Genomic DNA, 144,179 nt, shown 5'->3' on the forward strand with positions numbered 1-144,179 from the left:
TGTTTCTGCAGGTATCATGTGTGCACAGACTTCAAGCTTCACATCATCTTGCATTCCTCCCCAATCAGGACCTGTTCTCTTTTGTCATGCTTGACTTAACAATGTGCTCCACAATGTACAATAACAGCTGAGAGGGAGATCTGGTTCAAGCCTACAGGGTTTCTGTTGTAAAAAATAAGGGCCATTTAATTTCCAACAAGGATTGAGTGAACATACGACTTCAAACCGATTTGCTATGTTTTACCTGACTGACAACTTTTTCAGTGCTTACAGATGTTACTTGCATTTAGGCAAAAATATTATTGTGATTCAAAAAGATAAATCTCTTTTTCACAGCAGCCCAGAGTTCCCTGAGGGCCATTGTATAATTCCAAGAGCACTGATACAGAGGGTTGGGATTCCAACACTGCAGTGGCACTGCATTTTATTGGCTGGAGCGGGGTATGCTTGAGTTTATGTCAACGCAGAGCACAGCAATACTGAGGCAAAACAAGAACAAAGCACTGTAAACGTTATATCGTGAAATGTCTGAAATGTTGTTTGGCTAAAACTAACCAAACATCGAGTGAGAACTAAAACATGAACCCATACTGTAAATGTAGAAATTTCAATATCACGCAGCACATCTGTTTTACATTGTTCAGAGTCCCCAAGAATTGGTGTTATTTAACGAGCATTCAGAGAACCAACCTCTGTCTAACTAGCGGACATGATTATAACAATATCAGAAGTTAAAGTCCACCAGTACACCATGATAATGTAAATTAATGTTGAGAGGCTGTGTAGAATCAACATCCATGAGGCCAAATGCAGCATAACTGGTGGTATGTGGAGGACATTGTTAGTGAGTGCAAACATACCATGGTGAACCTGTTATTAATTCCCAGAGTCAAGGATTAGGAAATGATATGCAACAAGGAGTCCTTAAAATAGGAAATTATATGCAACAAGGAGTCCTTAAAAGTGTGCTTTTATTATTCTGGGAAACATATAATCAACTGGGAAGTAACCAGCTGTACAAACCATTACTATTATTTGTGCAGTACTTTGTAATGGAAATAAACTGTATTGTTGTTATCGTACAAGACGGTTCATGGCGGCATCTTAATTCCATTCACTGATGTGTTGTTGTCACTCTATAACTTCATTTGTGTCCTAGTTTCTCAACACATGTATTATGTCTGTTTCAATGCCTATAGAGGAACCTCCATTCTCGTTATTCTGAAAGTCTAATATACATCATTATCTTTGTCTCATCAGTATTTAGGAAGGTCGACAACTTATCAGAAAATGAATCATTTTATCATAAGAAGATTACCAAGGTCCGGGAAAGTATACAAGGTGAGAGAGTATGATTAATCACATGTCAAAATGTGCTGTGCAAGCAGAGCCTCCCAATGTGGCTGCTGACAGAGAAGTCAAGGAGTAAACAATTACTAGTAGAGCATACTGGACATTTCTGCAGATTTCCAAAATGTATTTTGTCGAAAGAGTTGCCTCTGTTTAAAATAGGTCACCCATTGAGTGTAAATTTATGGGTGATTGAGTATGAAGTCTGGGCCTGTGAGGATCCGCTCTTCAAGCTTCATGGCCTGCCTCCTGTGGGGTGTCAACTCCCTGAAGAGGCATAATTTGCAGTCTACGACAACTGCCTCCATTGGCCCATTTATGGAAGCACTGCAGCTGTCAGTCGACTAGAATATACAAATAGGGAACTCTGATCTTGGTTAAATAATACATAAACAGATCATCATACTGTTGTTGTCTTTTCTTTCCCAGATCTGAGCACTGCCAGCAACTGCTCGGACTGCTTCAACGTGGCCCACGTCAGCGAGGAGATCAGTAGGCTGAAGGGGGAGTTTGAGGACCTCCAGAAGATGATCCTGGGTCAGGAGCAGGTCCTGGACCAGGCCTCCCAGACCCAGCAGACCCTGAAGGCAGCCAGCAGCAGGATGACCCGAGACATGCAGAACTACTCCCTGTCCATCAGGCTCATCAACCAATCCCTGGTGCGTTACGTAGACCAGGTGGATGGATGGAAGGCGGTCATCACCGAGACGGACGAGAGCATGAAGACTCTATCTCAGGATCAGTATGACCTCAAGGCCACGGTGAATCAGGTCAACAACACGGTGGCCCTCAGCTCCTTGTGGATGGACGCCCTGCAGAGGAAGACCGACGAGGAGACGCTGGTCCTGCAGAAGATGACCGCTGACTGGCAGAACTACAGCCGGGTATTGAGCGGTCTGAAGTCTAACTCCAGCACCACTACTCAGACGGTGAGGAGCATCCAGAGCGGCATCTCGGCCACGCACCAGAGGATCAGCATGAGCTCGGAGATGGTGCACGACCTCACCCTGCAGGTGATGAACCTGCAGATGCAGCTGGACAACGTCACCTCCTTCATGGACGAGCACGAGGAGAACATGCACGACCTCCACTACCACTCCAAGTACTATGAGAACCGGACGGGCGAGAGGTTCATCACCATGGACGCCCGCATGAACTCCATCGAGATGGAGATTGACACCATCTCATCCAGCATCAATGCCACAGTGAGCCACGTGCAGAGCATGTACAAGTACATCAACATCGAGAGCACGTCGTGCCAGACGCGGCTTGGCAGCCACACGGAGGACCTGCAGAACCTGAACACAACGGTGCTACTGCTGATGCACCTGGCTGACACCCTGAGGCAGCAGTACATGTTGCAGAGCGTCCGTCTAGATGTGGATGTCAGGAACCTGTCCATGGTCATGGAGGAGATGAAGCTAGTGGACACTCACCACACCCAAGTCATCCAGAACTTCACCATTCTGAAAGGTACAGCAGAGATGTTCTTGATGTTTTCGCCAAAGGCACTTTTGTTACGAGATCTTCATTTAGCTGTGTTGGTATTGGCTGGTTTCAGTAGTGCTCACTTGACTCTTCTCTTTCCCAAATGCACTTCTATTATTGTTTATACTTGCTAATATTGCTGCTATCCCCTGTGCTCACTCACACTACTCTTCTCCTCACAGGTGCACCTGGCCAACCAGGTCCAAAGGGCAACAGAGGGGAAGGAGGGGCCAAAGGTCCAGTTGGCCTGACAGGAAACAAAGGAGACAAAGGCCCAGCAGGGACCCGTGGCCCTCTGGGAGAGAAGGGCTTCGTCGGGCCAAAGGGAGCTCAGGGGGAGCCAGGACCAATAGGAGCCAAAGGCGGAGTGGGTGTCAAAGGGGTGAATGGTTCTGTGGGCCAGCCTGGCCCCCGTGGAGAAAGAGGAGAGAAGGGAGATATAGGTACTATTGGTAAGGATGGACTGCCAGGCCCCAAAGGGCCAATGGGAATACAGGGCCAAGCAGGGCTCCCAGGGGTACACGGGCTACCTGGTCCCAGAGGAAAGCCTGGGCCTGTTGGTCCACACGGGCCTCCCGGAACCCCTGGCCCACCAGGCCTACCAGCTTACCCAGCCACAGTGTCTTGAGGGGCCCATAGGGTCTGATTACAACAAGGACAGGATTAGATGAGGTGATGTACTGGCAGCCTGACAAAGGGGTGGAGTGTAATTGAAGAGGATGGAATTGATGGATGGGGCATGGAAAATATCACTCTCAAGCTTTCCCCTGTTTTCATTGGACACTCAATGGACAACCCATGCTTTTGAGCATATACTGTACAGTACACATAGCCCTAAATGCATGTTCAGGTATGAAGGGGTGTAGAGGAGACTGCAAAATTGAAGATAACATAAAGACTGCAAAAGTATGAGTTAAAAAATATGCATTGTAAGTTTTCAGTATCATATACAGCTGAATGTATGTTTGAAGGAACCACAAAACCCTCATGGGGGCTTCATAAAGATATAGGTTTACATTGCCATGCAGTTTCATGAGGGTACACATAAATAACAATTATTTTGTATACACATTTGTGAAACATTGACACGTGAAATTCTGTTTGATGGCACTTTACTGGTTTTATAAAGTGTAGAAACTACAGTCTGTTCTTATGGGTTTTCTTTTGCATCTTTTATGTTTCGGAGCAGGTTCTCTGAATACTGACTGAAGTTGAGATGATTAAACAGGTCATAGAGTGTAATGGTAAGGGAGTAATGAAATTGCTGAAGAACCAAAGGTATCTGCTTGGGTATGCAACTATGGATGTATTGTGTTTTAGTCAGCAATTGAACATTTCCTGAATTACTTAAAATGTATGGTTTTGAAATGAATATCTTTTTACAAGACGTATTTGGGGTTCTATGCCAATATTTTGCTATGTTACATTCAGAATGTTTTCAGATTTTAAAGTGTAGATAATATACATCATGTTTGTTGTGTGTTCTTTTTTTCCATTGTGACTATTCATATTAATCTCTGCACATAATCAGAGTTGTGTGATGATATGTGTATTTTAACAGCAAATTAACATGTTAAAAAAAGGTGAAATGATAAAAGACAGATGCTACCCACTGGGCACACACTGGTTGAATCGATGTTGTTTCCACGTCATTTCAGTGAAATTACGTTGAACCTACGTGGAATAGACATTGAATTGACGTCTGTGCCCAGTGGGTATTTTTGTAAAACTGTGTCATTCTTATAAACATTTGACTGGCTTGCGTAGATGTTCAATAAATGCTACCATTCTACTTCACCAAAGTGTATCTACATCATGCACTCACAAGTTCTGCTATTCTTCAACATATTTGAACCTATTTTGAACTCCCATTTGTGTCTGGTAGAATGCTTGGATGTAGCTGCGGGAGAGTCAATCAGAGTTCTACTCAGTCCAAAACCCTGAACGGAAAAAAGGAGTGTTTTTGCTGAATAATTAAGAACATGCAGTTTTCTCCCTCCCATAAAATATCTTAGGATTTAGTGACTCAAACAATCTTTAATTTCCTGTGTTACTCAATTGTTTTTTAATACAACTCATGCCTTAGATGTTTGAGCTATATTCCACATAGAATATTAGCTGTGGATATTATGGCTTCAAATTACGTGCTGATATCATGCATTCTTCATTCTGTCTGCTCTGAAACATGCAAGGTCTCGTGAGATCTGAGGGACACAAACTCTAACAAAAACGTAGACTAAAATCCACTAAAATCCCATATTTTTTTGGTCATATGGATTTGCAATGTGTGGAGGAATTCGACCACTTTAGACTTTCACCTAAGCAATATTACAGAGGAAAACAGATTGTAAAATGAAATAGCTTTAAGCCTGAAGATACACTATAAAATTCCTCTTCAAAAGAAGAAAAAGACTGCAGCGTTGAAATTTGAGAAGGTGTGTCTGATTTCAATGGCTGGCTGTGTAAAGATACTCTGTTAAAATGACCTGAGCTTCTCCTTCACATGTGGTGTGCAAGCCGCCGCAAGATATCTGACCTCCAGCAGCTTTTCAAAAAACCATTACCACATGTGCAACCATAAATCACTCACAGTTCGTGTGTATGGAGATATTTTGGCTTGATGCATCATTACAAATGGCACATTTCGGCAGAAACAGTATTATTGACAGTCAATGTGGAGCCAGCGTTATCGTTGTAGTTTTACAATAGCAAAAAATGACATTTTCCATTGTTAGTGTTGCAATAACTAACCGCTACTGTAAATTAAACACATTGCGCATTGAGCAAACATACACTCAAACATTTAATGACACTTGTTTATTAGATGGTTACTCTGAGTGTAGTGTATACTCCAATGACATATACTGTAGATCCATTTTAATGTGAAGCACAGTAAATTATGAAGTCTGCGGAGAATACCTGCTCCATATTATATCTATTGTATTGGCGCCAGGCGTATTGTTGGGGTCACAGATGCTGTCTGTTGCTGATGCACTCATATTTCATAGGCCCATCTGTAGCAAAGACACATCTATACCACTGAACCCCAGATGCACTCTGTTCTTCAAGAATACACCCTCATGAATACCCCAAAATATATGAGGGCAGATTAGTGGCTGGGGGTCAACATGTCTTTTGAGCCCAATTTCACTGGTTTCAGTTTCCCTTGTACTGTAAGAGTTGCACAAAACTGCTATTTGGCTCCATTGAATGTACATAACTCTAAACCCTCAGATTCAAATGATGAAAAAGGTGATGTCATCTCATTAAAGAGATCCTACACCTCTGTACTCGAGCCACCTCAATTACCATAATCTATTGCCTTATTTTTCACCAAAATGCAAGACTGCATTCACTAATGAGTAATGACTGAGTGAAACTTATGTTTGGTTTTCTGGGTCTCGTTATGCGGCTGCTGTTGGCTGGGAAAACAGGCGTGGGGATTGTTTGGCCTCTTTATGAGCTCATGGCTGTTGCTTTCCTTTACCTTCAGTGTCTGCTAACTGCATGGTGGAGAAAAGCCCCCTGGTCTGGGTGTCTACAGCTGGCAGACAGGCCTGTAGCCTGCAGCCTGCAGCAGGTCCACGCCATCACCACCACCACACCATGTCACACTGCTGGCCTGGCTGACAACTAGACCGTACTGCCCCCCCAAACCCAAACAGACAGACACATGACGCTCCATGGATACGACCACCAGCCATGCAAAACACTCTGGGCCCACATGGAGGTAAAAGTCCACTATGAAATGTGAGTGAGAAAAAGGACTAGTATGAGTGATGGAAGATTGCATAATGTGTACGTCTGTAAGTTTAAGCATGGAGCTTCTGTGACGCACCACAGTCAGACCATGTGTTGGTCTGAGCTGTCAGCTGCCAGGTGATTGTTAACCAAAAAAAAGCTGGATTTTAACCCTCATACCACCAACATATTTTACATGCATGGATTGATTACCAACTAGGGTAATTTTGACCCCAAGAATAAACTATTGGAAAGAGCAACAATCATAGCAAAATATCAACTTAATTATTGTCAAAACATCATGTAAATAATGTTATCTGAAATAAAAAATTACATAAGCAGACTGTTGTTTGAGCAAAATTACGAAAATATAAATGCTTCCCTTAAATAATGTGCAGCTTTTTTCCAAAGTACAATCCACATGAGTACTAAAAAGCTTTTTTACCATCATTTGATTGTAGTATGATGTAGTTTTTTTGAATTTTGGGGTAAATATTAATTTTGTCATATTTATGTGGAAATAACAACTGCCACTGAATTTACTTAATTTTATTGCCAAAAAGTGATTCATCCATTGATCCTTAGAGACAATAGCTAGGTTTCCATCCAATTGGCGGCAGATTTTCATGCGAATATTCTAAGATCTGCATAAAAACAATATGCACATTTTCTCACCAGAGATGTGTTTCCATCAAAATGACCTGTTGCGGATAAAAGGCTGTGCGTGATGAAGTAATGCATATAAAAATAGCTTTTGTGGTAAATTCCCATGTACCAAATAAAGAATACAAGTTAAATGGGTTTCCATCGCATTTTCAACTCTACTGATGGTTTTGTAAAAAATGATATTGCATTATATTGCGAATGTGCTCTAGCCAACAGCTCGCAGATACAGTGTGGGTAGGGTAGCCTAACTAATGAGATTATTATGGACAAAAAAGTGAGATTATTTTTATTTGTCAAAAGGAAGCCAAGCATCGATCATCATGTCTTAAGAATAAGACCCTCAATATTTATTGGAAAGAAGCATCAATCACCACATGCACTTTCACCACCCAGTGAAGTTCATCGTAACTTAATTAATCTGTAATAAATAGACAGATAAATATAGGTTATATTTACATGAGTGTTTCTAACCCACTGGTTGACCTTTTCTTGCGGCAGCAGGTCATACATATTTGCTGCTGGGATTGCACACTGCGGTATTTTGCCTACCAGATATGGGAGTTGGTCAAAATTTGATTTGTGTTCGAATTCTTTGTGGGTTTGTGTTATTTGAGGGAAATATGTCTCTTATGTGGTCATACATTTGGTAGGAGGTTAGAACGTGCAGCTCTGTGTCCACCTCATTTTGTGAGCAGTGGCCACATATCCTGTATTTTATTGAGAGCCAGGTCTCCTTGCAGGTTAGGACTTTGTGATGGAAGGTTTGAGCATCGCTTTCCTTTAGGTGGTTGTGGAATTTAACAACTATTTTCTGGATTTTGATCATTAGTGGGTATAGTCCTAATTCTGCTGGGGTTTTGTGTTGTACTATTTTTGCAGAATTCTGCATACAGTATCAATTGGGTGTTTGCCCCTTTTTCTGAATTCTTGGTTGGTGAGTGGACTCCAGACCTGACAATCTGATTGGAGTATTTTTTGCCAGATCCTAATTGGGATGTGAAATTGTATGTTCTTTTTGATGGCGTAGAAGGCCCTCAGATCATTCACAGCCTTGTGGAAGTTACCTGCGGAACTGATGTTTAGGCCGAGGTATGTGTAATTCTTTGTGTGCTCTAGGGCAACGGTGTCTAGATATAATTTATGTTCGTGGTCCTGGCATCTGGACCTTTTTTGTAACAGATCTAGGTGTTTAATAGGCCCTCCTTGGTTGGGGACAGAAGCACCAGATCATCTGCAAACAGTAGACATTTGATTTCAGAGTCTAGTAGGGTGAGGCAGGGTGCTGCAGACTGTTCTAGTACCCTCGCCAATTCATTGATTATAAATGTTGAAGAGGGGGGGGGGGCTCAAGCTGCATCCCTGTCTCACCCCCAGGCCCTGAGGGAAGAAATCTGTGTGTTTATTGCCATTCTTGGCCATTGGGGTTTTCCCCCCAACACCGCTTTCCAGCAGTTTATACAGCAGGCCCTCATGCCAAATTGAGTCAAAAGCTTTTTTTAAATCAACAAAGCATGAGAAGACTTGTTTTGTTTTGTTTTGTTTGTCAATTAGAGTGTGCAGGGTGTATACATGGTCTGTCATACTATATTTTGGTAAGAACCCAATTTGACATTTGCTCAGGACATTGTTTTCACTGAGGAAATGTTGGAGTCTGCTGTTGATGACACTGCAGAGGATTTTCCCAAGGTAACTGTTAACACAGATTCCGCAGTAATTATTGGGGTCAAATTTGTCTCCACTTTTGTGGATTGGGGTGATTAGACCTTGGTTCCAAACATTGAGGAAGATGCCAGAGCTGAGGATAATATTGAAAAGTTTGAGTGTAGCCTACTTTTGTGGTCTGTATATATTATAATTTCATTTAGGATACCATTAACACCACAGGCCTTTTGGGGTTGGAGGGTCTTTTATTTTGTCCTGTAGTTAATTCAATGTAATTGGAGAATCCAATGGGTTCTGGTAGTCTTTAATAGCTGATTCTAAGTTTTGTAAATTGTCATGTACTGTATATGTTTTTGCTGTTGGTTCTTTGTTTTATGGCCGAAAAGGTTGGAGAAGTGCTTTATCCATACATCTCCATCTTGGATAGCTAGCTCTTCGTGCTGTTGTTTGTTCAGTGTTTTCCAATTTTCCCTTCAGTCATATTGAGCTGTTTTCTGACATGCTTTTTCTGAGTGTATTTCTGTGCTGTTTTAGTGTTTCCCAATAGTGAAGGCATATGTTCTGGTTTTCTGGGTTTTGGCTGGATACGGTTCTACATTTCTTTCTTAGGTTTTTGCACTCTTCATCAAACCATTTCTCATTGCAGTTCATTTTCTTAGGTTTTCTGCTTGAATGTTTTTAATTTCATATGTTAGCTGATATGTCAAATATACTGTTCAGGCTTTCTACTGTGAAGTGTACACCTTCACTATTGCAGGGAAACATTTTGTCCAGGAAGTTGTCTAGGAGGGATTGTATTTGTTTTTGGCCAATTGTTCTTTGGTAGGTTTCTACACTATCTTCCTTCCATTGATAGCATTTCCTAATAGCATGAAGTTTTTTGGGCTTTGATGCCTCATGGTTGAGTATTGCTCTGTTCAAGTGTTCAAGTAGGCTGTGATTTTGCTGTGGTCTGATAGGGGTGTCAGTGGGCTGACTGTGAATGCTCTGAAAGACTCTAGGTTAATGTCTGTGATAAAGTAGTCAACAGTACTGCTGGCAAGGGATGAGCTGTAGGATCGATGATGTCGTCCCCACAGTGACCGTACATACCCCAACCAGAAGCCATGGATTACAGGCAACATCCGCACTGAGCTAAAGGGTAGAGCTGCCGCTTTCAAGGAGCGGGACTCTAACCCGGACGCTTATAAGAAATCCCGCTATGCTCTCCGACGAACCATCAAACAGGCAAAGAGTCAATACAGGACTAAGATTGAATCGTACTACACCGGCTCTGACGCTCGTCGGATGTGGCAGGGCTTGAAAACTATTACAGACTACAAAGGGAAGCACAGCCGCGAGCTGCCCAGTGACACAAGACTTCCAGACGAGCTAAACCACCTCTATGCTCGCTTCGAGGCAAGCAACACTGAAGCATGCATGAGAGCACCAGCTGTTCCGGACGACTATGTGATCACGCTCTCCGTAGCCAATGTGAGTAAGACTTTTAAGCAGGTCAACATTCACAAGGCTGCAGGGCCAGACGGATTATCAGGACGTGTACTCCGAGCATGTGCTGACCAACTGGCAAGTGTCTTCACTGACATTTTCAACATGTCCCTAACTGAGTCTGTAATACCAACATGTTTCAAGCAGACCACCATAGTCCCCATGCCCAAGGACACTAAGATAACCTGCCTAAATGACTACCGACCCGTAGCACTGACGTCTGTAGCCATGAAGTGCTTTGAAAGGCTGGTCATGGCTCACATCAACACCATTATCCCAGAAACCCTAGACCCACTCCAATTTGCATACCGCCTCAACAGATCCACAGATGATGCAATCTCTATTGCACTCCACACTGCCCTTTCCCACATGGACAAGAGGAACACCTACGTGAGAATGCTATTCATTGACTACAGCTCAGCATTCAACACCATAGTGCCCTCAAAGCTCATCACTAAGCTAAGGACCCTGGGACTAAACACCTCCCTCTGTAACTGGATCCTGGACTTCTTGACGGGCCGCCCCCAGGTGGTAAGGGTAGGTAACAACACATCTGCCACACTGATCCTCAACACAGGGGCCCCTCACGGGTGCGTGCTCAGTCCCCTCCTGTACTCCCTGTTCACCCATGACTGCATGGCCAGGCACGACTCCAACACCATCATTAAGTTTGCCGACGACACAACAGTGGTAGGCCTGATCACCGACAACGATGAGACAGCCTATAGGGAGGAGGTCAGAGACCTGGCCGTGTGGTGCCAGGATAACAACCTCTCCCTCAACGTGACCAAGACAAAGGAGATGATTGTGGACTGGTTGCATCACCGACTGGTATGGCAACTGCTCGGCCTCCGACCGCAAGGCACTACAGAGGGTAGTGCATACGGCCCAGTAAATCACTGGGGCCAAGCTTCCTGCCATCCAGGACCTCTATACCAGGCGGTGTCAGAGGAAGGCCCTCAAAATTGTAAAAGACTCCAGCCACCCTAGTCATAGACTGTTCTCTCTGCTACCGCACGGCAAGCGGTACCGGAGTGCCAAGTCTAGGTCCAAAAGACTTCTCAACAGCTTCTACCCCGAAGCCATCAGACTCTTGAACAGCTAATCATGGCTACCCGGACTATTTGCACTGCCCCCCCCACCCCCACCCCGCACCCCATCTTTTTACGCTGCTGCTACTCTGTTAATTATTTATACATAGTCACTTTAACTCTACCCACATGTACATATTACTTCAACTACCTCAACTAGCCGGTGCCCCCGCACATTGACTCTGCACCGGTACCCCCCTGTATATATAGCCTCCCTACTGTTATTTTATTTTACTTCTGCTCTTTTTTTCTCAACACTTTTTTGTTGTTGTTTTGTTTTTTTAAATTAAAAAATAAATGCACTGTTGGTTAAGGGCTGTAAGTAAGCATTTCACTGTAATGTCTGCACCTGTTGTATTCGGCGCATGTGGCCAATACATTTTGATTTGATTTGATTACCTACCTTAGGAGTCCCCTCAAAGCTTACCATTGACTATGTACAGACCCAGCGTGAGACAGAGCTGCAGGAGTTGTGACCCGTTTTTGCTGGTTATGTTGTCGTGGTTGGGTCCAGGGGGTATTTGGGGGAGGGAATGCTGTCACCTTCAGGTAGGTGTATGCCCCTCTGTGGGCTGAGAGTGTCAGGTTCTTGTCCAGTTCTGCCGTTTAGGTCACCACAGACTAGTACATGTCCCTGGGCCTGGAAATGGTTAAACTCCCCCTTTAGGATGGAGAAACTGTGTTCATTAAAGTATGGGGATTATATAGCGGGGATATACAGTGCCTTCAGAAAGTATTCACACCACTTGACTTTTTCCACATTTTGTTGCATTACAAAGTGTGATTAAAATGGATGTAATTGTCATTTTTTGCCAAAGATCTACACAAAATACTCTGTAATGTCAAAGTGGAAGACAAATTCTAACATTTGTAAAACAAATCATGAAAAATAAAACACTACTATATCTTGCTTAGATATGTGTTCAACCCCCTGAGTCAATATATGTTAGAAGCACCTTTGGCAGCGATTACAGCTGTGAGTCTTTCTGGGTAAGTCTCCAAGAGTTTTCCACACCTGGATTGTGCAACATTTGCCAATTATTATTTTTGAAATTCTTCAAGCTCTGTCAAATTGGTTGTTGATCATTGCTAGACAACCATTTTCAGGTTTTGCCTTAGATTTTCAAGCAGATTTAAGTCAAAACTGTAAATCGGCCACTCAGGAACATTCACTGTCTTCTTGGTAAGCAACTCCAGTGTAGATTTGGCCTTGTGTTTTAGGTTATTGTCCTGCTGAATGGTGAATTCATCTCCCAGTGTCAGATGGAAAGCAGACTAAACCAGGTTTTCCTCTAGGATTTTGCCTGTGCTTAGCTCCATTCTGTTTCTTTTTTATTCTGAAAAACTCCCCAGTCCTTAATGATTACAAGCATACCCACAACATGCCACCACTATGCTTGAAAATATGGAGAGTGGTACTCAGTAATGTGTTGTATTGGATTTGCCCCAAACAACACTTTGTATTCAGGACAAAAAGTTAATTGGTTTGCCAAATATTTTGCAGTATTACTTTAGTGCCTTAAACATTTGCTTAACAAGTCACATAATACGTTTAATGGACTCACTCTGTGTGCAATTATAGTGTTTAACATGATGTTTTCATGACTACCTCATCTCTGTACCCCACACATACAATTATCTGTAAGGTCCCTCAGTTGAGCAGTGAATTTCAAACACAGATTCAACCATAAAGACCAGGGAGGTTTTCCAACGCCTTACAAAGAAGGGCACCTATTCGTAGATGGGTAAAAAAAAGCAGACATTGAATATCCCCTTGAGCATGGTGAAGTTATTAATTATACTTTGGATGGTGTATCAATACACCCAGTCACTACAAAGACACGGGCGTCCTTCCTTAACTCAGTTGCTGGAGAGGAAGGAAACTGCTCAGGAATTTCACCATTAGGCCAATGGTGACTTTAAAACAGTTACAGAGTTTAATGGCTGTGATAGGAGAAAACTGAGAATGGATCAACAACATTTTAGTTACAATACCAACCTAATTGACAGAGTGAAAAGAAGGAAGCCTATACAGAATAAAAATATTCCAAAACATTAGGGGTGTAACGATCCATCTACTACATCGATGTATCGATTTATATTCCTATGATCCAACTACATCGATCTGTACTCGGCGAGTTGGCCTTTTGGACAACATATATCAATCTAACATCGTTTTAAAATGTAATAAATCGATTGTATCGATACTAGGAAATAACCCATTGGATTTAAGCACGTCAGACTTTATATGGATGTTTTTTCTTAGCACTTTTAATGATAAAGGCTTTAAACATTACTCGATTCAGTCTGCCTATCCGTGACGTCATCGCCCCGCGCCAGCAGCAGCGCAAAGGCGCAAAGACAACAAAACATAGCATGGCGGACGACAGAGGAGAAGCCGACGAGCGAGAAATTATCAAGCCACCATTGCGGTCCTTACAAGAAACAGGAATCTAGGAAACTTCACCTGCACTGTCCAGTATCCAGGTATTTATTTCAGTCACACTGGTTGAATTTTTGGCTAAAAGGTTACTGAATCGATTTCAAGTCACTGAATCGTTTCGGATCGTATCGTTCTAAATGAACCAATATCGTCCTTGAATCGTATCGACAACCACGAATCGTGATACAAATCGAATCGTTGTTAAAACGAATCGTTACACCCCTACAAAACATGCATCCTGTTTGCAAAAAGGCACTAAAGTAATACTGCAAAAAATGTAACAAAGCAATTAACTTTTTGTGTTATGTTAGGGGAAAATCCAATACAACACATTACTGAGTACCACTCTCCATATTTTCAAGCGTACTGGTGGCTGCATCATGTTATGGGTATGCTTGTAATCATTAAGGACTGCAGAGTTTTTCAGGATAACAAATAAACGGAATGGAGTTAAGCACAGGTAAAATCCCAAAATCCTAGTGGTTAACCTGGTTCAGACTGCTTTCCACCAGACACTATTTGCAAAACATTTTCAAAACATGTTTTCACTTTTTCCTTATGGGGTATTGTGTAGATGGTAAAAGTAAATGTTATCAATTTAGAATTAAGGCTGTAACACAACAAAATGTGGAATAAGTCAAGAGGTATGAATATTTCTGGTGTGGGCATGGTTGGCTTTGGGGGGGTATTGATTGGGGTGGGGATGTGGCTGGTGGTGCTGTGGTCTGGATGTAGGTCCTCTCAACGTGGGTCCTCTCAGCGTGGGTCCTCTAGGTGTAGGTCTGGGGGGGGTCACACAGGTCTGGGAGAGTGTCTCGCTGGTCTGAGCGGGGTGTCCGTTGCTCTGTTGCTCCTGTGTCAGGTGTTGGGGCTGCGGTTCCCAGTTTTGTAGCAGTCAGCAAAAGGTGTCTCTGGATGGTCCATTGGGAGCTTATTTTTGTACTCTATCCATGCCTTCTCCTCTCTCTCTCTCTCTCTCTCTCTCTCTCTCTCTCTCTCTCTCTCTCTCTCTCTCTCTCTCTCTCTCTCTCTCTCTCTCTCTCTCTCTCTCTCTCTCTCTCTCTCTCTCTCTCTCTCTCTCTCTCTCTCTCTCTCTCTCTCTCTGTATTTTTTCTGTCCTTTCTCTCTCTTACAGTAAATAACATTCACACCTGCTGCTATTATGAGTAGTGAGATACTTATGTTGATTGTTTTCACAGGTCTTGTGTCATTGAGACCCCACTGATTGATTCCCTCCATAATGACATATCCAGTCTGGCCATTGAGGTAGGTGACAGAGACATCAGGAGACATTACCTAACTTGGAATCTGACCACACCAATGGAAACCCATTACAGTTGCAGCTGTATAAATAGACCTTTCTGAGACCTGCCTTAAAGGTGACCAAATTATTATTATTGTATATTCAGCTATGTAAACAGTGGTTGCACTTGCACCTGCCTTTCTATGTAGAGTATAGTGAGTCAACACTTTTAGAAAGTCTGTGCATTGGCAGACAGTATGGTAAAGACATTACAGAGGTTGAGAACATCATTCTACTGTATGGAGGTGACTTTTTGTAAGTGCAATGGGACCACTATTGTAGTCTATAATATATGGTTTAGATGTTCTTATTGGAAGAAACTTAATGGGAGAGGGAAACAATCCCTCAAGAATTTTCACGAGGGTCGACCCTGATTGCAGTGTCCAATGCTATTTCTCCAAGCTGTAGAAAAAGCTACAGCTGCATAATGTCCACAGAGATTCCAAATATGCTCTTACAGTCTTGTTATTTCAATCTGTAATACTAAATTCAAGTATTATCTATTTATTTGCTTTTCATGACAGAGAGAACAATATAGGTCCCTAGTTATTAAAACAATATGTTTGGAGAGAGGTCTATAGGTCAAATATGATTGATCCATTTACAGTCTTTGGCATGCTGACATTTTTTTCCCCCCTGTGTCTTTTTGGGACATTGCTTCAATATTCCAATTTGGCACCAGGGATTTGCATAGTGTTTCAATTTCAATGCTTATTTTCTAAGTAAATTCTAATAAACAATGTGTCAAACATTATTAATTAGGATGTCATGGAGATTAATGCTCTGCACTTGAGATCAATGACACTGCAAAATAAATGTTGGATTTAATTAGCAAAATATAAGCCAGTTTTATTTTATTTAAATTTTTCCAAGCTGCAGGAGAATAGTCCTGTAATTTCATGCTTTGAAAGACTGTGTTTTATTTACGTCGTTATGATCTGTGAACTAAGGCACCCACTCATCCTCAACAAGAAACTCTAACGTTCAATTTTCCCAAATAGCTCAATTTAATAGTGAATTAACCTATTTTCATTGTAATTTTGCAGAGAACCTAAGGGTTCTCTAATTTTCCGCTTTGGTTTGGGCCCACATGGCTCACAGCTGCTCTGCAATCTGGGAGACATCTTGGAAGTGTCTTCCCTTGGTCAGGTCATATTGCTGACCATACTCCACAATTCAGCTTCAAAACATTGACTTTGGACCACTCTAACCTTACCCATTCTTAAATGCTATAGTTTCCAAGTTCCCTTCCTTTCAATAACAAATGTATAAAGTTATGCATGAAATGTCATGGTAAATTATTCCCAGTTCTTGATTGATATTATAAACAATAAATAAATAATGTTTTATTCATGTATAGAGAACATGCCACTAAAAGACACTCCAAGTCCTCCACTCCTGTCAGGAGAGGCATGCCCTGGTGTTTTCCACTGATTTCATTAATCATATCCTCACCGACTGGAAAGTGGACGCTGCATCCAGAGAATAGTTTTTGAAAGGTATGCAGACACCAAACTAAATCATATTCACCTAGGATGCACAGAATTCCACAATAGAATGGGGGCAATGGAGAGTGAGACATGGAACCATACTAAGCATTACTGTCCAACAATGTGGTATATTGTGAAACAATATAAAAGTATCATGTGAGGACAGTTAAAGTTAAACAAAGAATGATTCACATTTTCCCCCAGCTCTCAAAATGGTTCTGAATCCACCAAAACCAACCAGAGTTCGTGGGAGGAGTACTATAAATTGCTTTTTCATTTCCTTGTCTTAAGAATAACAATGTCTTTCCAGCAAACCTTACAAAGTCCAGCTCAGCTTCAGAGACAGACAACTCCCTGTTTTACAGTGAGGCAGTGGCACCTTGATTCAATATGGCAACTCAATCAAAGGGGGATGTTAGCAATTATATATGTAAACAACCCCTGCAGGTTACGTAACAAGAATCAGACAATTGGTGAACATAACACCACCACCACAAAGGAAGTGGTTATCTGATGTTAAATAGCAGTTAGTGCTTTGTGATATCCGCTTGTGATTGTGCCATTCCTGATCCTAGAGACTACAACTGTAGGAACCCTAATCGGAGAGGCCTCCTCCTCACAGCTATTTAGGAAGAATGGAAGTGTGGGATGGAGCACTGGGGTCTGGGCCTCGCCCCCCTCCTCCCAGGCATTTTCTGCTAAATTCATCATCTGTGGTTGCCTGTTTAGAGCCTTTCGGGGAGGGACATGACTGGCAAGGCAGGCTAACGCCATCCAGATGGAGCCCCAGCAGCGGGGAAGGGGGTCAGGAGCTGTTAAGACAGCTGCCTGTTTCTCTGGACTATTATGGGTGGTGGAAACCATATTATTATTATTGTAAAAGTTGAACATTGTGAATACACCCAAACCTCATAAGAGCCAGTCAGCAGAGACAAATGGGGAATGACTAGGCCAGAGGAGGCTGGTGGGAGGAGATAGGAGGACGGGCTCATTGTAATGGCTGGGATGGAATCAATGGAACAGAGTCAAACATTTTGTTTCCATGTGTTTGATGTGTTTGGTACCATACATTACTCTCAAACTCATGGGCTGTGTGAAACATCATCAATTTAATCCTCAGCTTTCCTCCTCAGCTTTCTGCACCATATACAGTATATTGTGACATTATTACAGCTCTTTGATGAGTGATGGGTCTCAAATAGTATTTGAGCTGGAGATTTCCAAGAGCTCATGCAGTAAACAGGGGAGCTCAGATGATGAGAGAGACATGACCAGCGGAGCAACAGATGCCAAAATACACTAAATGTGTGTTTTAGATGTGCTGCTCGTTCTGATGATAGGCCAATGTCTTGTAAGAATTGTAGAGTAACTCTGAACAAGAACCTAACTGTGTTACATTTTCCATCAACTTGTGGGGAACACACACACAGCCAGAGGATGGGAGAAGGAACATGTGGGAAGCAGACAATGGACACGACTACACACAAATTATCCTTCCTTTTTTAATAGTGTTGTTTGCTGATGTCCAGCCCAAATAAGGCCATGACCCTTTCTGTACTGGTCTCAGACAAGTCTTATCAACACTTTTAACTGTCAATGGAGCATGGTAATGCTGTATATAGTGGTTTCATTACAAGGCCATCTGTGCGAAAATCGTAAATACAGTGGGGGAAAAAAGTATTTAGTCAGCCACCAATTGTGCAAGTTCTCCCACTTAAAAAGATGAGAGAGGCCTGTAATTTTCATCGTAGGTACACGTCAACTATGACAGACAAAATGAGAAAAAAAAATCCAGAAAATCACATTGTAGGATTTTGAATGAATTTCTTTGCAAATTATGGTGGAAAATAAGTATTTGGTCAATAACAAGTTTCTCAATACTTTGTTATATACCCTTTGTTGGCAATGACACAGGTCAAACGTTTTCTGTAAGTCTTCTCAGGGTTTTCACACACTGTTGCTGGTATTTTGGCCCATTCCTCCATGCAGATCTCCTCTAGAGCAGTGATGTTTTAGGGCTGTCGCTGGGCAACACAGACATTCAACTCCCTCCAAAGATTTTCTATGGGGTTGAGATCTGGAGACTAGCTAGGCCATGAAATGCTTCTTACGAAGCCACTCCTTCATTGCCCGGGCGGTGTGTTTGGGATCATTGTCATGCTGAAAGTCCCAGCCACGTTTCATCTTCAATGCCCTTGCTGATGGAAGGAGGTTTTCACTCAAAATCTCACGATACATGGCCCCATTCATTCTTTCCTTTACACGGATCAGTCGTCCTGGTCCCTTTGCAGAAAAACAGCCCCAAAGCATGATGTTTCCACCCCCATGCTTTACAGTAGGTATGGTGTTCTTTGGATGCAACTCAGCATTCTTTGTCCTCCAAACACGACCAGTTGAGTTTTTACCAAAAAGTTATATTTTGGTTTCCATATGACATTCTCCCAATCCTCTTCTGGATCATCCAAATGCACTCTAGCAAACTTCAGACGGGCCTGTACATGTACTGGCTTAAACAGGGGGACACGTCTGGCACTGCAGGATTTGAGTCCCTGGCGGCATAGTGTGTTACTGATGGTAGGCTTTGTTACTTTGGTCCCAGCTCTCTGCAGGTCATTCACTAGGTCCCCCCGTGTGGTTCTGGGATTTTTTCTCACCGTTCTTGTGATCATTTTGACCCCACGGGGTGAGATCTTGCGTGGAGCCCCAGATCGAGGGAGATTATCAGTGGTCTTGTATGTCTTCCATTTCCTAATAATTGCTCCCACAGTTGATTTCTTCAAACCAAGCTGCTTACCGATTGCAGATTCAGTCTTCCCAGCCTGGTGCAGGTCTACAATTTTGTTTCTGGTGTCCTTTGACAGCTCTTTGGTCTTGGCCATAGTGGAGTTTGGAGTGTGACTGTTTGAGGTTGTGGACAGGTGTCTTTTATACTGATAACAAGTTCAAACAGGTGCCATTAATACAGGTAACGAGTGGAGGACAGAGGAGCCTCTTAAAGAAGAAGTTACAGGTCTGTGAGAGACAGAAATCTTGCTTGTTTGTAGGTGACCAAATACTTATTTTCCACCATAATTTGCAAATAAATTCATAAAAAATCCTACAATGTGATTTTCTGGATTTTTTTTCCTCAATTTGTCTGTCATAGTTGACGTGTACCTATGATGAAAATTACAGGCCTCTCTCATCTTTTTAAGTGGGAGAACTTGCACAATTGGTGGCTGACTAAATACTTTTTTCCCCCACTGTACATCATCAACGAGAAGTTGAATAACACAACACAGAGAAATAACTACAGTATATACTGTACCTTGCACCGCATTTTTAACACCGTAATAGTGAGGGAATAGGGGGAGGATCAAGAATGAGAACCATGACATTAACCCAAGAATGATGCCAGAACCCAAATCCCTAGACAATTTAGTGTTAAACTATTTCAACTTCAGGCCACCAAGAAAAGTTATGACATGACACAAATGATAATAGTTACAAATAAATCAAGTCTCTTCAACAAAGATAATTGTTTCCAGGGAGAGACGATTATAACGAAGCGCCTCTAAATATGACAGACAGTTTCACCACAATGATAGCTGTGCAGCTGTGACTTTGTGGGAGTCTAGGGTCCCCAGGTATTTCACTTAATTGTGATTTATTTATAATGTCATTGGGTAAAACATGCAAACACAGCCAGTTTAGAGTTTGCTTTCCTTTGGCATGTAGACATTCTTTAGTATGCAGTATGTGGGTCCCATCTCATTAACTTAAAGGCCCAATGCAGGTGTTTTTATCTCAACATCAAATCCTTTCTGGGTAAAGTACCTTACTGTAATTGTTTTTAATCAAAATGGTCTAAAATAAAGAAAAATAGCTTCTTATCAAGAAACATTTCTCAAGCAACAATTTTGCTAGGACTGTCTGGGAGTGGTCTGAGTGGGGAAGGGAGAACTGAAAACTAGCTGTTATTGGCAGAGAGATTTGGAACTCTCTTTCTTATTGGTCTATTTACTAATTTACCGCAGGCCAAAACTCCATCCCACCAAAACCGGCTGAAATTTAATGTGGTCTTTTTAAACAGCTCTTACACTACAAGGGCATTATCATCATTTTCACAATTTCACATGCTCCATGTGGTAAACGAGCATTCAGTTGTGCAAAAAACATGTTTTATAACTTGTGAAACAGTCCGGTTGTTTCCAACTATTCCCTCTGGCTCCACACCAATCCACAGACGCAGAGCAGCCCTGCCAAAAGGATGTCAGGGTGAAAGGCAGGAGATTGTGGATGAGCCAAGTGATCTTGGACAGAAGAGGGGCATCACATGGCTGGAATCTATTGTGGATTCCTGTGGCAGGGACTCACTCCTAACCCAGATGAGCACCTCCAACATCCAAACTAAACAGTCATTATTCCAATATGCACTCATGCATAATCAGAGAGGATCCTGGGGGTTGTTGCACAGCATCAGATCTCATTACTCTGGCCCGGTGGGAGAGCGATTGCTATTGTCCCAAAATGTGTGAATGTGTGAATGAATGCATCCACTTACGAACCATGCGTTGGCATGAGTTTATGAGCTCATTTGATCCAGAAAGGCGATGTTCCAGACAAAGTCTGAGTGATGACACTGACAGAGTGTCTCATAAGAAGCCAGGCAGATCCAGGTATTTATTGATGGAAAACATGAATGCCTTTGTCTCCAATGCCATAATTATGTTTAACTGAGGATAATTTCTGCATTAGCATATGTGCCAACGTGCATCTATAGTGCGGCCATATTTGAATGCATCAAAAAAAAATCTCAAAACCATTCAAGACTGATGTAATAAGTCTAAATACAAATTCTGGAGTAAATCTGATGTAGGGTTCATTAGAAGATGATTGTAGATTATTTTGAGCATTAGCGTTACATATGCATATACATATTTAATAGTTTCCTTTTCTCAAACTAAGTAAAGACAGGTACCATGGGCCTACATTCCAATTGTGGTGTCATTTGGTCTTATGGTTCATGAGAAGATTTTGGAAGTACTTTTAGCTAATTTTAGCATATTAGCGTATGTGCTGATATGTATCTACTGGTATAGTGTGGCCATCTTTGAATGTATCAATGCTATTTTCTCAAACTCTTTAGGGACTATTGTGATGAGTCCAAAGACCAAATTTGGAGGGAATCTGACTTTTAGTCCATGAGAAGAAGATTTATTTTAAGGATTAGCAATACATATCTCAACTGGCTTACCTGGTTAAATAAAGGTGAAATAAATAAAATAAACATAGTCAAAAAAATGAATTATTAATAGTTTATTTTTTAAGATGTCAATGTCAAACTTAACATGGTTCATCGTGGTAAGGTCTTTGATGACACTAACAAGTTTCAAGTTGTGGAGTGGATTTACAAAGGATTTAAATGGACACATAAAATCAGATTTCCTGATTTATCAATAACTGATTGATCACCAATCCCTTAGCTTTTCTCAAACTAAGTTAAGAGATGTACCATGTGCCCTATATACCGAATTTGGTGTTATTTCAAAGGTTTTCCAAAATGTCCAAGATGGAGGAAAATCTCTTCTAAATGGACCTTTTGGGTCCTTGACGAGAATTTGTTCAGCATTAGGAAAGACACCTAAATACAAACGTTCAAGTTTCTAGGTCAAATGGGGTAGATTTAAGGGGTTGGGGGGGGGGGGGGGGGGAATCTAAGAAACAGGTAATTAAGAGAAAAAAATGTATGCACTCACTAACTGTAAGTCGCTCTGGATAAGAGCGTCTGCTAAATGACTAAAATGTAAAATGTAAAATGTAATGAAAGCTCTTACAATATTCGATGATGACATTTCTCTAAAACAGGCTATAGGCTACATGTGCACCACCAAGTCAGAACAGTAGGCTAAGTTCTGAGGGGGAAAGGGACCAAATTATTAGGGTGAGGCACATGGGCTACTAACAGCTTACTACACAACATACACTTAGCATTACTTACTTAGCTACAGTATACATATCTCCCTGGCATATTACATAATTTATGCAACAGCATACAAGATATTTTTGGACTCACCATTGTTGTCGACAATCTACTGGCAATTAAAACCAAAATGGATGCTTCAGTAACAAAGACAACATAAATCAACAAGGAATTTGGTCGTTCTACGCAAACTTGTATACTTCTCAAGGTGAGCTCGACAAGCAAACGCTGGAACGCTTTTTGACAAATGTAAAACTACCTCAATTATCAGAAAAGGACAAATCAATTCTAGATCAACCCATTAAGCTACTGGAGATAGAGGATGTTTTTAAATCTATGCCCTCTAACAAAGCCCCAGGCTCCGACGGCCTACCCGTGGACTTCAATAAGACCTTCACCAACTCTCTAGGTCCTATCTTACTCAAAGTGTTCAAAGACTCCTACAGGTCTGTAACACTTCATCCTTCAGTGCACACGGCCATTATTACCGGTATAAAACCGGTAAAGATCCTCAGGCTCCAGGCAGCTATCGCTCTATTTCTCTCCTCCCCTCTGATGAAAAGGTGCTGGCTAAAGTACTTGCTAATAGATTGTCTAAGGTGGTTGGTACTATTATTAACTCGGACCAGTCTGGGTTCATACCACAAAGATATAGTACTGACAACCTTAGACGACTAGTCAACCTACAGTGGTCTACCCAGGATTCAACTTCTCCAAGTATTGCTCTGTCTCTTGATGCCGAAAAGGCGTTTGATTGTGTTGAATGGTAATATTTTATTCTGACACTAAACAGATTTGGTTTTAGTAATAATTTCATTTAATAATAATATAATATAATATAATAATAATATGCCATTTAGCAGACGCTTTTATCCAAAGCGACTTACAGTCGTGCGTGCATACATTTTTGTGTATGGGTGGTCCCGGGGATCGAACCCACTACCTTGGCGTTACAAGCGCCCTGCTCTACCAGCTGAGCTACAGAGGACCACGGATTTAATGGATTACGACTTTGTGTTAACTAACGGCCTCCTCTCAGACCCCTTTGTTCTTCAACGCAGTACAAGGAAAGGTTGCGCATTGATTCCAATATTATTCATTCCGGCGGAGGAACCACATGCTCAAAGGGTCAGAAAGGATGTTAATGTTCAAGGTATTATAGTGGGTGACAAGGAACAAAACGTATGTTATATGCTGATGACATGATTCTATTAATTTCTGACGCAGAGGTATCTATTCCTGCTGTGCTTAAAACCATTGAATAGTTTTCTGGGTACTCAGGGTACAGAATAAAATGGGATAAGTTATAAGCCCTCCCATTATCTAACTATTGCCCATCTTCCTACTTCTCCAAATGGAGGTTTAAGTGGTCCTCTAAGGCAGGGTTTCCCAAACTCGGTCCTGGGGTTGCCCCTGGGTGCACGTTTTGGTTTTTGCCAGCTGATTAAAATAACCAACTCATCATCCAGTGGCGAGCCCCAGCTGTTTTGAGCCCCACCTGTTTAGCTAAAATAAAATAAAAAAATAAAATATACACTCCCAGTCAAAAGGTTGGACACACCTACTCATTCAAGGGTTTTTCTTTATTTTTAACTATTTTTTACATTGTAGAATAATAGTGAAGACATCAAAACTATGAAATAACACATGGAATCATGTAGTAACCAAAAAAGTGTTAAACAAATCAAAATGTATTTTATATTTGAGATTCTTCAAAAAGCCACCCTTTGCCTTGATGACAGCTTTGCACACTCTTGGCATTCTCTCAACCAGCTTCATGAGGTAGTCACCTGGAATGCATTTCAATTAACAGGTGTGCCTTCTTAAAAGTTAATTTGTGGAATTTCTTTCCTTCTTAATGCGTTTGAGCCAATCAGTTGTGTTGTGACAAGGTAGGGGGGTATACAGAAGATAGCCCTATTTGGTAAAAGCACATATTATGGCAAGAACAGCTCAAATAAGCAAAGAGAAACGACAGTCCATCATTACTTTAAGACATGAAGGTCAGTCAATACGGACATTTTCAAGAACTTTTAAAGTTTCTTCAAGTGCAGTCGCAAGAAATTGCAGCTCAAATAAATGCTTCACAGACTTCAAGTCACAGACTCAACATCAACTGTTCAGAGGGGACTGTGTGAATCAGGCCTTCATGGTCGAATTGCTGCTAAGAAACCACTACTAAAGGATACCAATAAGAAGAAGAGACCTGCTTGGGCCAAGAAACACGAGCAATGGACATTAGACCGGTGGAAATTTGTCCTTTGGTCTGGAGTCCAAATTGGAAGTTTTTGATTCTAACCGCTGTGTCTTTGTGAGACGCAGTGTGGGTGAACGGATGATCTCCGTATGTGTAGTTCCCACCGTAAAGCATGGAGGAGGAGGTGTTATGGTGTGGGGGTGCTTTGATGGTGACACTGTCTGTGATTGATTTAGAATTCAAGGCACACTTAACCAGCATTGCTACCACAGCATTCTGCAGCGATACGCCATCCAATCTGGTTTGGGCTTAGTGGGACTATCATTTGTTTTTCAACAGGACAATGACCCAACACACCTCCATGCTGTGTAAGGGCTATTTGACCAAGAAGGAGAGTGATGGAGTGCTGCATCAGATGACCTGGCCTCCACAATCCCCCGACCTCAACCCAATTGAGATGGTTTGGGATGAGTCGGACGGCAGAGTGAAGAAAAAGCAGCCAACAAGTGCTCAGCATATGTGGGAACTCCTTCAAGACTTTTGTAAAAGCATTCCAGGTTAAGCTGGTTGAGAGAATGCCAACAATGTGCAAAGCTGCCATAAAGGCAAAGGGTGGCTATTTGAAGAATCTCAAATATAAAATATATTTTGATTTGTTTAACACTTTTTTGGTTACTACATGATTCCATATGTGTTATTTCATAGTTTTGATGTCTTCATTATTATTCTGCAATGTAGAAAATAGTAAACATAAAGAAAAACTCTTGAATGAGTAGGTGTCCAAACCTTTGACTGGTACTGTATATATATATTTTATTTTAGTTGTTGCCTGTTTTTCATGTTATTTTGACATTAATACGTGTCACATACCAGTTTGCAAACAATGTAAAAAAATAAATATATAATAATTGAGTTAATAAAGCCGCATACAAACATGGTCTCTTTTTTGCTTTCTTGAGTAAGTGTAGTGTAGTAAGCTGTTAGTAGCCTATGTGCCTCACCCTAATAATTTGGTCCCTTTCCCCCTCAGAACTTAGCCTACTGTTCTGACTTGGTGGTGCACATGTAGCCTATAGCCTGTTTTAGAGAAATGTCATTGTTGAATATTGTAAGAGCTTTCATTGTCTGCTTATATGCCTCCTTTATTTATCCTACGGTTCTGACTTGGTGTACAGGGAGAATACTGTATGTTCTGAATTCTGTCGCTCTACATTTCAAAAGTGCTGAACAAATAGTTATATTGACTACATCCGTCCTAGCTCGCTAATGTCTTAATCGAAATTACTAATTGCCTCTTATCTGCTCGTCGTTCCCTTATGCCATAGTTTGTACATCTCAATTGTCAGTAGAAACCACATTTGTTTAAGCAAGTCAGCCATATCAGCTATGTTTTAAAAAAAAGGCAGTAAATGAGGCTGAATGAACTGTTTCGCTGCCAGACAAGGCTCCGCTGATAGCCAGGTGTAGCGGTGGTAAGGATTCACTCCATGGTGCTGAAAAGAAAGCTCTGCTGTTGGGAAAGCTTTATGTAGGCCTTAACAGTTTGTGGGCACTGTTTGTCACCGTTATAGTGAAATTAATGTATTGTTTAGTGTTGTGTTGTGTAGTGGCTTTGCTGGCATGCATAAAAAATAAAAAATGAATATTTTGCCTACTTTACCCATATTTTATTTTCATTTTGCAAAACAAGTAGTGTGTAGTTTCAGTAGTTAGCTACACTATTACATGGCTAAAAAGTAATGAACTACTGAAAACACGGTAACACTATACTTGACACCCAGCGCCATAACGCGTTATAACACGGTCATAACTATGTGATAATATGTCATAGCAGCTGACATAACTTGTCAAAACCTGTCATAATATGGTCATAACACTGTCATGACACATATATTTAGACCTGTTGTGACATATATTGCATTATTTTATGTCTGGTTATGACACCTACATAAGAGTGTCAAAACTCACAAAACCTACCACACAAGGCAAAACATTCCATTACACCATAGCCTACTTGTCAACAGTATGTTTATGTTATATAACATTTTCTGAACTTGACCATATTAAATTATAATTGTAATTGCGCACAAATTGATGTCAGACATGCACCTACCCCAATGCTCTGTTGCTGATGACTGGGATGAATGCAGGAGCAGATTTCAGGAGCAGGACAAGACACCCTCTTTTTGACTGATGACTGACATAAGGGCATGTATGTGATAGGCATATCTGGCTTATATGATTATGATGGTCATAATGCTTCTTGACAGTGTCATAAAGTGCATTTTCTTAGTCCAAGTAAAGTGACACAGGATGGTCATAATGCTTCAAGATAGTGTCATAAAGTGTATTTTCTGCAAGTTATTTAATATATGATGGGGGAAAAAAACATGACTGTAAGCAGAATCCATTACAACAACAACAAAGGACTTAAGAAACAAACTTTCAAAAGAAAGGAAACTTCTTGCCAGGGAAAAAACACATTTGAATAAATGTGGGTATTGACACTCTTATGTAGGTGTCATAACCAGCCATAAAATAACGCAATATATGTCACAACAGGTGTAAATATATGGGTCATGACAGTGTTATGACCATATTATGACAGGTTATGACAAGTTCTGTCAGCTTTTATGACATATTATGACATGGTTTTGACCGTGTCATAACGTGTTATGACGCTGGGTGTCAAGTAAAGTGTTACCGAAAACACTACCAAGATTTGAATTTAGTTCAACTACCACCAATCTACAGCAAAATGTAATTAAATTACCAGTTGAACTACATGTAGTTCACTACTCCCTAACACTGACTATCCCTTATCTAATTTGCCAATGCTAATCCCAGAATCATACTCTAAAGAAATAGATAGGATTTTATATGGGGGAAATGAGGCCATCATTTTTGGGCTTGAAAAAACAACAGGCCCACCCCTCTAGAGGGGGCTATGGCCTTAAACAGCTAAGTGTATGAAGACCAGGATGGAATGGAGCTGTACAAACTGACTGGTATTACATGGAGAAGGAGATGGGGGAGGAAGTATCACCTTGGTGCTGGGCATTTCAGTCCCTATCCCCTAGACAACAGGGTCATTCAACAATGTCCCGTGAGGCTCTGATAAATGTTTTTAAAATAGGATAATGGGATCTCAAAAACACAGTTTTTGCACCAATCTGGAAAAACAAAACAATTGTAATAGGGGGGAAAACAGCAGACTGGGGAGTCTGGAGGAAGCTGGCATCGAGCTTCTAGGTGATCTCTTTGACGGCCCCACAATGTATAACTTTGACCATCTGTCTGTATTCTGTAACATATGATTTGCCTAAGACACAGTTTTGGAAATACCCACTGGGCACAGAGATCAGTTAAATGTCTAGTTTTGATTTACATTTTGTTGAGAAGTCAACTAAAGTGAATTTAACGTGAAATCAACAACAAATGTCACCATGTCATTGGATTTAGGTTAAAAGTTTGGTGAATAAAATACGAAATGCTCTTACGTTGATGACTTTTTGCGAATCCAATCAGTTTTCCACTTTGATTCAACGTCATCACAGATTTTTTGTTGTTGAAATGACGTGGAAACAACGTTGATTCAACCAGTTTTTACCCAGTGGGTACCTACAATTACAGAGCTGTCTGGCTAAAAACCTTGGTCAACCTCTGACTAGTTCAACTAAAAACTCAATTGAAAGGCTTTTGTTTAAACAAAACAATAGAAAAAGCTTGACCTCCTTTACAGTATATTCTTGCCTACTAGATGAAATGGCTGAACCATTGGCAAAAGTGACAAAAATACAACCTATAAAAGAAATGGTTAACAAATGTATACAAGCTAAAGTGATTCACAGGTGGCACTGGACTCCAGAGAAGCTGTGTAAAACCAAGCTATTGCCGAATGATAACAGTTGGAGATGCAAGAGAGACACAGGATCAATCACTCATATTTGATGGTCCTGTGCCTCTATTGCAGACTGGTGGAAGAGTATAATCTATGCTATTTGTGAAGTAGTGGGGACACTATAAATGTATAGTGTTGGGCTCTACATTAAATGACAGAGTTCACTCTCTTGCTGGCCTTTACTTCTGCCAAAAGAGTTCTTCTTAGACATTGGAAGCAGGAGCGACCCTCACTGACTGTAACCTAGTATGGGCTCCATTCCTGCAGTGGTCAGCAGGTGGCGCTAGTAACTCACTATTCATGTTCTTAGATACCCCAATATTTCTATATCATTAATGATATTCTCCCATCAATGTGTAACCATACCAGATTATGAACTGACGATTAATTAAATTGTCTCCCTTAATTGTATATATATTGTCCAATGTATAATTATGGTTATGTTATTATTATTTATTTACTTACTTGGGGCAGAGGACAATGCTTCATATGAATCTTATGACCATCTTCAAAAAAAAATTTTAAGAATGACATGTAAAAGTTCTAGGCGGATCTCCCATGCATTGTTTTTTCGATAGTTTTTTTTTGTTGTGTTGCTGATGTATGCACCTTCATCATTCAGTAGGCCTATTGGCCATTTCATAAAATACTTTAGGCCAGATTATGAACTGACGATTAATGAAATTGTCTCCCTTAATTGTAGGCCTGCCTACCTCTGGAGGGGATGGGGTGGGTTGGAATAGAGGTAGTCATGTTGATGTTAGGCTGCATATGTCTGTGTGTGTATCTTATTTGTTTATTTTTGTCTTGTCTGAATAAATAAAGAAACGATATATTCCAAAAAAGAGAAACACAGTCCATTTTGTTGTGGGGGGGTGCTCTCTATCACCCCCATGTGCAGGCCATATTTCCTTACATCAGAGGGAGGCCTTTCCAAGGACAGCACCCCCACTCTGCTTTTTACGGCCTTGTTTGCTTTTGTTGGAGGCTTCAGCTGGTCGGGCTGGACATGGGGACCACAGCAGAGCAGAGCTGGTGGATCTGTTGGTCGGTAGTACTGCTCAGTCTGCCCTCCAGAGCCAGACCCTCCATACGTGACGGTGTGTGGTCCTCCCGCCTCTGTCAGCCACAGGCAGATGTTATTATAACCAGCACAGGGGTAAAGCTTAGCTGATAGAAGCCACAGTTAGGGAAACTTTCCTCCTTAACAGGAAATTACAGGACTGCCTAGCTATAGATGACAATACATCCACAGAGCAGAACTGTTTAGGGTAGGAGTTACACAATGGGCCACCAGTTGGGGGCACCATTGTGAGACTAGGCCCCACTGTGGTAACGCAGTATCTGAGACATGTTTTACTGTAGGGAAAGGGGGACACCTAGTCGTAACTGCCTTGCTCAAATGGCAGATTTTTTCCACTGTGCCAGCTCAGGGAATCGAACCAGAGATCTTTCGGTTACTGGCCCAACGCTCTTAACCACTAGGCTACCTGCCGCCCTGTATGGGCAGGTTTCCTGGACCCAGAATAAGAGAATCCCCATTGAAAATGCTTTTTCTGTCCAGGAACAGGGTTAATCTGGGTCCGGGAAACCACCAGCCCTAAATCTCAGCCATAAATGTAAAGCACATAAGCATCTGGCTCAATAGTGTACTGCAGCGAAGCAAATGAACAACAATTTGCTCCCACGCACTCTCTAGTCATTATTAGCAAAGCCAGGTTTCCACTCTCCACCACACTGCTGCACTGTGCTTGGGTTCTGTGAGAATTGGGCTGGGATGAAGCTGAAGCTCTGGCAGGGTCATGTCATGGGCTCCTGGAGGGGATGACTGCATATTTCCAATAAACACAAAAACCTGCCTTCTCCACATGGAGAGAAGAAGACCATCAGAGGTGGCAGCATTAAGAGGTCATTCTTTCCACCCTGACCGTATGTCCTGCCAGTATGGCTGACGCCCTCCTCTGCAGAATAACTCCTTTCTCAGGCTTCCATTACAGTGTTTGCCATCTCTATATTGTGTAGGCTAGCTCTTCTGAAATGTACCGTCTTCAACCTACTGTGGGAGAAACAGTACATTCAGAGCTCTAAAAGCTTTGTAAGGGATTTAGCAGGGCTACCTTCAGGGTCCTGAAGAAACAATTCAGTTTAGGAAAAAAGTTCTAAGCACTGAGTCAAAGTTATGGGAAACATAGGGCTTTTGGCAGGATATTCGCTCGTAAATATGAAATTCAACTATTGTGACAGAGCTGGAAATGATCCCTGGTAGAGGTCTGTCCTTTTTTGTCCTGAGTTAGTGCTTTACTTTCAGAATGTCACTGCCAAACTATTATTTTGTGTGATTTGGCTAACTGTTGCCTCCCCCTGCAAATTACATTCGCCCCACCAAAAAGGTTTTATTTTCCACAAGACAGACTCCAGACACCAGCTAATTAGCCGCCAAATTCCTGGTTTTGTCAGTCACAAACAACATAAAAACAGACACTAATTTGCTTTCATCTTCCCATCCCAATTTACACAACCTACTAATTTATGAAAAAACAAGACAAAGCTCTAAAAATAGAGACGCTGACTTGCAGTCTGAGGAAAACATAGACCTATAGCGTTGTCTCTGTGAGATAATATTGAAGAGGCACTTCAACAACACAAATCTGTAGTCGACATCAAGATTGATTATTGATCAAATCAATCAGTGAATAACAAATTATACCATTTACCATGTCAGAGTGACCAACTCTAGTGTGATATTTAGTAAACGTGCACCTCTGGGGAAAAAAAGCAAGAATCTGCCATCTAGTGGTCCTAAAGAAAATGGAATCTCAAAATGTGAAATAAAGCAACAGTAAATATTCGTTTTCAGACTTAGTACAAAGTACATGTTGTTACAATGGGTGTAATGTGAGTTTTCTTGACTCTGCACTCATAGCTGTAAATCTCATTACAGAAAGAACTGGGACATCTTCTCATTTCTGGAACTGACTCATACAACAGAACTAATAAAACGAGACCAGAATATGTCATTCTGGCTGAACTCTTAATGACTCCCTTGCAAAGGAACAACTGAACTGCCACAATATTGTAGAGTATAGTGCTTTGGCTACTTTTACAGTAAAACAGCTCAAGTTGGTACCACACAAGCAGTATTGTGGCAGTAGAAAGATACAATGTAGGCTACTTCTAACCAGCACTGAAACATGACAGATTCCCCATGTATGCCTTTTGTGATAAGAGCCGTTTAAAACACACAACCAACTGTCAGGTCAGCTATAACTTCAATATCATGCCCTTGTTCAACAGTTCATGTCCTGAAAAAATCAAAACGCCTCAACCATGAAACAACTTTCATAAAAAATGTATTGGTGTACACAATGTTCCAGCCAGCTTGAAATCATACTTGCATGTGACAAATATGCATATTCAACAGTTAGTTGATAAACACAGACAGGGTCCTGTAGTTACATGTGACATCCTGTCACTGAGAATAACCCAGTCTTAACCATGTAGTGGGAATCAAATCACATGCAGATTGAATCAAAGGCATTTTCTTCTGCTTTTCGCAGTTGTTTCGAGTGAAATTGGAGAATAATTCATTTTTATGCGCTCTTCATGCCTTAACCTGCTCCACGCATTTCAGTCTGTGTGATGTGGACCTGAGGTCAGCCACAGCTGCTTTCCATTCATCCATACACAGCATTGAGTAATTAAGAGATGTCACGCTTTATACTGAAAATCCAGCATGTTCAATCCCAGCTCTGATCATGACCCAGGAAAGAGAAACCTGATCCGTTACCCTGACAAAAAGCACTTGGAATAGGTAGGGGAGAGAATGGTACCCATATTGCTAATAAAGGAACAAGTAACTCGAACCATTCAAACGTTTCACTCTTCATTAGCAAAGCTATGTCAACATATTTTCTAAATAATGAACTGGGCAATTCCCATACCTTCTGGGCAGTTCAATTTAAAACAAAAACTAAACTTTGCGTGGATAAACAAGGGGATTTTTATTAACGTCAGCACTCGTTCAGTTGCATGGCCTCATGAGGACACATTTACTAGGCTCCAGTCTCTGGACAGGACAAAGCCTGCACCATCGGCCAGGTAAATAATAATAGATGTCAAGTACATATTCATTTCACCCATAGCTAGACATACTGGTCAGAAGATCATATATGCATTCAAATCATTAGGTCAACATGCACCAATTCTTAATTAGATCATAGAGCATAGAGCATAGCAGTCCCAAGACTAAATCCTTGACAGCACTTGTCTGAGGAATCTGGGATTGTTGTTACCCTCTTGTCAGTCAAGCAGAGGATGTAAAGTACAAGATACCAATGATATTTGAATTTTTCCTTTGAAATTCAAGAAGCGTAGGGTAACCAAGCTGTTCACTATGGTCCTGAAATTGTGCATAATTGGCACGAGTACTGTTCCAAAAATACAGTAGCAAGTTTATCGATTTATATACACAATGTCAAAGCACTGTCCGGTATAACAGTGCGGGTGCAACCCAACAATGTTTACTTGCAGGTGATGGTGTCTCACCGATGTCCCATATTCTCCTTTTACATGAAGTCATCCGAATCGTTTCCGTCCTGAAAAAGACACCATTATATATTTCTGACATAATGAATGGTCCTATTCCAACAACACAGTCATATAACTGATTAACAAGCCAGTCTATTTCTGAAAGAAACAGATTATAACTGTTCGGAATTTGTTAATCAACTCACCTCATTTGTTGTCATATTGTCACTCGTCATCAGCGAAGAGTAACTTCTGTTTAGGAACAATTACTGTGTAAGTTCATATCATTCACATAAATGACTATTCACATGGTGTTTTGGGATGCCAGTTGAAGATAGATGATGTAGCTAGGGAGATAAGAGAACTTACTTGAGCTCTTCCAGCTCTCTTTTCTTTTTTATGTCATCTTTCTCTTTCTTTTTCAGATCTTGTATCTGGGCCTTCTTCTCGTTTCTCTCCTCCCTGTCTCGAGACTCTTTCTCTGCTGCTAGATCAGGGTATCGCTCCTCTTTTGTTTTCTCCACCCTGTTCACAATCTCATTGACCTTCTTCTCTACTGCCACGATCTTCACCTACAAAACAGTAGACAAACAGGTTTAAATGATCCTTTCATTTAAATGACCAAAATAGAAAACCAATAGGTCGTCATCAATAAAACGTCACAATACGATGCAGAGCGTTCGATTTGGCTGCTGGGGGCAAGAAGAACACCAGCTCTGCTAAAACCATTGACAGCTACGTTCCGTTTTCAAGGGATTGTTAAATAAAATGTTATAACTATTTGGTTTTAATATCATCACCTCTTGAAGAGCATAGTCAGAACTACACATTTAGATTATTCCACATTTTGCTCTATAAGAGTTATACAGCAAGTAACTTCATGATATTCATGATCAGTAAACATCAATTGATCATGTATTTTCAGATATTTGAGGGTAACCTATCTATTTAGCATGTAGCTAGCTAGCTAAGCAAACAACGTGTAATTTAGCTTGCTTCATCAGATTGGGCTTTTGGAAAGAGCTTGACATCGGCAAATCCTTGTGCTGGTAAAGTTGTCAGTCGGACTACTGTCATCACCACTGAAAGTTAGCTTGTTAACTAGCCATATTGACATGATCTGTTATTAGCTAGCTAGCCAATTTGACGTTGTCCATCAATCAATGTAGCCTATCATGTCTGTCAGCAGCAATTGTGATTAAACACTCTTAAAAACAATGTTGAGCCCACCTATTTTCCTAAACCACTCATACTTATCAGGTATAGTTCACTTTTATCCAATTAATGGAGGCCAATATTGAGAGATATCGTGAGTCTACCCTCAGGTATCTGAAATTACATGATCAATTGATGTTTACTGATCATGAAAATCATGCAGTTACTTGCTTTATAACGCAGATGATAGAACTACATGTGCGGAATTGTTTTGCATGGAATAATTGGAAATGTGTAGTTCTGACTATGCTCTTCAAGAGGTGATGATATTAAAACCAAATAGTTAACATTTGTTAACAATCCCTTGAAAACTACATGCAGTTGTCAATGGTTTTAGCGAAGCTGGGGTCTCCTTTCCCCCCAGCAGGCAAATTGAACGCTCTGCACCTTATTGTGATGTTTTATTGATAACAACCTATAGAAACGAAGAACATATTAACAACAAAAGATGAGACACATATAAAAGAGACAGATCTGAAAGTAACACAGATTCATTATGCCAACAGAGAGATCACTGACCTCCTTGTGTCGATGGAAACCTATTTGGCCTACATCCATGTCCCCTGTTTTCTTTAGGTTGGCCCATGGTGTGTAGACAACATTGATGTTGTTCATTTTACAACCTGTTAAGAGTAATTAAGAGTTAAAAGGCTATCACCAAGATTTATGCAGATGTTTGTGATATTGTATTAACTACTCTAGTATTCATATCAAACTCACCGGGAAACTCAATGTATTACCTTGGATGCTGTTGTTTTTCACAAGCTGTGCACAGTCAATCAAGACTTCCTTGGGAATATCCTCTATTGTCAGTCCCTTAGGCATTCGTAGGTACACATGGGCAGAAGAGAGTTTATCCACATGAAACCTGTGGACATAATTATTATAACAGCAATAAGGCACACATACTAAAAGAATCAATGACATACATATTACCACAGCACTATTAGCTGATAAAGGACTACAGTACCTTAGCCTAGCTCTAGGGCCACCTTGTGGATATTTTTCAACACTGCAGAGTAATGTATCAGACGAATGTTCAGACTCATCAATGGTCAAATCCCAATAAGAGGCTCATGGTTTCAGTTATAAGTATAGAGAGATATGTTTCTCACCAAATGTCTTCAGGCCATCCATATTTGATGAGATCTTCATCTAATAGTGAGAAATAAGCAGACAGTTAGCTGGGTAGTCATCTTTAATGCTGCTAACAACATGAATCATGGTTTGTTAGAAAACAAGACTTTAAATGACCAGCCACCTACTTTCATATTTGTCTTTCCCCATGTAGATACTGTAGGGAGGTGTAACAACTGTAAAATTAAAAACAAAGCAAAGGTTAATAGTTATAGTTAGCTATATCAACAAGGCTATGTGGCTAATTAAACACGAATAATATGATCATTTGCCTAGCTACACAGTAGGGTCTGGATAACATAACTATCCATTCTCAGAATAGGACAATTACTCTGCCATCCGCCACTCCACATGATTATTATTCCTAATTAAATGCCTTGCTAGCTAAGCTAACGTTAGCTGACTAGCTTCATCTGCTGGCTGAATATGTCAACAAACATCCATGATGACTGACAACTCATGGTTATGTGTCAAGAAAGCTTTCTAGCTAGAAATCAAACGTAGCTAGCTAACAAAATGATTCAATAATATTCTCTAGGCTAGCTGGTTCAGCTAACTATGGGCGGGATAGCCAGCTAAAGACAAGCTCAGTTACTCACCGGCACTCGTGAAGTAAAACACCATCTTGCATGAATCGAAGCAACTGTTTTAAACCTTAGAAACAAAATATGAATGGAGTACTTCACACACTTGCCAATTAACTAAATGTGGTTCATAACGAGATGATAATTGTGCTGACAGTCAATTTCGCATGGAAAGTTGACCCGGAAGACGTCGGTGGTCACAAACCAACTGTTTCCGCTTAGGTCATGTTGCCCAAAAAAATTTTGAGACGCGCTCATTTAGTCATTGGGCGCGCTGTTCAAAAACAGTCTTCACAAGAACCGCGGGGAAAACAAGCCACAGTTCCACAACTTTGCTACATAGTGGATAACTTCGGATTTGGTATGTATTTGTGAAGAACAATTTTTTTGATAAAAGTTAAGTAGCTAACTGTTTAGATGGCATTTTACGTTTTGTTTTGCCTGTCAGTTGTTTGTTTGCACCAAAACGCTGCAAGCTAAAGTAACGTTAGTTAACTAACAAGCCAATAATAATTTCAACCACAACAGTAACAGCTTAGCTAAAATTAGTTTATATTAGCAACTTTTTAGTGAAAAGTTGCTGGCAAGTTTTATCACACAAAGGACATTCCCACAAACGTTTCGTTAGCTTTGTCTGCCACAGTGTAGTTAGTGTATTTGTGTCAGATTCATCCCGCCAATAATTATTCACTCAGCCACTGAACTAGCCAGCTGGCAAACAAAGACTGCTCTGTCTTAACATAATACAGTATTTATTTTCAAGATATTAACCTTTTAATGTTTAAATATTGCCATTACGTTTACATTGCAATGATCTATTATTGTAGCTAGATATGCTAGCTAACTGATTTATGCATGGTTAATTTAGCTAACTAGCTACTGTAGCTACCTGTTGATTCTCCAATGCGGGTCACTAGCTAGCTAACGTTAATACTTCTACTTATTCTTCCAGTGAAGTTAAAAACATGATGCCCAATACTACAAGGAAGAGGAAGCACTCTTCAATTGATTCTGACAGGTGAGTGACAAGATGTGTATTAGTAAGTCATGTGTTAAATCAGTTACTAATCAATCATGCATATAACATTGAGTAGGGCCTAACATCCTTATTATTCTCCAACATTTTTAGTAACTCAGCCAAAAGGCCTGTTACAGATGGAAGTCACAAAAGAATGTCACCTCGGTTGCCCCAGTCTCCACTAAAGATGTCGGTCAAACACCAGGAGAAAGAGAACTGCCCATCTCCGCAGAGATCCCCAGCGCCATCTCCCCTAAAGATTGCTCTGAAGAGAGGCTCTCCATTCGAGCCTGCTGTGGTAACAGCGTCCTTCTATGGTAAACGCAAACCTTTGTATCTGACACCCCTGGAGAGGAAGATGCTGAATGAGACCAAATCACCTCCAAGGCTGACCACTGTGGATCCTTATGGAATGCCAACCGCTGCTGAAAAGAAGAGGAAGAAAATTAAAAGTACCAAGGCCAAAAAGGTGGCCACTGTACACGGAATGAAGACTGGCATAAAGGGAAACACCAACTCCAAATCAAGCCTGATCAATTCCTCAAAGCCTAGAGCACCCACCAGCACAGAGCAAGTGGAGCTGAAAAAAGGCATCACCTTGACCTTCGGCGGTTTAAAGCCTAAGCCTAAAATCTTCATTGGGGCTGCCTTTTTCATCACAGGAAAAAAAAACACCTCAATGTACAAAAAGTCTGCCCCGAAATCTACCAAGCCAGCTTTGAGTTTTGAGAAAACAAAGGCCATGGTTCCTGCGTCAGAGGGAAAGCAAGAAAAAGTGCAAAAAGCCCCCTCTCCACAGCGATGTGCTGTTGTAGTGAACAAACTGCAGGAAGAGCCAGATTCTCCACCCTGTGTCCAGGATGTGCCAAAGAGTCCAGAGTCACCCGAGGCCCTGTCACCCAGAGCTATAGCAGAGAAATACGGCATGACCAAGGAAGTCAGGATTGTGTTAAACAGATCTCCGTCTCCCACACGTCCAGCATCCCCAGAAATAAACACTCAGGTGAGCTGTATATCACTGTGGAATAGTGTTTAGCCTAAATCTCACTGTCTGTAAGCATCGTGTATCCATACTACATTTAGGATATTGTTCTTTCTCTGTTCGTAGGAGGACTTTATCACAGATGCAGGCTCTGATGCAGTGTTTGATCTCGGTGATATTAGCCCATTAAAAGGCATCAGCAGTCCAGTCAAAGGTTGGTTGTTTATCGTTGGTCAATTAACATTAATGTTTTTACTTAAAATGTCTTCATTTTCATTAATGGTTTCTCTCTCCCCTTTTATAGAATCCTCAGCCGATACTGTAGAATCCTCAGCTGTGTATCCGATCTTTGGATCTGCATCAAAGAGGTAGGCAAAAACAGTTCCATTTATTTTTAGCTAGAATGGTTCACTGCCCTCCAGGGATGGTATTATTTTCAGTCTTGCACATGGACAAATAGTAGTAACTCCACACACTGTATACAGGTGTGTATCTATGTGTATATGCATTTATCACTTCATGTCTCCGGTCTGCCTTTAGGCCCCAGAGGAAGGCAGATCTGGCCTCTCCAGTGAACTGCAGCACCCCCTCTGCCCTTGGTCACCCCCTTCCCTCTGCTGCCAAGGAGAGGAGTGCCAGGAAGAAGAGGGAGACTAACAAACAGGCTGAGGCTGATGATCAACTCATCATTGTAAGTAAATCCTCTGATGGAAACGTTGATGCTGAATGGAAACGTTGATGATGACCGTTGGCGATCTCTCTCACCCTGTCATCTGTGAGCTTTGCTAATGCTCTTAGCTCTGTTCTGTGTTTACCTCAGGATGCTGGCCAGAAGCAGTTTGGTGCCACCGTGTGTGGGTCCTGTGGCATGATCTACAGCGCAGACAGCCTGGAAGACAACTTCCAGCACACACAGTTCCACCAGCGCTTTCTGGACAGCATTAAGTTTGTGGTACGTACGCCCAGGCGTTTCCTCCCCCTCACCGATGTGTACAAGTTGCTCTAATTATGTTGCTTTTAGAGTGGCTCATTATTTTTTCCACAAAGCTTTGCCAAAACCGCTGACGTGGTTTAGCGAAAAAAGTGTGACTGACCACTCTCCCTCTTGATTTCCGACGGTTGCTTAATCAATGTTTTCTTCTCATCCCCAGGGCTGGAAGAAAGAGCGGGTGGTAGCAGAGTTCTGGGATGGAAAAATCATTCTGGTTCTACCTGATGATCCAAAATACGCTGTCAAAAAGGTTTATATCAATCATATCAGTGTCTGCGTCTGAAATGGCACCCTATTCCCTTCATAGTGCACTACTTTTCATCTAGGCCCATAGGGTGTGTGTTTATGCATTTGGTGTGAATGGAATTGTGAACGCACTTGCTCATGCTTAATTATGATGTTTTATCAGGCAGAAGATGTGAGGCGACTTGCTGACAACGAGTTGGGCTTCCAACAAGTGTCCCTCAGCTGCCCCAGCCAGGCTAAAACCTACCTGTATGTGAACAGTGATAGGATGGTGGTTGGCTGCCTCATTGCCGAGCACATACGACAGGTAACTACTCTCTTCTCCTGTGCTGCTAAACTTTCGCGCTCTGCTCCGATGTGTCACGCTCCAAACAAATGGTGAGTTTTTCAGGAATGGATCAGGAGTCTTTTACCCCAATATGCTGATGTAAAGGCCTGTGATAATGTTAATTTATGGTGGCGTGCACGCGAAAGATGAAGTCTGGTTGATCAAGAAATGAAAAATATATATGCTCAGAGTCAAATATGAAACTTTGATGAATCAGACGTGAGCTTTTGCGCATGGTCATTTCTGTGGCCTGTGAAGGGATGGTCATCGGCTGCCTCATTGCAGAGCGTGTACGACAGGGAACTACCACTGGTCTCCTTCTTGAGGGGTAAAAAGGTCAGATCTTTGTAAACACTGAGTGAATATTCTCACTATCAAACTAGGTGTAGTTGGTGAGTGAATTGCTATCTTACAGGGGTATTTAGCAGAGTGACTGATGAGTGATTGGTCTATCCTGTCCTTTGTTTCCAGGGCTTCAGAGTACTGGAGCAGCCAGAGCAGACAAAGGACATGACCAGGGGGGACTTCATGGAGCACCACAGGGCCTGGTGCTGCTCTACCACCCCAGAGAAGGCAATCTGTGGGGTCAGCCGCATCTGGGTGTTCAGCCTGGCCCGGAGGAAGGGCATTGCCACACGCATGCTCGACACAGTCAGGTTAGGGAATTATTACAGGTTAGGTAGTGCAAACATACTTTTGATTTGTTAAACCGAGACGTGAGGAGAACAATGAAAATCAGCAAAATGGGTATACTGGTTTGAGGGCTAATTTCAGTGATATATAGCTAAATGGAAGATGTCAGGTTCCTGATCAGCAAAAGTAATATCTTTGAATATATGGCAATTTTTTTAATCTGAATGTATTTCTGTCCTTTTCAGAAACTCCTTCATGTATGGGGGTCACCTGACCAAGGAGGAAATAGCCTTCTCCGACCCTACCCCAGACGGCAAACTGTTCGCCACAAAGTACTGCGAGAAGCCTGCGTTTATGGTCTACAATTTCATTGGTTAACTTAAAGGACAAGTTTGGACACAATTGTGTTTTTATGCTGTGAGAAGATTATTTTTGATCAATGTTTGCCCCTTTTTGAGAAGTTTAATTTAAATCAGAGAGATAAAGGTACTCTTGAAGGTTTGTTGAACATGCAAGTTATGGCTGTTGCAGTCAAATTCCATTAGTGTTGAACTCAGAAGTATATGTTCTCTTCTACAGCTTGTATATAGTTTGAATAAAAATTTTACTCATCACACTTCAGAAGCCCAACTTCTTGACAAAATACATCATGCTCCATCTACACTGAATTATGGAATCTTCTAGTGAAATGGGTATATTGTGGGGAGAGTAGTTTGTCAGCGATACAACCAACGGTTAGATGTGTGCCACTGTTTAATAGCATGATCTACATTCATGATGCATTGGGAAATATCCCAAAATTACAGCCTGAATTGTCCAGCATAGAATTAATCTATTTTGACATCACACATTCCGTTTCAGATTGTGCAGTATAAACAATGTATACCCACATCAATACACAGGACATGACTAAAATGCTCAAGTATTAATCAATTCTAGTTTAAACAACCGGAGGAAAAAGCTGCTCCTTTGAATTATTTGTTTCATAGCAGTATACTGAAATACACATCATTTTAATTACAACATTTCACCTGACAAAGGGGTACAGGCCTAGAGAAGAGTACAGGACAGAATAATACAAGGATATTACATAAGTCAAGACAAACAGGAAAGGAAAGGTTTCTGGACACAGGTCCAGTCAACATTACAGTATGGCTTGAGATGAAACTGGTCAGTCTATGACAATGACCTCACTATTTTTGTCCGCCTGCATGTTGGACTCCAGAACCTGAACTATTTGGGCAGCAGAGGGGCGTTTCTGTGGGTTCTCCTCCGTGCAGAGCCAGAAGAGCTCCACCATTCTCTGGTAGGCTTCCCCAAGACTGTCAGAGTCCAGCGCCGGTCGGGTGCCCAACTTCTCATAGTAGGCATCCTCATCAAAGTCGTCCTCATCCATTGAATCATCTGAGAATTATACAATGATTTAAAAACTATTACTGAGCAAGTTATCTTGTATGGGACAGAAGTCTTACATAAATCCAAAACAAGGGAAATTGCCTTTTAAAAAGAGTTCTAGACTCTCATACAGAACTCTCCTTACCCTCCTCCTCGCTGTCCAGCATCTCCAGGTGAGGCATGGCCAGAGTCATCATCTCCCACAGGGTCAGTCCGTAGGCAAATATATCTGCCTTGTCTGTGATCACTCCTCCCTCCTCCAGAGCCTCCTTGGGCTTCCACGGCTCAGTGCCAACATACTCTGCTTTGGGGTTACTCGCTGAAGAGGTTTGAACACTTTATACAGTGATTAAAACCTTGGTTTTTAGGCTTACTGGGCATTGTTACATTTGACCAACAGTTTGTGAGTATTGGTGGTTCTCAGCTAATCCAAAAATAGAATTTAAATTTCCGAAAGTTGGGAACATATGTGTAAGATAAACACGTTGGAAGAATAAAGATGAGGAATTTATTTGCTTAAGAGCCCAATTATAAAATACATTTTATGTTCCTGCCAATGTTAATGTCTCTATAACTGTAATTAAATCACACACACATTGCTCAAAACATTCACAAGCAAACCGCATTAAAGTTACCATGATAGGATTGAAACTATTAGCAATTTTACTCTAAATACAAGTATCGATGTGTGTCAAACACAAAGCTCTTCTGTATTTGGTTTGAGGTTAACAACACTTATTGCATTTCACTTGACACTTCGAATTATTCACTATTGTGTGTTCACATATGTATAGGTCTACAGCCTATTTCTGAAATACAAGAATATATAGACTTGTATTGTCATGCCTTGTTCTTTGAGAGGTTCTATGACCTCATGAAGAAAATCCATTGTTTACATAAGCAAACCACCTGCACATTGTCTGTTACTCTATACCCCTCCCTACAACATCACTACTATGAATTCAAAGGCTGTGTTTCTGAGAAAGCATGAGCATGATGTAACCCCTGGGCATGTGTTCCATTAGGCTCATGACATGAGCGCGCACAACATTGTGAAAATCATCAATCAGATTTTCTTCATGAGGTCATAGAACCTCTCAAAGAACAAGGCAGGACAATACAAGTCTATATATTCTTGTATTTCAGAAATAGGCGGCAGGTAGCTTAGTGGTTAAGAGCGTTGTGCCAGTAACCGAAAGGTCGCTGGTTCTAATCCCCGAGCCGACTAGGTGAAAAATCTGTCGATGTGCCCTTGAGCAAGGCACTTAACCCTAATTGCTCATGTAAGTCGCTCTGGATAAGAGCGTCTGCTAAATGACAAAAATGTAATTAACAGGCTATGTTGCAGGAACAACAGATGTTTGGCATTACACCCCAAGACCAAAACTAAAGAGGGCTAGGAATGCATTTTGTTCAGGTCCTAATCAGTGTTTACATCCAGCTAATTTCTCAGGTTCACACTTTCTAAACAGAGACAAAGACAGGTTGTCTAACAACAGCAATAGATGGAGAAAAAACACCAAGTTCTGCCTATTTGACCAGTGTTTGAGTGCATGGATTCAGCTCAGATGGTGATATCTACCTTTCATATTCTCATCCAACTGCAAGGAGACTCCCACATCACAGATTTTGACAGTCTCAAAGTTGCCCTTGATGACAACATTGCAAGACTTCATGTCGCCATGTAGTAGCTTCTTCTCGTTGTGAAGGTACTGGAGGTGAAACAAATATACATTTCAGCATTTCCTTCATATATTTTCTGTAACAATTGTACACAGTCATATGTGTTTGATTCACATTGAAAGATGGAATAACATTAAGCATCTGGGAACAATGAGAGTGAAAGAGAAAACAGGAAAATAATTTCCATTGAAGAGGGGCTTTTTTCATGGTGTTTTTTCAGTTGATTTGGTCATAACTAGGCCATGAATCAAAGATCTCTACACTCAGCAATGATGCTGTTTAAAAACTGCAGCATAGAGCAACACCCCCTCAGGGGATTACAGAACATTTGAAATCCTAAACCTGAAATAGTTCATGTAATGACACCAATGGAGGAGAAACTCAAATACCCCTTATTCACATCAGAGGATGATTGAGTGGGGAAAATGTATAATAGCAATCTTGAATTATATTTGCTTACATGACCTCTCTGCCCCAAATCATGAGAATAAATCCCATCCATATCGATGAGCTGGATGACATCACATCCAGTCTACACTACAGTACTCCTGGTATTACAGCTTTATGTTACAAGCAATATCTCCATTCCTCCCATTGTAACCCATTCCAGATCAATACCAGGTGAAAACTGGGTTCAACAGATGAGTAGGATGTTACCTGTAGGCCACGCGCCACATGTAAGGCCACTTTGTTAATGGTGGTGGCTGGAAAAGCCTTCAGGCCCTCCTCTCTCCTCCTCTCTATCAGATCGTTCAGGGACTGCTCCCCACCATACTCCATGGCCAGGCACTTGGAGCCATCCTTGGCAGTGGTGAAGGCACGGAATCCAACAACGTTTGGGTGGTCCAGGCCTTTCAGGATCTTTGCCTCGTCACAGAGTCGTCTCTGGTATACACCCACTTGCTTTGAGGCACATTTGCTGTTGATCTTTTTAACAGCCCAAGGAGACTGGTTCAATTTACCAACTCTGGAAAAGAGCACATAGGAACATGACTCATGACATACCAACACCATAGGTGATATTGAGAAGCTAAATGACAGAATATACTGTAAAGAGATGTATAGGAAAGATACACCAATGTGTATTTGACATATGGAAATATGTCTATAGCTAGCTAGGATTAAGGATCAACTACATAAAGGTCATAACACAAAACAAACCTGTTCATGAGATAAACATTCACCCCAGTTCCACATCCCAGTTTCTTCATGAAAGGGGAGGCAGGGATGGTTATGGGGGTTCTAGGACTGGGTGCGCCATCAGAGAGAAGGCTTTTCATCTTGTCTGGTTTGCAGGGCGTCTTAAATGCATTCACATCACTGGCAAAAGAAGAGTCCATTCTTTCCTCGATCTGTGAACACATAAGACTGAGTCAAAGTACCTCAACGCTAGCAAAACTGGCTAGCTAGGCTAACTTCAACAACAGTCAGTAATCTATCGCAAGGACCAAAAGTTAGCGATCAACGACCTAACTTACTCAAGTGCTATTATGATATTTTCACGTAACTACAGCATAATGTGATAAAGGTTTATGAATAAATTCAGTGATTGTTCTTACCAATAGTTCTGTCTTGTATGCAGTAGAAAACGCGCCCAGTTTTTAAAAACCCAAAATTGTTTTCGTACGTCAAATACAGGCGCCCTAGAAGGACAAACTGGAAATCTGCCAAAATGACAGGAAAACGCGTTTTAAAAATATGTAGCCTACCAACTATCTGAAATACAGGTCAGGGGCATTAACACATTGTTTTGTGTATAATATAAAGTACTGATGTAGCTAATGGTGTTTCTGGTTTGATTTTAAAACTGTTTATGCTTGTAGAAAATATTTGTCATGTAAAATATATTGATTACCACAGCAGTGGGCAGACTTAGGAGCTAAATATAGAGGAAAGTTGTATGTGGACTGTGGACACGTCTATACTGAGTGTACAAAACAGTAAGAACAACTTCCTAATATTGAGTTTTTCTTACATTTGTATCTTTGGGGTCCAGTAGTGGAACAGATATCCATACTTTCAGATTTTCTGCAGATCCAGGGACAAATTCTGTGTTTCATTTGTTATTTATCCAGCCACATTTGAGCAGATGTCTGCTGCATGTGTGTCTGAAATCATCCCAAGCACAGTTGGGGCACATTGATTGTCTCTCGCCCCATTTCTCCACATGTGCATTGCTACACCACATCACCATAGCAATTTGCGAACCATGCCCAAGCCATTTTGCACTTCCAGGTGGCACTGCATGCTGTTTAATCCCTAGTAAAAATGATTTCAATACCCAATACCTAGTAGTTTCCTCTCTTTCCTTCAGTGCTATATTGTAGAAACATAGTTTAATATGAAGAAGACAGTGTCTGGTTAGAAAACAAATGTTCAAATAAACCTCAGAGGGAAATTAGCTAATTTTTGTGGGCTTGCTACATGTTGTGGTTGTTTTTATAGAAGAGTAGAGTGTGTTCCTTGGTCAGACCTCAGCATGGGCTCTGGATGGGGAGAAGGAGCTGTCCCTGGCTTTGCACAAATTGGGTAGATTTGGGGAAATCCACAATTTAATCATTTCATGCATGTTTTCAATGTCAAACGTCGTTCTGTGGACATGGTTTATTTGTCCATTGATTTACTTGAATAATCAACTGCATTTTGACCATTTATGGCTTATTGTTTAGCTTTACAGTATTTTGGATAATATCCAGTGTACATATGTTAATCAATTCTTTAGCTATATGGACATGTTGACAGAATGTGTGTTCCAACACAGCTCTCAGCTGCATCTTCAGCTGAACATTCAATCATTTATCCTCCCAGACACAGGAGACGGAACATTGTTCAGGAAATCCAGGCCAACGGCCACCGATAACTCTCTCTAGTTTACAATAGTAAACGGCCTCTGTCAAATCTCAAGGGAGGACTCTTTCTTATACAACTTATCCTGTACAGAATACACATGGGCACATGGGGGCGTTCTGGAGGGCTCTGGGGAATCTTACACTTCTAGCAGTGCTGATTGCTGGAACTGCTCTTTCTCTCTCTGTGTTCTGTGACGTGACCCTAAACTGCTCTGAACAATGTCGTTTCTTTCTATAAATGGACTGAAGAGGTATAGTTATTGAGCCCACTACCCCTTGCACAAAATCTCTATAAATGGTTGCACTGATTGTTATTTCAAACCCTCTTACAGAGCTGACTCAATGTGACAGTCATGGATGTTGATGCCAGAGAGAGGCCCTCTGGGAACTATAGAGGATAATGGAGTCCAACGGTTCCTGTGTCCATCTGTAAATTCCCCTGAATTATAGCTTCATAAATATTGTCCTCTGTCATACCTTGTTTTTCTGCGTTTGACATAAAACTGAGGGTAGAAAATAATTTGAGACAGTTCCAGATGCTAAGGACTTTTCACAATGGGAGTGTATGAAGCGGATTAACCCAAACATTTCACATGACAAAATTAAATATGTTCTATTACCTTCCAAAGAAATGTTTCCTCCAATAAAAGTTCAAACATGTTGATTAGAAGCATCTTTCCCTCAGCCGTGATTCAGGGTCTTTGTTCTCCCTAGGCTCACCATATGCTGAGGTGATCAGGTGATTCTCCAGCAATCATTTCTATATTCGTCCTTCATGTGGAACCACTTTTAAGGTAATTGCTTCTCAGTTGTCAATCCAGAGATGCCATACCCAACCTCTGTCCCTCGTCACCTGTTCTCTTGATGTATCTAGAGTATGGGCTAGGATTACTTAGCTTTCTACTGAACTACCTGAACCATTTTCATCTTAATCAGAAAATAATCAAGTCCACATGTATAAACAAATGTATATTTTATTATTTCAACGGTATATGAACAATTACAAAAGTGGGAACCTGGGTTTGTGGTCCCTATTATACAAAGCAAATGTGTGCAGTCTGCTCCCTTAAATGTATGTGAAACAGCATTGCATGACAGTGATTCATTTCCAGCACAGTTGAAGATCCATGCAAGAAAAACCTCTGTTATGTTCACAGACTAACTGCACCCTGGTTGAATATTTGAGACAGGATTATAATAGCGATGATCACATACTGTAGGAATATCTATTTCTACAAAACCAGAATAAATGTTTAGTATGAAAATATTTTTAGTAGAAAATATTTTTTCTCCTTTCTTTTCTGTTGAAGGACCTTTCCCAAGATGGAAGCATGATCAATCTGAGTGAATATATATAGAGATTGTAAGGTGTTATCCTTGGCTGTTGGCTTAGAAAACGAGTGCATTGCAACACCTCTATAGCACTTGTCTGAGCATGAACCTCAGTGGATAAAGTTGAGGACCATTTCTGAGGGGAGCTGCTACAATGCTCCAGCTGAAATACTGAGATAGTCCAGATTCATGTGTCTGAGAGTGGATCAAACCTAGCCCTCAGGACCTCAGCACATTGTATTGCTTATCACAAATCAATATTTGGCAAGGGATCATCTACAGAAATATTTTTCTTACAGACATCATATCATGTCAACACGTGATTTACATGTGAAAGTATCTTACATCAGGGGTTGGTTTTGTTTATTTCACACAATAATACATATTTCCCTGTTTCATTTCCTGTGAGAAACCTCAATTCATTGTCCATGTTTGACCATTTCACTTTATTTTCCCCAAACTGTAACTAGCCCTCTTAGGCTGTAATTAGTCTTACTCATCGTTAGAGTCATGGTTTCCATACATAAACCAAGCGTCAATCTTTAAACCGCCCCTGCAATTATCGATGAAGAGGGTGGCATTTTTGGCTACGCTCTAACGTAAAAAAAATAAAATAAAGCCAGTTGAAGGGAGAAGCAAAAAACGAGAGTGATAGAGAGAGAGAGAGAGAGAGAGAGAGAGAGAGAGAGAGAGAGAGAGGCTCTCATTCATGATGATAAAAACCAATGCTTGGCTCCACAGGCAGAAATAGTAAAATTGTCAGACACAAACCAATAAATCGTTCTAGGGCCAAGTCATACATCCATTTAAAATGGCATTTGTTCCCCTTTCTGTTCTTTGTAATCACTTTATCTATCAAAACATTTGACAAACATCTGTGACTGACCATTATTTAAGTTGGTCCATTTTTGGCACTGAATCTAGTTCAGCTAAGAAGTATCAGCTATTGATAAACCTACTTTACATGGACAATAGCCATCAAAGAGGCCCTAAGGGGTCTGAATCAAAGCATGTTTGCACATAACTGTCAAATCAGCTGCCCACAGCGGTCGGTGGGTAAAGGACAGCAGGACACAGCCCTTCTGCTCTACCTCACGCTGCCTGTCAACTGCAATTCATCTCAGCAGTTTCTAACTGAACTCGGTGGGGGTTAAAATGGTGGGTGTTAGGTGTTGCATGTCACCCCCGCATCCTCCACGTGCCCACAGTTTGTCTTACCCCAGCCTGAGAACTTGCACTGGTGAATGGTGTCCTCATTCCCAACACAGGCCACATCATCCATCCAAATGAGCCCAGTACCTGTAGAGATAGATGGATAGATAGATAGATAGATAGATAGATAGATAGATAGATAGATAGATAGATAGATAGATAGATAGATAGATAGATAGATAGATAGATAGATAGATAGATAGATAGATAGATAGATAGATAGATAGATAGATAGATAGATAGATAGATAGATAGATAGATAGATAGATAGATAGATAGATAGATAGATAGATAGATAGATAGATAGATAGATAGATAGATAGATAGATAGATAGATAGATAGATAGATAGATAGATAGATAGATAGATAGATAGATAGATAGATAGATAGATAGATAGATAGATAGATAGATAGATAGATAGAAAGAAAGAAAGAAAGAAAGAAAGAAAGAAAGAAAGAAAGAAAGAAAGAAAGAAAGAAAGAAAGAAAGAAAGAAAGAAAGAAAGAAAGAAAGAAAGAAAGAAAGAAAGAAAGAAAGAAAAAGAGAGAGAGAGAGAGAGCGAGAGCGAGAGAAAGAGAGTTCAGAAACACTTTAGTCAAGATTAACCTAACAGTGCACATCTGTCCTCTCAGCCAGATCGACTCCAGTATTCAGGACTTACAGAAAAGTATGGTTTTCAGATGAGATGATAAGGGAGGGAATATAGGGGCAGCCAAGTATCAGGCTCTGCTGTTCTATTGTTTTTATTCTCAAATCACAGCCTTTATCTGAATGAAATAGAGTGTGATAGCAGTCTGGTCTGGTCATACTCAGGCTCCTCTTATTCATCACACCACTCTCCTTTGAGAGCCCTTGGAAGCATTAATGTGAGGCAGATATCTGGCAGAGGGATGAGAGCATGTCATGGCTCCACAAACACAGATGTTCTGGAGACTGGAGCAAGCCTCTTCTCTCCGCTGTCCACAGGCACCAGGCAGGGTAGCCAAGCGCCACCAGAGGGGACCTCTGGCATGGAGTCTCCGTCTGAAATTGGGTTTATTGTGGTATCAATTACATTGAAGACAGAGCTGAGAGGCCGACAAACACATGAGACACCACCCTCCAGAGATAGATGGGAGGGGGTAAGGGTAGCTGAAGGATGGGATTAAAAACAAACAAAAGATAACTATTGTAAAATGTATATAGTATGTATAAGCTGGAAGTAGAAGCCTAAGTGTTGTTGCCCATTAGTTTACTCCAATTAGGGGAGGGGTGGTAGGGTTAGGGGAAAATAATTAAGGAAAATATATTTTACAAATATATATAAATATATTTATTTAAACAAATATATTGGGGATTGGAAATGATGCAGACAATTACATTGATGGAAGCTACAATCTATCTACAAAATTAAAGATGATCTACACCCAAAAGAAAATGCTTTTAGGTGCTTGAAGTCCAGATGGTATTCCACTCCCTCTATTGTTCTACCACTGTGCTCTATTTGGGATCTAATTTACCTACTTGCCAAATAAGCAGGTTTGAGAAAGACATTAGATATATGCCTAACATAACTCCAACTTGGTTTGATTTATAACAACAAGGGATAATATACATGCAGGAAAATCACACAGATACTGTACACTGAGTATACAAAACATTAAGAACACCTGCTCTTTCCATGACATAGACTGACCAGGTGAATCCATTTGATATATTTTTTACATTTTTTAGCAGACGCTCTTATCCAGGGCGACTTACAGTTAGTGAGTGCATACATTTTCATACTGGTTGCCCGTGGGAATCGAACCCACAACCCTGGCGTTGCAAGCGCCATGCTCTACCAACTGAGCTACACGGGACTATCCAGGTGAAAGCTATGATCCCTTATTGATGTCACTTGTTAAATCCACTTCAATCAGTGTAGATGAAGGGGAGGAGACAGGTTAAAGAAGGATTTTTAAGCCTTGAGACATGGATTGTGTATGTGTGCCATTCTGAGGGTGAATGGCCAAGACAAAAAATGTAAGTGCCTTTGAACAGGGTATGGTAGTAGGTGCCAAGCACATCGTTTTGTGTCAAGAACTGCAACGCTGCTGGGGTTTTCTCACTCAACAGTTTCCCATGTGTATCAAGAATGGTCCACCACCCAAAGGACATCCAGCCAACTTTACATAACTGTGGGAATCATTTGAGTCAACATGGGCCAGCAACCCTGTGAAACGCTTTTGACACCTTGTAGAGTCCATGCCCCGACGAACTGAGGCTGTTCTGAGGGCAAAAGGGGGGAGTGCAACTCAATATTAGGAAGGTGTTCTTAATGTTTTTTATACTGAGTGTATATATTATATCAAACCAATCCACATAATATTCGTTTTTAAATGCAATGTCATAAGGATGTCACTCTCCCCACAAAAGGTTCCCACAAAGTACATTAGCATAAGCATGTCTGTCTTATTCCACATTTGAATCAGATTTCACGTTTTAATTCCTGGTCTTCGTTTGGGTTATATTTGAATGCTGTCAACATAACGAGCACAAAAAGCACAATATGCTTTTTATAAACCTGAATCAGACGTTAAATTCTTTCACTCTACGATGAGAGTTTACAGATGTGCATGTGGGCCTCCTCCCCATAGGCCTACCAGGGGCTGTGTACTGGTGACGGGATTCATAGACAGACTTGATGAAAGATCATAAGAGGCCAAATATCTTCTGCTTTGGCTGGAGCCAGCAGACTAGACCATCAAATCTTTTAATACCAGGGTTTGTCTGATATATCATATAAATATGCATCTATAATGAGAATTATGTGTGTAGTTAGGAAATAATGTCTCAATTTCAGCTATTTTATGTATCTGTGTGTCTTACCTCCAAAGAAGTAGTATCGCTAATGCTCAAAGGAGGCCCTTCCTTTCACGTTTAAGAACAGGATGTGTTTGTACATATTGTTACATACTGTTTTCCATATACTTTATGACCAACAGTATTGTTGAGAATGGACCAGGACCTAGTCTATCTACTCTATCTGTTTGTTCACAGAAACATTCTGAACTTTGAGTGTGAGCAATATTTTCCCTCAGAATGTTGGCGAAAACACTCTGTATGATCAGAGTTTCTGTTTTAAGGTCATTCTACCACATTTAGCACCATGAGAGAAGACTCCAAGTTTGAGCACCACCAACTACATAACATTGAATAACTGAAACATCTTGAGTGCAACATGAACATGAAGCACACTTGAAAAGGAAACTTGGCCAGGACCAGTATAGCATAGTATACATTCACCACAGATGTTTGGAGCTGGGCCTAATACATCACTGTTGGGTTTATTTTTAACTAGACATGCCTCCTAAACTGGTTTACCCAGCATCTCAACACTAATTTTGAGAATTATTTATTGGATTGACCATGCACAATGTCGTCTCTAACATAATTATAGATACAAATATGGGTCAGGATGAGGTCAAGAATAAAAAAAACTAAATTTAGCTTCACAAATGGGGTCTATGAAAGACACATTTACAACTGTTTAATTAATCCTCAAAAGTACATGTGAATTATTGTTAATTTTAAAGAATGGTTCTTGGAATTTTCCAGATTAATTTGAACTAAATAATATTAATACACCATAATATTTTGATTGGACCAAACAGAGATGTGTGTTTATGCATGATATAATGATGGTTGTTGAAAATAGGTCATAAGAGAGGAAACAGATGGATATTACCACTGGCACATTTTTGATGGCATCTGGCTCCTATGATTTTCCCTATAAACGTATATGGATCTCAGTAGTATTCGAATGCTGTGTGCTCTAATACCCACCATAAAAAAGTACAATTACAAAAACAAATGGTAAAAATCATAATCACCCTCCACAAGTTTATCACAGTCTGCACTGTAGTTAGTTCACAACTCGATAGAGATTAAAACGGCCAAAAGGCTTACCTTGTCCAAACCGGCCTGTTTTATGAATCTCGAAGGCTCCTCTGTAGCCAAGCATCCTGCAGACCACGTCGCCATCCTTCTTGTCCCAGACATCATCACACACTGTTCCCCAGCGCCTCTCGTGGAACACCTCCACTCGCCCCTCGTGAGGGCCTGATCCATTCACCAGCCTCACCAGTGTCTCATCCACTGAATCACAAACACACAGCAGGAGAGAGAGACATGTATGGTGGTTAGACAGGGGAAGCTGGTCATGGGCCAAAAACCCTGAGGGTTTCCTAGACCACAGATCACAGATAAGGTTGAGGTGGCTTAACTCAGTATATTAACCCAAAAGTGGGATCAAAGAGTGCATTGCTGTAAAGTAAATTGAATTACAGTAATATTCAGAGGACACTGGCAAGTTGATTTGCTGTTGATTTCCCAAACAGCTTGGTTTACCAGCATGTCTTGGATTAGTGAAGTCATACTTTTTTGATTAGTTTGTTCAAAGCACTGTTTGTACATTTCATTTAGACAAATAAATCCATCAGATATGGAGCAACAAGCCAAACATCTTTCTAACTTTATTTAATGTAAATTATTTTTCCATAAGCGGGGAAATAAAACAAAACACTTGAACACAACTTTAGGAAATGCTTTCAATGAAGCTTGTTTGATCAAAGGGGTTTCCTATTAGGGGTGATTATCGCCTCCAAGCTTGGTGACCTCCATAACTTAAATTATAAAGAGTTTGGAGTGAAAATTGCCTTGTGGTCATGCCGGGGCAGTAGAAGGTGTTGAAAACGATTAGTACCTCTCATTGGAAGATTACCTCTGACTCAACTAGGCTTTATTGACCTTTTTAGGAGATGAATTACCTGATGCTCTATTGGCTGAACATGAATCTGGAGGATAGACTCGAGAAGAGCACAGGAACAAGGTCAGGAATAAGGTCAGAGAATGTTGTCACAAGAAATAGAGATGCAGGGACAGGATATTAGCCATATCATAAAGTGGCATTATTACAGTTTGTCAAGATAAACTTTCATTGACTAAATGTGTGTTGTCAGTTCTTTGGTTAGCCAAACACAATCTGTGTTCTACCCTGGACTGTATGTGTCTCTGCTCACGGTCCCTAATGGAATTTCATATGCAAGACCTCACCTTCAAGATATGGCCATCACAGGGACCAGTCTATGTGCTATCGTAACTGTGCTGAGGCCATCTCCTCCATCTCAGGTCACCTCCGCTGTGTTTGTTGGTGCTAGACTATGTTCTGCCTTGTTTAAAGAGGGTTCTGGTTGGGTAATGTCTTTATCCTTGTGTGTGTGTGTGTGTGTGTGTGTGTGTGTGTGTGTGTGTGTGTGTGTGTGTGTGTGTGTGTGTGTGTGTGTGTGTGTGTGTGTGTGTGCGGGCGCCACACAAGACAGCAGGCGTCTCTTTCCCACAGCACACAAAGTGGGAGGCTGATCTGATCTGTTCGGCCCTTTGCAACAACATTTCTGGACAAATGGACTAAGACAATGCTGTGCATTTTGGGGTGTTTGTGTGTGCAGGTCTGCACGTGTGAGTGTGTATATGTTCACAACTTTAGGTTGTTCATGTGTAAATGCACCTCACATTGGAAGATTAACTCTGACTCAACTATCAACTAGCCTTTATTTACCTTTATAGGAGATGAATAACCTGGGGCCCCAATGGCTGAACATGAATCTGGAGGATAGACTCGAAAAGAGCACAGGAACATGTTGTTAATGTGTTGCAGATGCTGGACCCTGAGCTACGCTCTACTCTTAGCCTGAGACATGCAGCCAATCTGGCAGACTGAAACCATGTGTCTGCTACAGACATGTAGGCAGAACTTTCATTTTGTCATTAGGGATTATTCTGGTAATGGCTCAGGAAACTTTAATCTGTCCAGTGAGAAGCAGACCCAGGTTATCTCTGATAGGGCTAGACCAGAGCCAGGGTGGTATTAGCAGGGTAACTAACAGGGCACAGTGGATGAGGATCTGTGTGCAGTAGGTAGCAGTACCGACATGGAGAAGCCCAAGGTCTTATAAATGCCTATTTCAGCACAATGATGCATAGGTCTACTTGACTGGCACTATGAGGTCAGATTGATTTAGCCTACAGAGCTAAATCAGAGATACACATACTTACTGTAGTATCACTAAAACGTAACAATCGTACAGCTGTAAGTGATTCATGAAATACTGCTTTTAGGGAAATAGGAAACGAGAAATAGAATTGAGTGCACTTTAGAGGACTATGTTACACTGTTACATAGAGACATTTATGACTAAGTGATGTAGTAGAGTAGAGTCTCCCCTATCCTTCTGTGGAATAAGGTCAGAGAATGTTGTCACAAGAAATAGAGATGCAGGGACAGGATATTAGCCATATCATAAAGTGAAATTATTACCGTTTGTCAAGATAAACTGTCTAGCTGTAGCCTACTGCAGAACAAGGGCAATATAACAAACAATCTCACATGTTGAGTTTGCCTACTTGTACAAGCATTTACTCTATAATTTATCTCTGCTTGATATCTGTACGTCTGAATACAAACACTACTACATCTCTCGGGCTTTCACTGACTAAATGTGTGTTGTCAGTTCTTTGGTTAGCCAAACACAATCTGTGTTCTACCCTGGACTGTATGTGTCTCTGCTCACGGTCCCTAATGGAATTTCATATGCAAGACCTCACCTCCCAGATATGGCCATCACAGGGACCAGTCTATGTGCTATCGTAACTGTGCTGAGGCCATCTCCTCCCTCTCAGGTCAACTCCGCTGTGTTTGTTGGTGCTAGACTATGTTCTGCCTTGTTTAAAGAGGGTTCTGGTTGGGTAATGTCATTATCCTCGTGTGTGTGTGTGTGTGTGTGTGTGTGCCACACTAGACAGCAGGCGTCTCTTTCCCACAGCACACACAGTGGGAGGCTGATCCAAGGGGCCTCCCATCCACCATCATGTTTGGGAAGATTTAGGAAGAATAGGAAGGAGGGGAAATGGTAGTTCTAGCCAGGATGTCATATTACAGCTCCCCTGCAAATTATGCCTAGTCCTGTAATCCTGGAACAAAATACCTAATGAAAAATATGTTGCAGCCAGGTATAGACCTCCCTTGAGGCCAGCATGAGGCTTGGTTTGGTCAAATCATTTTAGAAATTCAGCCAGAAACTTAAGTTAATCACACATCCAACAGAAAACCTCTTAGCAGACTTCTCCTGAGAGAGACTCATGCACAGTATAATACAGGGCCTATTAAAGTCCAGCTAATTGATCACATGACGGCGTAATGAAAACCAGTACTTCCCATTTCTACCGCCACACTCATGACATCTCTCTGTAGTTTCACAACTGAGAATCCAAAGTGGCGCAGTGGTCTAAGGCACTGCATCGCAGTGCTAGCTGTGCCACTAGAGATCCTGGTTCGAGTCCAGGCTCTGTCGCAGCCGGCCGTGACCGGGAGATCGGCGCACAATTGGGCCAGCGTCGTCCAAAGTAGGGGAGGGTTTGGCCGGCAGGGATGTGGGTTCGTTTCCCATGGGGGGCCAGTATAAAATAATTTTTAAAAATAATAACAACATGTATGCATTCACTAACTGTAAGTCGCTCTGGATAAGAGCGTCTGCTAAATGAAATGAAAAAGTAGTTGTTCTAGAAACAGAGCTGTTTAGTCTTGTGGGAGAAAACACTATAAACAGTGCTGTCAATACCTTATAAAAGCAGGCATGTTTCCAAATGTGCATTTGGCGATTGGAGCACTGGCCCACTTTGCTATACTTTACGTCATCTAAACTACAATTTTAACTAGGTATTTTCATTATTAAAATATACTGGGAAAAAATGATATCTGACTTGAATTTGGCATGTATGAGCACATAATCAGGGTATAAACAATAACCGATTAAATAACTAAAATGGCTATACTGACCTATAAAACTGGCAGTCAACCAAATGTTCTACCTTCCTCTCTACTCTTAGGGGAGAGGAAGGGAGTGAATCTTAATCTTAGCGCAACAGCTTACAACATCTGGCAGGGAACCGATGTTCGGCCCTTTGCAACAACATTTCTGGACTAATGGTCTAAGACAATGCTGTGCATTTTGGTGCGTGTGTGTGTGTGTGTGTGCAGGTCTGAGTGCACGTGTGAGTGTGTATATGTTCACAACTTCAGGCTGTTCATATGTAAATGTGACTGCTCATGCATGTGTATATGAGTAAAGTCGCAGTCAATAACTTAGCACCAGGTTGACACTTCAAATGTGGAGAATGGAGCTTGTGTCTGTCCTGTAAAAATAATCTTTCAAATCCAAGCTTACTTCAGTTTCTGTTGGACTCTTGGGATATCATATCAAAGTTTGGTACCCCCATCCTGAGAGGTGTGTGGGTGTGAGGGTGAAAAGCAACGCTATGGCAACAATTACCAAGTAAGCTTTAAAGTACCTGACATTTTACTGCTTGTCACGCTAGTTACAGTATATGGGGCTTTAGGTCCAACTGCACCCCCAACTCTCAGCCCCAGCTCTCAGCCCTAACCCTCAGCCTGAGGTAAACCCCAGCTCTCAGCCTTCTAGGAGAAGCATGGTTGTCAGTTGTGACGTTCTAAAAGTAAAGCGGCGTAAAGAAGATAAATGAACAAGGGGACTGGGGGAGAGCGATCCCCAACTCAAAAAGCCCCACGGTGTCTGAGCTGTGACAGACCTTCCTCTCACTACGAGGACCTATACTTTGTGTGACACCACTGCTTTCCATCAACCACTAGCATGAGCGCTTGACAAATATGGAAACAATTCCAGACCAAGTACCAGAAGAAAAAAAGAAATCGCCCTCAATCCTCTTAAATCACATGGCTTTGAATGTAGAGTGCTGATCTTTTCCTCCTTGTAGCTAACAGAGAGAAATATATTTCAGATGTTTGTAGCTGTCACTTTAAGAAGAACACCGTTCCAGCTCTCATCACACCAAAATGGGTTTAATGATGTCATACAGAAAGAATAATATTTCCTGTGTGAGGGAAGACATTGAGGTTTGTGGGTTTGTTTTCTTTCCCTGCTTGAAAATACATTGTGGTTTTATTGAAATTACCTGTCAGTGGTGGTGTGCGGGCATATACTGTACAACGATACGACAGGCCCACTCCGTACAGCTAGGCCTACTAACCAGTTTGCCCATGCTTCAAACATTGTGAATAAATGTTTTGATACTTATTATTTGGTGAGGTAAGCCATATTGAGTGGTTTGGATACAGGAAGAAACCTGTAAAACGTCATGCTAATACCTACTTCAACATATGAGGTGACCTTTCCATGTAGAAGTAGAGCAGAGATTTATGCCTGTTGTGACTCGGCCCATAAAAATACTTTATTTTTCTGTTTGATCCACTGGCATCCCTGTTTACAGGTGGGGTCTGCCAGATGAGAGCCTCCAGCTACTGATGTAAATGAGTAATGAACTCACTAGACTGAGACCAGCATGTGACTTCAGCTCTGGTGCTGAGTTTTGGAATGTGTTGTGATGGAGCAAACGACATTCCAAAGCCAAACAGAGAGGGAACAGGCCTCAAAAGACCCTCTGCACTCCTTCAACCCCTCCTATAGCCTACCTGGGTTTTATTACAACCTATTACAATAACTCGTTTTACGATGCAGCAGTGTTAGAGATATGTATGCAGATAACGATTGACAACATCATGGACGAAGATCATTTGGAGGATAAGAAGGAATCAGCAATCCCATAACTCTTCACTGCGCTCACTGGTCTCACCTGTTTTTTCACCATGGTCACCTCGGTCTCCCTTCTCGCCCTTCAGTCCTCTGTCTCCTCTGTCACCTTGGAAATGACAGACAGACAACAAAACATTGTGTTACGCTCAGTGGCATAACAAGAAGTAGCACAGATTAATATATAACATCATGTAAGTACAAAATTAAACTATACATAAGTGAAACTGATGATCCACTTGAACAAGAACAGTATTACATGTACACTACCGGTCAAAAGTTTTAGAACACCTACTCATTCAAGGGTTTTTCTTTATTTTTACAATTTTCTACATTGTAATATTGAAGACATCAAAACTATGAAATAACACATATGGAATCATGTAGTAACCAAAAAAGTGTTAAACAAATCAAAATATATTTTATATTTGAGATTCTTCAAATAGCCACCCTTTGCCTTGATGACAGCTTTGCACACTCTTGGCATTCTCTCAACCAGCTTCATGAGATAGTCACCTGGAATGCATTTCAATTAACAGGTGTACCTTGTTAAAAGTTAATTTGTGGAATTTATTTCCTTCTTAATTTGAGCCAATCAGTTGTGTTGTGACAAGGTAGGGGGGCGGGGTATACAGAAGATAGCCCTATTTGGTAAAAGACCAAGTCCATATTACGGCAAGAACAGCTCAAATAAGCAAAGAGAAACGTCAGTCCATCATTGCTTTAAGACATGAAGGTCAGTCAACACGGAACATTTCAAGAACTCGAAAAACCATCAATGGACGTCAGAGTTACCTCTGCTGCAGAGGATAAGTTCATTAGAGTTACCAGCCTCAGAAATTGAAGCCCAAATAAATGCTTCACAGAGTTCAAGTAACAGACACATCTCAACATCAACTGTTCAGAGGAGACTGTGTGAATCAGGCCTTCATGGTCGTATTGCTGCAAAGAAACCAGTACTAAAGGACACCAATAAGAAGAAGAGACTTGCTTGGGCCAAGAAACACGAACAATGGACATTAGACCGGTGGAAATGTGTCCTTTGGTCTGGAGTCCAAATTGGAGATTTTTGGTTCAAACCGCAGTGTCTTTGTGAGACGCGGTGTGGGTGAACGGATGATCTCCGCATGTGTGGTTCCCACCATAAAGCATGGAGGAGGAGGTGTTATGGTGTGGGGGTGCTTTGCTGGTGACACTGTCTGTGATTTATTTAGAATTCAAGGCACACTTAACCAGCATGGCTACCACAGCATTCTGCAGCGATCCGCCATCCCATCTGGTTTGGGCTTAGTGGGACTATCATTTGTTTTTCAACAGGACAATGGCCCAACACACCTCCAGGCTATGTAAGGGCTATTTTACCAAGAAGGAGAGTGATGGAGTGCTGCATCAGATGACCTGGCCTCCACAATCCCACGACCTCAACCAAATTGAGATGGTTTGGGATGAGTCGGACCGCAGAGTGAAGGAAAAGCAGCCAACAAGTGCTCAGCATAAGTGGGAACTCCTTCAAGACTGTTGGAAAAGCATTCCAGGTGAAGCTGGTTGAGAGAATGCCAAGAGTGTGCAAAGATGTCATCAAGGCAAAGGGTGGCTATTTGAAGAATCTCAAATATAAAATATATATGTTGATTTGTTTAACACTTTTTTGGTTACTACATTATTCCATATGTGTTATTTCATAGTTTTGATGTCTTCACTATTATTCTACAATGTAGAAAATAGTAAAAAATTAAATAAAAAATGGAATGAGTAGGTGTTCTAAAACGTTTGACCGGTAGTGAATGTACAGTTGAAGTCAGAAGTTTACATACATTTAGGTTGGAGTCATTAAAACTCGTTTTTCAACCACTCCACACATTTCTTGTTAACAAACTATAGTTTTGGCAGGTCGGTTAGGACATCTACATGACACAAGTCATGTTTCCAACAATTGTTTACAGACAGATTATTTCACTTATAATTCACTGTATCACAATTCCAGTGGGTCAGAAGTTTACATACACTAAGTTGACTGTGCCTTTAAACAGCTTGGAAAATTCCAGAAAATGATGTCATGGCTTTAGAAGCTTCTGATAGGCTAATTGACATCATTTGAGTCAAGTGGAGGTGTACCTGTGGATATATTTCAAGGCCTACCTTCAAACTCAGTGCCTCTTTGCTTGACATCATGGGAAAATCAAAAGAAATCAGCCAAGACCTCAGAAAAAAAATTGTAGACCTCCACAAGTCTGGTTCATCCTTGGGAGCAATTTCCAAATGCCTGAAGGTACCACGTTCATCTGTACAAACAATAGTACACAAGTATAAACACCATGGGACCACGCAGCCGTCATACCGCTCAGGAAGGAGACGCGTTCTGTCTCTTAAAGATTAACGTACTTTGGTGCGAAAAGTGCAAATCAATCGCAGAACAACAGCAAAGGACCTTGTGAAGAAGCTGGAGGAAACAGGTACAAAAGTATCTATATCCACAGTAAAACGAGTCCTACATCGACATAACCTGAAAGGCTGCTCAGCAAGGAAGAAGCCACTGCTCCAAAACCGCCATAAAAAAGCCAGACGACGGTTTGCAACAGCACATGGGGACAAAGATTGTACTTTTTGGAGAAATATCCTCTGGTCTGATTAAACAAAAATAGAACTGTTTGGCCATAATGACCATCGTTATGTTTGGAGGAAAAGGGGGTGCTTGCAAGCCGAAGAACACCATCCCAACCGTGAAGCACAGGGGTGGCAGCATCATGCTGTGGGGGTGCTTTGCTGCAGGAGGGGCTGGTGCACTTCACAAAATACATGGCCTCATGAGGAAGGAAAATTATGTGGATATATTGAAGCAACATCTCAAGATATCAGTCAGGAAGTTAAAGCTTGGTCGCAAATGGGTCTTCCAAATGGACAATGACCCCAAGCATACTTCCAAAGTTGTGGCAAAATGGCTTAAGGACAACAAAGTCAAGGTATTGGAGTGGCCATCACAAAGCCCTGACCTCAATCCTATAGAAAATGTGTGGGTAGAACTGAAAAAGCGTTTGCGAGCAAGGAGGCCTACAAACCTGACTCAGTTATACCAGCTCTGTCAGGAGGAATGGGCCAAAATTCACCCAACTTATTGTGGGAAGCTTGTGGAAGGCTACCCGAAACGTTTGACCCAAGTTAAACAATTTAAAGGCAATGCTACCAAATACTAATTGAGTGTATGTAAACTTCTGACCCACTGGGAATGTGATGAAATAAATAAAAGCTGAAATAAATCATTCTCTCTACTATTATTCTGACATTTCACATTCTTAAAATAAAATGGTGATCCTACCTGACCTAAGACAGGGAATATTTACTAGGATGAAATGTCAGGAATTGTGAAAAACTGAGTTTAAATGTATTTGGCTAAGGTGTATGTAAACTTCCGACTTCAACTGTACCTAGAGAACCTTCCAACAAGCTACTTCTCCTCTAAGAGGTGCCCTCTCCCTCTGTCATGGTTGACTTTGTCATTGTTTACTTTATGTGGGTGGGCAGGGATTAGACCTATGGTTTGAGGTTTCCAAATTGCCTTACTGGAATACTTGGGAGACATGGATGAGAGGGTATTTTTGCTCATGGTTGGGGGAACATAAAGTAGCTCAAAAATAGCCCCCCTCACCCCGAGAAGAAAGCCAGATGAACCAACCTCAGGTCTGATATTAGACATTATCCCTCAGCTCAATTTCCCTTTGGATACCTTATAATCTTGTTAACCTGAATTGAAGCCCCACAAACTAAATGTAATCACCTTGTCATTAGACTTTCAAATTATAGGACAACCCCCTTGTGAACTATAATCTCTTCGGCTTTGTTTTTCCTAGCCAATGCAGTGGACTAGAAAAACAGTACAAATAGCAAATATTTTTAGGGTGTATGTTTCCCCAAAAGTCAACATGAACACATATGTCCTTGATTCTCTGTGATCTGACGTCCATTGTTGTGGGCTATTGTTTTCTTTGTTGCTCCGCTCTCTTCATCTGAGGCAACTCAGCTGTCTGTGGATTGTATTCCACTTTTATAAGACAAAAAGGGGTCAGGGCAAAAGACAACATCAATTTAACGATTAAAGGATTTAATTTAAAAGATCATTGGGATTGAGAGGCTGAAAGCACAGTCATCCTGCATCTCCTCTTTAAGAGTGAGCGGAGAGAAATGTTATGGCATCTTTCTGGCTTGTCCGATGATGTCATATGCTTTATAGACATGGAAAGGCCTCACTATTTGAAGTCAGTTAACAGTCTTATACAGTGTCAGTCAAACGTTTGGACACACCTACTCAAGGGTTATTCTTTGTTTTGACTATTTTATACATTGTAGAATAATAGTGAAGACATCAAAACTATGAAATAACACATATGGAATCATGTAGTAACCGAAAAAGTGTTAAACAAATCAACATATATATTTTATATTTGAGATTCTTCAAAGTGGCCACCTTTTGCCTTGATGACAGCTTTGCACACTCTTTGCATTCTCTCAACCAGCTTCACCTGGAATGCTTTTCCAACAGTCTTGAAGGAGTTCCCACATATGCTGAGCACTTGTTGGCTGCTTTTCCTTCACTCTGCGGTCCAGCTCATCCCAAACCATCTCAATTAGGTTGAGGTCGGGGGATTGTGGAGGCCAGATCATCTGATGCAGCACTCCACCACTCTCCTTCTTGGTCAAATAGCCCTTACACAGCCTGGAGGTGTGTTGGGTCATTGTCCTGTTGAAAAACAACTGATAGTCCCACTAAGCCCAAACCAGATGGGATGGTGTATCGCTGCAGAATGCTGTGGTAGCCATGCTGGTTAAGTGTGCCTTGAATTCTAAATAAATCACAGACAGTGTCACCAGCAAAGCACCCCTACACCATCACACCTCCTCCTCCATGCTTCACGGTGGGAACCAAACATACGGAGATCATCCGTTCACCTACTCTGCGTCTCACAAAGACATGGCGGTTGGAACCAAAAATCTCAAATTTGGACTGATCAGACCAAAGGACAGATTTCCACTGGTCTAATGTCCATTGGTCGTGTTTCTTGGCCCATGCAAGTCTCTTCTTATTATTAGTGTCCTTTATTAGTGGTTTCTTTGCAGCAATTCGACCATGAAGGCCTGATTCACGCAGTCTCCTCTAAACAGTTGATGTTGAGATGTGTCTGTTACTTGAACTCTGTGAAGCATTTTTTGGGCTGCAATCTGAGGTGCAGTTAACTCTAATGAACGTATCCTCTGCAACAGAGGTAACTCTGGGTCTTCCTTTCCTGTGGTGGTCGTCATGAGAGCTAGTTTCATCATAGCGCTTGATGGATTTTGCGACTGCACTTTAAGAAACTTTCAAAGTTCTTGAAATGTTCTGAATTGACTGTCTTAAAGTAATGATGGACTGTCGTTTCCCTTTGCTTATTTGAGCTGTTCTTGCCATAATATGGACTTGGTCTTTTACCAAATAGGGCTATCTTCTGTATACCAACCTTATCTTGTCACAACACAACTGATTGGCTCAAACACATTAAGAAGGAAATAAATTCTACAAATTAACTTTTAACAAGGCATTCCAGGTGACTACCTCATGAAGCTGGTTGAGAGAATGCCAAGAGTGTGCAAAGCTGTTATCAAGGCAAAGGGTGGCTACTTTGAAGAATCTCAAATATAACATATATTTTGATTTGTTTAACACTTTTTTTGGTTACTACATGATTACATATGTGTTATTTCATAGTTTTGATGTATTCACTATTATTCTACAATAGTAAAAATAAAGAAAAACCTTTGAATGAGTAGGTGTGTCCAAACGTTTGTCTGGTACTGTAAATGTGACTGAAAGTAGATCCTCCTTGAAGACATTTGTGTCCTGAAAGAGGGCATTTGATGTTGATCTGATGAGGGTCTGAGTGTGGATGCAGGGACATTCTGGAGTCTTGCAGTTTCATCTGAAATTCTTGATTGCTACAAGTGTGCCAGCACCATAAATGCAATTTACTGTCTGGACTTGAGAGAGGCTGTGGAAAATGAAGTAATCATTCCATTTCAATCTTTATTTCCACTCAATAAAATCTTCAGATTTGTTGTATTTTAATTTGTAATACCAGAAGTATGTCCATGATAATAGAAAACACCACACAATAAGGCAAAAAGGAACATTATTGTACTATTTTGTAGAATATTCATAAAAATAACAAACTAAAGATATGCCTTTGATGGAATATTCAAAGTCCTACCACTCAGTTCTGTGGGAACATCTCTCTGTAATTACAAGTCTAAAACCCCAAGGTGTGGTTATGAGCTGTTACTGTAATAAAGTAACATAACACAATGATTATAAAGTGACCATTATCCCACGTTTAATTCCTGTATTTTCATATTCAAAATCACAGGACGGGGCCAATTGCAGTGGCGCCCAAACAGAACCACCAAGTGTCGGATAGTGCTCTGAGCTGACCACATCCTCATCGTAGGTTGGGAAATTTTAGACACTCACTCTGGTTCAAACACCTATTGCCAAACACCACTCTACCTCACAGAAAAACGGACATAATGAAACTGCCTGTCTATTCATAGGCCTCCTTTAAAAAGCTATACAACACCTCTGCCTCTTCCACAAGGGTGATTTTGCAAGCATCACTGAAAGGCGAAACACCTTTGTTGTTTGAATTCGTATTTATCTAACCCTGTTTAATGCGTGTTGTAGTCTCAGTCAGTCTAACAGAGCTGGACCTGTGAGACCAGGGCAGATATACAGCACAGGGCATCCACATCCCATCTTAATGTTATTGGCTCACAGGGGTTTGAGCCTCCAGCACCGGACAGTTCAGCAAACTAAACTGATCCACAACAGCTGTTTGGTTAGCATGGAGAAATAGAATAGGCCCATTGTGGAGTCAAATCTATGACCAATACGATAAGGCGCTGCATCTCAAATCATATGTGTGAGAGGAGTATCTCTCAAAACAAATGCTGCTTTTCAACACACAAGGTGACGAAAGAGGAAAAGGTTTTCTAGAAACAAGGTTGGACAGGCTTTGAGACATGGCTGTAGACACCTATGGTGTCTAGGCACCATAGGCGTCTACAGCCAGTTCTCAGGGCTAAGGTTGGACCAGTTGGCTTTCCTCTATTAGTATGGTAAGATGGAGACATACACTATATATACAAATGTATGTGGACACCCCTTCAAATTAGTGGATTCGGCTATTTCAGCCACACCCGTTGCTGACAGGTTTATAAAATCGAGCACACAGCCATGCAATCTCCATAGTCAAACTTTGGCAGTAGAATGGCCTTACTGAAGATCTCAGTGACTTTCAACGTGGAACCGTCATAGGATGCCACCTTTCCAACAAGTCAGTTCGTTAAATTTCTGCCCTGCTAGAGCTGCCCCGGTCAACTGTAAGTGCTGTTATTGTGAAGTGGAAACGTCTAGGGGCAACAACAGCTCAGCCACGAAGTGGTAGGCCACACAAGCTCACAAAACGGGACCGCAGAGTGCTGAAGCGCGTATTGCGTAAAAATCGGCCTGTCCTCGGTAGCAACCCTCACTACCGAGTTCCAAACTGCCTCTGGAAGCAACGTCAACATGAGAACTGTTCGTCGGGAGCTTCATGAAATGGGTTTCCATGTCTGAGCAGCCGCACACAAGCCTAAGATCACCATGCGCAATGCTAAGCATTGGCTGGAGTGGTGTAAAGCTCGCTGCCATTGGACTCTGGAGCAGTGGAAACATGTTCTCTGGCGTGATGAATCACGCTTCACCATCTGGCAGTCCGACGGACTAATCTGGGTTTGGCGGATGCCAGGAGAACGCTACCTGCCCGAATGCATAGTGCCAATTGTAAAGTTTAGTGGAGGAGGAATAATGGTCTGGGACTGTTTTTCATGGTTCGGCCTAGACCCCTTAGTTCCAGTGAAGGGAAATCTTAACGATACAGCATACAATGACATTCTAGATGATTCTGTGCTTCCAACTTTGTGGCAACAGTTTGAGGAAGGCCCTTTCCTGTTTCAGCATGACAATGCCCCCCGTGCACAAAGCGAGGTCCATACAGAAATCGTTTGTCGAGATCGGTGTGGAAGAACTTGACTGGCCTTCACAGAACCCTGACCTCAACCCCATCGAACAACTTTGTGATGAATTGGAACGCTGACTGCAAGCCAGGCCTAATCACCCAACATCAGTGCCCAACCTCACTAATGCTCTTGTGGCTGAAGGAAAACAAGTCCCCGCAGCAATGTTCCAACAGCGAGTGGAAAGCCTATGCAGAAGAGTGGAGGCTGTTATAGCAGCAAAGGGGGGACCAACTCCATATTTTTGCCCATGATTTTGAAATGAGATGTTCGACGAGCAGATGTCCACATACTTTTGGTCATGTATTTCTATCTGCAAGGTTGGCTCAGCAAATCAGCAGTTCAGCTGATTAGGAAGGTCTGCTTTGGGTTAGGATGGGGAGGCAGAGGGCCTGCAGATATAGTTGTCAATGAGACACAACAAATCAGACGGAATTGACCCTGAGCCTCCATCCATCTGCCTTGGATTACCTTCTCTGGAGCCTGAGCCTAAGAGAGAGCACGGTGGCACAGTAGGATGCGGGAGATAGATGTAATCGGTGAGAGCACCCCTGTAAGGTTCAAAGAGGCAGCTAGGTACAGATGATAGTTTAACTAATGACTCTACAGCTGTCAGACAGTAATAATATCAGACATACCTTTGGGCCCTTCGGGTCCCATATCCCCTTTCTCCCCCTGTAGGCCATCGGCGCCGCTAGGGCCCTTTAGTCCCCTTGGTCCCTGGATGCCTTTTTCTCCTGTAAAACCTGCCGGGAGGACATAGACAAAGCATTGGATTTATTTTCCCAATTCTTTTCAAACAGGATATCTGGCATGCATTTCAAAGAATGAAAACAAACCTATCTTATCGGGATATTTAAGTAAGATGGGTCGATTGCATGCCTTAATAACATTTTCCAATTCATCATATCATTATGTCATGAAAGACTATCTAAGGGAATGCCCTTACTCCCTTTCCCAGGTTGCTTTGAGCCCAGTTGGGGGGATGTTATTAGGTTGTTAGCAGACAGAGTGGATTTATGGGTTTGGAACCACAGGTGGTCCTGTTCACTAGGTAACCCCTGATAAATCAGTGATTTGAAGATATTGTCACTGCATTACTCACAAGGTAATGTACTGGAGTACCCGACCCGTTAATAAGTAGGATAGTGGAATGACTGAGATTCTGAATGTGGTGGGAAGAGTGTTTTGGATGGCTATGACAAATAACCATGTCCCATGTCCCATGTTCCTGAAGGGAGGCTTGCTTTCAGCATTCTTCTTGGAAATATGTCTTTGAGGGTCTATGAGGGTTTACATATTTCACAACTGTGACCAGGGCCAATTACAGTAAGATACGTTTCGAAGAAATGGTTGAAAAATGGTTGAATAAAGTAATGTATGTTGAAAGCTATAATAGGACAAATGACAGTACCGTACAGTGTACGAACCTCTCATCCCTGTGAGGCCTGCCACACCAGGAGCCCCAAGTGGCCCCACATCGCCCTTCTCACCCTTTGGTCCTGGAGGCCCTGTTGAAAACAACATAATTAAAACATTGAGTTGATCCTGAGATAACATAAACTGATGAATATACTGTAATATAAAGACAATATGATTATTGAAGTTGTGTAATCCCATAAATAACTGGTTTCCTTTTGGTATGTCATTCTTGTTTCACCACACCCTCTAATCTGAGTCTGAAACATGGTTAAGGGACATCGTTCAATGGTTTGTTGTACTTGGATCCAGTTGACTGACTTCAGACTTGTTTGTAGAATTAGCTTGGCCACGATGGAAAGCACATGTTACACAAGGTACACCACAATGGAATAGTTAGACATTAGTCTTGTTTTGTCCAACTGACATGTTCCAAAGTAGCCTTTCACATAATGGTGTGATCTGATCCTTACAGATGTCGGATCTTAATTTGAGCCAGTTTGCTACAGCAGGAAGATAATCCTGCAGCAACAGGAAATGTGAATTATTATGTGGATTACAATTAATTGACATTTTTGTAGGAGTTGACATATTTTTCGTAAGGGAAAATCAAGTCTGACATTTCAAAGTGGAAATTAAACCTCAAATACACTACAAGTTTAAAATGTCCTGCATTGCAGGAAAGTTCTCTTGCAACAGGATGATCAAATTAAGATCCTACATCTGTAGAGCCTAAGATACTGTCCTGGCCATGCTTTGAGCCACTCCACATCCCCTGGCCTGGCCTGAAACTTTACTGGGAAAATCTTAATCTATCAGAGTGAAATAGTGGCTAGTGAGAAGTCAGGTTGACTTAGAAGTCATATCACCCTGGGGGGCCTGAAGGAGAAACCACTGAATTGAATTGGGTGGTGACTGGTTTGTTTTAGTGGGATCAATGGTATCACTCCTCACTTCTTATTTAGAGTCTTCTATTAATGAAATTGAGAATGTTCAACAAAAACAAACATCCTACATGAGGGTCAACCCGTGTAAATTTTACATTAAGAGCTGTCTGTGAAGCAACAATATGTGGTGCTGTATAATGGATCAGCAAATCTGAGTTGGCTGAACAGAAACCATATGTTAGTAATGGGCTATTTGCATGTCAATCCGTTTTGACACGTTTGGTATCAAGCTGATAGATAGATTATTTAAAAACATTAGCTTTCTAAGGAAGAGTGCGGCCCCAAAACTTTTTGGGGGGCTTTTTAAGGTGACTGATATTGTTTTACACCAGGATGTCCATTTATCAAATTATCTAAAAGAACATAACATTTTCCTTGTTTTGTTTCACCACTGGTGAATAACGAAAATAGCGCTAGATCAATGTTCATATAATGAAAATCACATTTCCATGAGAATTAAGTCAATGGACACACTGCTCCTCCCAGCCAGAAGACATTTCACTAAAACAGCAAACAGGTCACTCCTGAGGTCATTACTGTTAATCAAGTGGCTGTGTGATGATTATAAATGTTTCCATGCTAACACTCTCCTCAGACCAACACATCACAGTTTCTTAATCCGCCTCTCAACTTTGCTAAAATGTGTGTTTTTGTAATATGTTTTTTTCCCTTCTCATTTGTACACCGCTGCCAAATTGGAAGGTAGGCATGAAACATAAGCAAAAGGCATTGGGATGGAGGGATGGAGGGAGGGAGGGAGGGAGGGAGAGGAGGCATCAGGCCAGAAACACCAAGTACTATGGCGAGGTGTGCAGCTTTCCTGGCTAAACCCACGCTTAATGACAAACAAATGTGATGTGAGGTGGAACTAATGACAGGGCTGAGTTCCTTGGTTTTGGAGGCTTCTAAATTTAACCCACAATGGTTTCCAGCCTAGATATACCACTGTTTATCTAGGCATCTTAGCACTGGGGGGTGCTAAGATGACATAAGGAATTGTTTTTAAATGGTCATACTATGGATCATTTAGCTATTTTATTTGGAATTTTAGGACCCCTTTAGGTCCCAAAAATATATACAGTATCCAAAAATTATTTGATCAAATATTGAATTTGGCCTTTACAACTAAAGACCATAGAAAAGCATTGAATAGCAAATTCATTAATGGCAAAAAGGACAGTCAAAACATACTCAGGAACACTCAGGAAATATATATATATATATTTGTACACATATTTAACCCCTTTTTTTGGGTAGGCACAAAACAACCTTCAGACTTACATTCGTTTTTTAAAACCAGTACCGGTTACTGTGGGGTCGTAGAGCAAAACGGATAACATTTGTGAGAGTCTCCCCTTTCCATAGAGTGGTCATAATAGTTTCTAGGTCAAACCGTTTGGATTCCACAGACGTTTTTGTGAGAAGACAGATTTCCGGGATGTGTCATGGTCTGACAAACACCGCTCTAGCTCTGCCACCTTTCACCGCGAAAGTGCGAGATATACAGTAACACATATCTCTAGCTTAAACTGACAGATTTTGATGGGGATTTTTTTGCTATGTAACTTAGATTGACACACCGGTGCGTCAATCAACTCTAGGGGGTTAGTCATGACATAAACTTAATTCTAGCCAGTGATTAGTGATGGGGCCGTTATTACCTTCTAGGAAGGTGATGTTCTTGAGGATATTGGAGTGCTCCCAGTCCTTGAGCCTCAGGTCCTCTGTGATGGTGCTGAGGATCTCCACCTCGTTCTTCAGCGTCTCCTCCATCTGCACCTGTGTCTCCCTCATGTACCGTGTGTCCTGGCTCACGTTGCTGATCTGCACCTGCAGGTCCTGGATCTTCAGGTGATGGATGCTGATGTCACTTGTGAATGTGTGGTTGACCGCGCCCACCGTCCATCCCACCTCCTCGAGCCTCTCCTTGAGCTGGTCCACCTGATCCGCTGCGCTCCTCAGCAGTAGGTCGTGGTCGTGCAGCGAGACAGAGGCCTGGGCCAGCTGGTTGCTCAGCCCACTCATGTTCCTCTGGGACGATCGGTTCAGGGCAGAGACACGGTCCCCCAGCTGCTCCACTGTGCTGTCTGTCGACTGGGAGTGGCCCTGCAGATCCCTGATGTCCCTCTCCAGGCCGTGCAATGCCCGGCCCAGCTGCTGTAAGGACTCATTGTGGTTCTGGAACAGGCTCTCCAGCTTCCAGATTTTCTCCAGGAGGTCTGCCTGAGAGGAGATGTCGCCCAGGGACTGCTGGAGCTCCCGGGAGTGGTCCCCCATACGGGTCATGTTCTCCATCAGTGCCTCCTGCTTCTCTGAGGACATCTGGGACCTGGACACTGAGGAGGACACATGGAGAGAGGAGAAAGAGGGGATGTTAGATTTTACAATGCTTACATCTCCATAGCAGATAGAAAACGCTAAAGATGAAGAATGCTTACTACAGTATATGGCTCCTGAACATTTATCACTTAACATGAATCACTTAACTGTCACTGGAATGATGATTAATGACACTTGGAGTTGTATACTACAGTATTACCATTAAAACTGTGTCACGGATTCTGCCGAGGCTGCCCCTCCTCCTTGCTCGGGCAGGCTTCGGCGTTTGTCGTCACCGGAATACTAGCTGCTGCCGATCTATGTTCTATGTTTCTATGTTGCACCTGTTGTCTATAGTCACACACCTGTTGCCCATTATTGTAATCACGCCTTCCCTATTTAACCCAGTGGCTCCCAATGTGTTTTGTGCGTGGTTGTTTTTCGTTTTGTGTGTCGTTGGTGAGCGGGTTAGTTCCTCTCTGTGTGGATGTATTCTGAGCTGTATTCTTTACTTACTTCAGTAAAGTACGTTTCTAGGAGTTCTGTGCCCTGCGCCTGACTTCGATCCACCGCATTACACTGACACTCGTGACAGAACCACGCACCATTTATACGGGGGGGGGCCAGTATAAAAAAAATATGTATTCACTAACTGTAAGTCGCTCTGGATAAGAGCGTCTGCTAAATGACGAAAATGTAAATGATGATGTAAATGAGTCAGCAGGTACAGCCAGTCAGTCCGAATCGATGGAGGAACGACTATCATCCAGGCTCTCGGCACCGCCATGGAGAGGGTGATGAATACTATGGACCGTTGGGAGAGAGGTGGCCTTCCTACACCTCCTCCAACCACTCTCCCACCCATACCACAGTCCACCTCTTCTCCACCTGGACCCAGTGGGATTCGGCTCTCGCTCCCGAGGGCATATGACGGTACACCAGCCGGGTGTCAGGGTTTCCTTCTCCAGGTAGAGCTCTACCTGGCAACCATTCACCCGGCGCCCTCGGGATACGAGAGCGTGTCCGCCCTCATCTCCTGTCTGTCGGGTAAGGCGCACGAGTGGGCCAACGCTGAGTGGGGAGGAATTAACGCTACATTGGTCCGCTACGAGGATTTCACCCGCCGCTTCCGGGCGGTGTTCAATCATCCACCGGAGGGGAGAGCGGCGGCGAGCGTCTGTTCCACCTAAGACAGGAGAGCGCCCAGGATTTTGCACTGGAGTTCAGGACTTTGGCAGCCAGCGCCGGATGGAATGAGAGGGCCCTGATCGACCACTATCAGTGCTGCCTAAGGGAGGACGTTTGGCGGGAACTGGCCGGCAGGGATACTAATCTCAACCTGGACCAACTGGTGGAGATGTCCATCAGGCTGGATAACCTGTTGGAGACCCGCGGACGTTCTGATCAGGGCTCATTCATTCCATCCCCCAGCACCTCCGACTCTACCCCCATGGAGCTCGGAGGTGCTGCACTTAGGGAGACCAGGAGAGGGGCCGTCCCCTGCACCAACTGTGGCCGCAGAGGACACACTGCGGGTCGGTGCTGGGGAGGGTCCCCAGAGAGTCGAGGCAGTAAGCAGAGCACTTGTCGACCATCTCAGGTGAGTAAGCACCCGACTCACCCAGAGCTCCCTGTTGGTCAGTTGTGTATAGAGGTTGTGTTTCCGGAGTTTTCTCCTCATTCCCAGCATAAGGCGCTAGTAGATTCAGGCGCAGCTGGGAATTTTATTGATCGTCAATATTCTCATAGTTTAGGGATTCCTACTGTTCGTGTTGATGTGCCCTTCCCTGTCCACGCATTAGATAGTCGCCCGCTAGGGTCAGGTCTAATCAGGGAGGTTACCGCACCACTCTTAATGAGGATGCAGGACTATCATGAGGAGAGGATTAGTCTCTATCTGATTGATTCTCCTGCATATCCTGTGGTGTTGGGACTTCCCTGGTTAACCACTCATGATCTCACTATTTCCTGGCAACAGAGGGCTCTCAAGGGATGGTCCAGTCAGTGCTCAGGGAGGTGTGTAGGGGTTTCCTTGGGGGTACTACGGTGGAGAGTCCAAACCAGGTCTCCACAGTGCACATACCTTCCGAGTAAGCCGATTTGGCTCTCGCCTTCAGTAAAAAGAGGGCGACTAAATTACCACCCCATCGTCCGGGGGATGTGCGATAAACCTTCAGGTAGGCGCTGCACTTCCCGGAGTCACGTGTATCCTCTGTCACAGGCGGAGAAGGCAGCTATGGAAACATATGTCTCCGAATCTCTGAGACAGGGATACATTTGGCCCTCCACTTCACCTGTTTCCTCAAGTTTCTTTTTCGTGAAGAAGAAGGATGGTGGGTTACGCCCGTGCATTGATTACCGTGGGCTTAATCAGATCACTGTCAAGTACAGCTATCCCTTACCTCTGATAGCATGTATGACGGAATCACTGAAAATCACTGAAAATTGGATCTCAGGAGCGCGTACAATCTGGTGCGTATTCGGGAGGGAGATGAGTGGAAGATGGCTTTCAGCACCACCTCAGGACACTATGAGTACCTCGTCATGCCATACGGGTTGATGAATGCTCCATCAGTCTTCCAAGCCTTTGTTGATGAGATTTTCAGGGATCTGCACGGACAGGGTGTAGTGGTTTATATTGATGACATTCTCATATACTCCGCTACACGGGCCGAGCATGTGTCCCTGGTGCGTAAAGTACTTGGACGACTGTTGAAGCATGACCTGTATGCCAAGGCGGAGAAATGCCTGTTCTTTCAGGAGTCCATCTCCTTCCTAGGGTACCACATGTCCGCGTCTGGGGTGAAGATGGAGAGTGACCGCATTTTGGCCGTGCGTAATTGGCCGACTCCAACCACGGTGAAGGAGGTGCAGCAGTTTTGGGGATTTGCCAATTAATACCGGAGGTTTATCCGGGGCTTTGGTCAGGTAGCGGCTCCCATTACCTCATTGCTGAAGGGGGGACCGGTGCGTCTGCGGTGGTAAGCTGAGGCGGACAGGGCGTTCAATCATCTGAAGAACCTGTTTACCTCGGCTCCAGTGCTGGCTCATCCAGATCCCTCCTTGGCTTTCACGGTTGAGGTGGACGCGTCGGAGGCTGGGATAGGTGCTGTACTTTCCCAGTGCTCGGGCACACCACCCAAGCTCTGCCCCTGTGCATTATTTTCTAAGAAGCTCAGTCTGGCGGAGCGCAACTATGATGTGGGGGACCGGGAGCTGTTGGCTGTGGTCCAAGCCCTGAAAGCATGGAGACATTGGCTTGAGGGGGCTAACCACCCTTTTCTCATTTTGACTGACCACCGCAATCTGGAGTACATCCGGGCGGCGAAGAGATTAAACCCTCGCCAGGCAAGGTGGTCAATGTTTCTCACCCGTTTTTGTTTCACCCTTTCGTACAGGCCAGGCTCCCAGAATGCTAAGGCAGATGCTCTGTCCCGACTGTATGACATGGAGGAGAGTTCCGTGGAGCCCACTCCCATACTTCCGGCGTCGTGTCTGGTGGCACCGGTGGTGTGGGAGGTGGACGCCGACATCAAGCGGGCGTTGCGTAACAAGCGTGTCCAGAGGGTCGTGTGTACGTCCCGCTGGAGGTCCGCGATCGTTTGATCTATTGGGCTCACACGTCACCCTCCTCTGGTCATCCTGGTATCGGTCGGACAGTGCATTGTCTTAGTGGGAAGTACTGGTGGCCCACCTTAGCTAAGGACGTGAGGGTTTATGTTTCCTCCTGATCGGTGTGCGCCCAGTGTAAGGCTCCTAGACACCTGCCCAGAGGGAAATTGCAACCCCTACCCGTTCCACAACGACCGTGGTCCCACCTATCGGTGGATTTCGTGACAGATCTTCCCCCCTCACAAGGAAATACCACGATCCTGGTCGTTGTGGATCGGTTTTCTAAGTCCTGCTGCCTCATTCCTCTGCCCGGTCTCCCTACGGCCCTACAGACTGCTAAGGCCCTATTTACACACGTCTTCCGGCACTATGGGATACCTGAGGATATAGTATCTGATCAGGGTTCCCAGTTCACCTCGAGGGTTTGGAGGGCGTTCATGGAACGTCTGGGAGTCTCGGTCAGCCTAACCTCAGGGGTTCACCCCGAAAGTAACGGGCAGGTGGAGAAAGTCAACCAGGAGGTGGGTAAGTTTCTGAGGTCGTATTGCCAGGACCGGCGGGGGGAGTGGTCGGTTTTTCCTCCCCTGGGCAGAGATGGCCCAAAACTCACTCCGCCACTCCTCCACTAACCTTACTCCATTCCAGTGTGTTTTAGGTTATCAGCCGGTTCTGGCACCTTGGCATCAGAGCCAGATCGAGGCATCTGCGGTGGATGAATGGTTTCGGCGCTCGCAGGAGACCTGGAACGCTGCCCATGTGCGCCTGCAGCGGGCCATTGGGTGGCAGAAGGTGCGCGCCGACTGCCACCGCAGTGAGGCTCCGGTGTATGCACCGGGGGACCGGGTCTGGCTCTCAACCCGAAACCTGCCCCTTCGCCTGCCCTGCCGGAAGCTGGGTCGGCGGTTTGTGGGGCCATTCAAAGTCCTGAGGAGATTGAACAAGGTATGTTATAGGTTACAGCTTCCTCCTGAGTATCGTATTAACCCCTCGTTCCATGTGTCTCTCCTCAGGCCGGTGGTAGCTGGTCCACTCCAGGAGTCTGAGATACGGGAGGTTCCTCCGTCCCCACTGGACATCGAGGGGGCACCGGCGTACTCGGTCCGTTCCATCTTAGATTCGAGGCGTCGGGTGGGAGGCCTGCAGTATCTCGTGGAGTGGGAGGGGTACGGTCCGGAGGAGCGGTGCTGGGTCCCTAGGAGGGACATCCTCGATCCCTCCATGTTGAGGGATTTCCACCGTAGTCATCCGACTCGCCCCGCACCGCGTCCTCCTGGCCATCCCCGAGGCTGGTGTCAACGCACGGCTGGAGCCGCGCGACGGGGGGGGGGGGGTGCTGTCACGGTTTCTGCCGAGGCTGCCCCTCCTCCTTGCTCGGGCAGGCTTCGGCGTTCGTCGTCACCGGAATATTAGCTGCTGCCGATCTATGTTCTATGTTGCACCTGTTGTCTATTGTCACCTACCTGTTGCCCATTATTGTAATCACGCCTTCCCTATTTAACCCAGTGGCTCCCAATGTGTTTTGTGCGTGGTTGTTTTTCGTTTCGTGTGTCGTTGGTGAGCAGGTTAGTTCCTCCCTGTGTGGAGGTATTCTGTGTTGTATTCTTTACTTACTTCAGTAAAGTACGTTTCTGAGAGTTCTGTGTCCTGCGCCTGACTTCGATCCACCGCATTACACTGACACTCGTGACAAACTGTGAGATAGTAGTAACCTCTTTTTTTAACCATTACAGTATGGTTCTTAATTGTTACCCAGAAATGATTTGATATTGATATAAAAACAGCTGCATTTGTCCTTTAAGGTTTAGGTTCTGTTGGAGTGAAGTTTAGTGCAGTCAGCCAGAGAGATACAGTATGTTGAAAGCAAATCCTCTCAGCTCTGCAATGATGACATCCTCTCTTATACTTTCGAGACCGTTATATAAAGAAATGTAATGTTGCTCAATGAGAGAAAAAGAGAATGTTGGGGAAATAAAAGGAAATGGCTAATTCCCAGCACAGATGCTCGGAACCCCTCTCATCCCTGTCCACAGCTAGTATACCATTGTTGCCTATGTGTGTGTTGTGGGACAGAACTAAATGAATTATTTCAATATGAGGGACATGTTACCTACATGGCTGCACAAAAGGGACTTTATATTCCTTCTCATTTTACGCTGTGCACATTTCCAAAATGACAGTCTATCTTACATTATGTTATTTCCACACGAAGATAAGCTTAATTGTTATTAATCAGGAATTCACTGACTTCGGCTCTAACGTGCCAAAAACTACAAAACCAAAACAGATGGATTTGTTTCCCAGCAGGATAAATGAAGATGTGGGTTCCTGAACTAGAATAGGGCGAATATAGAGTAGGTGAAGGACTGCACTAATTTAGCATTCAATCACTCATCCTTGGAGACACCGAAGTTTCTGGTAACGCACTGCGGCTGTTGGCGTGACCTGCTCTACCGAAGGCCAGTAGCAAGAACTCACACAAGAAAACAGACACATTCCTTGAAATGCTCCAAAATGCACAAAGACTCCCATTTTTCTATTCCTCCTATTAATGCATTTCTGTTTCCAGGAATCTGGGAGCCCAATTAAGTTTCAAGCAATGCTCTGGAGAAGATCTAATGTATGAATTTCAACATCGCCCATGCAACATTTACCCGTGCACTAGAGCCAAACAAAATTGCAAACAGGGGTGTGGCGACCAGTACACTGGACTGCCCATGGAAACAGCCAGCAGGTGAGGTCAACAACCCCAACCCTTCACTAGACTACTTACCACGAGGACTGCGAAATCTGTAAAAGATATGGAGAGTCAATGTGTAAAACATCCCTGTGAGAGTGTGGTGGCGGACCTGTTATTCCCAGAGGCCTCACTGTCTTGGTGCATCGTGGAGTTTTACAGGATGTCACTGTGCAAGACCATCTCTAGGACCAGGTGCTAGTCAGCTGTTTAATCTCAAACTTGTTCCTGATTATCCACTGTAGCTTTAGCCTCTTAACAAGCCTTTGAAAAAAAGCATAGCCTCATACATGTTCTGTGTCTGTCCCAGGAGTTCAGTATGCATGGGACTTTTGACCTAGTGGAAGTGTGTTATTGTCAATAAGAACTGACATCCTCTTGTAAAATAATAATATCAATACCTCAATAAACAACCATATGGTTTTTCAGCTACACACCTCCTATACCAGTGGATGTACAGTGCCTTGCAAACGTATTCATCCCCCTCGGCATTTTTCCTATTTTGTTGCATTACAAACTGTAATTTAAATAGATTTTTATTTGGATTTCATGTAATGGACATACACAAAATAGTCCAAAATGGTGAAGTTAAATCAAAAAAATTACTTGTTTCAAAAAATTCTAAAAAATAAATAACGGAAAAGTGGTGCGTGCATATGTATTCACCCCCTTTGCTATGAAGCCCCTAAATAAGATCTGGTGCAACCAATTACCTTCAGAAGTCACATAATTAGTTAAATAAAGTCCACCTGTGTGCAATCTAAGTGTCACATGATCTGTCACATGATCTCAGTATATATACATCTGTTCTGAAAGGCCCCAGAGTCTGCAACACCACTAAGCAAGGGGCACCACCAAGCAAGCGGCACCATGAAGACCAAGGAGCTTTCCAAACAGGTCAGGGACAAAGTTGTGGAGAAGTACAGATCAGGGTTGGGTTCTAAAAAAATATCTGAAACTTTTAACATCCCACGGAGCACCATTAAATCCATTATAAAAAAATTGAAAGAATATGGCACCACAACAAACCTGCCAAGAGAGGGCTACCCACCAAAACTCACAGACCAGGCAAGGAGGGCATTAATCAGAGAGGCAACAAAGAGACCAAAGATAACCCTGAAGGAGCTGCAAAGCTCCACAACGGAGATTGGAGTATCTGTCCATAGGACCACTTTAAGCTGTACACTCCACAGAGCTGGGCTTTATGGAAGAGTGGCCAGAAAAAAGCCATTGCTTAAAGGAAAAAATAAGCAAACATTTGGTGTTCGCCAAAAGGCATGTGGGAGACTCCCCAAACATATGGAAGAAGGTACTCTGGTCATATTAGACTAAAATTGAGCTTTTTGGCCGTCAAGGAAAACGCTATGTCTGGCGCAAACCCAACACCTCTCATCACCCCGAGAACACCATCCCCACAGTGAAGCATGGTGGTGGCAGCATCATGCTGTGGGGATGTTTTTCATCGGCAGGGACTGGGAAACTGGTTAGAATTGAAGGAATGATGGATGGCGCTAAATACAGGGAAATTCTTGAGGGAAACCTATTTCAGTCTTCCAGAGATTTGAGCCTGGGATGGAGGTTCACCTTTCAGCAGGACAATGACCCTAAGCATACTGCTAAAGCAACACTCAAGTGGTTTAAGGGGAAACATTTAAATGTCTTGGAATGGCCTAGTCAAAGCCCAGACCTCAATCCAATTGAGAATCTGTGGTATGACTTAAAAATTGCTGTACACCAGCAGAACCCATCCACATTGAAGGAGCTGGAGTAGTTTTGCCTTGAAGAATGGGCAAAAATCCCAGTGGCTAGATGTGCCAAGCGTACTTGCATTGCTAATTATCCATGGACAACCTGCTTTAAGCATGGTCCTCATTCCTGTGTCTCTGAGAAAAGTCCAAACAATAAACAGGTTTTCGAAAAGGAGTAGTGGCAGTTTGACAGTTTGCCGGGCTCATAGCACCTATGTGACCTCAGAGGCTCATATGATCAAAGGGGGCTGAGTTTGGGGCTGATGAGGTTTGGTGCCCCACACCCAGAGCTGGTCTGGGACCGGCCTAATGGACTACACATACCAGGTGTGGGGAAAGCGAACACCACAGCCCGCTGAGCGAGAGCAGCCTCTACGGAGTGGCCTGGCTGACTGGTCTCTCCATCTAGCTCTCAGAGGATCACTGAATCTCTCCCTGAATAGACTCTATGGGCCTTAGTTGAGGGGATCGAATACAACAGTACCTGAAACTCTAAACATGTTATGGCACAATATTCTAATATTACTGTCTGATGTGGCTCGTGTCTGTTTTGCATAGATTTTTATTTTAAAAACTTTTGGACTTGGGTGTTCAAGTGAAAATCAAAAGTTGAACAAAACTTGTCACTGATATTCAGTATTTTAAGTGTTAAAATATGTCAAACATCCAATTCACAGAGTGTACCAGTTACTGTTAGACCACACTCTATCAATGATACATCAACATCATAACACACTTATCTAAAGTTACAATTATACGTTCAAGCTATATCCTACAAAACCTTGATACACAAAATGTGATTTGATTGTGTTATCAAATCAAATCACATTTTATTTGTCGCGTACACATATTTAGCAGATGTTATTGTGGGTGTAGCGAAATGCTTATGTTTCTAGCTCCAACAGTGCAGTAATACCTAACTATACAAAATAATACACACAAATCCAAAACATTAAGAATTATATAAATATTAGAATGAGCAATGTCAGAGTCCGGAATATAAATATATATGTATATGATGGGGTGTGTAGACATTATGGACAGTACAGTGGGGAAAAAAAGTATTTAGTCAGCCACCAATTGTGCAAGTTCTCCCACTTAAAAAGATGAGAGAGGCCTGTAATTTTCATCATAGGTACACGTCAACTATGACAGACAAAATGAGAATTTTTTTTCTCCAGAAAATCACATTGTAGGATTTTTTATGAATTTATTTGCAAATTATGGTGGAAAATAAGTATTTGGTCACCTACAAACATGCAAGATTTCTGGCTCTCACAGACCTGTAACTTCTTCTTTAAGAGGCTCCTCTGTCCTCCACTCGTTACCTGTATTAATGGCACCTGTTTGAACTTGTTATCAGTATAAAAGACACCTGTCCACAACCTCAAACAGTCACACTCCAAACTCCACTATGGCCAAGACCAAAGAGCTGTCAAAGGACACCAGAAACAAAATTGTAGACCTGCACCAGGCTGGGAAGACTGAATCTGCAATAGGTAAGCAGCTTGGTTTGAAGAAATCAAATGTGGGAGCAATTATTAGGAAATGGAAGACATACAAGACCACTGATAATCTCCCTCGATCTGGGGCTCCACGCAAGATCTCACCCCGTGGGGTCAAAATGATCACAAGAACGGTGAGCAAAAATCCCAGAACCACACGGGGGGACCTAGTGAATGACCTGCAGAGAGCTGGGACCAAAGTAACAAAGCCTACCATCAGTAACACACTACGCCGCCAGGGACTCAAATCCTGCAGTGCCAGACGTGTCCCCCTGCTTAAACCAGTACATATCCAGGCCCGTCTGAAGTTTGCTAGAGTGCATTTGGATGATCCAGAAGAGGATTGGGAGAATATCATATGGTCAGATGAAACCAAAATATAACTTTTTGGTAAAAACTCAACTCGTCGTGTTTGGAGGACAAAGAATGCTGAGTTGCATCCAAAGAACACCATACCTACTGTGAAGCATGGGGGTGGAAACATCATACTTTGGGGCTGTTTTTCTGCAAAGGGACCAGGACGACTGATCCGTGTAAAGGAAAGAATGAATGGGGCCATTTATCGTGAGATTTTGAGTGAAAACCTCCTTCCATCAGCAAGGGCATTGAAGATGAAACGTGGCTGGTTCTTTCAGCATGACAATGATCCCAAACACACCGCCCGGGCAACGAAGGAGTGGCTTCGTAAGAAGCATTTCAAGGTCCTGGAGTGGCCTAGCCAGTCTCCAGATCTCAACTCCCTAGAAAATCTTTGGAGGGAGTTGAAAGTCCGTGTTGCCCAGCGACAGCCCCAAAACATCACTGCTCTAGAGGAGATCTGCATGGAGGAATGGGCCAAAATACCAGCAACAGTGTGTGAAAACCTTGTGAAGACATACAGAAAACGTTTGACCTGTGTCATTGCCAACAAAGGGTATATAACAAAGTATTGAGAAACTTTTGTTATTGACCAAATACTTATTTTCCACCATAATTTGCAAATAAATTCAATAAAAAATCCTACAATGTGATTTTCTGGATTTTTTTTCCTCATTTTGTCTGTCATAGTTGACGTGTACCTATGATGAAAATTACAGGCCTCTCTCATCTTTTTAAGTGGGAGAACTTGCACAATTGGTGGCTGACTAAATACTTTTTCCCCCCACTGTATATGAATAGAACAGGTGTGTACAGCAGTAGTTATATAGGATGAGCCTTGACTAGAATACAGTATATATATATATATGAAGTGGGTAAAACAGTATGTAAACATTATTAAAGTGACCAGTGTTCAATGACTATGTACATAGGGCAGCAGTGTTGAAGGTGCAGGGTTGAGTACCGGCTGGTAGTGTGATGTTGAGTTCTGTGTGTGCTGCTGCTGCTTGTCAGTGGAGAACAAGCTGTTTGAGTGATTGCTGTGGCTTGCCAAGGGAGCTCTGTGCCACTGGACAACTGTTTACATTCCTGCAGCTGGAATCTTTTCATGGATTAAGTAAATCTCAATGAATCATTAAACTGCCAATATTTTCATTTGCAATGCATTCCTCTACTGTCTCTGTCAATCAGCTTTTTATAAGAAATACCCTGAGGATGTGTGATATTAATTGATAGTCTTTCTCAGAAGGTCACACATACACACATGCATGACAACCATTACAAAATACACTGAGTATACAAAACATTAAGAACACCTGCTCTGACATAGACTGATCAGGTGAATCCAAGTAAAAGCTATGATCCCTTATTGATGTCACTTGTTAAATCCACTTCAATCTGTTTAGATGAATGGGAGGAGACAGGTTAAAGAAGGATTTTTAAGTCTTGAGACATGGATTGTGTATGTGTGCCATCAGAGGGTGATTGGGCAAGACAAAAGATTTAAGCCGCGCTTCTTAACACCCGCTCGCTTAACCCAGAAGCCAGCTGCACCAATGTGTCGGAGGATACACCGTTCAACTGACGACCGAAGTCAGCCTGCAGGTGCCCAGCCCGCCACAAGGAGTCGCTAGAGCACGATGAGCCAAGTAAAGCCCCCCCAGCCAAACCCTCCCCTAACCCGGACAACACTGGCCCAATTGTGCGCTGCCCTATGGGACTCCTGGTCACGGTAATGACACAGCCTGGGATCGAACCCCCGGTTGTAGTGACGCCACAACACTGCGATGCAGTGCCTTAGACCGCTGCGCCACTCAGGAGGCCCGATTTAAGTGCCTTTGAACAGGGTATGGTAGTAGGTGCAATGGTTTGTGTCAAGATCTGCAACGCTGCTGGGTTTTTCAACCTCAACAGTTTCCCGTGTGTATCAAGAATGGGCCACCACCCAAAGGACATCCAGACAACTTAACTAAACTATGGGAAGCATTGGAGTCAACATGGGCCAGCATCCCTGTGGAATGCTTTCTTGTAGAGTCCATGCCCCGATGAATTGAGGCTGTTCTGATTGCAAAAGGTGTTCCTAATGTTTGGTATACTCAGTGTACAAGTAGTAATGCAGCCAAGGAGGTAAATCAGTTTCTCTCATCTCTATCTGAACGTGCCTAGAGGAAGGACACACATATTTGCAGGTATCCATCACAGAATATGTAATTGAATAAGTTAAAGGCGCTTCTGAGCCTGTCTGCCTGATTTATATAGCAAGCCATGGCCACATGACTCAATGTCTGTAGGAGTTAACCATTTTCGTAAACAGACGGTGTACTTAATAAGCTGGCCGGTGAGTGTATGTTCCACTGTACATCCATATGTAGAGTCTTTATCAATAAACATTCAATTACACACATCAAAGCATGTGAACCCCCTCAGCTGTTTCTCAGTCTTATCTGTTTACATTCTCCTCCTCTGACCCAAGGTCAAGGGCCATTCAGAAGAAGGGTTAGGGCTTAGAGGCATGCATTTAAGTGAATCACCCTGATAGAGACAGACACTGTGCAGGGCAGGACAGGGTAGGCGCTGACAATGTTCGTGCTCCAGACAGACAGACAGTGCATCTGGACAGAGCAGGTTAACCTGAATCTGGGGAAGTTTAAAGGCCCATCTATCAGCCCTGACAGTTATGGCTCCCTGTCCTCACATTTGTCTGTTATGTCTCTGACTGGTTCTGGGTTCTGCATAGGCTCTGTCATTAATGAAACAAATTATATATCACATTCAGATAGAGTCAACATCATTTATCCTATACGAGTCCTTTACTGAAAGAACTGGAATATGAGTATGCTTCTGACAGTGTCTAGCACTCAAGAAGCAGATTTACAGCAGATTTACAAACACTTTCTCCATCATAGTCTCGTTCCTGCATATGAGAATGTACTCTCTCCCAGTGACAGGCAACCATGCAGATTAGTTACAATCCCATACACAGGACATCACTAGAGGGTCCTCTGGGGAGAATCAAAAACTTTGTCCACCCAGAAATGCTCTGGAGCTCTGGTCTGGCCATGCCTTGGCAGGGACACAGTAGGCCTACAACAGTGGTCTTGTTTTCTGAGGAGGACACAGTGTCACAGAATGTTTGAGTAGACACCAGGCCAGAGCCCAGTAGAATCCTGTACCACTACGTTATCACCCAGGCCTGCACTCCCACGCTGGGTCCATTGCGGCACACCCACCCCACAATAGGACCATTGTCTCTGGGAGAGGAGGGCAGAGAGACGTCCATCCTGGATCCTGCTCAGACCAGCTCAGCTCTTTCATCCACAGTGTCACAGACTGGCCAAGAAGCAGCCCACGCACAAATCAAAGGGATCTCAGATTGTTATAGGGCTCTGAGCGACAGCCGAGGAAAACATACAGGTACACCCAGGCTCTCAGTTCTAACAACTTAATGTGAGCCATGGGACGTACATACTGACATGACATTTACAGGGTGGCTCGCTGGGCTGGCTCTGTCTGCATCCACTCCACAGTGCCACTGTCAAGAAGACACACGGAGAGGACTATTAGAGCTGCATTCCTCCGAGAGCCAATTTAGAAAGCAGTGAGTCAGTGCCATCATGTCTTTCTGTTGATGCGTGTCAGGGCCTCACCAGTGTTATTGAGTGCTCCTCCCGGCTCTGAGAGGAGAGAGCAACACTGAGGGCTGTCACAGGGTGCCAAGTCACTGTTGTTTTCAGCAAATCAGAGGGTGTAGGCTGTGACATGCCTGTCATCTGGAACACATTACAGTTTGTGTTCCGCTCTCGGAGTCACGCGCACATTAAACAGGGCATTAACTTGTACTCAGGCTGCAGTAAAAGTGGTGGGGAAGTGAGGAAAATAGTCTCATCTGATTTACTCTGTATACTGCACAGTGCATGTACGGACCTGACCCTGTAGCCATAGATGCTAAGCTGGCTGTTTAGGCCTCTCAGGGTTTGCAATAAGGTTATTAAAAGGGCCTGCTGAATTTGCTGAGGTGGCCATGGAAATGTATACAGACTTAATTTATTTTGGACTGTCCTGTCACAACAAACAGTGATATTGGACGCCTGAGTCAAGATTAATATCCCACTGGAGAGATCCTTTTTGGGTCAACCATTATCATATTGACCTTTGACTATGCATTCCTGTTGAAATTAGCAACCTCCCCAGGACAAAAATCCTTCTGTTGTCATCCAACTTTAATATCTAGTAATAAACATTCTCTTACTGCAGTGTTCCATCCAATTAAAGCCTTAAACCCTTTCCCACCCTGGAGCTTTAATTAATTATAAATGTTCCTCAGTTTGTGTGCCCAAGTGATCTTCAGAGTCTAAAAACATGGCCCATGCTTGGTTTACATTTACCTTTACCAACCATGTTAAAAGCCAGTGTATCACTTGAATGCTGAGTCAGATCCTGGCCGCTAGCTATTTGTTATGTCCACCAGCCAAATTGATGTGAATTTCAGCTAGTTGTGGGGGAGGATGAGTGAGCAGTTGACCTGAGGACAGATCAAAAGCAGCTGCCTGATGTCACCTGTACTTCCAGTTTGCCATCTATCCCCACGTTGTGAGTTCTGTTTGTGGTGGATACACATCAAGTAGTTCCATGTTGTGATGGCAACCTAAGAATGTAATACCCCAAACAGAGAGTCAGGTACGCCAGTGGACATCTGCTTCAGTTGCCCTGAAGGGAGAAATCTCATCTGCGCACGCTACTGAACCAGAGCCGTTTGAGAACTATAGAGACACCTTGACATTTTCCAGGTGGAATAAGAATACAATTATGGGAGGTTAAATCTGTTTTGTTTTACATCAGTGAAAAGCGGCCATTATTCATACCGTCTGGACAAGACAAAGGCTCGACTTAAAAGTACTGTTCCCAGAACAACCTTTCTTCACAGTAGCCTATTATGGGATTGAATGCGTAATTGAGGAGTGTAGGTTCGTTTGGACGGTCTGTGCGGTAAGCTGCTGTGGATTGTATAGATCCGTCAGTGTCCCAGACAGGGAGTTGCCAACTCTATCTGGACCATGTGATCCAGGAGTGGCTATGGAGGGACTGTCTGCTAGACAATGAGAAGATCAGACCAGCAGGTTGTAGCTAGCTCGGGATGTGTGGAATGGAAACCTAGCTGGTGGAATGTAGAACCCAGGCTTTTGTTTGATTCTGCTTCACTTTCTCTGGGGGATCAAAGCCAACTCCTGCTGAAATGGGGGTTGGCTGGTTGAAGTGATGCATTCTGGGACCACAGGGGGAGCTTTTCGCTGAAGCCCCTGAGGTAGAAAGCACCTGTTCTCGCTCTCTCCTCCCCGAGGACTTTCACTATGGTAATTGTAAATGTCTTGTGCCTAGCAAAACTTAAATTAGAGTATTCTCTCTCAATTAATCTGAGTTTATCTCTGCATCTATTCACTAATAATTCTGAGGTTCAGGGAGTGAGGGCATTATGTAGCTCATTGCCTTTAGGTTTGTCAACACTAGAGTTTTATGAGATACTGTACCTTGAAGAAGCATTGAGGCAAACAACTTGAACCACTAGTAAACCAAGTAATAAGACAGAGGAAATTTCCCTCATCGAACAATTGTTTTTCCTAGACTAAACGCTACTTTTATAAGAACGCCACAAAACAACTTTCACAGCCACAATAGAAGGTAATGATGTTTATCTCCACGGTTTGCTGTAGAGTCAACACAAACAGATATCAAGTTTATGTAACTTTACTATCTATAACCTGGGGCTTGGACATGAGACAAACAATCCATTCGGTTTCCTCAGTTGGTACTTTCTGCTTTTGCTCTCCAACCGTTTGTTTAATTTGTCTTTGCCATCTAATCAACTCCACATTCACCGTTTGAAAGTGACAACTAGGCAAACTCCTGATAGCAGCCATCATGCATTGTGTGTTATCCCAGCAGTATAATCACTGCGGATGGAAACCCTATGGCAGCCAAGACACCAACACAGACCAAACACAGCCCAACATGATGCTTCGGAATCTCTTGTGCTTAATTACCTCTTTGTAAAATAGAGAAACGTTTAGAGGTTTAATTTTGTACACTGCTGCGACATGTGAGTTTGCTACGCATTTATGGTCCTCTACTGCAGACTTGTAGAATCACTGTTGTCATTTCTGAAAAGTTGTATCAATGACACCGCTGGTTTATTGGACGGGCAGAGCCTGAGCAATTCCCCTTGACACGCTTTGGTTTTCCGATGTTAGTGTTTCTAAAACTTGTCTGTTGTGAACTACTTGAGGTCCTTGAAAGTTGGCTGCGACATGGTGTCAAGTGGAATAGTTTCTATCCTCTGAACCTCTTGACATGAAGGGGTTTTGTCCCGATCGGTTAAGAGGGACCACCGACAGCCAACAAAAAACTAAGATTCAAATCAACAATTCCCAACATTTTTTATGAAAGGATGTTATTAACATCCAGTCCAGATATGGTGTCAGAGTTAAGCTGATCGGCCTTTTCGTCACTAGTGCCTGACTATTTTTTATAGAACAGCTGACAAAGCGCTCTGCGTGGAATGAAGTCAGACGGGCCAGACCAATTAGGGCTACAATGTTAATTGACACGCTGTTTAGCGCTCTCTCTCTGTCTGAATGGGCATGTTTTTAGCATTCATGACTTCCTAGTGAGACTATAGGGAGCAGGACTTATCCAACAGGAACCCAAGGATTCATCCTTGTCTGTAATGAGTTCGGCACAAAGGAGCCTGAACGTCAGCTCAGAACTTCATTAGAGGGGCTTTTCCATAGAAGAATGGACGGCAACCGGGGCAAAAAGGGGCACTTGGAAACTAGATGGGGTTCCAGCCAGGGCTTTAACTCTGTTGCCAAGCTACACGTGTTTGCGGAAAATCTTTGTCATCTTCGGAATGCTTATGAAGCCCATATAAAAGTTAACTTCTCACTCATATCAAGGGTAAACAAATAAAAATAATAAATAACTTGCAAATGTGCACATAAACCCAATAGTTTCTCAGAGTTGGGTGTGGCAGTACTATTGATGTTCTCTTTAAGCTATGAGGAGAAAGTTATTCTATGGATAAACTGTGCATAACACATGTGTTCTAGATTCATGCTTTTTATCTTGTATCATGTTATATGAAATATGTAAATATGGTCCTAAATAACTTCAGACATGGTAAAATACTTGTCTGTGGTTATGCTAAGCTCAGCTTCTCATTATTTTCCCAGAAACTCGGACTGGATTTTAACGTCTCCTGCCTCGCCCAAGTCCTATACTTCTAATAATTTGGCTGAGTAGTGCCTTTCTAGTTGGTCACAGTTAATGAAAACGCCAGTTTGTGGTTATGTTGGCCAGCAGTGTGGTTGAGAGCAAGCAGAGAGGTTTGGGACTGTGCTTTACATAAACTGGGCCAAGAAAGCCCCAGCGCCCAGTGCCCATACCAGATCATATCCTGCAAACATCATACCGAAGACAAAGAAGATGGTTTGATTGGTCCAAATCGTTAGAAGTATATGACTTGGGCGAGGCAGGAGAAGTTCAATAGCGGACGGGTCTTTACAATCATATGACTGATAATGATTATGATGGCACTTAATCACATAAAAAAACAAATGAAAAATTAAACTATAGAAAGATTTTGCACCATAGAGTTGGGTGTGGCAGTACTATTGATGTTCTCTGTGAGCTATAAGGAGTGGCTCGATTGGCGGTCCATGCAGAGTCGAGGTCCACCCCAAAAAGCAAAAAATCTAAGAAATGCCATAAAAAAAAAAAAAAGCTAATTGGAAAACAAAATCTGAGGTCTGATTTTTCATAGAAGAAACCTACAGTATTATGGTCATTTATGCTAACCAGCAACTTGTCAGGAAAGTCAGCAGCCCTCAACTTTTCCAACGATCCACTTAGGAAAAAAGCAATACGTAAACACGGGCACAAATTCGACTGGTTACATACAGTACATTCAAATGGAAAACATTACTCTAATGTATAGGGTAAACAGAGGTATACAGGAAATGGTTCCTGTCATAGAGAATCATGCCACATAACATTTATTAATACACAGGTGTTGGAGACCATTTATAAACATTGTTTGTGGACGCCAATGATTAGCAATAGCCTAAGTCTACAGTACGTCTACAGTAAAATACTGTAGATACCTGTATCTATAAAAGGGCATTTCCTCTCAACAGAAGGATGAAAGTGTCCATCCAGACAGCCTAGCGGAGTTGAAGGTCCAATAATATGCCATTTAGCAGACGCTTTTATCCAAAGCGACTTACAGTCATGCGTGCATACATTTTTGTGTATGGGTGGTCCCGGGGATGGAACCCACTACCTTGGCGTTACAAGCGCTGTGCTCTACCAGCTGAGCTACAGAGGACCACAGAAATGTCCTTGACGTTATGTTAGCCGATTTAGAAGTTCTACTTCTCCAATGGCAATATAATTATTCTGTGATATCATTTCTGATCAGTTTTTATGAGAGATGTTGCCGCTTTCGTTTGTTTCCTGCAGTTTCAATTAACGAGTTCCATTACAAAGGGTACCCGGTTTTTGTTCACTTTCTCGTTTTAAAACATGGTACAATAACCCCTCAATCCAAGAATAGGGATCGCTAAATATAACAAAACTCTGATTGGGAAAAGCAGATACAGTGAGGGAAAAAAGTATTTGATCCCCTGCTGATTTTGTACGTTTGCCCACTGACAAAGAAATGATCAGTCTATAATTTTAATGGTAGGTTTATTTGAACAGTGAGAGACAAAATAACAACAAAAAAATCCAGAAAAACGCATGTAAAAAATGTTATGAATTGATTTGCATTTTAATGAGGGAAATAAGTATTTGACCGCTCTGCAAAACATGACTTAGTACTTGGTGGCAAAACCCTTGTTGGCAATCACAGAGGTCAGACGTTTCTTGTAGTTGGCCACCAGGTTTGCACACATCTCAGGAGGAATTTTGTCCCACTCCTCTTTGCAGATCTTCTCCAAGTCATTAAGGTTTCGAGGCTGACGTTTGGCAACTCGAACCTTCAGCTCCCTCCACAGATTTTCTATGGGATTAAGGTCTGGAGACTGGCTAGGCCACTCCAGGACCTTAATGTGCTTCTTCTTGAGCCACTCCTTTGTTGCCTTGGCCGTGTGTTTTGGGTCATTGTCATGCTGGAATACCCATCCACGACCCATTTTCAATGCCCTGGCTGAGGGAAGGAGGTTCTCACCCAAGATTTGATGGTACATGGAGCCGTCCATCGTCCCTTTGATGCGGTGAAGTTGTCCTGTCCCCTTAGCAGAAAAACACCCCCAATGCATAATGTTTCCACCTCCATGTTTGACGGTGGGGATGGTGTTCTTGGGGTCATAGGCAGCATTCCTCCTCCTCCAAACACGGCGAGTTGAGTTGATGCCAAAGAGCTCCATTTTGGTCTCATCTGCCCACAACACTTTCACCCAGTTCTCTTCTGAATCATTCAGATGTTCATTGGTAAACGTCAGACGGGCCTGTATATGTGCTTTCTTGAGCAGGGGGACCTTGCTGGCGCTGCAGGATTTCAGTCCTTCACGGCGTAGTGTGTTACCAATTGTTTTCTTGGTGACTATGGTCCCAGCTGCCTTGAGATCATTGACAAGATCCTCCCGTGTAGTTATGGGCTGTTTCCTCACCGTTCTCATGATCATTGCAACTCCACGAGGTGAGATCTTGCATGGAGGCCCAGGCCGAGGGAGATTGACAGTTCTTTTGTGTTTCTTCCATTTGCGAATAATCGCACCAACTGTTGTCACCTTCTCACCAAGCTGCTTGCCGATGGTCTTGTAGCCCATTCCAGCCTTGTGTAGGTCTACAATCTTGTCCCTGACATCCTTGGAGAGCTCTTTGGTCTTGGCCATGGTGGAGAGTTTGGAATCTGATTGATTGATTGCTTCTGTGGACAGGTGTCTTTTATACAGGTAACAAACTGAGATTAGGAGCACTCCCTTTAAGAGTGTGCTCCTAATCTCAGCTCGTTACCTGTATAAAATACACCTGGGAGCCAGAAATCTTTCTGATTGAGAGGGGGTCAAATACTTATTTCCCTCATTAAAATGCAAATCAATTTATAACATTTTTGACATGCGTTTTTCTGAATTTTTTTGTTGTTATTCTGTCTCTCACTGTTCAAATAAACCTACCATTAAAATTATAGACTGATCATTTCTTTGTCAGGGGGCAAACGTACAGCAGGGGATCAAATACTTTTTTCCCTCACTGTAGCTAGACAATGGTATCAGTGAACAGACCAGATGATTCCGTCTACTCAGATCCTGACTCCTCCTATGCTTGATCTTGATCTCTTGAAACTGCTTAGGCATAAAAACCAATATCAGCTCTGATCTGACTGCATCAGGACATTCCTTATAAAGTAGCCTCAGAGCATGTTAACCTGGTGCTGAGCCTGTAGAACTAAATCAAGTCACCATCGTTCCAACTAATAACCATCTGGGGAGAAGTGGCTGTGAGGCTGTCATGACTCATGACAGAGCAGAAAGGTTTTCCTGTTGAATGCTCTCTCTCAGCAGTGTCTCTCTGTTGAACTATTTACACAGATGGATGAGGTTTAGTTAATGGAACTGGGCTTGCACAACATTAAAACACGCCCAATGATGCTCTTTTAAATCTCTTAGATTTCTAACGTATGCCAGACAGGCCTATGGAAAATGTCGGCCTACAGCTTCAAAAAATGTGTTGCTCTCAAACTAGGGATTCGGTGGCTAAATGAGGTAAGTAAAAAAGTGATTATTTAATTTAATTATGAGTGTAAGAACTATATATACACATTGACACACCGAGCACAAAACGGGAGGTAAAATACCAACGTAGTTTGGCCAAATTCGCGAACATAACATGTCTTGTCAGATAGAAATGAGGTGAACAAAACATCAAGAGGACTTTAAGCACTTCAATCAATGTGATGACTTTGAATCAACGTGGAAAACTGATTGGATTTGCAAAAAGTACTGAACTTAAGGGCATTTCGTCTTTTAACCTAAATCCAATGACATGGTGACATTTTTTGTTGATTTCACGTTGACTTCATGTTAGTTGGAAACTCAACCAAATGTAAATCAAAACTACATGTTGAACTGACGTCTGTGCCCAGTGGGTTATGACTGTATTAAGGAATAGGCAACTAGTCGGCCTTCAAAACAATAAATGATCTGAACAGGTCTATCTGGTTTATTTAATATGTAGAGACTGTCCAGGTGACCTGTAGGCATTTGGAACAGGACTACGCAGGAAAAGGTTTGGGGAGCGGTTATTACCAGCAAATCCTGGTGTTTTCATGCTTTGAAACATGAACCCACTGTAAAGGGGTAATAGCTCCCAAAGCCTGAAGCTTAACTAGGCACCACTTGATTATGATTCATATGGTCCATTTATACAGACTAATGTAGCCTAGCTAAAAAAAAACATGTTTAAAGCAGCTGCAATTTGTTTAGCTATTGAAATTGAAAAACTCTAACATGACACATTAGTTATGTACCTGGAATAGGAACCTGCCTCTCTTCACTCTCAGTTGTTGACAGTTGAAAAGCATGAATTCTCTCAGTGACATCCTCCTTCAAATTTATCCCACATACAGTTTTTGGGTTGACATTTAATTAAATTTTTTGTAGCCTTTTTCCTCTTGACTGCACCGGTCTCTTCCCATCTAGAAACATTGGTCAAACAAGTACTTTTCCTCATAAACATGGAGGATCAAAAGTGAGGTTGTTAAACTCACTGGAACACTCTCAAGAACACTGGTAAACCATATCAGGCAGCTGAGAGAGCCAGACTCAATCAGGGAAGTCCCCACTGGGAGTTCTCTTTAAACTGGATACTAAATACTACCTGGGTCACTCACTTCTCATATACTCTCAACATCATGTGCTAAGGTCGAGTAGCCATAGAACATGGAGTGCTTCGGTTTTACTGCTCTGCTAAGCTGAACTCTACTGAGATTTTAGACTGTTATGCAGTATCTCTATTCTCTCCATTTGTCCCTCCTTACTGTCCTCTGCACTTCCATTCCATCTCAATTCCTGAGGAGGAGGGTGATAGTTATTGTGATTGTCAGAGTAATGTGTAGTTATACTAATCCTACTAAGTAGCAGATTACTTTGATTGTATATAAACTGTTCAACTGTTTAACAGCTGCAACAGCCATTCAGAGTCAGTGTGCAGTGGACAGAGGTATAGCAACAGAGTTGGTAGCGACTACAGGGTTCAGATCTGTATTCATGCCGTGCCTTCTCTGACCTTACAGAACTGTGATCTCTCAGCATGGGTCAACGAGTACATCTGAATGACATTAAATATGGAGTGATATGACCCCTCTCTCTTACAGTATCTATCTAAAAACATGGATTAAAGGTTCAGATGTCAGGTCTGGATATTTGTGCTGGCTAGGAGTTTGAAGCAGAGCCCTGCCCAGGTCATATAGGGAGACCTCATAAATATTCACATATCAACGCAAAGCATATATGAATGAAAAGCAAATGTGGATTAAAAAGTGGACTGGGTGTTGGTTCGTGTTCACACTGGAAACTTGGCAGGGTCCCTATGAAATTTCCCCCTCCACAGCGGTCCTCATGTTATGTTAGTCTCATTCAGCCTCTAATGATCCACATTTTATTTTATAGGGACTATCTGAAAGCTCTGTTTGATTACTTTTTTAATTAGCTTTACGCTAAACCATAAATGACTAAATACCTACATGACAGTGTTAGTCTCATACAATTTTCAGCCTCCTTTTCAAATGATGTCACTGGTATTGCATGTCGATCCCAATAATGCTTTTGGCAATGCCTTTGCCTGTATCAACCTATAGAACTGCAGTTATTATGGTCCTGATGGAAGGAGTTGGAAAGACCTGTGTCAAATGACATAGAGATTACACAGAGTTTATCCATCCAGATTCCCGCTGTTCACCAACCCAACTTTCCCTCTTTACTAATAATGCAAAGGTGTGATTTCTAGGGAAACACTGCAGGGTTTCACTGGGCTATAGAGCTAGTATCTACCAGTGAAACATTATTAATTTGTCAGCCACGGCTACCAAGAGTCTGATTCTTCTCAGATGCTTTGGATCTTTCAAAATCAATCAAAAAACTAAAATGGTGGGTGCTTATATTTGTCCTCTTTCACACATGTACAAGCGTGTAATTTATACGCATGTGGGAATTGGAAATGTTTTTTTTTGCATATCCCACTCTTCCTGAGACAGCTAGTGTTAATCAATCTAGGCAACAACGGTATAATTCAAAATCAGTGTAAACGACAACAAAAACCTTTTCCATTAATCCAACTTCAAACTTTCCACAGTTTTGCATTCATCCCACCAGAGTGGTCATTAGTTTTGAAAGACCTGTCAAAACAGTGACTTCACATCACTCCCCTGTTCAAGCCCCTTTCTGTTAGTCCTGCTGCTCATGTCTACCTAAAGCACCAAGGTGTTGCCCACGTCTGATATATCAGCACCACAGGTCACCAGGGCACTGGTTCTAACCCTGACAAGTCACGTTATAGACATCCCTCCACAGACACACACAGATTCAGACCTGGAGGAGAGGAGAGGCTCTGGGCTTGTCAGGATGACCAATTTGGCTGCAATCAATTCAATTAATTTCTCAGAGATCAAATTATATTTCAACAAAATAATGTTTCTAACTACAGAAACAATTTCAGCACAATCTGAGATGGTGGGTGTCGAAATCCTCTTTATGTAATTTTTTGAGGTGGAATGACCCAGGACTGATTAATGACACTGCTTCCGAGGCTTGGCTAAAGACTGTGGAGCGCTGCATTACCTGACGACACAGCTTTCAGGAGAGGGAAGAAAGGGCCTCAGACGCCAGGCAGAACCATGGGCGAGCCCTCAACCTCCTGAAGAGAGGAACGTGCTGATGGGAGTCCATCGTCTCACACACAACACACAAAACACACACACGTGGAGCCTGTGAGAGCCAAGATGGCCCCGGTGGAGCCCTGAGAGTCCCTCCGGGGGCCGTGGAGTATGGGAAACATGTTCCTGTCAGTCCCTGCATGCCAAATCCATCCGCATGCCTCTCTTTCTCCACACCGTCACAGACGTAATGCACTCAAGTAGGTACATGACCGAGAAATACCATAGGGAAGGATAGACCTCTTTCAGCAATATCACTTTTAAAGATGAGGATTACAGTATGTCCCAGGTACCGAGAACCATAACCGTAGTCGTATGTCACGGTTGGTTACTTAAGAAAAATGTATTGCTCTAAGAAAGCCACCGGTTGCTACTACTGTATATTATTATCATTATTGTTACTGTATATCCTGATATTAACTGCTAATACCATTGGTTGGGAAGACAGCCTGTCAACAATCAAAGCGCAAGTCTCAGTTTGATTTTACCAAGAGCAGCTTTTCCTACTGCTTTCATTGGTCTCAAGCTACTATTTCCAAATGTCCATAGAAATGGCTTTTCTCAAATTACCCAGTGTGTCTCTTAATCTATCTACTGAATGAGTCACTTAAATTTAATATGGAGTACAATTGCAAAGCACAATCCTTATGTATTACCTAAGACAGACTAACTGTTTTAATGTGGCAGTAGCCATACATTTTCCCATTCATTCTTAATCTTGTGGGATCACTGATGTCATTTGTTGCAAACAGCTGAAGACCAGAGTTCTCAAGAGAAGTCAGATGGACAAAAAATTTGGAATTTCAGTTGAAGAACTTGAGAACTGAACACGTCAACTCATTTTGTTTTTCAATTAAAGTCACCCAGAATACCTGCTTCAGTATACATCAATGAGTTCAATCACATTTGATCCTACAAGGAAAAATGTAAAGGATAGCATTATAACATACACCATTCACCTCTTGGGAACTAGAATAACATCGACAGTGTCCAATATAGTATTTGATCTTATTTTTTACTCAACTACCCAGATAGGGTCAATGTGGTTTGTTTAGATAAACTAACTAAGAGCCAGTTTAGCAACAACATGCTTTGTAACTCAAGTGATTTGACTTACCTGCTAAACAGAGGCCAAAGATGCTCAGGAGTACCAGGATGTATAGAGACACGATAGCATACTTGATGGCAGACAGGGAGTTCAGGTGGCTGCAGCAATTGTCTGACTTTCTTCTCCTCTTGGCAGAGCAGGCTGAAAAGAAAACATCTCTTTAGAAATGGACGACAAAGACGGATATAAGGGCTCTTAGAGGAGGTCTGAAGTGAGGGGCCAGGAGGATAAAATAAGTTGGATGAAATTAGGATAAAATGTCATGAGGTGATTAAAAAGGTCCTACATTAAAATGCATGCCTGACTGTAGACTGAATGACTTGTTCCATTGTTGCTGTCAGTTACAATATGAGCATCTCTCATACCATAGGACAACTTTATGAGTGTTAAAAATCCCCCCAAATTATTGTATTATTGCTCTATTAGTACTGACGTAATGAGTTGGAGGCCTTGATTCTCCACTGGGCTGATATTGTAGTGAGCATGAGTCTGCAAGTCTGGCATTTGGCCTCGAGATCTATTGGCCACTGCTGCACCACCATACATCACAGGGCTACACAGATACAGAATATTATAAACTGGATGGTTTGAGCGCTGAACGCTGATTAGCTGACAGACGGGTATGACAAAACCACGGGTATGACAAAACATTTATTTTTACTGCTCTAATTACACTGGTAACCAGTTTATAATAGCGATAAGACATCTCAGGGGTTTGTGGTATATGGCCAATATACCACGGCTAAGGGCCGTATCCAGGCACTCCTCGTTGCGTCGTGCATAAGAACAGCCCTTAGCCGTGGTATATTGGCCATATACCACACCCCCTCGTGCCTTATTGCTTAAATATATACAACCAGTCATTAAACACTTAATGCACTGTCCAGGTCAAACGGATTCAGTGGAATTCATTTTGATAAAACTGTCATTGTGGCATTCCAGTTGGAAGTGTGTGCGTCATGTGTGCGTGTGAGCAAGCAAGGATTACTGTTGTTGCTGCAGAGGGAACATTCAGTGCTGGTCAAATAGACCCCAAAAATGGTGACAGAAGACATCATTAGTCAGGCTAAGAAGATTTCAGTCTAATAGGAATTTGATATCAATTCCAAAGTGTATTATGCTATTAGGTCATGAAGCACATTGTCTTATTTCGAGGAGACATAAGCCCCGAGAGAGACCAAGGGGAAAGTATTACACACTTTGATTTGATGTTCCCCTGGTAACTCATCCCTGCCACAAAACTAAAAATTACTTGTTTTTAGAAACAGGCTGAAACATGGTTCTTCTATGGTCCTTTGCTCTTTTTTTCCCCCTTTCTCTCTGTGGAGCATATAGCTCTGAAGTCACAGAGGAGCCTGCTCTAGAAGACAAGGCCCTCAGCCTATATCCATAAACAGTCTTGTGCCTGCTCTGCAGCATGGTTTCAATTGTAGTAAGACTGGTGATGTCATGTCAGTGGAGACAGGCACTGGATCTGTGCTGCACACATGCTGTGGCTGCTGGGATTCTGTGTGAACAATAACCTTGCATATAAAGTACCTTTTCTTAAGGCTAAATAAAACACAGCTGTTTAAATGAGTCAAATATATGGAATGTATTGAAATGTAGTCGTGCAGACGTGATCCTCAATGATACAAATACTAAGCATTTGTTTGTTGAAATGTGCCTTTTTGAATGTTAGTGTAAAGACATAAAAGAGCAAGACTTAAAACACATTTACATTTTGGAAGGTATGTATGCTGGTTATGTAAAGGGTGACTCATTTGACATTTTTATAGGGACAGTGCACATGAATCAACGTTTCAGTAAAAGTGCCGGTTTTAGCCAGCCGTCTAATTTTCAACCGCAGTCCCTGGGCAGGTTATTAAAAACAATTACAATGCAGTCAAACAATGAGCAGTGAGCAACATGCAGAGCAACATAGGACAAGCAACACGTAGCATGCAGACAGAGCAATAGCACAACAGAAAGAGAAACACCTAAATAAAAATGTTCCACAGAAAAACACTGGTGTTTACACTTTATGGCATCATGTGGATCATATATCCTACCATACACCCCAAGTATTTACCACATATACTGTACATTACAATATTTACTTATCTTAGACATTCATAGGGGTCAATAAAGTCTAAACACAAGCTGACATCAGGCAGAGAGAGACTGAATATGTATAGAGGAAGTGGAGCAGAACAGCTTCTACTTAAAAAACAAATCCTGCAACATTAAGACATATAAACTGTAATACGTTGGACACAACACCAAAGACCACAAGTTAATATGGCAGTATGTGGCTGCATGTTCAGCCTGACTTTTTTAATAGGGGGTGTGATGGCAACAATATCCTTGAGTGTTTACAGTGTGTATGCTTGGCAGGTTTAGGGACAAATTAGTTGACTTGTGCAAGAAGAGGCCAACTGAATTTGGACCATTTCACTGTTAAGGTTTGTTAAGCCTTTCCCACCAGTGTGGCATGCCGGAGGTCATAACTTGCGAACACTGTAAAGTAGATTTTTTCCCGCAACACCTGTCCAAGCCCAAGACCCTCACACATTAACACACACAATATACTATCAGCACAGTGCTTTTTCACCGCTCGCTGGGTGAGAGAACTCTGCAGTCCCCAGGAGGGTTGGGGGACAGGAGTCAGATTTCCTATATTTATTTTGCAGTTACAAGCATATCCTCTAAAAAGGGCATGACTAAGTCGGGTCAAAGGGACTCTGCTTGCATCCCTTCATGAGCTGAAATATGAGCACATCACATATGGAGGCACTAAATGAATTCTTACATCAATGGCAGAATTCAAAGAGGATTCTAATATGCTGTGATTATAGGGCTGTGGGCCCATGTGTGAAAGTTCAAGGGGCAAGGATTTATACAGTACATAAGGGAAACTGCTTATTTACCGTCTTCACACAGGTTGAGCTTTGATAGGTTCCTGCCATCGTAGCCCTCCTCATAGAAGGATCCGTTCTCCCTCTCTTCATATGTACTCAGGTACATGGCCTTATTCTCCATTCAGGAACTGTCGGGATGACAAAACAGATGATTTCCATGCAACCAAAGCAATATGCAAGACAACAATAAAAAGCTCTGTGTATGCATGTACTTTCATAGTCATTCATGGCACAGAGAATGACAGCCGAAATGTAATTTAAAGCACGTGAGCTTCATCATCTTGACAAGCTGATTCTAACCCCTCTGGACAAGATGATGTATCCCCTTCAGAAATGCTTGTCTTTGGCATACAATAGCAGACACCAGACTAACCACACTACCTTCCAGTGTAACTACAGCTATTACAATCAGGCTGTAATGGTCTGGCAGTCCATAGCAGCTCAGGAGCACTAAAGAGACCAGACCACCGTTCTATTCTGCTTGCCTATTTTAGATTTTGTGTGCCACTGCCATGCCCCCCCCCCCCTTTGCCTTGTTGTTCTGATTATGAACTACTTGGATGACGTCACTCTTTGGTTAAGGGGAGAAAACGACGAATGCACAACGAATGCACTCCAGATTGCATGAATAGATGAAATGTTCCAGTAAAACTTCTGGCAGGCCAAAGCTGACTTATTACGTTCTATTAAGCTCTATTTCTCCCCACTCTTGTTTCTAACATTGAGTCTGTATGATCTGTCTCTTATGAGCTATGGCTGAGTGTCAATTTAAAATCTCAAGTTTTAAATCATCACCAGACCGCTAATGTAGCTGGCTGTCAGTGTCAAGGCATTTGTTAAGTTGAAGTTGAAGTGTGGATGTAGGGCCGTTGGTCGAGCACTGTACCTCTGTCTCTCAGACTACTACACATTATTCAAGAGGGAAAAGCTCCACAAGTATCCTTACCAATCTATTACCTTGTTATCTTCTCAGCATGGGATACAAAACCAAAGTCGTAACTTTTGTCTCTAAAGCAAACAGCAGAGACTCTAAAACATATTGCAAGTGGCATGGGTTGAATTATATTAATCAATGACAAGAATGTAGAGGGTTCAAAGCCTCCTGTGCTGCCATCTAGTGCCATAAATCTCTATGAGAGAGAGAGAGAGAGAGAGAGAGAGAGAGAGAGAGAGAGAGAGAGAGAGAGAGAGAGAGAGAGAGAGAGAGAGAGAGAGCAAGCAAACATTCCCATCTGAACAGCTGAGAGAGAGAGAAGCTCCCCCACATTCCTGGGCCACACCAGAACCTCATAAAATATTCTAATAATCCACTAGATTTGGGAGAAACCTGCATGTACATTTAAAGTATGCTATGGCTGAGAAAACAGTGTCGTTTGGACTTTAGTGGGGAGTAGGTCATTAATAACTCTGTAATAGAGAACAGATAGTGAATACAGAGATGGATGTGGGACTGTTGAACAGAGTCATTAAAAAGAGCTCAATCTGGCCTTTTTCATTACGCAGAGGGAGTGTCAGTTGACATTTTTGGGTAGGGGGCAGACAGCCATTACCGAACCAGGCTGCTAGGAAACCTGTATGCTAACACCGTCACTGCTCATTGTTACCCCATGCAGGACTCAGAGAATGTACATCCCTTCCAATGCCCAGGCAGCCATCCTGCCTACTTTCACATCTCTGTGTGTTTTTCCCCAGAGGCAGGGCAGTGATAGGTTATAATAATATAATATAATATGCCATTTAGTCCCACCATGGTATATTTCCTTTGCAATTGGAAGCTATAGAACAACTCCTCCATGATATTGCTCTACCTGGCAATGAGTAAGCCTTGTGATGTCTCCTCAAAAACAGGAACAAACCCGTGAGCATGTCCAATCTCCATGAGGTCATTCTGTATCATGAAAAATAAAGTCATTTTGGGCAAAGGGAGAAGACAGAGCTCTCCATCCATCATTGTGACAAAAAAAAGCAACACTGTGGGCTATGACTATGCCATAGTAATATTTGCCTTCTCTCTGCCAGCCAGGGAGGTCTGAAAACCTGCACAAATGGATAGTGATGGAATCTAAAGGAGAGAAAACAATTAAAATGTCCAATGGCCCCGGGTGCACCTCACAGCTGATTGGCCTCTCTCTGCGGAGTGCACGAGGTCAGCAGTGCGTGTGGTCTCAGAGGTCTCACATGAGCGGAAACTTTTATAGAGACATCCCCTGTCCATCCGTCCGTGTAGAATTAACCCATTTCCCAGTTAATTAAACGCGCGGACACTTCACCCATGAGTGCAGAACTATAAAACAAAAAACGTTCAGTGGTTTTGATGTGCATTTTCTTGGCATGAAGTCAACGAGGAACACAGACCCATTCGTTTTTGGATACCAGACCACAGGTGTAAAATTACGTGGCCATACAATAATGTAATTCAGATGTCATGAGGAGGCTCCAATTGAATTTCATAGAACATAATCGTCTCTTTTATTTTTTTTGCAATTTCAAAGTCATGATGCAAAAATACTGAAAATAATTTCTCAATGGACATAAATGAATGTAAAAAGGTCTGCAGGGATAAATGCATTTCAGGTTCACTCTGTTGATGTCTTCAAATAACACATAGAACAGGTGTCACAATTACACTACAGAAATTGATGCAACATTTCGAAAGGTTTGTCACTCACCTTGTCAATGTTGTGACTAAAAAGTATTACAGATGCAAATCTCAAAATTCAGTCTAAAAAGGGTGAATGTTTTCTCAATGACATGACAAAATAAACGTTTCCTCTCAACATAAGACAATTCACTGAAGTCGCTCTCAGCAGATAGGCTAGATAAACGCAGCGTGGAGATCCGTGCACCATCCAGTCTGTGATGCTTGGGTGAATTAATCCCAGTTTAAAAGTTGTAGTGGAGGCATGGAGACTACGATGTGACGAATACCGCTGCCTGGACAACTCTGATTAGATGCGTTCCTATCTCATTCTATATAGTATCTAGTTTCTCTATTTATGCGCCTGGGGCAGGGTCCAGTATAAAAACTTTTATACACATTTCTGAACAAATGCGCCCTCCTCTGGGCATTTATTAAGCATGGCACATTAGGCTTACAGAGAAGGCGCACTGTATCTCTACAGATCTCATACAAAGACTACCGTCCGATCCTAATTCCTCATAAGATACATACATTATAGATAGGTCTATATTTTCAGAGAAAAAGTATTAACTATTCTTAATCGAAAGTAATTATTATTCAGGCAAGTCTGCAAAGATATTAGAATAGACTAATGTTAATGTCTTTAGGCATATTTTGTAAACATGACTCTGTAGGCCCAGTATATAAATAGCCTATATAAAGCATGTTCGTCATAAAATAGCCTTTATTGCCTCTGAATGAAATATGATTTTTATTTGGATGAATATGGCTGTGGTCCAATTTCACATTTTAGTTAGAGTTCCTTCCACACGAGGGCGACCTCGAGTAGCGGTTCTTCCTCCAACCAGGTGTGCATGGACCAGCACAAGCAGCCACTGCAGCACGCGTGCGTGACAGAGACAGGAAGGGTTGGGCAGGTAAGATCTGACTGCCGATAAAACGATTAACAGTACTTGATTAAACACTACAACAACTTTTACTTTAACTGTTCGAATGTCTAGCCTAGTAAATAGTGAATAGTGATAGTGAAAGCAGGACATGGACAAGGACTAGCCTACTCAAGTCTGCCTTACCAGCGCCAGGCTTACTTTACAAATGCAACGTGGTATGATTTACAGTAGATTTTATAGTAGTAGTACTAGTAAACAAAGGCTACCGATTTGGTTTCACCAGTTTTAGTCCTTTGTAGGTCTGTCTTTAGTGCAGTTCAGTACATTTCCTGTGAATAGGCTACTATTACTGTAGGGGAGAGTGGGGTAAGTTGAGCCATTTTTTACATTCAGCATCACTCCATCAAGGGAAATATAGGAATCTTTCTAAGATATCTACATATATTTCAGGGTGTTGTGTATCCCTGAAAATATTCAGAATTCATGTAAACATTACAGTTTTGACCACAAAGTGGTCTCTTGGCACAACTTACTCCTGGTATGGAGTAAGTTGCCTCCCGAGTGGCCTCCCGAGTGCATCGCAGTGCTAGCTGTGCCACTAGAGATCCTGGTTTGAATCCAGGCTCTGTCGTAGCCGGCCGCGACCGGGAGACCCATGTGTTATGTGGGCAGCTTGTCTCTCCCTTTTCTGTTTCCCTTCCTCCTTGTTTTGTCCCCTCTTTGTCTGTTGTATCTGTATGTGTGTTTGTCCCCATTATGTGGGTGTGTCTGGAGTGGATCGGGGGGCGTGCTCAGGATCTGCCTCTCCTGTGCAGCTGTGGGTTGTTTCCAGTGATTCCTGCCTACGCAGCTGCATCCTATTCTCTCATCAACCTGCACTACTAATTCATGGGCATGGCTCTCCACCGGCGCCAGATCGTTGTTCTTACAAGAGCGGTAACTTGGCTCACCAGTAAAGTTATATTGTCTTTGTCTTCAGCCTGGCTTTTTACTCTCCTTAACCTGTTGTTTGTTTTGTCTTCAGTTCAGACATACCTCCCAACCTGCCTGCCTGCCTTCCTGCCTGCCTGCCTGCCTCAGCCTCTCCTTCCTCCGTAGCCGACTAGCCCACTCTGTTCCTTTTCTTCAGTTGTTTTTTGGACTAAGAGAAATATAACTTTTATTAAAATATTTTTGTTTCTTCCACTCCCTTAGTCGTGTTTTGTTTCTCTGAGTGCTGGGTTTAACCATAGCGTAACACCATGGGGCGGCGGCGTCCAGGGTAGGGGAGGGAATGGCTGGCAGGGATGTAGCTCAGTTGGTAGAGCATGGCGTTTGCAACGCCAGGGTTGTGGGTTCGATTCCCACGGGGGGTCAGTATGAAAAAAATTAATAATGTATGCACTCACTAACTGTAAGTCGCTCTGGATAAGAGCGTCTGCTAAATGACTAAAATGTAAAAAATGTATGGGGTAAGTTGAGCCGCGGGACAGGTTAAGTTAAGCTGCCTACAAATGCCTGTATTAAATGAAATATTACCACTACCTTTTTAAAACCATGTCTACATTGAGCTCCAGCACTTTTTTGAAATGATACAATGACTACGAGGTTAAAGTGCAGACTGTCCGCTTTAATTTTATGGTATTTTCATCCATATCGGTTGAACCGTTTAGAAATGACAGTACTTTTTATACAAAGTGAATATGTTCTGTGATATTGCATATCACCACAAGATGGTGTATTTCTCACTTTGGGCCCAATGTTGTTCAGTAAAAACCCACTGGGAGCTCTGTTGGCAAAAGACTGTCTGTAAGATATATACTTCTTGTTTACCCAGGTCCCGCAAAACATGAGTACATACAACAGCTGTTTAAGGTATGTTCAATTACTTGGCAAGTTTGATTAATTAGCTGAGCAAGGTGCACCTGTATGCACCTCCTCACATAGAAATGTATCATCTCCCGCTCTCATCTTCCCTCCTTCTCCTCTTACTGTCTCTCTGTATCATTATTCCACCAACCATATAATGTTTATTGAACCTTTTTCCTATAACATTCCAGGCCCGCAGAGCTTTACTCTAAAATGTATATACACACACAGTGTTTAGAGCTTTCTCTATGTGGGCAGGAAAAACACCTGCCGGTACATACTATATAGATGAAGGATAAACATTTGAGTAACAGGAAAAATGAATTATTATGTGGATTATAATTAATGGACACTTTTGTTGCGGTTGATAACATTTTCGTAAGGAAAAATCGATTGTGAAATGGAAATTACAAACTTCAGAAGCCTTTTTAAACCTCAAATACACAACACGTTTTACACCCTACAACAGGGTGATCAAATGACATCTGTACAAGGAGAGAGGTTCCTCACTGTCTGGTCTGGCTGTCCAGTAATTACTCATATGGGAGCTCATTCCATCATAGATCAGTCTCTTCATTAAATCAGGAAATGACATTCCTATATATCCAACATCACAAAAACAAGACTACACCCCACAGCATGAAAGGCCAAATAAACATTGATGCAGTTTTAGCTCTATAAAAGTTACTGGTCGAACCCTAGGGGATATGGCTGAGGAAATAGTACTATAATGAAGTTGACTTACAAAAGCAACAATCTCATAACATTTACGAAATGCAGTATTCATTTATTTTATTACCTTTATTTTAGAAGGGAGTTCCATTGAGGCCAAGGTCTCTTTTACAAGGGAGCCCTGCATATAAACAAGTCACTAATACAACATAATACAAATATACACAATTTCAAAACACACTCAAGAGAAACAGTCACATTCCTCAGCAAAGACGTCCCCAATCAACATGTTGAACTGCCCGAGAAGCACCAGTACATCTAGTTGTAGGGAACTCTGTAGATTGTTTGCACCCCATGTATGGAACAAATTAAAAGCAGATTTACCTAACTCTGTGGAGACCGAAGGAGTCTCCAGAGTTAGCCTCCCTGACACGGGGAATGGTAATTTTTACGTCTAAAGATGGACGTTTTTGTAAGAGCTTTATAAATAGAAAGACAGCAATGAATCGACCTACTGTACGTGACTTCAAAGAGGGCCAGCCTACCTTCTGGTATAGAATCCAGTGATGTACTGAACCTGTACTGAATACCCATAATAAAGCCTAGTTCTAATGTGTAATACTCGCTATATGACATTATTATATTACTCTGGATTCCCATGATATTGCCACTTTTTGAGGAATGTATCCAAGGAAGCATTGTGTGATGCTAATCTCAGATATATACTAGTTTCTTATGCCGTTTTGTCCTCCCCTGACATATTCTGTGCAGCCCTTGCTATAACTCCACAATGAGCCTCCCTAAAAGGGTCTCTCTCTGGACCATGGTGGATGTGTTCGACGGGGTCAAGGAGAAGCACCCCTACCAAAAGAGTGTCCTCCAACTGGCCATCGTGAAGCATGAAATATCCAGTAACTATCTTCAGTAACTCCTCTACTTACCAAATGTTGTCTTAGTACAAAACAACCTAAGGTCATGTACAGCAGTCATCATTGATACACTGCTATGATCTAAAAAAAGAGTGAATATATGTGATATTTTATCCCTGGCCTACTCCATCCCTGTACTGTATGTATCGGATGCCTGCAGACAGTACACCACAAAATGACATGGAACATTAACTGCCTGCGATGATCTTCCCAATTACTGTTAATGGTACAGAACACAGAGCTCATTCACAGTGTCAATACTGTTTTAATGTTTCATCAGCAAATCCTTCACAGGTGCTGACCAAAAACATACAGTAAAAACGACTGTTGCATGACTAATAAAACCTTGTGTCCTAAGGCTTGGGTCCTGGGACTGTGGTTTGCCCACCGTGGTTTCTTGAGTTGGGGTCAAATGCATTTGAATTCAAGTCAATTTAGGAATTGAATTTGACACCGAAATCAAGTTCATCATGCAATTTATCCAATTTTCTATTTGAAATCCATGCACCCAGCCTGAATTGACAAGCATAATTTTGCCCCCAACTCTAGTAGCCTCCTTGCTCTGCCCCTCCCCAGGCCGAGCTCTGCTGATGATGGGTGAGCACCAGTTGGAGAGGATGGGGGTGGAGGGGGAGCATCTTCAGGAGATCCTACTGGACATTCTTCGCCTCAGGTTCCAGGAGGAATTGGAGAACCTCAACAACATCTTCTCTGCTGAGGGATTCTACAGTCTCCTCTTAAAGAGATAGTTAGACATTTAGGCAGTTAAGCCATTTTGTATTCTTACCAAGAGTCAAATGAACTCATGGATAAGGGAGAGTGGGGTAAGTTGAGCCAAATGGGTATGTTGAGTCACCCTTGTTTCTAGGAAACCATACACAAAATGTATAATTTGACCAAAATGTAGGAAGAGGTTATCATTTCATGGAGTATGTGAAGGAAGAAACCACATGGAAAACGTGGTAAGCAAGATAGGTCCAAAAAACAGGTTTATCAACAAGTAAAATACATTTATTGTGTTAGGGGTTTCATGATACTTGTATCTAAACTAAAGTAGATCATTTTAAGGTTGTTCTATACATCAGTTGGGGTCTCTATAAGCTTCAATATGAGGTATGATCTTAACCCTAGCATGAAAGTGCATCCATGTATCTGTGTGAGCTAATATAGTCAAAATGTTTGGGGCCTCCCGAGTGGCGCAGTGGTCTAAGGCACTGCATCGCAGTGCTAGCTGTGCCACTAGAAGTCCAGGCTCTGTCGCAGCTGGCTGCGACCGGGAGACCCATGGGGCGGCACACAATTGGCCCAGTGTCGTCCAGGGTAGGATGATCTTGTCCCATCGTGGCGGGCCGGGTGCAGTGCACGTTGACTCGGTCGCTAGGTGTACGGTGTTTCCTCCGGCACATTGGTGTGGCCGGGTTAAGTGGGCACCGTGTCAAGAAGCAGTGCGGCTCGGTTGGGTTGTGTTTCGGAGGACGCACGACTCTCGACCTTCGCCTCTCCCGTGTCCGTACTGTAAGACTGTAACTACCAATTGGGGAGAAAAGGGGGTAAAATACCACCAAAAAATAAATGCAAATGTTTGCTTTGGGATAAATTGAGCAAATGGTGGTGCCAATGGCAAGTTGAGAAAATTGAAGTGTTTTCTTCCCAGGCGTAGAATATGGTTAAAATGGTTATAAGACAAACAAGCGATTGTGATTGTGTTGAATTGTGTTTGGGAAATAAAGATAGACATGGTTTTAAAAAGGTAGTGGTAATATTTCATTCAATACAGGCATTGTAGGCGGCTTAACCTAACCTGTCCTGTGGCTCAATTTACCCCATACCTGGGGTATGTTGTGCCAAGAGACCACTTTTTTAAAAACAAGCTATGTTTTCAAAACTGTAATGTTTACATGAATTCTGATTATTTCCAGGGATACAACACATCCTGAAATATATATACAGTATCTTTGTTAGAAAGAATACTATATATCCCTTGATGGAGTGATGCTGAATGTAAAAAATGTCTACTTACTCCACTCTCTACCATTTTTATGTCTGAGTGCAGTTTGAAGGAAGTTGAAGGTCGTTTCTAGAGTCTTTGCTAAGTAGCGTTAGCACAATGCACGCTCTACTGGAGCAGCTAGCATGAGTTCATCTGACTCTGGGTAAGTAGAAAAAAAAGGTTTCATTGCCAAAATGCCGAACTATCCCTTTAAACTGTATCAGGAATTCAGTTGTAGCATTTATCAACGATGAAGAAGTAACTACTGTATTAACTAAAACTGCATCATAACGGGACAGACATCTACTGTGTCCTCTTAGATTGCATCAAAAATGTACTTGTAGCCTATATCAGTTGTCTCATAGAAACTCACAGTGTAAATACTGTGAGAGAGTCATACAAGGTTCCATCATCAAGAGGGTTAGCTTAGAGATACATATCCCCTGCCAAGAATAGATTGACATTGAAAGAGAAGAGAATGCCTCTGATGTACTATTCAACAGAATTGAAAAGAAAAGACAGAACAAGTTACGTTGTTTTGCATGGATACATAAAATAAGTTCAAGTTCAATAGTATAGATAAAATAAGTTCACCATGGTTTTTGTTCACAGTGGGGTATGCTTGCATTTAAAATGTATTTTTAACCAAAGGTTTCTTTAGCTCTTTCTCTTTTGAGTGGTTCTCTTCATGACTAGGAGAAGATGTCTTTGATATTCTTATTTTCCCCATCTACAGTGTGGAGGTCTAGAGAAGACAAAAACATTTGCTTTCAGGAATCATTGACCTGAAGAAAAAAGGCCAGATTGGTTTTGGCACAGTGGTATTTTCACGGACACTTCTGTGAATCAAGTCCTTGCCTCTCGCTCTGTGCTGCTCTTGCGGTCTTATTTTTCACAATACTCTACACTATGTGGCAGTTATTGCAGAGGTAGAATATAATTCCCCATTGAACAGGGGATACAGTGCATCCCTCATCTGGAGTAAATGTTGCCATCCCTTACTCAGCGCTGATTTGGCTAGCTAATGGCCTGTTATATTACTCTCAGGAGATCCTGTGTGAATTAGAATGGAGTAAGTAAATTAGTCTTGAGTTAAATGCAGGGGCACATGGCCATAATTTAGATAACATCCCAAATGCTGCTCCAAGCTATTAGGTCTTACACAGGGAAGGTAATGGGGATCATTTAATGGGAGGTTTCTGGCAGAGACAAAATGTCTAATGTATTTGCTTATAAGTTCGATGTTGGAGCAAAGATGTTGTGTCCTCTGACTGAAATTAAATTGGTGTCGTCATCTTTATTTATCTTTTGTTGCTCTAAACCTCATGTTTGTTTGTAAGATGTCAGCAGTGTTTTTCTGTCGATCACATACTGACACATCTTTGAATGGAACACATCTAGATATAGAAACCGTCCAGTATATCTATCCAGACAGAAATGTATGAGTTTCCTCTTTTATTTGGTCCCGAATCATATTCATATTACAGTAACAGTCCATTGTTTATTACATGTGCTTGCTTAAAGTGCACAGAGATACTGGTTTTGCATATTAAGGATGTTTTCAAGTGGAGCGAATAAAAGTGCTACGTTTGCAAATACTAAATCTGTTTATTTCAAATCCTTCTTGCTCAGAGCAATCCCTCCCCAGACTTAAATGTTCTGCCCATAGTATAATGATAACGTTTGTTTGCTCCAGTATTGAAGTATTTTGGTGCACCCCTAAGGTTCTCCATGTTTCACTAGACAGTAAATGCACATGAAAAACTGCAGGACTGTCAAATCTGAAGCTCATACCTTAGCGTATTATACAATGCAATCCAACTCCAAACCACTATAGCTTTATTATAGTGTAGGGTTTCCATAAACAGGAAGCGCTATGATTAGAAATCCATCCTAGAACTCTGGAAAGAAACAAGATGTTCAAGTAAAAAGAGACAGAAATGAAATGTGTGTGCTCTTATTTAGTGGAGGAACCTGACTTGACACCTCTTATTTGCTAATGAAGACCAAGTCTGATCCTTGTCCATTTGAAATAATTGTCTCCACTGATAATTATCTAAAAATCAATATGTAGAATCAGCCAGTGGCCTAAATCTTGAGAGACATACTGGTGCCCTTAGACACTGTCCATTTGTCTCTATTACACGACTCACAATACATCTTCCCACTTCCCCACAAACTTGTCAGACACCCCAAACTTGAAATCTCCTCGTTCTTTTCAAGGGCAGACAAAAAAATAGAGGATAGCCGAATGTAAGCAACAACATGTTGTTCAGTGAAAGTAACACCTCTAGGGGAATTTCAGATTTGTTTTTCTTCGTTCAGTAATCCAGCCCCTGAAAAGTGTTGCCCAGCCCTGACGTGCTGAATCTGATGTGCCCCATAAAAGGAGTGTTTCCATTTCCTCACCTTTCATGGACATTAGCAAGTGCTGAGCCTGTGGCTCTAGGGTCCCAGCGGGGGGTACACCAAATTAGACGGGCTGATTAATATCCCTCAGAGATGCATGGCATTTGATTTCTTCCATTCAGGGCAGTGGTGCATCAGGAAAGCGCTGACTCACATTAAATGTAAATATACCCCGGGGAGAGACACTAAATCATAGCTGACAGAAGGAGGGCTGCCCGAATATTCCAAAGGTTAGCAAATCATGCCGTCGACCCAAAGAGATGAAACTAAAAAATATGAAACTGGGCTGTGTATTGTTTGGCATGCAACAAATGAGGGGTTGAACAAAAAGTACTACGTGAAATTAACATGCATCAAGATACAGTGAGCTCCAAAAGTATTGGGACAGTGACAATTTTTGTGTTGTTTTGGGTCCGTACTCCAGCACTTTGGATTTGAAATGATACAATGAGGTTAAAGTGCAGAGTTCAGCTTTAATTTTAGGGTATTTTCATCCATATCGGGTGAACCGTTTAGAAATTACTGCACTTTTTGTACATAGTCCCCCCATTTTAGGGGACCAAAAGTATTGGGACACATTCACTTATATGTGTATTAAAGTAGTCAAACGTTTAGGATTTGGTCCCATATCCTAGCACACAATGATTACATCAAGCTTGTGACTCTACATACTTGTTGGATGCTATCGCTATTTGTTTTGGTTGTGTTTCGGATTATTTTGTGCCCAATAGAAATGAATGGCAAATAATGTATTGTGTCGTTTTGGAGTCACTTTAATTGTAAATAAGAATATAATATGTTAGACTTCTACATGAATGTAGATGCTACCATGATTACGGATAATCCTGAATGAATCGTGAATAATGATGAGTGAGAAAGTTTGAGGCATAAATATCATACCCACCCCCCACCCAAAATGATAACCTCCCATGTTATTGTAATAGTGAGAAGTTAGAATGACTTGGGGGTATGATATTTGTGCGTCTAACTTTCTCACGCATCATTATTCACGATTCATTCAGGATTATCCATAATCATGGTAGCATCCACATTAATGTAGAAGTGTTTAGAAACATATTCTATTCTTATTTACAACAAAGTGACTCCAAAATGACACAATACATTATTTACCATTCATTTCTATTGGGCACAAAATAATCTGAAACACAACCAAAACAAACAGCAAATGCTGAGTCACAAGCTTGATGTAATCATTGTGTGCTAGGAATATGGGACCAAATACAAAACCTTGACTACTTTAATACAAAAGTGAATTTGTCCCAATACTTTTTGTCCACTAAAATGGGAGGACTATGTACAAAAAGTGCTGTAATTTCTAAACGGTTCACCCGATATGGATGAAAATACCCTCAAATTAAAGCTGACAGTCTGCACCGGAACCTCATAGTCATTGTATCATTTCAAATCTAAAGTGCTGGAGTATAGAGCAATTTGAGTATAGGGGGGCGGTGGGGGGGCGGTCTATTGGTCTTGTTTACTTTGGACTGAAATTTCAGTTAAAGAATCCCATCAGGGCTTTGTTGACGTGGAGTCTCTGGTCTGTCTTATATTCCAGTACGCCATGTAAAGGCCTGACTAAAACCTATACTTCCATCTACCAAGAGATAATGCATAAACAGTCAATTTTCTGCACCACTGAATCAATATGTAATGCAGGCAGCAAATAAAACAGGGAAGCTTTGTAGGAACTACTTAATTATTAAAGGTTTGTTGAAATTTTAACATGACTTTCGGATTCTTATTTTAGTTTAACATTTAACAAGGTGTTTACAAAATTACTTGAACCAGGAGTCAATTAAAAGGTTAATAAGTTACTCATTCTTCATTATGCAGCTACAAAGATATTTATTTCCTGTCTCAACTTCATGCCATGATCTTATTGCTCAAGTAACAATCTTAATTAAGGTGATGTAGCAGGGCTGCACGGCAGAGCAGACAACTCACAGATTATCCTTTGCTACACTGAGACAGACAGAGCAGCAGAGGAATGCCATTATAGATCTTTGTGCATGTTGATCATGACTGCATTGGGTAAGCACATCGCCATAGAGATGTGTTTCTAATGGGATATCTGGGGAGGTTCAGAGGAGAAGGGCCTTAAATCTCAGCCTGACAGACATTGCTCTTACTCTAATGACACTACTGATGCCTATCGGTCACACAGACAGGAAGCCAGGGGTTGGGGAGACTGGGAAAAGGATGACAGGACTCCTTTCAAAATAATGAACCAATTAGTCCCCTTGTCTTTGAAAGTGTGAGGAGAAAACACTGTTGCCGGGGCGGACAAGTAGTGACATTTCCCTCAGCAATTAAATAATTTGCTGCCAGTGAGGGGCTGAATGTCATTGTTTTCATCACAACCCTGTATTTTTCCCTTCGCTCCCTGTTTGCTGTGTTCGCATTGTAGAAATGGCAGTGCATCTCATTCCTATCACCCCCAATCCAGCCAGCAAGCAGTGCATCCATCTGACGCCACTGCAGACTGTTTGTCACTGTCTTGTAATTTATTCATAGCTGCAACTGCAAGAAAAAGGATCAATACATTCTGACAGAGAAATGAGTTAGTGGCAGGGCATGAGATGCATCCATCTTTGGATTAGAGAGAATAAACAGTGGAAACAGTCCTGGAAGCGATATTGAGGTTGAAGAGGCCATGCCAGGAAGCTGCTTTATTTAGGCCCCCTAAAGTGGAGTGAGTAGATTTAACCTGTTCCCTGCTGATGTGTTTTATGGCAAAGAAATAACTCTGACGTTGGTGATCAATGTGTTAGTCACTCCATACACCCACAAGACAAACCATAGAACCCGAGTGAAATTATATTCTAATGTTCCATGAAGGAAAAGTATGTGTGCATGTGTTTATGTGTGTGTGTGTGTTTGAGCGTGTGTGTTAGCATACAGTGAGAGAAGCTACATTAACATGTACAGTACCAGTCAAAAGTTTGGACACGCCTACTCATTCAAGGGTTTTTCTTTTTTTTGCTATTTCTACATTGTAGAATAATAGTGAAGACATCAAAACTATGAAATAACACATGTGGAATCATGTAGTAACCAAAAAGTGTTAAACAAATCAAAATATATTTTATATTTGAGATTCTTCAAAGTAGCCACCCTTTGCCTTGATGACAGCTTTGCACCCACTTGGCATTCTCTCAACCAGCTTCATGAGGAATGCTTTTCCAACAGTCTTGAAGGAGTTCCCACATATGCTGAGCACTTGTTGGCTGCTCATCCCAAACCATCTCAATTGGGTTGAGGTCAGGGGATTGTGGAGGCCAGGTCATCTGATGCAGCACTCCATCACTCTCCTTCTTGGTAAAATAACCCTTACACAGCCTGGAGGTGTGTTTTGGGTCATTGTCCTGTTGAAAAACAAGTGATAGTCCCTAAGCCCAAACCAGATGGGATGGCGTATCGCTGCAGAATGCTGTAGTAGCCATGCTGGTTAAGTGTGCCTTGAATTCTAAATAATTCACAGACAATGTCACCAGCAAAGCACCCCCACACCATCACACCTCCTCCTCCATGCTTCACGGTGGGAACCACATATGCAGAGATCATCCGTTCACCTACTCTGTTTCTCACAAAGACACGGCGGTTGGAACCAAAAATCTCAAATTTGGACACATCAGACCAAAGAACAGATTTATACCGGTCTAATGTCCATTGCTTGTGTTTTTTGGCCCAAACAAGTCTTCCTCTTATTGGTATCCTTTAGTAGTGGTTTCTTTGCAGCAAATCGACCATGAAGGCCTGATTCACGCAGTGTCCTCTGAACAGTTGATGTTGAGATGTGTCTGTTACTTGAACTCTGTGAAGCATTTATTTGGGCTGCAATCTGAGGTGCAGTTAACTCTAATGAACTTATCCTCTGCGGCAGAGGTAACTCTGGGTCTTCCTTTCCTGTGGCGGTCCTCATGAGAGCCAGTTTCATCATAGCACTTGATGGTTTTTGCGACTGCACTTGAAGAAACATTCAAAGTTCTTGACATGACTGACCTTGATTGACCTTCATGTCTTAAAGTAATGATGGACTGTTGTCTTGTCTTTGCTTATTTGAGCTGTTCTTGCCATAATATGGACTTGGTCTTTTACCAAATTGGGCTATCTACTGTATACCACCCCTACCTTGTCACAACACAACTGATTGGCTCAAACGCATTAAGAAGGAAAGAAATTCCACAAATTAACTTTTTACAAGGCACACCTGTTAATTGAAATGCATTCCAGGTGACTACCTCATGAAGCTGGTTGAGAGAATGCCAAGAGCGTGCAAAGCTGTCATCAAGGCAAAGGGTGGCTACTTTGAAGAATCTCAAATATAAAATATATTTTGATTTGTTTAATAGTTTTTGGTTACTACATGATTCCATATGTGTTATTTCATTGTTTTGATGTCTTCACTATTATTCTACAATGTAGAAAATAGTAAAAATAAAGAAAAACCCTTGAATGAGTAGGTGTGTCCAAACTTTTGACTGGTACTGTAGGTTTAGAGTGGAGGCACACAGTGACATTATAATAGAATCAACCATCATAACAAGTTTTACTGCACCCAAACTGTCACTCTGGAGCAACAAGATAGGAAATCATATTTATTCGATTTTCTCTGAGTGTACCCGCTTATGAAATCAAGTTGTGTTCACTGAGGCCTGGGGGCTGGTAAACTGTAGAATTAGACTAAATTAATTTCATTGCAAAAAGTAACACATATCCTCTCATATCCCATGCATGCTTCTATGCATTTGCTGTCCTCGACATGAGACGCATATGAAAATATATGTATGTATGATCTACTGCATAGGAAAAATAAAGCAATGAGGTTGGTGCATCTGTATGCCTACAGAGAATTTACATCTTGCAGCCTATTTAATTAATTTGGCCCTACATTTCCTATAAAAGGAAAGGTATGGAAATGACCTTCCTTGCTATCGCTAACATGACAATAGTCTGAAAATATCTGAATTGGAACATAAATGAAAAATGCACTGTCTGAATATGTATGGGGTCTGTATCTATGACATCCTTTCTGGGTTTCATCCCATTAAATTGTTAGATTTAAGCTAGGTTGAGATAAAGATTTAAGACTGGAAAGCTTAAATGCTTAGTTGTTACATCCATTTTTGTATACCCATTGATTCTTGAAGAATATAACTTAGAAATGCCTCAAGAGCTTAGTTCAACTGTCGTCCCCCATCAGAGCCCAAAATATAGGCTTGCTTTACTTCAATGTTTGTAAACAACCCATTGGGCAAAAACGGGTTGAATCAACTTTATTTCCACGTTATTTCAACAAAAACTAAAAAAGTGATGATGTCCCCCCCCAAAGGCGCGGAATGCGACCGCGCCACACAAACACAAGAGGGTAGGGGCCGGGTGGGCATTCCGCCTCAGAGGCGGATCCGGCTCTGGGCGTGACCACCACCTTTTCTCCACCTCCCCGTTGCGCCCCTGGTCTGGTCCCGCTGACTGGAGCTGGACCCGACGACGGTGGACCAGACCTTACCGGCTCCGGACTGGAGCCGCTGGCCAGAGCTGGACTGGACACCAGTGGAGTGGATTGCTCTGGCTCCGGAGTGGATCCGCTGACTGGAGTTGGACCGGACCCCGGTGGAGCGGATCGCTCTGACTCCGGAGTGGAGCAGCTGACCGGTGCCGGACCAGGCACCGGTGGAACAGGCACGGGCCGTGCCGGACTGGACACACGCTCCACTGGCTTGGTGCGGGGAGCAGGAACGGGCCGGACCGGGCTGACGACGCGCAACACTGGCTTGGTGCGAGGGACAGGAACAGGTCGGACCGGGCTGGCGACGCGCACCACTGGCTTGGTGCGAGGGACAGGAACAGACCGGGCTGGCGACGCGCACCACTGGCTTGGTGCGAGGGACAGGAACAGGCCGGACCGGGCTGGCGACGCGCACCACTGGCTCAACATGGCTCAACATTTAAGTCCCCAGAGCCAGGGCGTGACAGCCTGCTTTGTTATTGTTTCAATTAAGGACTATAGCTTTAAGGTGCCTATTTAATTTTGACTGACATTAATGATTATTAATGATTTAACCCTCCCGTTGTCCTAGGGTCAAAATGACCCGCCACTGTGTTGAACCAACTTTATTTAATTTTTATATTTTTTGGATCATTTGTGAGAAGGAGGCAGTGATACTTTCTTTAAAGTCTCACTGCCTCCTTAAAGTCAAACCCATAAAATCTTCGGAAATTATTTGGCAGTAGGGCAGCAAAAGCTACATTAACTTGTTCCTTGATCTGGTGTTTATTAGGATTCTTGAAATTCATATTGGATTCCTGCTGCAAGGCTGCTTGGTGATTGAATTTCTGTGGGGAGCAAATCAAGTTACTCCAGGAGACATTCGGAATGGCCTCCATATCCTCATAAGACATTGGTTTGATGGGTTCTCTGTGATTAATGTGGCGTAATTGGCAAGTCATCTATGCATTCAGTCAAACCTTCACTCCAGGTGAGAGGAAAGGAGAGGGGGAAAGAATTGATGATGGAAAGAAGCAATCAAACAAGACATTGGTACTTTTATTAGCATAGAGAGCACCTAGCAGCAGTCTGCACACTAACTCCAGGTTAAAGAGCATGGCCTGTTATTGAATATATCCATTTGTCAAGACAAATGAGGTACACAGCTCAGGGTCTGATGGGCAAGCTTCCAGCAAGGCCAAACTAACATGTAGTTTATTACCGAGGAATATTAGTTCTCTCAAAACACAGGCAAGGGCAATTTATTTTCCTGACATCAAATGGACCTTTGGCAGATAATTTTCCTTTGCTGTATTCGAACTGATTGTGTGAGAGCATTTACAGGTGGCCGCAGTGGCTTGTTGGAGAAAGGGTTTCAGGGCAGAGCTGCCTTGGCTCATTTGGTTGTTGTAATGTATAGTTGCGAAGCCTTGCAAAAGTTCTGATAGAGAGATCTTCCCTTTTCATTGGCTTGGCATGTCTTGTCTATATAAAGAAAAAATGAATGCCTCTGGTAAAGATGCTGTATATATTTGGCAAAATCTTATAAAAGAAAGTATATCGTATAAAATAATGTCTATACAACCTGTTACAAAGCTGAGCAACATGGACAGAATTTGTTGGGCTTATTTTTAAAGATGTATAGATCTTCCGCTATCAAGTGTTATCATCGATGTTTCCCATCATACGTATGTCTGGCTATAATATTTTCGGCATGCTTCCCTGAATGCCTAATATGGATATCTCCTAAATTATTCTTGTTTCCAAACTATGAATATGCCATTCATATGGCATTGCATAAACATTTTACAGGGGTTGGTCAGTGAAGCACATCATATGCCATACATTTTTGCACATGAAGCTCATGGGGGAAAGGAGGGTTTGAAAAATTATGGTGGCAGGGAGACAAGTTGTAAAGTGTTGGAGGTAATTGGTGCTCTGATGCTCTGATATGGGTGCTTCATTTTCTAATACTTTTACAGTTAGTATAGCAGGTCTGGTCCTTAGTGGCAAATATCTTTATGGAGATGTTTAGAAAATGCTATATCTTGTTGAATGATGAAAAAAATAGTCTGAATAGTCATAGATCTCAAATTATTATATGTTTGCATCCAGTTTCTGTCTTGAGTTTTTGAGTGTTCTTGTGTTTGGGAGAATTTCAATTTCATTCCCATCAGCTTCTTGACAGCATTGACAGATTCTGTCAGTCTGAGACATGATCTTCTCTCAGTACCTCTTGTTATTGAAAATTACACTTTGGAATCATCTCTTGTCTGATGTGAAAGAGATACTGCCTTCATAGGGCATACAAATCAAGCTTCAAGACCTGTCATACATAGCACTTAATGTCGCTGTCAAGAGTTAGCACGCTGATGAGAATGGGTGAGTTTAATTCAAGCTGAGCTGTCAGAATGAAAATAAATATTCACGACTGGTGAATAGGGATTTCACACTAGAGAAAGAGAGAGAGCGAGAGAGAGTTGTACTTTAGATTGAATACAAAACATGGATTAAATTCTCCTGCTCACATCACCCTAGTGAACAGACTGTAATAATACCAGTATCATCTTAAATATCCTGTTGGAAATTCCTGTGATCTCTCGTTTCTGTTAATGATGTAATCCCTTTGGACAGAGTGTCTGGCTAACATGAAATTAACAAAAAACAAGATGTATGGATTCTTCAGTCTTCATTTTCATGGCTTTTCATGAGTAAAACTGAATTCTTACGCTGCTACATACGTCAGTATGAGACTGCCATCGTTGAAGTCGTTTGGTGATGTCAAAACAAGGGGTGTTGTACAAAATAAGTTGTACCAATCAGAGTATCTAAGCCAGTGACACATTTTCAAAACGCCGCTTTACCCACATGTGTTCTGGCTCTGGCCCAACCCATCGGTTTCTGGGACCAATCAAAACGGTTAGAATGTGCTTGCTTTCTAGAAATCGTCAGGGACTTATTCAGATCCAGACTCATTGCGGGGAAGAAATTAACGTCCGTGGGCGTGGCGTAGTGTTTGGCCGGAGCAAGGAGTCTGGGTAGAGAGGCAAGAGTATGAGAGCATTTCCACTGATAAGTGTCTATATCAAGCAGAGTGACCACAATGGAATACTGAGAAGTAATACATTGTAAGGTATTTGAAACTGGGTTTCAACCAACATTTACTGTAGTGCAGCACATTTTCTCAAGTCAGGATTCAATTGTAAGAGGACATCTCCACAGGTAAAAACAGCCTGACTCTAACAACCTTGTTGATGTCCTGACAGTCCTCTGCAAGAAGATAAAAAGTGTCACAGCACCAAACATTGGGAGTCCACTCCAACACAAAGCACTTTCCATCCTCCAGTTATGATATGAGGGGCTATGCTAGCATCAGCAGCTCTCACTGTGGAACAAAATGCCTTTGTTATGAAGAAATAATCCACTCTCGGAATATAAGACTTTCCCTGGCTTTTAAAACATGAAGAATGAATGGTTAGCTATATTTATGGTTTACTGCCTCACCCTTATTTTCCTCTCAAAATGTCTTCATTCAGTAGCATTGAGATGGCAATGTTTGGTATATGCAGCCACTATTAGCCTTATACAGTAAATATAACAATTATATTTATGTTAAACTCAAGTTTGTCCTGACCTGATTTTTCAGTCCCTTCCAGAGCGCAGTCAGATGTTTGCGGGGGAGAAACGGCTATTGGTTCATCCGTATTAAATACAGGCCTACAATATGTATAAAGACAATTTTGAAATATGTTTTCCCCAGTGGTTACAAGCCTCCATTACCTACTGAGCAAAGCCATCAATTTGGCTCCCAACTCCTAAGCAATAACAACACTGAAGCACAGATCATTAGCACAGGCCTGTACTCAATTCTGGGAAACATTTCAAGACAATCTCCTTCTAACACAGGAAATCCTGTCTGAGGCTCCCTGCTGAGAGGACATGCAGTTTGACCAGGTGTTGGAAGCTCTTCTGGTGCTGGGCTGGGAGTGGGCCACACAGAGCTGTGGCCGTGTTCAGGCTCTCCCAGTGAGTGTGAGAGAGGGGTGTCTGGATCACGGGTGTTGGCCAGGGGTACTGCTGGGCTCTGTGCTGGCCCCAGTGCTTTTCACTGGGTAGGAGAGAGACACGTGCTGTGGCCTTGTCTGGAGGGGCCAGATGGAAGTGGTCTGGCTTCAGATTTCATCTTCCTATGCTCCTGGGCAACCATACAACTTGTAGTGTGCAAAGAGCTGCATGGTAGGCTGCATAGTTTTCAAATTCAAATTGACAACCAGCATTGAAAGTAAATATCTACAGTATATCTTCATTTCAAACATGGAAAATGTCACCTTGGAGATGACATTTGTATTCACATACAGAATATGTTCTAACACGGTATTTCCCTAAAGGTGACAGTAGCATCTTCATCTGAACAACCAGGATTACCAGACCAGCTCTTTGTAACCCAGATCTACACCTATCATATCATATGAATTCTTCTTTTAAATTTAGAATGACTCTTTAGACCAGTCTGTCTCCATATTATATTGGGGAGATTACTACAACTATTATTGCCTATTACTTTTTACATCATTATCAGATGGACTGCAGATGATTTACTCTCCAATTCAATGGTAAAAGATAATCATGCTAGGGCAGTTAGTAGAAATAACTAAGGTTCTGTTATCCGAACACCTGCAGCGTATAATTTATCTGCACCACATAAAATAAAAAAATTAAATAGAGACAATTAAATGCGTCTAAGGTGCTTTGTTTTTCCGGAGCCACTTTTTCATTTTGACAGAATGTGTGTCTGTGCAAAGATGAACTCAATGAGACACCACACTGGCAGTGTTTTAAAAAGTAAGATAACATCTTCAGTAGGCGTTCAATACTATTGCTGAAGTGCTGCCAATACTCAAAATAAATTCATAGACTTATGAAAAGTGCAGGAGCATATGTGATGTTTATACTCCCTATATGCTTTATACAGAGAGCCTCGGAGAGTGGGGTCAAGGCCAGGGTCAGCCATTACAACAGCGATCCTGGAGCAATTAGGGTTAAGTGCCTTGCTCAAGGGCACATTGACAGATGTTTCACCTTGTCAGCTCAGGGATTCAAACTAGCAACCTTTCGGAGTCATCAGGCATTGAAATGTCTTGATGGTTGATATTTCCCTGCACCGGTTGATATTTCACTGCACCAGCTGATACTTCCTCGGCTGAGGACGGCGCCCTGGTGTACTCTGACATTTTCTTGTGAGAGCTAAAGGACACCACTCGAGGGACTGTATTCAGAGCTGGTTCTGCTCTTTTTATTGATTGACCCAAATATGTTGTGAGTTACTCGACATGGTGCTTCTTCTCCCCCACTGGCACCAGCGGTGGCAACACGAGAAATCAATTTACACCATGGCTGAAATGCAGCGGGCCGCTATGCGCAACAGAGGCGAGAAGTACCCTGATCCTCCATGTAATGCAGTAACCTCACAGCTTCTGAGCATCCATACACTCTCCAAGTCCTCATAATGCAGTAAAGCTACCCTGAGAAGAGAAGTGTGCATTTTTAGCACCAGAATAGTTTATCATTGAAAAATAATAGAGGATGTATTGTTTATGCTTCAGCTTCACTATTCCTTGAGTGGTGGTTTTATTCACTGCAAATAATATAATCAGTTATATAACCCAACTCATCGAATCCAATTTTGCAAGGTTTTCAGTGACAAATGCAACACATCACATTTTCTGTCACTTTTACCTTACTTTCAGCATAATACAGTTTACTTGTTTTGCTTCTTCTTCCATTTTTGATGGCATCCATGTGGTTACGACTGAGGATGTGTTGTTTTTAGTGCCATCAAACATCAGTCTCCAAAGTGCTAAATTGGCTGGCAGGTTCTACTAATGCATTCCATCTTTTAGAGACCATCTGGGGTTTGAACTATGAAGGTCAATTAAAGTAGAGCGCTACAGAAATGACAGTGCGGCATTACAACCAGCTTGTAATTTCTGCGAATGTACTGTATGTCTTCAAACCACTCTGTTCATGTAATCTGAACTCCAGCCTCAGATAGTCTACTGTCCTATCGCTGTATGTGTCTTCACTTCAGCAAGGGGTATGTCTAAGTATGAATTTATCCTTTGCCTGATAGGATATTATGCGGCCAGTTCCACCTTACTTGTTGTAAGACTTTCCGGATGAAGTGGGTTTAGCTTTTTAGTCTAGATGTTGTTGATCTTAATTCTGGTGAATATCATGACTGAGTACAAGCAGATGGCCCTCAAACAAAACAGCACATTATTTCACTGATGTTCATGCTCAAAAACCATTAATCAAGTATCCAAACAAAATAAACTATCGAAGTGGCCACAGATGGCTGTTGGATATTGTCACGTTCGTTCATAGACGGGTCAGACCAAGGCGCAGCGTGATATGCATACATGTTTATTTTAAACTTAATAAACAACAACAAAACAATAAACCAACGAAACGTGACGTCCAAAGGTAACACACAACAAACCTCACACGGAACAAGATCCCACAACCCACTAGTGACAATAGGCTGCCTAAGTATGGTCCCCAATCAGAGACAACGAGCGACAGATGCCTCTGATTGGGAACCACACCGGCCAACATAGATCTAGACATACTAGATCCTATAACATAGAACAAGCACAACAAGGAATATACACACCCTGACTCAACATATAAGCGTCCCCTGAGTCAGGGCGTGACAGTACCCCCCCCCCCAAAGGTGCGGACTCCGACTGCACAACATAAACATAACAGGGTAGGGGCCGGGTGGGCATTCCGCCTCGGAGGCGGATCCGGCTCAGGGCGTGACGACCTCTCACTCTTCGCCTCCCTGTTGCGCCCCTGGTCTGGTCTAGACCTCGGCGCGTTGCTTCCCCTCTCCTTCCTCCCACGATACGCCAGGCCCAGTCTGGACCCTGGTGTGGGAGACCCCGAACCTGGAGAGGGGCTGACGTCATGGTCTGGACTGGAGCCGCTGACCGGAGCTGGACTGGGCACCGGTGGAGCGGACTGCTCTGGCTCCGGAGTGGAGCCGCTGACCGGAACTGGATCAGGCACCGGTGGAGCGGACTGCTCTGGCTCTGAAGTGGAGCCGTTGACCGGAGCTGGACTAGACCCCGGTGGAGCGGACTGCTCTGGCTCCGGAGTGGCGCAGCTGACCGGAGCTGGATCAGGCACCGGTGGAGCGGCCTGCTCTGGCTCCGGAGTGGAGCAGCTGACCGGAGCTGGATCAGGCACCGGCGGAGTAGACTGCTCTGGCTCCGGAGTGGAACAGCTGACCGGTGCCGGACCAGGCACCGGTGGAACGGGCACGGGCCGTGCCGGACTGGACAAACGCACCACTGGTCTGGTGCAAGGAGCAGGCACGGGCTGGACCGGTCTGGTGACGTGCACCACTGGTTTGGTGCGAGGAGCAGGAACAGGCCGGGCCGGGCTGGCGACGCGCACCACTGGCTTGGTGCGAGGAGCAGGAACAGGCCGGGCTGGCGACGCGCACAACTGTCTTGGTGCGAGGAGCAGGAACAGGCCGGGCCGGGCTGGCGACGTGCACCACTGGCTTGGTGCGAGGAGCAGGAACAGGCCGGGCCGGCGACGCGCACTACTGGCTTGGTGCAAGGAGCAGGAACAGGCCGGGCCGGGCTGACGACGCGCACCACTGGCTTGGTGCGAGGAGCAGGAGCAGGCCGGGCCGGGCTGGCGACGCGCACCACTGCTTTGGTGCGAGGAGCAGGAACAGGCCGGGCCGGGCTGGCGACGCGCACCACTGGCTTGGTGCGAGGAGCAGGAGCAGGCCGGGCCGGGCTGGCGACGCACACCACTGGCTTGGTGCGAGGAGCAGGAACAGGCCGGGCCCGGGCTGGCGACGCGCACCACTGGCTTGGTGCGAGGAGCAGGAACAGGCTGGGCTGGCGACGCGCACCACTGGCTTGGTGCGAGGAGCAGGAACAGGCCGGGCCGGGCTGACGACGCGCACCACTGGCTTGGTGCGAGGATCAGGAACAGGCCGGGCCGGGCTGGCGACGCGCACCACTGGCTTGGTGCGAGGAGCAGGAACAGGCCGGGCCGGGCTGGCGACGCAAACCACTGGCTTGGTGCGAGGAGCAGGAACAGGCCGGGCCCGGGCTGGCGACGCGCACCACTGGCTTGGTGCGAGGAGCAGGAACAGGCCAGGCCGGGCTGGCGACGCGCACCACTGGCTTGGTGCGAGGAGCAGGAACAGGCCGGGCCGGGCTGGCAACGCGCACCACTGGCTTGGTGCGAGGAGCAGGAACAGGCCGGGCTGGCGACGCGCACCACTGGCTTGGTGCGAGGAGCAGGAACAGGCCGGGCCGGGCTGGCGACGCGCACCACTGGCTTGGTGCGAGGAGCAGGAACAGGCCGGGCCGGCGACGCACACCACTGGCTTGGTGCGAGGAGCAGGAACAGGCCGGGCCGGGCTGACGACGCGCACCACTGGCTTGGTGCGAGGATCAGGAACAGGCCGGGCCGGGCTGGCGACGCGCACCACTGGCTTGGTGCGAGGAGCAGGAACAGGCCGGGCCCGGGCTGGCGACGCGCACCACTGGCTTGGTGCGAGGAGCAGGAACGGGTCGGGCCGTACTGGGAACACGCACCACTGGCTTAGTGCGGGGAGCAGGAACGGGCCGGGCCGGTGACGCGCACCACTGGCTTGGTGCGAGGAGCAGGAACAGGCCGGGCCGGGCTGACGACGCGCACCACTGGCTTGGTGCGAGGATCAGGAACAGGCCGGGCCGGGCTGGCGACGCGCACCACTGGCTTGGTGCGAGGAGCAGGAACAGGCCGGGCCGGGCTGGCGACGCACACCACTGGCTTGGTGCGAGGAGCAGGAACAGGCCGGGCCCGGGCTGGCGACGCGCACCACTGGCTTGGTGCGAGGAGCAGGAACGGGTCGGGCCGTACTGGGAACACGCACCACTGGCTTGGTGCGAGGAGCGGGACTGGGTTCCTTTATTAACCCCCGCTCATTCTGCTGCCTAACCAGCTCCTCTCGCCGTGCCTCTACACTTTCCTTCTCCCTTTTAGCCTCCTGTAGCGCCTCCCTCTGACCGAATAGCTCCTGCTCCCTCTGAACCAATAGCCCCGGTAACATGGTGGCCTCCTCTCCTAACCTGCAGATTCACCCTTCCACGGCCTCCTGCTGCCTCGTCATCCACCCTGTGTGCCCCCCAAAAATGTTTTCTTGGGGTTGCCTCTCGGGTCTCCGTCGTCGGCACGGTTGGCGCCGTTTCTCCTCTCCTACCTGGGCATCAACCTTCATTGCCTCCCGATAACGGACGGCCTCCTCCTCAGTAATTCTCCCCCAACCGAGGAGGACATCTACTAAAGTTACCTCCCGTTGAATCCCCGGCGTTTCCTCCTTCTGGGCACGCTGCTTGGTCCTTGTTTGGTGGGATCTTCTGTCACGTTCGTTCATAGACGGGTCAGACCAAGGCGCAGTGTGATATGCATACATTTTTATTTTAAACTTAATAAACAACGACAAAACAATAAACCAACGAAACGTGACATCCAAAGGAAACACACAACAAACCTCACACGGAACAAGATCCCACAACCCACTAGTGCCAATAGGCTGCCTAAGTATGGTCCCCAATCAGAGACAACGAGCGACAGCTGCCTCTGATTGGGAACCACACCGGCCAACATAGATCTAGACATACTAGATCCTATAACATAGAACAAGCACAACAAGGAATATACACACCCTGACTCAACATATAAGCGTCCCCTGAGTCAGGGCGTGACAGATATTTTCTCATTTTATGATGTGTGGCTGACTGGCTGGGTGTGTCATTGAAACAAATAAACATAACTGAGAAAATGTTCCACCTAAATTCAACAGGTTGAAAAATCTTTGAGAGACATATGTACTACACATTTTTTTTTTAATTTTGATTCAGTCAACGTCTTTGGATTTTAGATCACTATTTCAAATAGAATTATTGCCAGTCAAATCCTTTTCTGAGAGTAATTACTTATTACACCTTTCAAAACTATTCCTATCAGTATATCAAGAATCAAAAAACTATGTGGAACTTTTTTACAATTCACCAAATAACATGACAGGAGTATGAGTTGTTCCCTGTCAGAGGACAATATCACACCTCTTAATACAGAGGAAAGTAGGGGCAGTAGCAATACTACTTTTGACCAGTCAGATACTTGTCACAGTCAGTGTAAATGACATGCCAGACACATTTAAAAGGGGATACCTTACATCCTGAGCCACCATTATCAAATGAAAAAGTCCAATCATGTTGGTGTCATGAACTCATCTGGTTGAATGTGATTTTTAACAAAAGTAGCCGGCAAGAGATTACATAGTGCATTAGTGAGTCAACCAGTGTTGTTTTGATGAAGTCAATCTTTGTATGGAGTTTGAAGTGGTTCATCCTAACCTGACTCCAGGAGGCCTTGATGAATCAAAGACATGTTTTCTTGGAACATCTCATCAACATTCTGTCTGCACTTTCTCTCACAAATCATGTGTACTCTGATAACTTTGTGTTTCAGAAATTCTTTACACAGCTAATGGGAAAGGAGTTGGAAAGGTGGATCAATATTTCATGAGGGATATTTATGTTGTCAAGACTCAGGCTGACACACAGGACCCAAGCCGCTACTTTGTTTTTAATAATCTGTTAACCCAGGAGACTGCCAGAAGAATCTCAATAGAACAACCGCATTGATAAAAGGCCACTCAATCCATATGTAATTCAGTTTAAAACATTGGTACTTTGTCTTGCTTTAAAGTTCCCAAAACATTCCAGTCTTTTGCCCCTACATTAAATATGGGTATTGCACTGTAATACTGTGCAAGACAAGACAACATAATTCTCAATATGTCCCTTATTGTTTGCTTGACAACAAAATGTTCAAGAGTGTCAAAAAACCAATAGTAACCTCAGACTCTAGCAGTGGGTTTGTGAGATCATGCTGCACTGTATTTTTTTCTGGACCAATACCATGTGTCTGCATGCGCATTCCATAACCATGAAAATATATATTCTAAGTTTAGGCCTATCTAAAACATTTAGTGTGTAAATCCCTTTCAATATTCTTACAAGACTCAGTCCTGCTTATCTTGACGGTAAACACAATTTCACCAGATTGTATCAAAGGAGCAACAAGGTCAGGTTTTAGACCAGCAGGACTCTGTTTCCAGGGAAGATTGTTCTCACTGTCCCACTGAGAGTATATAGTTAGCAATCCAGAATCGACAGCAGGTAGACCACAGGCTAGTGTACCTGCACCAATGGGAATCTCACTGGCAATCTGCCTCGCTTACAGCCTCCCACGGCCTGATTAAACCTTCCTAGCATTACCATTCATGAAGTTGGGGGACGCGTTCAAAAGCCCTATTCGTGTAGAGTGAAGGAGGGATGAATGTGGGCACTTTGTCACAGGTGAGAGGAAGCTTCACACGGCTCTCTCATCAGGGAGCAGCACTGAATGCACACTGTGCTGGGTGATACAAAAAAACACTCCCAAAGTGGATCCAAAGCCTGCCTTACAGATACATTCTCATTAGGTATGTTTTTAATGGTCACCCCCTAAGACATCCTTATCAGTATGCCTGGAAGACATGAGCACAGTTGGAATAATGATTTTCTTATGAACCGCGCTCCCGGTGATGTCCATCACATACCTCTGAACCTAGAGGGTGTTAACGCTTGTTCTCAGGCCAGTGTTGAAACCTGAAACCTTCAACTGTCACCAGGGGTTGCTGGGAAGCACCAGGAGGAAGCTGGCACAGGCTTCATCACATGATTTCCTCACCAGATGATAGACAGAGGACTCAGAACTTTTATCACAGTATTTGCCAGAAAGGATACAGTAGCTGTGGAAACAGATGGACATATTGTAGAATGAGCCAAATATGCGACTTGCTAATGGTGTGGTTTAATATCCTAGAAAGTTGCATAAGAATTACACAATAATAACTCTAAAGGATTGTCAGTCTGGTAAGTAGTGCATCCCTGTAGTAAAATCTCAAAAAGACAACAATTGTTTACAGAGCACTCTAAAGCAGAAAGAATGAGTTGCGCTGAACTTATAATATGCCGGTGAATGGACACTGGACACTGCTCTACAGATTGACACACATAGCTTGTCTAAACATGCAGGACCAACACGGACACCAAGATGAGAGTGATGTATGGCCTCAGTGTAATAAACCCTCAGAAATGCACTGACTTGACAGCTTTAATATTTTTCTAGCAGCTCCTAAACAGCACCTAATGGCTGGCAGGATTTCACACTGCCTTATATTGCATACTATACTGTATATGGTTCTGGGCCAGAATTTCATTCGTCACTCCAATACCCTGTTGCTGTGTTTGCATTCTTGATGTATGTATACAGTATTTACTCCTATGAATGAAAGACTTATCGAGACATTATGCCTGACGTGAATAGTTAATAGCTCTTAACCCAGAAAATTCAGTCTCGTTGGATATTATTATTTTCATTCACAGTTGTGATCTAGAGCAATGGAAACAACTCACTTGGACAAACAGTAAGTACTGTAATTGTGCACAAATACTGTGGGTATGTTTTATTTGATAGCACCTGATTTGTCCTGAAACCCACTTATGGTTCCGCTGACCTGTAGCTGTTACTGATAGAGCTGAGATGCTCCACTGAGCTCTGTTGCCCTGAGGGTGGTGAGCTCCCATATGGGCTGATCCCTACTGTACCTGGGCCACTGCTCTACCACCAGGGCGTATAACATGCACCCCAGACGGCCAGAATTGACTGCATAACCCTAGGGGCCAACCTCTATACTATAGTTCACCTGCCACAATATATATCTTCAGGTCAGCTGATGGTCACTTGCCACCAGTTCCTGAGAGCTCTGAGGCATGGCTGATGTGATTGTCCCAGTGGAGGGAGATGGGGTAGAAAAGGGTCAGCTAGCAGCCACAGCTGAGACCTTTGACCAATGAGGAAATCCTGTCGGAAATACATAATGGACAAGTTGAGGAAACAGTGTGAGCATAAACTGCCTTCCAATACAACACTACAGGGGAACATTCACAACAGTGGTTGTTGTGTAGACTCAAAGGCAGTAGTGAGTATTCCTCTCAGTAGAGTTCAGAACTGAGATGATTCAGCTTCTTTCTGTAAGTGTTGGCAAAATGCTCCCTCATAGCATCATAGCGGTGGTGCATGGCTTGATAAGCCCCATGAACCCATACGAGGGCAGAATGCAAAAGTAAAATGCGATTTTCACTTGAGCACGCAGAATATTTTAACTTGATCATTCAGACACTAAATACAACTCTCAAGTTACACTCTGACTTGCAAATTATTCTTGCATCAAATGTGGTTATTTTATGTGGATTGATTTCATATGGTTATTATTATATGTTGTGAATAGATGTTCAAGTCTGCTTGTACAGATTTCAATGCATGTGCATTTGATTCTGCAAAGTTATCCGTACATTACCTTTGAACATAAATAAAACATAGTGTTTATTGCAGACAATAATTAATTTACCACCTGTTGATCTAGCTTAGCAACAGTTATCCTCACTAGGACAGTGATCCCAGGCTTTTTGAATCATGCATAGCTTTTTTTGTTACATCTCAGGCCACAAGATGGCATCATTTATTGCATGATGAAGCATGTGCATTTGAGCTGATATGCAAACCATACTCTTAGCAACTCTATCATTAATTGAAAGAGATTAAATTAACTGATATAATTGTCATTCTGATTTATAATTCTGAAATGTAATTTTGAATAGTTTCTTCAAAAGTACAATGAATCATGATCAATCAATTAATCTAACAATCTCTATTTGAATCATTAGCAACTTTCCATATAAACAAGTTGTGTATCTAATGAACCCAACTGTAACAAGGTGAACTGATAAAGTACAGTCACCAATAAATCAAAAAACAATATTAAAATCCAATGAAAATGATTGAACAATATCCAGCAAGCATAACATGGCATCAAGCAAAGGTCAGCATCTCTTTAGTCATCCTTTAAGTGTCACTAATATGCAAAATAAAAACGTTTAACTTTCACTATGTTATAAATGTGGCATTCCCATATCTCCTTATGGTTTATGTGAAGCCTGGAAATACCATATAATAGACTTGCAATGAATCCTGCTGAATGTCCCGTGGCTTAAAAGATTGGAAAATGCTTTATAACCTAACCTCCCTGACAGCTTGGAGCACAGACTGCAAGCTGTCAAGCTTGTGACACATTTACAAGTAAATCTAGCATGGGGTGTTGCTGAAGTCATAGTGCACTACAATGATTACGAACTGGACCATATTACAGAGTTATTACATTATTATCACACTTCTTTTTCATCATCATCATCATGAATCAACCATTGAATCATCTACTCAACATCTAGTTGTCAGTCTGTGCATTCCAGATTCTCTCAAATAGGCTATATATATATATTAGTAAAGTTGAGATAGAAAAACGCATGTGCAGTTGTGTATGTGCAATATCTCAAGCACACCCCTAAACAGTTAATATGGGCGACTGATACAAAAAAGGGCTCTGGGAACGTCATGAGTAGGCTACCATACCACCAACTTCTGATAGCATGCTTTCTTATCGAATAGCTACAGTTGCTGCCAACGCCTCTTGAAATGATCGACGCGTCCACCATCCATTTCCATTGCTCACCGCACATCCTCTACCAATAACCGCGGTCGGGAGGCGCAGCCTCTCGTTGTGGGAGGTTCATCGCATGGTCCTCGGCTCTGAATGAGAGTGGAGGGGGATGCAGAAGGATTTGTAAACTCCACAGGACCCGTGGAATATGTAGAATGAGGTCCTATCTGCGAACTGTGGTTGTATTCGTAGTGGTTCACAGCCCGGTGAATGAATGACGGAGAGATTGCAGCTTGACGCACTACATTACTTTGGAGTAGATTTGACCCGTGATCGCTGGAGTAGATTTGACCGGTGATCGTTGCAAGATTTCTGTGCTGGACTGCCGACTGTTGAGGCGCGTGTCGTTCAGGTGACACACACACCGTTAACTTTACGGACTGTGTATCATTTATCTACTACGTAATCGGGAGCAAGTGGATGTAGCCTACATGGGATCCCTAAAATTACGATCAGGTGGATTTATTGAACTGTCACGCATTATCTTTGCACGCATTTATAGAGATTGAGAAAATAAACCCTGAATTAAATCTCAGTAGTAATTCGTGCGCGGTGTGCATGTGCGCTTTGTGGATCTGACTCAGCTGGATAGACATAATCACGGACTGTCATCAGATGAAGAATGTGCCAATGCATTGTATGATCCACAATCGTAGCGATTGGAATTGACATAGACAGTCTGTACGCGGGCCGGGGAAGTATGGAGAGACGGGTCTAGATTCACTCATTCGGATTCACGCGTTAAGAGCGCACTTTGGAAACTACAGTGTTTTCCTCGGAAACTTTTATGCCGGAGTCCAACGCACACAAAGATGACAGCAAACCGTTGTGAACACCACTCTAGAATTGCATGAATACAGAAAATATAGGTTTCTAAGTAAATCATATGGGGGTGTTGCTTATGGAAATACACTTGATCAATTGCTTAGGATAAAAACAATACCCTTTAGTGGTAAATGTAATGAGCATGGAATGTGTCTCCCATATGGGAAAGTGACCTCTATCGCAAGTGATGACACGTTCAACAATAAGTGCGACTCAGAGGCCCTTGAGAATGAAAGAACAGTATTTTGCATGAGATCTCTGGGATATGATGATGTAAAAGTACCACATTCTACTTTCTAGGTAAGGAAAAAAAGTGACCTTGCATCGTATGGCTTCCAATGCCTCTCCAACTTCATAAGCTTTTATCCACACGAATAATGATTTTTGTTAGTTAAGTGGCCCCAAAGCTATTCGGATCATTTAGGATGCTGTGTTTACATCGTGTTCAACAAATGTTCATCCGGGTGAGAGGGCATCAATCAACTGTTGAAGCTTCGAAAACAAACAGTATCACAGGTGTTTGTTACAAAAGGTAGGGCACATGTTTTCCCTGATTCATTACTTAATTCACCAAACGTTTGGTTTGGCTTCGAAGTTGAATGAAATTGGTGATGAGTGATCTAAATGAATTCATTATTGAACTTTGTCTTATTGCTTTGGCGTTAGCCTCGTCCCCGCAGGCTAATTGCGCATGGGTGGAAGTGTCTGAACAAGATTGCTTTGGTGTGGCACTAGCTATAGATTGTTATACCAGATAATGTGATATAAGGAAATATTTGTTATATCCATAACTGGCCGTTACAGGTCTGCCTATACAGAAAGTTGCAAAAGATTGTTCAACTAACATGGTATTGGCGATACTTAATTCGTTCTCGAGTCGGCCAAACATGTATCTTCTAAAATGGCCTGTCCAGTTGCAGGTGGTGCGTTTGAATTTAGAAAATGCTCCATAATTACATTTATTTATTTATTTTTTGCTCCATGAAGTAATCCAAAAATGTGTACTCTGCCATCTTGTCTATTTCAAATCTCATCGATTGAGACAGGTGGGTCCACCCCAAAGTGCCACATCTCATGATGATGCTCACCTGTCTCAGTCAATGAGAGAAGATTTGAAATAGACAAGATGGCGGCATACACATTGTTGGACTATTTCATGGGCAAAACATTGTATTTATTTTAATAACAGCATTATCTAAATTCAAACGCACCACCTGCAACTGGACACAGACATTTTAGAAGATACATGTTTGGCCGAATCGAGAACGAAGGTATCGCAAATACCAGGTTAGTTGAAAAACCTCTGGTAAGATTTTGTATAGGCAAACCTTTAACGGACAGTAATGGATACCAAAAATCTTTGGTCATATCACATTATCTGGTGTAACAATCTGTAGCTAATGTGGAGCCATTGATTCTAATCATCAGACAATATGAATATTGATTTCTCTCAAAACAAGAAGCAAACTGTCAGTGATACCAAATGCATCTCTTGTCTCCGCAATCCATAATAATGTTAATCTCTGATTATCTAAAACGGAGTCCAGTTATGTGATTATCACGCATTCTGTTCTATCTTGTGCACACAGTGACTCAGACCAGCAGCATGCTTACCTTTGGATAAGAGTGAGCCCCGTGGGTTGAGTGTGGAGCCCCACGTCCTCCCTGCTCCTTCTCCTGCCTCGGTTCCCATCACCTTCAATCCTACTGTCCACATGCAGGCCAAGAAGAGGTACCTGGTCGTGTCTCTAGGGGCCTGTCTTCTTCTGGTTGCCTACCTGTGGGGACTGCAGATCGGGGAGTTCCATCATCAAAACCACCACCAGCACAATAGAGTCGCCCAGAGTCCCGGTCTCAGCCTGCCCAGACAGCATTGGCCTGAGTGGACACACCCGCTCAACACCTACCTGGAAGACGGAGAGCAGGAGGAGGACAGTCCTCTGCTCCACCACCAGCACACCTCTCCCAGGGAGAGGCGGGAGATCCGCAACAACATCTACAAGAGCAGGAGGTGCCGCATGGACACATGCTTCGACTTCAACCGCTGCCAGAGGGGGTTCAAGGTGTACATCTACCCCCTGCTGAAGGGGGAGAAGGTGTCGGAGAGCTACCAGAAGATCCTGACAGCTGTCGAGGATTCCCGGTTCCACACCACAGACATCAACGAGGCCTGTCTGTATGTGCTGGGCATTGACACTCTGGACCGGGACCAGCTGTCCAGCCAGTACATTCACAATGTCAAGGCTAAAATACAGAGCCTCCCTATGTGGAATGACGGGAGGAACCACCTCATTTTCAACCTCTACTCTGGCACCTGGCCATATTACACTGAGGAGCTGGGCTTTGATATTGGCCAGGCCATTTTGGCCAAAGCCAGCATTGATATGGATAATTTTAGGCCACACTTTGATGTGTCCATTCCTTTGTTTTCAAAAGACCATTCCCAAAAAGGAGGGGACAAGGGTTATTTGACACTCAAAAATGTCCCTCCATCAAGGAAATATTTACTGGTTTTCAAAGGGAAGAGGTATCTGACTGGTATCGGTTCAGAAACCAGAAATGCTTTATATCATATTCACAATGGGGAAGATATCATTCTATTGACCACCTGCAAGCATGGGAAGGACTGGGAAAAGCATAAGGATGCAAGATGCGACCGGGACAATGAAGAATACTCAAAGTAAGTTCCCCTCTTTTATGTTATTTCGCTGGTTCAGGGTATGTCGGGGCTAACCACTGAAAGTGAATCACATATTTCACAATGGTATGTTTCTCACTTTACAGCACAGGATGTAGAGACAGACAGTTTGACACAACATATCAAGGGGTTAATCCCTATTTCTGGATGACACACTCCTACCACTGTGGATATTATCAAACTACAGTTGCTCATCCATGTTAGTTGGATTATCCTGACATGTTGTTTTTCCTCTCAATGTTTGCATCCAGTTTTACATTCATATCTTGCTACAGTTTACAGTATCTCGTTACAGGTTGGATGTGATGCTCTGCCTGGTTTTTATAAATGCTTTAGAATACCCATGAGAGTACTGCTAGTCTGCTATAGAGTCAAACGATATTATTTTGCTCTGCAGCCTGAGTATAAGCACAGTGGAACACACTTGAGAGATCTGTGTGCAAACCCTCGCTACAGCTCAGCATCAACAGCTGACAAATGACAGGAGTTTGTCAGCAGTTGAGCAAAACGTTCTGGGCCGGGTAGAGGAGTTCAGGATGACACGAATGTAGGTAGTTACCACAACTTTTGCTACTTTTCCAGTCGGTCTGTATAATGTAAGTGGCAGGTGTTAAATATTCTGCTCTGAACATAATATTTGTTGGTGTTCACCGAATATGATTACAGACTAAAATGTAATGTAATGTAATTTTTCAGTGGATTGCAAATTCACTGGCCTTTCTTGAATCAGAGCGCAAAAAGTTGTTACTCTTTTTAAAACACATCCCTCATAAAAAATGATCATATTCACATATGTTGTAGCTTAGACCCTATTTCACATCATCTGAGGTTTTTGTGTTGTGCCCGCCATCGGTTGAGACACATGCTCTTGAATACAGGGTGGGTGTTATTTCAATCATGGAAATATAATTTATAGAATGGACCTATCCATTCAGAGCACTGCAATTTAGCTGGTACACCATTGACATTTTAATTGAATTGAAATTTGAACTTCTAATTACCACCACAAAGATGACCGTCAAATGTAAACTTAAATGGTAATGTATATTCTATCTATATTTCTATGATTTCAATAGGTTTCCTATGGAGGATTTATAGTATAATTTAAAACAACAGATATTCCCATTTAAGTCAACATTATCTGATGTGTGGACCTCCAACCATCTTTGTGGTACCATTTGAAATGTCTATTTTATTCCAATTTTAGTACATTTATCAGCTAAAACATGACACCCACCCTGTATTCAAGAGCATGTTGTCTTAACCGATGGCGGGCACAACACAAAAACCTCAGATTATGTGAAATAGGGTCTAAACTACAACATATGCAAATAGGGAAAAAATTAGTATTTATGTGTTTTTAGATTATTGACATTAAAGGTTAAGAAATTATTACAAAACATTTTTTTCAGGAGATAATACAATAGTTTAACAGCACTGTAAGCTTTACAATTATATCAAGCTCAACCGTTTATCTTTTCCAGTGATGAAAACATGCATGTCTCATGGTATGGTGGGGTATTCAAAATGGGTGAACTTTGAGCACCTTTATCTCTTGAATGTTTTGGCATTTAGGTCCAAAAAGTTAATTTCTGAGCACTTCTACAATGGGCAAATAAGTATGGACGGTTTCATTCACATCAAAAGGGGTGCTGTCAAGAAGATATTAAATTCCCCCGAAACGAAATGTACGTAATCCAGTAATCCCATACGGAACCATGTGACTGTTTAAATTTGCCTCATTTAACCTGGAACCACATGGGAAGCACTGACTTCCATTGTATCGGACTCTCCTGATTTGTTTTGTATGGCTGGGTTTTTCCCCGCTTCCCATTGTTGCAGGACGGGTATGTTTGTGCAGTGAAGACAATGTCATCACTGGTAATGCTCAGTCTTACGTACGTTTTTAACTTGCATTCCAGCCCTCACTGTTATTTCAGTGCCTGGCTAGTATGAATGAATGTCCCACAGGTGTTTTTAGAATGGTTGGAGTGTGGAACACATCCTGTTAGATATTTTAGGGGGTTTTATTACAGTTCAGGCTCTGTGCCAAATCATATCACGAAACTTTGTTTGATTTTGACAGCTGGGCTCATCTGGAAATCTGTAATATTAACCATCAAATTGCCTCCATCTTAAAAATATCTTCAAGCTCACAGAGAGAGAGATTGAATAGCACTGTTTTGAAGAGAAACATATGTGGCCTACTGTAGACATCCAAAAGATTGATAACCAAAGATATCAAATAACTCTGACAGTTACTAAAAATGTAACAATATTTTGTATATCAATACAGATACCATGTGGGCAAAACAAGGTCCCTACTTGAAAATACTCACTGTGTGAATAAGAAGGGGATTTCAAAGCCTCAGTCAGAAGAGTCAAGAGTTGGCCTTCAATTGAACCAAGGCTGAGGGATAGAGGAAGATCACACCCCATGCTGGGCAGCCATGGATTGAAGTCAGATGATTTAACTGGACTGCGATAACGTCCCTAAGAACCCCACACAACAGGCCCACGTGTCTCAGTCACAGTTCAGACATGAGGACACAACGTTTCTATTTAACATGGAAGATTTACATCATGACAGTTATTTCATTATCAAAATGGTGTGGAAGAAGTCATCAAAGCCTGTGTGCCTCAGAAGCCAGTCAGATTTCTTTGTCTGGAGAGTGCGACCCTGCTGATAAGATATATTGATAGGCTCTAAATTAGTTTCTCACTGTTGGGTGCTTTCTGCAGATCCATCACCAGCCATGAAAGTAACGGTCCTCCGACAGTGTTTTAATTACAGACTACATTTAAGATGTTGTTCCCCAGCCTTGCTGGCAGTCAAAGAAGACCATGATTTGTCTTCAGTGAAAAGGTCTAGACTAGTTCCTGCTTTTACTGTAACTACATGAAAAACCAGTTGAATGGATCGTAAGAGGCCTTGGAAAGACTGAAAACTGACCAAAAAACTGTTTTTTTCCCCTTCACAAAATCAAAACTACCACTAACAGGTCCCGATCATCATCATAAAGGGGAAAATAGGAGGAGATATGAATCTTTCAATTTATTTGCCATGGACAGAAAGCGCTCCGCACTTCATCGTCGTTGGAAAAATGGCAGAGAAAGGCAAGCGACAGCAGTGAAGTCCTGTATGGCAAAACTTTGAGAAGTTAAATGAGAAGGTGGTGAAATGCAAACTTTGCGAGGTGGAATTGAGGTACAGTAATGGTAATACAGGTGCAATGCTTAACTACAGTGAGGGAAAAAAGTATTTGATCCCCTGCTGATTTTGTAAGTTTGCCCACTGACAAAGAAAGATCAGTCTATAATTTTAATGGTAGGTTTATTTGAACAGTGAGAGACAGAATAACAACAAAAAAATCCAGAAAAACGCATGTCAAAAATGTTATAAATTGATTTGCATTTTAATGAGGGAAATAAGTATTTGATCCCCTCTCAATCAGAAAGATTTCTGGCTCCCAGGTGTCTTTTTATACAGGTAACGAGCTGAGATTAGGAGCACACTCTTAAAGGGAGTGCTCCTAATCTCAGCTTGTTACCTGTATAAAAGACACCTGTCCACAGAAGCAATCAATCAATCAGATTCCAAACTCTCCACCATGGCCAAGACCAAAGAGCTCTCCAAGGATGTCAGGGACAAGATTGTAGACCTACACAAGGCTGGAATGGGCTACAAGACCATCGCCAAACAGCTTGGTGAGAAGGTGACAACAGTTGGTGCGATTATTCGCAAATGGAAGAAACACAAAAGAACTGTCAATCTCCCTCGGCCTGGGGCTCAATGCAAGATCTCACCTCGTGGAGTTGCAATGATCATGAGAACGGTGAGGAATCAGCCCAGAACTACACGGGAGGATCTTGTCAATGATCTCAAGGCAGCTGGGACCATAGTCACCAAGAAAACAATTGGTAACACACTACGCCGTGAAGGACTGAAATCCTGCAGCGCCCGCAAGGTCCCCCTGCTCAAGAAAGCACATATACAGGGCCATCTGAAGTTTGCCAATGAACATCTGAATGATTCAGAGGAGAACTGGGTGAAAGTGTTGTGGTCAGATGAGACCAAAATGGAGCTCTTTGGCATCAACTCAACTCGCCGTGTTTGGAGGAGGAGGAATGCTGCCTATGACCCCAAGAACACCATCCCCACCGTCAAACATGGAGGTGGAAACATTATGCTTTGGGGGTGTTTTTCTGCTAAGGGGACAGGACATCTTCACCGCATCAAAGAAGACGATAGACGGGGCCATGTACCGTCAAATCTTGGGTGAGAACCTCCTTCCCTCAGCCAGGGCATTGAAAATGGGTCGTGGATGGGTATTCCAGCATGACAATGACCCAAAACACATGGCCAAGGCAACAAAGGAGTGGCTCAAGAAGAAGCACATTAAGGACCTGGAGTGTCTTAGCCAGTCTCCAGACCTTAATCCCATAGAAAATCTGTGGAGGGAGCTGAAGGTTCGAGTTGCCAAACGTCAGCCTCGAAACCTTAATGACTTGGAGAAGATCTGCAAAGAGGAGTGGAACAAAATCCCTCCTGAGATGTGTGCAAACCTGGTGGCCAACTACAAGAAACGTCTGACCTCTGTGATTGCCAACAAGGGTTTTGCCACCAAGTACTAAGTCATGTTTTGCAGAGGGGTCAAATACTTATTTCCCTCATTAAAATGCAAATCAATTTATAACCTTTTTGACATGCGTTTTTCTGGATTTTTTTGTTGTTATTCTGTCTTTCACTGTTCAAATAAACCGACCATTAAAATTATAGACTGATCATGTCTTTGTCAGTGGGCAAACGTACAAAATCAGCAGGGGATCAAATACTTTTTTCCCTCACTGTATCTGAAACGTTTGTGAGACCCAAACTGTTTCTGGGAGCAGCGCAGGCCCCCAACAACAGACAGACGGCGTCACACAAAAGAAGTGCGATAAGGGACGGAGTGAGAAAATCACAGCGCTCATTACAGAATCGGTTGATATGCAGCCATTGTCAAAGGTTGGGGATGTCTGCTTCAATGCCCTGATGGCATGTCTAGAACCAGACTACAACATGCCATGCCGAAAAACTGTGATGGCCCGGGTGAAGAAATTGTACAATGATTTCTCTGCAAGTACAAAGCGCGATCTCTCAAAAACCCCATACGCGACGTTAACATCAGATTGTTGGACGTCTATGAACGTGCTGTCATACATCACTGCAACGAGCTATCACGTTGATGAGAAGTGGGACATAGTCCCATGTACTGACCACTGAGAACATGGAGGAGAGGCACACAGCAGAGAACCTAAATAAGGCATTAACTACCATCGTAGCTGAGTGGGTGGGGGACAGCAATAAGGTGAGCGCCATTGTCCAGAAGATAGAACTTCATTGCCCGCTAGTGGTCATACGCAGTAGGACACAATAGGACCATATTTAGCATTGTGAATTCACGTGGAATTTTATGAAATGTTCTTATCGTTTTAACTGAAAACCGATAAAAAAATTGCATTTTAAACGTTAAGCCGCTTTAAAAAATTGTCACATCCCTATTTCAAACTGTGTCTTTCATGCTGTTGAACTAACATCTCAACTTGATATAACAGAACGCTGATATTTCCTGTGGCCTAGTTTTGTCTGAGGACCAATTCTAACCAGATTGCAGAGGTGTACTGGATGTGCAGTGGTTAACTATCTGTCTGGTTTATCCTGAGAAAGGCAACCAAAAGATCAAGCAGGAATGCTCAATTCCCTTTCATAACTAGATTTATTTTTAAGGACAACTGGAGTCGACGCCTGCACTAAAATGGGCTTACATTCAAAGGACAACTGCAGACTACACATTGTGCTCCATATTTTTGTTTTGTGCATATATCCTATTCTTTTAGCCGAAGATGCAGATCTTTGAGACGAAAGTTGACAGCTGAAATGAAAGCTGAGAATCTTCTATTCTGCAGAAATAGACTCGACAATTTTTTGGGCATTAGGAAATACAGTGCCTTCAGAAAGTATTCACACCCCTTGACTTTTTCCTCATTTGTTGTTACAGCCTGAATTTAAAATGGATTAAATTGAGAATTTGTGTCACTGGCCTACACACAATACCCCATAATGTCAAAGTGGAAATATGTTTTTAGAAATGTGTACAAATTAATGAAAAGTCAAAAGCTGAAATGTCTTGAGTCAATAAGTATTCACCCCCTTTATTATGGCAAGCCTAAATTAGTTCAGGAGAAACATTTTGCTTAATAAGTTGCATGGATAATAGTGTTTAACATGATTTTTGAATGACTACCTCATCTCAGTACCCCACACATACAATTATCTGTAAGGTCCCTCAGTCGAGCAGTGAATTTCAAACACAGATTCAACCACAAAGACCAGGGAGGTTTTCCAATGCCTCACAAAGAAGGGCACCTATTGGTGCAGACATTGAATATCCCTTCGAGCATGGTGAAGTTATTAATGACATGTTGGATGGTGTATCAATGCACCCAGTGACTACAAAGATACAGGCTTCCTTCCTAACTCAGTTGCCGGAGAGGAAGGAAACCGCTCAGGGATTTCACCATGAGGCCAATAGTGACTTTAAAACAGTTAGTTTAATGGCTGGGATAGGAAAAAACTGAGGCTGTATCAAAAACATTGTAGTTACTCCACAATACTAATCTAATTGACAGAGTGAAAAGAAGGAAGCCTGTACAGAATAAAAATATTCCAAAACATGCATCCTGTTTGCAACAAGCATTAAAGTAATACTGCATAAAATGTGGCAAAGCAATTAACTTTTTCTCCTGAATTCAAAGTGTTATGTTTGGGGCAAATCCAATACAACACATTACTGAGTACCACTCTCCATATTTTCAAGCTATGGGTGTGCTTTCATGTTATGGGTATGCTTGTAATCGTTAAGGATTGGGGAGTTTTTTAGGATAAAAAAAGGAAAAATTCTGGAGGAAAACCTGGTTCAGTCTGCTTTCCACCAGACACTGGGAGATCAATTCACCTTTCAGCAGGACAATAACCTGAAACACAAGGCCAAATCTACACTGGAGTTTATTACCAAGAAGACAATGAATGTTCCTGAGTGGCCGAGTTACAGTTTTCACTTAAATCTGCTGGAAAATCTATGGCAAGACTTGAAAATGGTTGTCTAGCAATGATCAACAATCAATTTGACAGAGCTTGAACATTTTTGAAAAGAATAATGGGAAAATATTGTATAATCCAGGTGTGCAAAGCTCTTAGACTTACCCAGAAAGACGCACATCTGTAATCGCTGCCAAATGTGATTCTAACATGTATTGACTCAGGGGTGTGAATACTTATGTAAATGAGATATTTTTGTATTTCATTTTCAATAAATTTGCTAAAATTTCTAAAACAATCTTTTCACTTTGTCGTTATGGGGTATTGTGTGTAGATGGCTGAGATTTTTTATAAAAAAAAATTAAATCAATTTTGAATTCAGGCTGTAACACAACAACATTTGGAATAAGTCAAGGAGTATGAATAATGTATGTTTCACAAGTTTAGATAGCACAGTGAGTAGAGTACACTCCAATACAATACAGTAGTACATAAAGAAAAGTATAGTGCAGTAGAGGACAGTATATTGTACTGAACTACACTTTAATGTACTGTACTGAATTCTACTCTGTTCTGCTGTGCTGTACTGCACTGTACTCTACTGCGTTGTGATGTCAACTCATGAAACATGAGGAGAATGACATTCATGTCCAGAATTATGCATTTCTGTGTAGTACAGATCAGGGACCCGTGATGTAATTTCGTTACCGTAATTCCTTACTGTAGTTCAATAACCAAAATAGATTTTTTTCAAACTTAAGGTGCCATGTCATAGCTGACACCCCATTCTTTCTGCAGACATTTTTGAATCTTAATTCGGAGCATATATTTAAAGGGAAACTTCTCAATTTTTCAACTTCATATTCATCATCTCCAGCACCACCCCAAACTCAACATATGTGAAAATGGTGCATTTCTATGTTTTGTAGTAAAAAAGATGGAGGAAAATAAGTGTTTCCAATGACATCATTGGTGTGCAGCGTATGATTTTGACCAATTGTGAGTAGGCATTGCTGACTAATTGTCTACTAATTGGTTGATGTCATTGGAAACACTTATGATTCTCTATATTTTTTACTACAAAACATAGAAACGCACCATTTTCACATGTTGTTGGGGTGCTGCTGGAGATGATGAATATGAAGTTGAGAAATGTCATTTTAAGAGTTTATATGGAAAACGTGGTCGCATAAAAACCTGAGGGATATTTTACTGTAATTCTGTTACCAAAGTCTGCATCTGCACAGTTCTTCTAAATTCGTTTTTGTAAAATGTTCAGTGGAAATTGTTAAAAGTAGTCCTTGTGCATAGAGTTGTATGGTTTGTTAAACTTTGAAATCTGGTTTTTGTTTGGCAAACATTTTAAAGTGAAGAAACTGAGTCAAAGTGTAATTACGTTACCGTGGAATTGCCCATTTATCAATACGTGGGTTCATTACAGGGTCTTTTAAGACCAACTACAAAGCTGCAAAGGCTTATTGGCTTAGAAGACATCCACACTGACTGGTGTACAAATATGGCGATTCCTCATGCAAGTCCCATGTACTTTATGAGACTAATGTACTGACTCAACAACACCTTGAAGGTAACGATGATTATTGAGTGATTGACAATCACCTTCTACCTTTTTATTTGAGAATATCGGCAGCAAGAAAATGCAGGGAATTGATCAATACGTGATCTACAAAAACCAATGAGAGCATGAAAAGACCAGATTGCTTTGTGCTGTCAAGTGGATGTGTTGCCATCTCGACTAACTCCTTAATCTAAAAAAAATGATAGTGTAGTGCTTTTAACTGGATTTGAAAGTGCTAACGTGAGGTTGTAACTTTGACATTGATAATGCGGAGCAGCAGTTGTGCACTGGTGCAGATAATTCCAGCCAGACAACCACATGTATGTTTTTGGACATGCTTTTTTTCGTATCTTACATATGCCTAGATACCCTGCCAACATTCCTCAAAAAATGCAATGTCATCTGCTGACACAGAGAAATAGATTTGGTGGGGAAACAATGTACAATATGTTTGCTCTCAAAGATTTTCATTTTCTTTTGCCATATTAAGAGTTGTTGCAGTCCTAGTTGCATTACTTAGTCATAACTGACACCTTGCCTAGGGCTAGGCGATATAACTTGAAAATCATATTTTGATTTGTTTTTTAATGTTTTCTCTAAATAGCTTTGTTGCACAATTAATGGTCAATAGACTGCATTTCAAACAGTCAGGAATAATATGATGAATTCAGGGCTTGTAAAATTATACCTAGGCTTAATATAAGGCTTCCATAACCATAAGACTCACTAATAATTACATTATTTTATCAAAGTAGTTTAACCTGCTTTTTTACAATCTCTGATCTGGCTGTCAAGTCTGTCTATGAAAATACCCTTTTAGTTAAAAAAACAACAACAGAAGCATGCACAATCCACATCCACTAATAATGACCAACTTCTGGTAGCAGGCATTATAGAAAATCAACACAGTTCTCATAAACAATCTTTCAAGCACAAGTCCACGTGCTAGTGAGTAGCCCGCTAATCTTTATATACTGAACAAAAATATAAACGCAACATGCAACAATTTCAAAGATTTTACTGAGTTAAAGTTCATATAAGGAAATCATTCAATTGTAATACATTCATTAGGCCCTAATCTCTATGGATTTCACATGACTGGGAATACAGATATGCATCTGTTGTTCACAGATACCTTAAGAACAAGGTAGGGCCGTGGATCAGAAAACCAGTCAGTATCTGGTGTGACCACCATTTGCCTCATGCAGCACGCAAA

General features: G+C 42.4%; 6 protein-coding genes across 6 annotated transcripts in view; 3 read left to right on the forward strand and 3 right to left on the reverse strand.

Annotated features, from left to right (window-relative positions):
• LOC311106801 (scavenger receptor class A member 3-like) overlaps window positions 1-4,634 on the forward strand; it is a gene marked incomplete at its 5' end in the record, with an annotated part of 5,464 nt that extends 830 nt beyond the window's left edge. Inside the window, 3 exons of the mRNA XM_084149182.1 lie at window positions 1,261-1,341; window positions 1,780-2,823; window positions 3,021-4,634. Of these exons, the coding sequence (XP_084005308.1) occupies window positions 1,261-1,341; window positions 1,780-2,823; window positions 3,021-3,466 (1,571 nt within the window). The 3' untranslated portion in view covers window positions 3,467-4,634. The remainder of the gene's footprint in view (window positions 1-1,260; window positions 1,342-1,779; window positions 2,824-3,020) is intronic.
• A 28,130-nt stretch (window positions 4,635-32,764) lies between these two features.
• Window positions 32,765-36,444, reverse strand: LOC311106415 (coiled-coil domain-containing protein 25). The gene is made up of 8 exons (XM_084148743.1): window positions 36,261-36,444; window positions 35,790-35,837; window positions 35,640-35,679; window positions 35,265-35,392; window positions 35,044-35,147; window positions 33,679-33,881; window positions 33,516-33,561; window positions 32,765-33,377 (listed from the first exon to the last, which is right to left on the reverse strand). Exons 1-8 carry the CDS (start codon window positions 36,283-36,285, stop codon window positions 33,348-33,350), a joined length of 624 nt encoding a protein of 207 aa, XP_084004869.1. The 5' UTR covers window positions 36,286-36,444; the 3' UTR covers window positions 32,765-33,347.
• A 51-nt stretch (window positions 36,445-36,495) lies between these two features.
• LOC311106457 (N-acetyltransferase ESCO2-like) lies at window positions 36,496-41,059 on the forward strand. The gene is made up of 11 exons (XM_084148793.1): window positions 36,496-36,606; window positions 37,198-37,263; window positions 37,375-38,266; window positions 38,372-38,459; window positions 38,550-38,613; window positions 38,786-38,936; window positions 39,066-39,197; window positions 39,397-39,486; window positions 39,646-39,789; window positions 40,282-40,466; window positions 40,689-41,059. The coding sequence occupies exons 2-11, from the start codon at window positions 37,211-37,213 to the stop codon at window positions 40,819-40,821; spliced, it is 1,932 nt and encodes a 643-aa protein (XP_084004919.1). The 5' UTR covers window positions 36,496-36,606; window positions 37,198-37,210; the 3' UTR covers window positions 40,822-41,059.
• Window positions 41,060-41,180: 121 nt separating this feature from the next.
• LOC311106495 (lymphokine-activated killer T-cell-originated protein kinase homolog) lies at window positions 41,181-45,144 on the reverse strand. The gene is made up of 6 exons (XM_084148843.1): window positions 45,081-45,144; window positions 44,683-44,873; window positions 44,179-44,488; window positions 43,421-43,550; window positions 41,984-42,157; window positions 41,181-41,847 (listed from the first exon to the last, which is right to left on the reverse strand). The coding sequence occupies exons 2-6, from the start codon at window positions 44,859-44,861 to the stop codon at window positions 41,615-41,617; spliced, it is 1,026 nt and encodes a 341-aa protein (XP_084004969.1). The 5' UTR covers window positions 44,862-44,873; window positions 45,081-45,144; the 3' UTR covers window positions 41,181-41,614.
• A 2,184-nt stretch (window positions 45,145-47,328) lies between these two features.
• Window positions 47,329-102,006, reverse strand: LOC311106561 (scavenger receptor class A member 5-like). Its single transcript, XM_084148941.1, has 9 exons — window positions 101,882-102,006; window positions 99,222-99,340; window positions 96,322-96,453; window positions 70,664-71,338; window positions 68,067-68,147; window positions 67,275-67,382; window positions 58,604-58,669; window positions 52,847-53,035; window positions 47,329-49,001 (listed from the first exon to the last, which is right to left on the reverse strand). The coding sequence occupies exons 2-9, from the start codon at window positions 99,331-99,333 to the stop codon at window positions 48,868-48,870; spliced, it is 1,497 nt and encodes a 498-aa protein (XP_084005067.1). The 5' UTR covers window positions 99,334-99,340; window positions 101,882-102,006; the 3' UTR covers window positions 47,329-48,867.
• A 727-nt stretch (window positions 102,007-102,733) lies between these two features.
• Window positions 102,734-107,936, forward strand: LOC311106581 (sterile alpha motif domain-containing protein 12-like). Its single transcript, XM_084148963.1, has 4 exons — window positions 102,734-102,770; window positions 104,560-104,597; window positions 106,035-106,174; window positions 106,742-107,936. Exons 2-4 carry the CDS (start codon window positions 104,572-104,574, stop codon window positions 106,939-106,941), a joined length of 366 nt encoding a protein of 121 aa, XP_084005089.1. The 5' UTR covers window positions 102,734-102,770; window positions 104,560-104,571; the 3' UTR covers window positions 106,942-107,936.
• The last annotated feature ends 36,243 nt before the right edge of the window (window positions 107,937-144,179 follow it).

Source organism: Coregonus lavaretus (genome assembly GCF_964263955.1).
Source record: "Coregonus lavaretus genome assembly, chromosome: 31".
Classification (NCBI taxonomy): domain Eukaryota; kingdom Metazoa; phylum Chordata; class Actinopteri; order Salmoniformes; family Salmonidae; genus Coregonus; species Coregonus lavaretus.

What these genes read in the sequence shown, in the direction of transcription:
- LOC311106415 (XM_084148743.1), bottom strand. Translation starts at nt 36,285, where the DNA reads ATGGTGTTTTACTTCACGAGTGCCG. An exon ending in GTTTTACTTCACGAGTGCCG is followed by an intron (nt 35,838 to 36,260) that starts GTGAGTAACTGA and finishes TTAATTTTACAG; the next exon opens with TTGTTACACCTCCCTACAGT. An exon ending in AGAGAGCTGGAAGAGCTCAA is followed by an intron (nt 33,562 to 33,678) that starts GTAAGTTCTCTT and finishes GTTCCTAAACAG; the next exon opens with AAGTTACTCTTCGCTGATGA.
- LOC311106457 (XM_084148793.1), top strand. Translation starts at nt 37,211, where the DNA reads ATGATGCCCAATACTACAAGGAAGAGGAAGCACTCTTCAATTGATTCT. An exon ending in TCTTCAATTGATTCTGACAG is followed by an intron (nt 37,264 to 37,374) that starts GTGAGTGACAAG and finishes CAACATTTTTAG; the next exon opens with TAACTCAGCCAAAAGGCCTG. An exon ending in TTTGGATCTGCATCAAAGAG is followed by an intron (nt 38,614 to 38,785) that starts GTAGGCAAAAAC and finishes GTCTGCCTTTAG; the next exon opens with GCCCCAGAGGAAGGCAGATC.
- LOC311106495 (XM_084148843.1), bottom strand. Translation starts at nt 44,861, where the DNA reads ATGGACTCTTCTTTTGCCAGTGATGTGAATGCATTTAAGACGCCCTGC. An exon ending in AATGTTTATCTCATGAACAG is followed by an intron (nt 44,489 to 44,682) that starts GTTTGTTTTGTG and finishes GCTCTTTTCCAG; the next exon opens with AGTTGGTAAATTGAACCAGT. An exon ending in GCTGGACAGCGAGGAGGAGG is followed by an intron (nt 41,848 to 41,983) that starts GTAAGGAGAGTT and finishes TATAATTCTCAG; the next exon opens with ATGATTCAATGGATGAGGAC.
- LOC311106561 (XM_084148941.1), bottom strand. Translation starts at nt 99,333, where the DNA reads ATGGAGAATAAGGCCATGTACCTGAGTACATATGAAGAGAGGGAGAAC. An exon ending in AGGCCTCACAGGGATGAGAG is followed by an intron (nt 67,383 to 68,066) that starts GTTCGTACACTG and finishes TCCTCCCGGCAG; the next exon opens with GTTTTACAGGAGAAAAAGGC. An exon ending in AACAGGCCGGTTTGGACAAG is followed by an intron (nt 49,002 to 52,846) that starts GTAAGCCTTTTG and finishes CTATCTCTACAG; the next exon opens with GTACTGGGCTCATTTGGATG.
- LOC311106581 (XM_084148963.1), top strand. Translation starts at nt 104,572, where the DNA reads ATGAGTACATACAACAGCTGTTTAAG. An exon ending in ACATACAACAGCTGTTTAAG is followed by an intron (nt 104,598 to 106,034) that starts GTATGTTCAATT and finishes TATTCTGTGCAG; the next exon opens with CCCTTGCTATAACTCCACAA. An exon ending in CGTGAAGCATGAAATATCCA is followed by an intron (nt 106,175 to 106,741) that starts GTAACTATCTTC and finishes CCCCAACTCTAG; the next exon opens with TAGCCTCCTTGCTCTGCCCC.